Genomic DNA, 144179 nt, shown 5'->3' on the forward strand with positions numbered 1-144179 from the left:
TCCTGCTCTTTTTCTCACAAGGGAGCAATTAAAGCAAGAGGAAGCAATACATATTGCTATCTGTGAACTGTTTGCTCAGTAGAACAGTATTAAATGAGGGCTCTCTTAATCTTTAGTCCTTCCCAGGTGGCTCTCTTCATACTAAAAAGGATAACTACTTTCTCAGTAGGCAGCAGTGGTTATATAGAAGGAAGTTCCACTTTATAGCTGAATGGTATTTGAGGGTGGCTTGTAATGTATGACGAGGAAAATACACAAGACTGCTTGAACATCCAGAAAAAGGACTGGAAAAGACTTGTCTGTACAACTCAGCCCCTAGCTAGAGCATTTAATACTGAACATTATTTAATGGTGGATTTTACTTAGAGACAGAAGCAGGAGCTCTTTCTGTGCTGTTGAGATTTATTCCCAGTGATCCGTCCCAAATAGCAACCTATCAACTATGTTCTGAACAAACTTCAGTACTGCACAGTATACAGCCAGAGTATCAAAGGCCCCATAGAGACAGGCCAAAATAAAGCTGCTTTGGGTCACTTTGAAGGTATGCTGTTTAAATGATGCATCCTAAGAGTCTGGAAGCCACGCCAAAGCCATGCTCCAGTGCAGAGTCTTAGGACGTATGCATCATATCTCCAAAGTGACCCGAAGCAGCTTTATTTTGGCCTGTCTGTACGGGCCCAAAAGTACATTAAACAGTTAAGGATCCAGCATGGGGTGGTTGTTGAATGTTGAACTGGGATTCCAGGAAACCAGAATTCAGATCCTCTGTTCAGCCATGAAAACTGAATGAGTAAATTTGCCAAACCACACTGTCTCAGTCTTAAAGGGAGGCAATGACAAAAGGTCTCTGAATAAATATTGTCAAGAAAACTTTATGGTAGGGTTGCTATATGTCAGCATTGACCTGAAGACACAGAACAACATCCATGTCATATATACATTGTTGTACATCAAGTGGATTAGATGTTAATCCACATACCAGCATGGTGTAGCAGTCTGAGTTTTATACTAGGACACTGGAGAACAGTGTTCAAATCACTGTTCTGTTATGGAAACCACTGGATGGCCTTGGGGAAGTCACACTCCCTTAGCCACTGAGGGAGGAAAAGGCAACCCATCCCTAAAAAAATTCTGCCAATAAAACTTAAGGATTGGTTCAGCATAGGGTTGCCGTAAATCAAAAATGACTTGAAAGCACATAGCAATTACAAACATACTAGAGAAGCTCTCTTTCTCTCTCTCTCCCCTCCTCCCTTCCTCCCTCTCTCTCTCTCCCCTCCTCCCTCCCTCCTTCCCTCCCTCCTTGACATAGGCCAAATGGAATCATGTGTGCATGAATGGCTCAGCATTTCTCAGATGGGATCATGGTCTAACACTATTTGAAATGTAACCTTCGTTATAGTTGATATCAAGAAGAATACAATCCTTCATACAGCCAGATTATATGCATCAGACATCAGGCCTAGTGGATTCTATAAGGCTCACTAGGAAGGTTAAGTTTGGCAGGATACAGACCGCCCCTTTCCTCAATGGATCGGGGCCTCAGTGGCCACAGCGGCAGCACCAGAGGCCCCGATCTGCCACTTTTCCAGGCCTCAGGGAAGCAACAAAAAGCTGCTTCCCCATGGCCTAGAAAGCAGTGTCCTTGGGGCTTTCCCCGACAGTGGCGGGGAAAGAGAGAAAGGGGCCGCTCGGCTCCTTTCTCTTTTGTATTGTTGGCACAGCCATGTAAAGGCTGCACCAGTGATACAAGTGGCGGAAGGAGCTCCGTTTTGGAGCTCCTTCCAGCGCCGCTGAAAGGGCGCCACAAGTGCCCTGCAGCAGCGCATGTGCGTCACGCCCATGCCGCTCCGTTTGGAGGCGGTGCGGAAGTGATGTCGTAATGGCAGCGCCCATGTAGACAGGGCACCGCCATTACCATGCCACGGTTACATGCTAGGGATGAGGGGCATCTGTAAAGGATGCCCCGAGGCAACCCTAGCATGTATCCAGGCTGGCGCAAAGCGCTGGTCTGGAAACTGCCTATATATAGGATTTTATCCTTAATGCTCTGCACAAAAACTGAGGAGTATTTCTCTATAGTGCCACCAAATACATAGGTTGAGATCTTATTAGTAAACATGACAAATACAGTGATATCAACAGTGGCAGCCAGATTTTTTTTTTAAAAGCATGCAGTGGCAGCAGCAAGGAGAAAGACATAGTTTTCTCCATAAATATCTTAAGAGAAAGCTTCCAGCTCTTGAGTATTTCCTTGAGATTTGGGTTCATTGAAAATAAAAGTGCCCTGGAAATTCTTCCTTTTCCTTGAAAGAAAAACTTTTAACTTTTTGTACAATTTTCATTTGCATGGTCCAAACCCTTCTGTGTAAATCCAAATGAAAATGATACAGGTAAAAGTTGTATCGCAGAAATGGTCTCTTCCCATCATGTTTCATTTGATAAAAACATCTGAGATTGGGCTGGGGGATAGGATTTGATTTCACTTGTGACTTGCATGAATCATTCTGATGAGATCCAGTTATCTATGAATGCAATGATTTCTACAAAATTGTCACACATCACAATTAAACTATTCAATTTTTAGAGAATTTTTTTGAATTTTAGAGAATGTTTTGGATATTATAAGGTTTATGATGTTATGAATGTTTATGACATTAATGTGGATGTTTGTATTGGGTGTTTTAATTTGTTTTTAATAATTATTGAATAAAGATATTTTTAAAAGCCAAAACAGTTAAGCTACTAAATTTATCAGTAATTATGTTATGTTGTACTTTGTTTATTTTGGTGTATTCTTACTTATGCAAAATGTACTGCAAAATGTTTCCTTGAACTCAGGGCCAAACAACAGAGTTTGACTTACTAAATGTAGCAGCTAGTGCACAACAGCAATAAAAACTAGTCCATTAATTGCGGAAAGTGAGTTGTAACTAATTTTCTACATGTGCTATAAAACTGACTCTTTGTTCCTATTGTTCTATTTACCGCCTATTCACTAAGTGTATGTTGATTGCTGTTAATTTGTTTTCCTGATTATAACAAACATTCATCATTTTCATGTTACTAAAAATTATTCAAATACATTAAGCAAGACACTAAGACAAATACATAGATTTCTGTGTAATCTGACTCCTATTGTTGACTGTTTTACTTCCACTAATCTCATGAACAATATTGCCCTTCTAAGTGGACTTTTATCTATGTGATTTTTTGCAAGAAATCTAAGCCAGAAGAATAGAGTACGAAATGAAGAAAATGTCAAGTGGTTACTATTCATACTTACATACTCACTTCAGCAGTACCTACTATAATATTTGCCATTGTTCATTCTTTTTAATTAACAGAGATTTAAAGTCACATACAACGTTTGTAAAAGGACAGTTCTTACTTTGTGTTTTTTTAAATAACAATAACAAAAAGAAAACTGAAACTAACATGTCATAGGAGTAAAACAAAGGGAGAAAACCTGTACAATTATTTAGATGCTGTCTTAGATAACAGTTTCTCTGACTGACAGATGTGACAACCACAATCATAAATACATTTTATTATTAATTGTTATTAGTGTTTTTTTTCATTTACATCCTACCTTTCCCCCATTAATGGGAGTCAAGGCATCTCAGAACATGTTAAAAACTGTACAGATTATTTTGCCCTTAGATTAAATTTGATACTGCATTTGCATAGAATGAGATACAAGTCAATTAGGCTTGCAAACTGAGGAGAAAATTCCCATTAACAGTGGATCTACAGAACTAGCAACACAGGAAGTGTAGAAGGTTTGAAACATTTGGCAAGCCACTATTTCAGAGCAAAAAGGAAAAGGCTGTGGTTAATTTTTAGATTTTTGTTTTTACACTGTAAAATCATGCCTTTTTACTCTATTTAATGTGCTCATATATATTCTTAACTGATCTCTAAGTGGAGGGTGTGTCCCTTTCACCTTTTCAGCTCTGATACTTGTCCTGTTTCTCCCTTCTCCTCAAGTAAGGGCAAAATAATAAGAAAAGAAAGAAAGAAAACCAGTTTGTGTTTTGCTCACTCGAGTCATCCTGCTACATTTTAACTCTGAGTTCAGCCTGAACATCATAGAAGCATTATGATGTTTTGCACAAAAGAGTCAGTGTTTTACTAGGAACACCCAAAATAGCAAGCAGGAAGCAGTGACATACTGTGAGTTTTTGAACCCAAAAATGTAAGTGCCTTTTCCTGATAAAAAATTGTTGCTTGCAAATGCTTTTGGGAGGCCGTGAAGTCAAAAGAATTTCTCCTTCTTTCCCTCAGATGTTTGAGCCTTTCTTCTTTTTTGGGTATTATTCATTTTTCTAAAGCTAGGAGGTCCTGGTGCTAGTGAGGTAAGTTTTCATTACTTCTTAAAAGAAAGAAAGAAAGAAAGAAAGAAAGAAATCTGTACTAGTTTTAATTTTAAAAATCAGTTTTCAATAGGATGTCTTAACACACATAAGATTCTGAACACATTCCCTTGGAAGTGACATCTATTGATTTAGATGAAGATTGTATATTTCAAGAAACATGTTTTAGATCAAAGTGAAAATCTTCTGTTATTGCTGTTTAACTCTGTAGGGCTTTTGTTTCTTATTGCTCTTTAAATCTTAAGTACTGTTGAAATAAAAGGTGGGCTACAAGCCTACGCCCATTTCCTCCATCTCCCTGTCTCTCCAAGTAGTCAATTCTGTTGGACTGTCTCTGGTGGAAGTACACAAGCATGCTTTTGCTGTGGTTTTTAATACTAGTGATCTGCCAAGCCATTTCTTAACCATTTATTTCTTTGGTCCCACTGTCACCTTGGATCAAAGATGCTTCTTACATTTTTGGAAACTCTATGAACATCTGCAAAACCTCTTGGATCAGAGACTGTAATGGGATGGAAAATAGTATTGACAAGTAATTACCATACCACCTTCACATTTGTGTAAAGAATGAAGCCTGTCTTCAGTTCCGATGATGTCATAATTGCATGGTTATTGTTAATGGGTGTTTTACAGAATTAGCTCAAGATAAATAGGTTGAGGTGTGCAGTCATCTTCACATTTTCTTTGTATTTTTGTGTAAATGTCAAGGATCACCCTTACTCACCTTGGGCTGCAGTTCTAAGCAAATTGACTCAGAAATCACGTTGGCTGCAATTAGTTGGATTTATTTCTGAAATAATGCCACTATACTGATAGGCGAGTTATGTTCTTTTTCTCAAATGAATAGTATGTGTGTGTCAAAGATTTCTTAGGGTTGTTATTAACCTTACTGAAGGTACCATAATTTGAAAGAAAATATATGGACGTATCATCTTTATGGTTTGCTTCATTCAAAAGATTGTTGTTTAATTGTGTGGCTGTTGAAGAAAAGGGTACCCTGTTGCCTCTGAAACTTCAGCCTGTAATTCAGCACCTTAGAACTATAGTAGTCAATTGCAGAAATTCATGCTTATTTCGTTTTGGTTTATAATTTCATGCCAGATGATCAAATAGCCAAGATGTCAGGGAGGAAAAAAACACACCCTGAATTATTATATTCTTTTTATTAAATTGCAGAAGTGAAATGGACTTAAAAATAAGTGATTCAAGCAGCAGTGCAGTATACCATGAACATACTAAAATGGTTGAGAAATATACCATAATTAAAGCTTTGGGAATATTTCTGGCTCCATTTATATGCACAAGGATAATATTGTGTCAGGAAAAAGAATGAACTAAGTCAGTAGAAGAGTCCCAAGGTGTCTACATAATGGTTGAAGTGTATAAATTAATATAAATATGGCTTGAAATGAAATACTGAAATGAAAACTAGCTTTTGATCCTGTCTAGCACAGTGTTCAACACATAAATCAGATACTGTAATCCTATATACACATATCTGGGAATAAGTCTCATTGAATTCAGTGGGATTTACCTCTATGAAAAGAGGCACAGAATTCTTACAATTATTCTGAGTATTTCGAAGTAGATATGGGAACCTGAGCTTGAACCTTGAAGTTTTCATTAAGCCTATTATTCAAAACCATGCAAATTGGAATAAGAAATAGAAACAACATAAATGAAGCCTTTGACCTAAATCAGATTAATCATGGCTATAAAAATCCAACCTAAAATAGGACACTTTATCCAAAGACTACTTGCTGACCAACCAGGAAATGATGAGGATACTAGAGTTGGGTACTAAAGTACAACTTTTTTAAAGTATCTTTGGCACGTTACAGACTGCCCGTTTGGGGCGGCCTGTATCCGGCCCTTTTCCCGCCAGATCGGGGCCTCAGCTGCCATAGCGGCAGCCTCTGAGGCCCCAATCCTCTGCTTTCCAGGCTGCAGGGTAGCGGCAAAAGGCTGCTTCCTCATGGCCTGGAAAGGGGTGTCCTTGGGGCTTTATGCCCCAAGGACACCCGATGGCGGCGGGGACCAAGAGAAAGGGGCCACTCGGACCCTTTCTCATTTGTGTCGCTGGCGCAGCTGTGTAGAGGCTGTGCCAGTGACGCAAATCCTAAAAGGAGCTCCGAAATGGAGCTCCTTCCTGCGCCACCAAAAAAGCGCCTCAGGTGCTCTTGCACGGCACGAGTACGTCACTTCCGCGCCGCCTCGTTTGGAGGCGGCGTGGTGGTGACGTAGCAATGGTGGCGCCCTTGTGTATAGGGCATCGCCATTTTGTACAGACCCAGTCTGTACTAGGGTTAGGGATGTCAGGAAGTGATGCCCCTTCCTAACCCTAGTATGTCCTGGGGACGTACTATAGGCGCGTCTGTAACACGCCTTTAAATACTATTTAAATATTAGCTTTTATATTTATTATCTTGGGGGAGGGTAAAGTGGATTCCAAATGGGACAGGGGATCTCAACCTGACCTCCTCTTCAGACATCCCTGGGAAAAGCATGAAAGCTCTCAGTTCCAGCCACAATTTTGACTCAACATCCAGCAATGCTCAACAAAGGAGATCATCCTAGGGAACTCCCCCCCCCCCCATGTCTAATGGCAAGAGATTATTTCATCTGCAATATGCTTTAAGTGAGATGAAAATTTAATTCTGTTTCCCAAGCTGTCTAAAGTGGAATAAATGGTCAAGTTCCATCATACAAAATCACTTTGAAGAAGATAAGAACAGTTTCAGTTAATCAGCCATTGGGTTTTTCCCCCTATCATATTTATTTTCCTGTTTGAAAATCCTTGAATGTTTTATGATCAGGTGAATACCTCAACTAATTTTAAAAAGATGTCAGCAATCTATGTATTTAAACAGTTGGTAACAAATCTAATTCCTTCTGTTTAAGAACTTTTAAGTTGTGCCATGCTTTTGTTTGGCTAATAATTCTGGAAGAGAGAGTGAGAGCAAGAACTGAATTACTCATGCTTCTATTGTGCAAAATTACTAAAAGCTAATTCAGACATGTACAAAAGTAGCTTGAATTAGCATCACAAGGTTCATTCAACATTTGGGGCTGATACACACATGCATGTCACTTCATGACTTGATAGTCTTCTTTGGAATAAACATGAATCGGGGTATCAAGGTCTACAGCGAAGTTGCATGCATTCATGACCTAAACTTTATAGAACCTTGTGGCACCTGGTGGTTTCCATGCCAGTGGTTAACCCATTCCGGGTTATACTATAAAATAAAAGTTAAAAGAGCTACTACTCAGCACATGTCATGTTCTGTTTATATACGTCTGGTATCCATGGAACTGATGAGTCGGCCATTTTAAATACAGTAGAACCTCGCCTTATGCGGGGGAGCCATTCTTGATCCCCCCACGTAAAGTGAATTCTGCCTATGCTCAAGCCCCATTATAGTGAATGGGACTCATGCATACGGTGGTGTGGTGTGTGCGTGCGGCGACCATGTGCGCCATTGAGAGTATTGCAGCACTGCTTCTGCATAAACCAGAAGCCGCGTATGGCACGCCCGCGTATGGAGCAGGAACATTGTATAACACATAGATAAAACTTTCAAATTGCCTCACAAAAATCTGAGTTGAGTGATTTCCACTCGAGTCCATTCATACTACCTGACACATGCCTTCAAGTTCCTAAGTATGATGGGTAAAGAAATTAAGATGATGTGCATGGTCATTATATCTTGATGACAGTCAGTCAATTGATTTGTTGGCATAATCTATGTAAATTACTGCAAATTATTGCCCTTAGTGTTATGGTTCTCAAATGTCACTTCATGTGTTTACCACATCTGTAAGGATCACAGCAAGAGGAAGTGGAAGAGGACCCACTGTAATTTGCACAAAATTCATCTCCACACAAAACTAGTGTCTTATTTGGGTGCTTCTACGTTGTAGAAGTAAAGCAGTTTGACCCCAGTTTAACTGCCATGGCATCATCCTACAATATCTTAGGATTTATAGTTTTGTGAGGCACTAGCACTCTTTGGCAAGCTGCAAACCTGTGTCATCAAGGAGAGTTTAACCCTGTCCACCCCAGGCAGAATCCCTATTTACTGAACTGTATCTGGATGGTAAATAGGGGTATAGTTCTTTACCAATTTTCTTCTTGGAGAAAGCAATCTTACAATTTTTTTCTTTTCATCTCTTTTCCATAATTTAAGACATCAGTCCATACACTAATGTCATTACTATGCAGGATCAAGAGTTGGCAGTGAAGTAAAAGAAGAACTTAAGCTCCTCTTCACTTCAAAATTAGCCTTGTGTAAAGTGGGTGTATATGAGAAAGAAAGAAAAAATGGCTGGAATGGTGTGTATAAGAAAGAGAAAGAAAACTGCATGAAGGAGTGAAATAATGGAAAAAGAAGAGAGTGAGATCATGTCTTTGCCCATTTTGGCTTAGGCACCAACCTTCACAAACTCCAGCCCTATGCAATGCTTTCTGTCCCTGTCAACCACACTTCATCTGAGGGAATATGGTCCTTGACTTCTAGTAGGATATTACCTGTACATTACCCATTGTGAGTGGAATGCCACACTGTGTAAACAGTATCTGAATAGCTATTGTTTCTCTGATGGCTTCTTTCCATTTTCTCCGTTTAACAGGTCCCTGCAAGAGATGCTTTTTTTAAAATCAGATGTCTCTTAAGATGTGTCTGGTGCATATGTCCTTGGAAGTAATGTCTATATTCTTCAATAGGACTTTCTTCCTAATGTGCATGTTTGGACAGTAGCCTTGGTCATATGCAGCAAGGCATTCTAACTTTCTTACTTTTGTTCACCTTGAAAGAGTTTTACTTCAAGTTCTTTTCTGATTCCATTTTAATCTTCCCCCAAAGAGCAATATTTACATGCATCACATACATCTTCATATTAGTTCAAGAGCATTTTATTTGCTGCCATTAATATATTTGCCTGTACACACATAGAAAGCTGAGCAATCAGCACAGTTTATCTCTGCATGACATTTTGTAATGCTATTCGTGTATTTCATGGGTCACTTTCTTTATGAAAATCCTTAGGAATTCCAGCTATTTAATGAGTTGGCATTTGAATCCAATTCAGTTCATATGTTAAATAAGATGTAAACAGGGGGAAAACAATTTGTTATGGTTTTCCCTCTGTACTTACATTTGATTGCTTTTTTTTTCATTTTACAAGCTATATCATGGCATGTCATATAGAAACCAAAATGAATTTATTGCATTTCAGACTAGGGTTCAAATTAAACATAATGTAGGAACAAAAGAATATAAGAAGAGTTATGCTGGATGAAACCAAAAACCTATCCAGTCCAGCATTCTGTTATCACAGTGAAAAGTAGAGCATGGTTATGATAGTACTTATTCCATCTCCCAAGTATTGCTTCTCATTGTGGATGTCATGTGTAGATAGAATTTTAAAGAATCATTGCCAGCCACATGCTTCTATGGGAATCACTCTCATCCCTTTGTAAAGCTGTCCAAATTGTTGATCCATTATGTGAGACTGCTTCTTGTGGTAGTGACATTTATTTTTAGTTGATGTTGTATGAAGAAATAATTTATTTTATCTTCACTGAATCTCACACCCAAATGACTGGATCTGAATTTTAGTATTATGAGACAATAAGGAAAACATGTTCCTAGACAATAAGAAAAACATTGTTCACACCATGCATACAGTGACAGACTTCTTTAAAGTATGTTTTGGAGTAGGGCGTGTGCTCTTTTTTTCCCCAAGGCTAAACAGATTTCCATCTCATGCCCTTTCCTCTAGAGAATTTTTCCAATGTCATAATAAATGGGATTGAAATCATAATTTTTTTTGTTTCATCAACATTTCTTTATCGCAGCTTTTTGAAGCATAATGACCAAAGAACAGTACAGTGCATACTAAGTGTAATATGCACACCAAACATTTATATAAGGCAGTTTTACTTTTATTATCATATACTGGCAGTTTTAAAATTTTCCTTTTCAATTATGCCTAGCTGACACAATTTGGGTTTGCATTTTTACTGAGCTGTCCATCACAACTTTTTCTTGGGTCAGTAAAGGTCAACTTGGACCTCACAGTTGTATAGAAGGTGGCCTTTTGCCCTAGTGTGAATCAATATCTTGATATTTGTTAATCATCAATCCATAAGAAGATTCACTGCTTTTCATTTTCCAGGCAAAATGGTTTTACTAAGAGTTTGGGAAACCAATTTGGGAAGAATACAGAAAAACAAATTTTGAACAATTTTTGGCCAGCACACAAAAAATAATGTTTCAGAAACAAAATAGGCTTTTTGTGAAAAAACCAAATTACTCAATTTGCACAATTTCCTCATTTTTTTCCCTGGGAAACGACTTTTTGTAGAACAAAAAAACCCCCAGCAAACAAAAAAAACAGTGTCTTGTGCAAAAATAAAAACAAATAAAAAAGACCTCTTATTCCAGAATCATGCATATTTGTGCATATTTGTGCAAAACTGTGATGGTGAGGTTTCCATGACAAACTCAAATATTGAACAAAAATAATATGTTGTGAAAACAACATTTAGTGCAAAAGTGTGTTTTATGGGGCAGGGGAAGTTTTTCATTTTATTTCTTAAAGTTGTTGTTGTTGTTCTACCTTAAGCTCAAAGAGAGGATTTTCCTGGAGGTTGAAATGTTTTCCCACTAAAACGTTCAATACTGCCATTTCTGATATAAGATTTTATTATTTTTCCTGCTTGTCTTCTGTAATATGCAATAGAGCATGGCTGACAAATGACAATGTACATCAGCTTAGAGTAGAAGCAGGTCATGGCCTCCTGATGCTTTGGACAGCTTTATTAGTTCCTGGAAGAGTCAGCCCAATGTAAACATGGTGGGTTTATTTGTGGGCCAGAACATCTGTACCCATGTCTATTTCTCCAAGCAGGAGTTTATTGTTGTTGCCAAGTAAACATTTTTTAGATGTTGTGCAGCTTTCTTTAAGTAAAGACAGACCTACAACCTGAAGCCTATGAAAGAGAGCTGTCCAGGATGGGCTATATACTACCGAACCTGTTGCATGTACTGGCCCAGACTCAGGTTGATGCAGGAGTTATTGAAGGGTTTTAACTGAAACTCCAGCCACTGATGTCTTTCCTACTAGGAATATTCCTCAGAGCTGATTAACAGGTTTCTCTTTCAAACCTGTTTTTCTAGCCCTTGCTAACCTCTCCAACTACTAAGGCAACCAATTAGTTGGAGGATCTTCTTAATGAATGAGGGAATATTTAATTCAGCTTCTGTTCTTCATTCACTTCTATTGAATATAAAACTAGGGAGTTTAGCACACAGCTAATAAACCAAATTTACCTTTTCTGAGTTACATTTGAATTTGGGATACATCCAGATATTATTGCACTCATTTTGTTGCTGATGCCACTGGCCAGGTGAATCCCAGGCAACTTCAAATCTGAGCTCAGCCTGCCTCTTTTCGAAACTGGGAAGCTCCCTGCTTTGCAAATTGGCTAGCTGAGCTGAGATTCTAGCCAGAAGTTACCCAGGAATCACCTGGCTGGTGGTGTGGCTGGCAAAATGAGTGCAATAATATCCAGATGTATCCAGAATTAAAATGTAACTTGGAAGAGGTAAATCGGGTTTATTAGCTGTGCGCTGAACTCTTATCAATTCAACAACCTGGTATTAATAATCAATCGACAATTAATGGAGAGGTTATTGTCAAGTTCAAGTTTAAAGATGGTTCAAAAGAAGATGTAGTCTGAGCTCCTCTGGAGATGTAATATTCCAAGTTGTTCCCAAAGTATACTTCCTAATGGCACTCTGGTTCATAAAACTGGTTTTAAAAACTGCACAAAATCCTGATTGCTTAACCTCAGGTCCACATCTAATTTTATTAGCTGTATTTAGAGACTTAAAAAACCAAAATCTGAACCAAAAGCTAAGCCTGCACTTTTTGTTTATAAGTAAAAGCTAACTAAAAGCTTACTTGCTAATTAGCTTACTTGCTGTTCACCGCTATGATCTTTGGAATAGCGGTATATAAATAAAACAAATTAAAATTATTAAATTATTAAATTTGTTACTTTTATGTCTAGGGCCCAAGCTAGGGTTTATTCTGAAATCAAATTTTCTTTATCCACTCAGGTTTCTCTAACAGAGCAAGGCTGCACAAACCTCATCTTTCTGCATGATTTTCTCTTCTAGGGGTTAGTTCCTGAATAGTAATTTTCTAAAGTATTATCTTTGCTTGCTGTATCCTTGATGTGACTTCTGTTGGTGACCTGCTCATTTTAAAAAAAGACCTACACAACTGAAATAAATAAGTAGTACAAACATTCTTCTTGTAGAGGTGCTTAACCTGCATGTGTGATTCCCTCCTTTTTACCTGACAGTTTGTTCCTAGGACTAACACACAAAATTCCTAGGGTTCTTCCTAGAAGTGGCTGCCTGATCTGTTGCCATGAGATCCAGCATTGGGACAACTCCTATTCAACCCAGATCAGTAATGGGAGGATTTTGTTGTAAAATCCAGAGTTGATTCACAGACACATACTGTGGATCCACCAGCTGCTGGAGCTCTTCCTTATACTCAGTGAGCTTCCTGCTCTGTAATTTAACTCTGAATCTTCTGTGTGCACATATGAATGCATATGTACACCACTACCATTTGCCTTCCTTTTAGTGGAGAGCAATAACAGTGGTTACAATGAGTCCTGTTTTTTAAAAAAACATTTTTTTAAACAATGGATCACTTTAAGATTTCAAAAACCATTGTTTTCATTCATAAACTCAAGGCTGAATCACTATTGTTCCAAACTACCTTGGCATTCAGCTCAATTTAAGCTTATTCTGAATGCAACTATAATGTTTATTTAATTGGTTCCCACGGATATATCCCCCCCCCATTGTGCTTTCTTCTCTTTTGGAAAAAGTACCATGAAGCTATTCCCTTGCTATTTAAATCTGAGCCATAATTAAGACAAAAACATCAATAAAATAGCTTCCAAATTTTATCATAAACAAAAAAAATACACAAGTGATTAAAGCATGTGATGAATTTTAATGCAACACATTAGTACTTTAGGAGTAGTTCCTTTTGATTTCAGTGAGATGATTTTGGATTAGTTTTTGAGAAAATTGGCCTTACTTAGTGTGATGAAGTTTTATTGCTTGCTTTTAAATGGATATATTTTAAATAATTTTAATTCTGTACATGGTTTAATGCCATTTTAAACATTGCCTTTGTAGACTTCTCAAAATCTACATGTGCTTTTACTTGTGCCCATTTGTTTTATAAGTCACTTTGAGTTCCAGTTTTGGGGGAAAGATAGGAGATAAATAAAATAATATGGTGCATACATATTTGATAAGATCTACATGTTAACCAAATTATTTAAGTGGAATTTAATTCCAAGGAAACATGTTCAAATTCACAGGAGAAGTCTTTGCACAGAAATGTGAGGCACCTACACTGGTTAAGTCCTTGCAGACAAATTAAATCTTTCTGCTCACCAGTCTTTTCATGCTCATATGCAATATTTAACACAGAGGTGGACCACTTCTTGTTCTCCAAATATTCCTGGACTAGAACTCCCATCAGCCATAGTGCATAAAATCAAGGGTGATTGATATTGGGAGTTGCAATAGAAAACCTGGGGCCACAAGTTAGCCACCCTTGCTTTTACAGCTCTTCCTAGTCATGCCTAGTTAGAAGATTATTTATTTAAGAGATTCGTAATTTCAAAATACAACTTCACATCTTTCAAAATACAACAGCCAGTATATCTTGATTTCAGTAAGGCCTTTGACAAGGTTTCCCATTACATTCTTGCATACAAGCTTGTAAAATGTGGGCTAGACAAGGCAACTGTTACATGGATTTGTAACTGGTTGACCAGCCGAACCCAAAGGGTGCTCAACAATGGCTCCTTTTCATCCTGGAGAGAAGTGACAAGTGGGGTCCCACAGGGCTCTGTCCTGGGCCCAGTGTTATTCAACATCTTTATCAATGACCTGGATGACAGAATTGGGAGCATACTTATCAAATTTGCAGATGACACCAAATTAGGAGGAATAGCTAATACCCCAGAGGACAGGATCAAGATCCAAAATGACCTGAATAGACTAGAAAGCTGGGCCACAGCTAACAAAATGAAATTCAACACGGAGAAAAGTAAGGTATTGCACTTAGGGCGGAAAAATAAAATGCACAAATATAGGATGGGGGACACCTGGCTGAATGAAACTACGTGTGAAAGGGATCTAGGAGTCCAAGTAGACCACAAGTTGAACATGAGTCAACAGTGTGATGCGGCAGCTAAAAAGGCCAATGTAATTTTAGGCTGCATCAATAAAAGTATAGTGTCTAGGTAAAGAGAAGTAATAGTGCCACTGTATTCTGCTTTGGTCAGGCCCCACCTAGAATATTGCGTCCAGTTCTGGGCGCCACAATTCAGAAAGGACATTGAGAAACTGGAGCGTGTCCAAAGGAGAGCGACAAAAATGGTGAAGGGTCTGGAAATCATGTCCTATGAGGAACGACTTAGGGAGCTGGGGATGTTTAGCCTGGAGAAAAGAAGGTTAAGAGGTGATATGATAGCACTATTTAAATATTTGAAGGGATGTCATATTGAGGAGGGAACAAGCTTGTTTTCTTCTGCTCCAGAGAACAGGACCCGGAGCAATGGATGCAAGCTACAGGAAAAGAGATTCCACCTCAACATTAGGAGGAACTTCCTGACAGTAAGGGCTGTTCGACAGTGGAATGCACTCCCTCGGAGGGTGATAGAGTCTCCTTCTTTGGAGGTCTTTAAACAGAGGCTGGATGGCCATCTGTCAGGGATGCTTTGATTTGGTTTTCCTGCATGGCAGGGGTTTGGACTGGATGGCCCTAGTGGTCTCTTCCAACTCTATGATTCTATGATTCTATGAATTGCAGAGATAGAAGAGGTCCAACAGGGAAGCTGATTAGCGGTGATCCCTCTGATCTATGCAGCTTTGTACTCCCTGAATATCTCTTGCAAGAGCCTGAGAATTCTTATAGAGAGAAGCAGAGTTTTGAGTAGCAAAGAATGCTTAGACAGGGAAGGAGCACACAGAGCTGTGCTGAGAATAAAATCTCCACTGTTGTATTTCTTCTGCACAGTGCATGTACAGAAATGGACCTTGGCCATTTCTGTTACCAGCAGTGATATACTTTTTTTAAAGGATACAAAGGCAGGATACAGACTGCCCCTTTCCCCTACAGATAGGGGCCTGAGCGGCCACAGCGGCACCCCCAGAGGTCCCAATCTACCACATTTCAGAGCTCCTTCCAGCGTCACTGAAAGGGCACCACAAGTGCCCTGCAGCAGCACCAGGACGTAACGCTCGCATCACACCGTTTGGACGGAGTGCGGCCATCACGTCAAATGTAGACAGGGCACCGCCATTTTGATGTACGGAGTGCATCCTAGAGTTAGGGAGCGTGTGAATGGTGCGTGCTCCCTAACCCTAAAATTGCTCCCACCACACTACATTTTGGTGGTATGTATCCCGCCAAAGTGTGCAAATTACATTAAATTGTCCGTTAGCATTTTTAAAAGCCCTAGAATCAACAAGAACAAGATCATAGTGACTTCAAGTGAAACATTTTAATATGTAATATAAAAACAGAGCCAATGAGAACAATAAAAAGCAATTAATAAAATTAATGTTCATTTTAAAAGGTCTAATATAAATTATGATTAGGGCCCACTTAAAGAAGGGAGGAAACTAAATGTAAGAGATGGTAGGTCCAAAATATGGGTCCACCATAAGAAGATTCTTCTTCTTGTGCCTACCAATTCAATGATTTCTGTTGGTGGGCAAATTAATAGGGCTTCTATAAATGATTTTAATGCTTGGGTGGGTGTATATGGGCAGATAGTTGTCCGTGTTATTTGATCTCAAAACATGGGGGTCTTTAGAGCTCAGTAGCATCATCTTGAACTTGTCTTGGAAATGGGAAGACAACCATGGCTCATGTAGAATTGCTGTGTTAATGATTCAAATGCTGAGCTGTCATTAGCACCTATGGCATTGCATTTTATGCTAGGTGACATTGATGTAACATCTTGAAAAGAAGCCTCATGTATGAGTGGCTTAGTGGCTCTCATGTCAGTGGAGCAGTGGATCTTCCTAAGATTTCAGTTCTAACTAATTTTGGAAGAGGGTTCAGCACCTTGGGTGTATTGTTGTTGTTATTTGCTAGCAAGTCAGCTTCAACCTGTGATGACTCTATGCATGACAGACCTCTAAGAACCTCAATCATCAACAGTACTGCTCAGGTCTTATAAACTCAAGACTATGACTTCCTTAATTGCGTTAAATAATCTGCAACATGCTCTTCCTATTTTTCTAATGCTTTCCACTTTACCAGCCTTTCCAGTAAATCATGTCATCTCATCAGATGTCCAAAGTACAACTTTATTTTATTTACTGTATGTATATCCTACTTTTCTCCCTAAATGTAATCCAAGATGGCTTGATAACCTCACTTTAGTCATTTTGGCTTCTATGAAGAGTTCAGACTTGATTTGCTCTAAGAGCCATTAATTTGTGAGGGGAGGGTTGGGGGGAGAGTCCATGCTAACTATAGAGCTGTCTTCCTAGGACAGCTCCGTTAAAGTTCAAACAAAAACCTGAAATGGGTTCATCATTCTACTAATATGAACATGACCTATTGCTACTGCCCCACACTGCTGTACTTCTGCTGTTCTTCCACAGATAGTGGTGAGTCCAGGAAGGGGAAAAAAAAAAAAAACAAGCTATGAACCTGGGCTTTCTGAAATAGTGCAACCCAATCCAGAACCAAGTGAACTATTTTCGCAGGGCTATCAGCTTACTTGTCCACAATGCCTCTGTCCTGTCTGAATTGAACTTCACATATCTAACAAAAAATCTCTAAAATGAGTATACAGTTTTTTTTCTATTATAAAAATATTTCTGAGAAGTGATGCTAGGTGTATTTACTGCACTCCCTCACCTGGTGGGTATTCTTGGTCACCTGGATCTATTTCAAGTTGCCTTTTTTCAAACTAGTTGCCAAGTATGGATGTTAGTCCAAACAAAGAAAGTGAAATTATTTCCTATTATTTCATTTCTATACTTTATTTCCAGACATTGCATGATATAATCCAGAGACTGCATCCCATCATGCACATTTCAACATAAGAGAATAAAATGCATCAAAATAAATGGCACATTTCATGACACACTGATGTGATGCATCAAGTATTTTTCAAGCAAATTCCCCTCTCCGTCATTCTATTTCCTCATTTATTTTGCCTCCAAAAATTGTATTTGTGAACTGGAGCAGAAAGAACCAGCTTACCTATCCTCATTAGCATTGAAAATGGGGAGCACCAGCATTATCCTGGCTGTTATTGCCCTTTCCAACATTTCTCCCCCACAGTTTCAAAGTAAGCACATCTTCTGGACAGAGAGTTTGAGGGAAAGGGGTTGTTTAATTATAAACATAAAACAATAATGAGTGAAAAACACACTGAGCTCTTCAATCTGCCAGGAGAGGGGGGGAAAGTGCTATGAATTGTTTTCCAGTTCATCTGTTTTAACTTTTTGATTGCCTGTCAAATACTAACTGGCTTCCAAGCCAGCACAGAGCAGTCAAAACATTAACCCTTCTAAGAAATTGAGACCTATTTAGGATTTATTAATAAAATAATACATAGACAATGGGTCCAAGGACATTGGAACTATTTGAGCATAACTGTAGGGTCCAAAATAATGATGGTGAAAAAAAAGTAAAATATAATATAGTTGTGTTGGTTAGGCTGATATGTCCTGGCTAGAAGCTATGAGCTGTTACAGCTGGCTATGATGAACAGTCACCATATTTGTGCTGTTTTTGAAAATCAAGAGATTATTGGGGGGGGGGGGGCACTCAATGCATTTTTGTTAGTTTGCAAGATTTAAGATCTTACAAAGCACCCAGATAGCATCAGTTTTCCATTGTTGCATCACTATCCAGACCAAAGACTTCATATGATCCAAGTGGTGTGCTTATCAGTTTGGCAAACTGAACCAGCTTTAAACACTTGACAGCAGCCTGCTTTCCAGCATGGACAGAATCATTGCTTGTGCAGAGAGATGAAGGCTCCATGTGATGCCTAGAGGTGCATTGAGGGCTACACATACATACATACGTGCACACACACATTCACATTGGAACAAAACCTGTGGAAAGGAGAATGCCAAAGCCTCCTCATTCATCATCCTAATTGAGAATGCTATTCTGGCTATCCCATGTGGTATCTTTTCCCTGCAGATCACATGCAATGCCCAGGCTCTCTCAGAAATTGTAGGAGCAACTAGAAGAACTTTGACCCCAATCTCTAACTTTCTCTCTCTTTTGATTTACACCTCTGCTTGCTATTCTATGGACCCCTGTTCACTATGCTCTGCAGAGGGGAGAGCTTGTATCATGCTGCAAGCAATGTTTCAATCCAACTTCATGTTCTTTCAGCCTACTAGTTTCTTGAGCATGAAAGCTGTCTGAAGTCTCACAAAGCCATTGTGACACTTTGAAATCATGGTGTTGGTATGGGACAAGAAGGAAGCCTATTAAAGGCCTTCCGTTTATGGCTTCAGCCACAGTCAGCTGGGACAGCAGTGTAGCCTCCTCCCATAGATGCAATATTTCTCCTGGCACATATTGATTGCTCTAAAGTTTTTTTTTTTTTAAGTCAGCATTGGCATATTTTGTCTGGTGCAGGGAGAACCCCCATTCTGGGGGAGTATTTTGATACATCCCACAATAGTTTGGGACATTTAATATGTGTTTCTATGGTGTAGTCTGCATGCATATGCCACCTTTTCTCATAACTTTGCAAAGAAGAAAGTAGAAAACTAAAATGACAGTGGAGATGAAGTCAAGGACCAGATGGTGTAGCTGTACCCACCCAAAAGAACAGCAAAAGGGAAAGAAATAGCAAGCCATGGCAGCTTGGGTATGAGCTCTAATATATTATGTTAGCTGTCAATGAAGTACCAGCCTATGGTCCAGGTACATTTAGACTGCTTCATATTATACAGGTTTTCTCCCCACTTTCACAACAGGATCTATGTTGTATATTTTATGCCAATAAGGCTGCAACTCAAGGTGTTTTGCTTGTTTGTTTTTGTTTTTAGCCAGCACTGTACCTCATCTCTCTCAGTGCAAATTCTGGGTACTAGACTTAGCTCAAGGGGGGGGGGGGGAGGAGGGGTTCTTCCACATAAGAACATAAACTTTAATGCTAACACATTAATGCTGAGAATTAATTTTATGCTAATCGCTAGTGACATTTGTTACACATTACCTTGATTTTATTTTTTAAATTTTTCTTTACAAAAAAAGTGATTGAAAGGCATACTAATACCAAAGATTGCTGCTGCACCTCTAGAGTTACCAGTTTAAACAACACAAAATAAAAATTGTCATTTGACTATTAAAATAAGAACAAATTAACTTTTGGAGAACTTTTTCTAAGCCCCAGATCTAACACAGGCATAAACTATTTCCTACCCCATTTTAAGATCTGTTAACACCTGTCCTGGACTACCACCAGCACAAGTCCAAACAAACACTGATAAGGATTGTTTAACAAAAAAGGAGCTAAAAAGCAGGCTACAGACCTTTCAGTTAGTCCACAAGAAGCACCACTAGGCTTCTGAGCCTCAGGAGTAATCCCTCCAGCATTAGGACCTGGCTGAGCCTCCTCCTCTGGGGCTGGGAGGTCGCAGCTGGGATCTGGCAGAGCAGGATTAGCACCTGGTGTAGCCTCAATTTCCCCTTGCACTAGAGGAGCTACATCCTCCTCCTCATCCTCTGAGTCCGGCTCTTGGCTGGCCATGGCAACACCTTTCTTACTATCTTGAATGTGGATTGATAGTTATTTACATAGAGATAATGCTAACAATTAACAGTGGTATCCTTCTGGACCACCTCTCTGGGATGGGGCTTGGATGCACTGTTATACAGTGGTCCTGGTCTTTTCTGGATGGGTGAACTCAGAAGGTAGTGTTGGGGGACTCCTGTTCAACTCCTTGGCTAATGGCCTGTGGAGTCCCACAGGGTTCTGTTTTGTTCCCCATGTCATTTAACATCTACATGAAACTATTGGAAGAGGTCATCCAGAGCTTTGGGATGCAGTGTCACTAGTATGCTGATGACACCCAATTCCATCTCTCCTTTCCACCCAATTCCAAGGAAGCTTTCTCTGTACTGAACCAATGTCTGCTGTCCGTGATGAACTGGATGAAGGCAAACAAATTGAAACTTAATTCAGACAAAACAAAGGTGCTTCTGGTCAGTTGTAAGGCAGATCAGACCTGCGCTGGGTGGGGTTGCACTCCCTGTGAAATTTCAGGTTTGTAACTTGGGTGTTCTCCTCAACTCAGTCCTGAGCCTGAATGTCCAGGTTCCAGTAGTGGCCTGTAAGACTGTAATGAACTCCACTTGAGGATGCCTGTGTAAACTGTTTGGAAACTTCAACAAGTTCAAACCACCTCAGTTAGATTGCTGATCAGAGCCAATTATAGGAAGCATATAACCCCCATGTTGAAACAGGTTCACTGGCTACCAGTTCATTTCTGGGCACAATTCAAAGTGCTGGTCATGACCTATGAAACCCAACATGGTTTAGGTCCAGACTATTTGGGAGCCCACATCTTCTAATATGAACCTGCTAGACACTAAGATCTTCAGGAAAATGCTTTCTTTCAGTCTCACCACCATCTCAGGCTCGCTTGGTGCTGACATGGGAGAGAGCCTTCTCAGTGGCTGATCTCAACCTCTGGAAATACCTTCTGCAGGAGGCTAGACTGGCTCCCTCCCTGCTTGCCTTTTGTCTACAAGCAAAAACATTTTTATTTAGGCAGGCTTTTTAATACAATAATCATGACAGGATGGTTTTATATCAGCTGTGTGCTTTAGTTGTGTTTTAACTTTTTGTGTTTTTATGTTAATTTTATACTGTTTTAATTAGATTATTTAACTGTTTTTAAAATCTAACTGTAAAGTTTTTCAAATGTTCTTATCCTGTGAGCTGCCTTGGGTCCTTTTCTGGGAGAAAGGCAGCAAAAAAATAATAAATAAATAAATAAATGTCCTAAATTGTGCACTTCAGGACAAGTTGGAATGAGTACATTTCAAGGCAGGAAGCAGCCATTCAAAATAGTAAGAAAAATAAATAATCTGAATAAGTAACTAAATCTGAATATATATATACACACAAACACACACCATATTCAGCATTCTGATTAAATCATGAATAATGATAAGGAACTACCAAGGTACAAATGAATTCTGGCATTGTTCCAGTAGTTAATAACCACATTACCATTCAGAAGCATTGAGAGTTAGGACAACTCTAGTTTTCTGGACTCAAAATGCATTGACTTGGAATGAAGGAAACAATTAGTGATGTTGACAAAATTCATAATTACCAAGTTTGATATACAAATATGTTCTGCTCAAAGTATTATTACCGTTTGAACTTCATTTCCCCCTACAATTTTCTTTTCCATTTTGGAGTGTCAAAATGTGCTCCTGCACACCTACAATTTGTGTTCAGCAGACCAGGAAGTCAATGCCAGCTGCTATGTAATGGCATGTGCAGAACTGTTTCAATATTAACAGAGTATTCTTGATTTAAAATCTTGTTGATTTGCTATAAACTACACAATTAGATCACCTGACTGTACAGGCACAAGCTTTTGTTTGGAAAGTGTGCAGAAATGAAACTATTGAGCCATTTTTGTTGTTGATTTTGTTGTTGCTTTCAGTAATTAAACATTTGAATAGGAGTTTGAAGTATGATGCAACAACTAAAAAATCCTACATGATTTTAGGCTGTATCGATAGTATAGTGTCTACATCAAGGGAAGTAATAGTGATACTCATTTTTGGTCAGACCTCACCTGGAATACTGTGTCCAGTTCTAGGCATCACAGTTCAAGAAGCATGTTTGCAAGCTGGAGTGAGTCCAAAGGAGGGCAACCAATGGTGAAAGTACTGGAAACCAAGCTGTATCACCAGAGGCTTAGGGATCTGGGGATGTTTAATCTTGAAAAGAGGTTAACAGGTGATATGATAGTCATGCTTAAATATTGGAAAGACTGTCAAAGTAAGGATGCAATAAGCTTGTTTTCTGCTGCTTCAGAGACTAGAATACAGAACAGTGGATTCAAACGACAGGAAAAGAGATCCCACCTAAACGTTAGGAAGAACTTCTTGACAGTAAGAATTGTTTGGCAGTGGAACACAGTGCCTCAGAGTGTGGTGGAGTCTGCTTTTGGATGTTTTTAAACCGATCTGGATGGTAATCTGTCAGAAGTGCTTTGATTGTGTATTCCTCCATAGCAGGGGGTTGGACTGTATGGTCCTTGTGATCTCTTTCAACTCTATCATTTTATGGCTTGTTTTCAGTGTTGTGGCTACACTTGCCAAAAAGCAAAACGTGACAACCCAGGAAACTGACAATTAATTAAGGGAGGAAAAAAACTAGTTTATGATCACAAAGGGAACCTTAACAAAGTACATTCTGACTGAGAAGAGGATTGTTGTGGAGTTCTGAAAGGGAGATACGTAGGATTCCTGCTTACCTAGATTCTAAGTCTGTGTCCCTGTGACGATGAAAGGTAGAAGGGAACCACTCTGGTATTCTGGTTCATCATGCAGTAGTGGAAAGGCCTGGCACACCTTGATCCCAGTCTCTCTTCTTCCTAGCTATCTGGTTAATCAGAATGTTGTTTGGTCTAGCCAGGAGTTTGGCCTCAGTGTGTGGATGTGGACTTTCATATCTTCTTTCTGATATGACAGGGGAAACATAATTCCTTCGACTGGTGTGCCATCTCCCACCAGTCAGTAGAAGGGGAGAAGAAGTTCATTTCAATTTGTTTGTGGCTGCCTCACTCACCGGACCGGCTGTGTTTCTGCTGGGAGACAGGTTCCACTTTTATTTGTTTTGTGGGCCTGGCCAGGCCCCAGCATGCCTTGCAGGGTGGGTGGGCCCACAATTGGCTGGCCGGGGAGGAAGGGGAGAGACATCCATCTCCTGTTGAGAACTATATTTCCCAGCATGCTCCTGGAGGTGGAAGTCCCTGTCTATTGGCTTCCCCGATCACCCGGGCAGCCCATTGGTTGCTCAGGCTGGGGAGGCAGGGCTCCTTTCCTCTCCCGGCCTCCCATTGGTTGTTGGGCCAATTTAAGGCCACGTCGCGTCTTGGATGGGCACCAATATCACTTGGCTCTCCCACCCTCCCTCCCTTGGATCTAGGGTGTGTCTTGTCACAACTTTTATGGGCGGTAGCATAGGTCATGGATCTGGTGGTTGTGGTTTCCAGGGATGCGTAGCACTGGATCGAGAGTCCTTTGGGACCCAGGAGCGCCGAGGGCATGGGGTGTGGCTATTGTGGGGGCGCATCATGGCAGCACCTCCCGGTGACTAGAGGCTTAACTTAAAACATGCAATTGGCTAGTAGCATGTCTGTGAGAGAGCATTTTTCATAGCCCCTATGTCATCCTGAAGTCTGGCTGTGACCAGGCATTTCGGTTCATCCAACCACGGGGGGGGGGGGGGGATTGATTGATGTTCCAAATTCAGACCATGCTTTGGGCAAACCCTAACTTTGTTACTGTTTGTTTAATAAAGTTGTGGCCTTTCCTCCATTTCTGGGTTCTGGTCTTCTTTTGCAACCTCCCTCCACAGCAATCTATCCAGTTTGCCCATAATTTAAACAATTCACATCCAGTGTGGCCAGCATATATCCACATCTCACCTCTCAGCATCTAATGCATACCTGCATGCAATCTGTCACCTGCAGACCATACATCTCTGAGTTGGTGAGTTTGTGTTCATTCAACAACACCAGCAGCACACTAAGGCGGGATACAAACCGCCGCTTTGCGGCGCTTCCCCGCCGCCACCGTTTGCTTCGCGCGGGAGCTGCAGCAGCCAAACCGCGCGGCTCCCGCGCGGAGCAAAAAAGAAGCTTCAAAATGGAGCTTCTTTTGCAGTCGCGTTTGCGATGTAGCGAGGCGCCAGGGGCGCACTCACTACGTCACAAAGGACGCGACACGTCTGTACGCTATGCGTCCAGTACGTAAAGATGGCGGCGCCCATGTGGAAGGGGCGCCGCCATCTTGTACGTATAGGATACGTACTAGGGTTAGGGGGGTGCGGAAGCACCGCCCCTTCCTAACCCTAGTACGTATCCTATACGTACTATATGGCGGTTTGTATCCCGCCTAAGAATGTCTCAATACCAGATTTGGATTGGTTAGAAATGGGGAAAAAAGAGATAGATATGAAAATAGAGAATTTTTTAAAAAGAATTTAGTAGGAAAGAAATTAAAGAAATTGAAAACCCATTTATGAAAAATATATTAGAAATATAGAATAAATATATAAAAGGGTTAATGAATGAAAACTCAATGATAACACCAATAATAATGGAAAAATCTTTCACCAAAAAATTAAAAGATTTATTAGATAAAGAATTAAAGGAAAGGAAAATAGATAAAATAGAAAATTGGATTGAATTAAAAATAGGAAAAGAAAATATAAAAGAAAAATTTAGGGGAATAAATATGTCCTGGTTACATTTTATGCAAAGAGAACAATGGTTTAAAAATTGGAAGAAAAAAAATATAGAAAAAGGAAAATATACACAATTTGAACAAATAATCCAGAAAGGAATAGAAATGGAGGAAAATGAAAATATGAAAGGTACAACTAGTAAAATTTATAAAATATTAATGGAGTATAAGAGGAAAAAATTAAATGAAATCATTTTAAAAGAAATATGGGAAGATGAATTAGGATGTAAAATTTGTGATAATGAATAGAATAAGATTTGGGAATAAAGACATTTGAAAAATTTATTGGTGCAAATTAAGGAAAATTATTACAAATTGATTTCGAAATGGTATTTGACACCAATGAGATTACATAATATAAACAAAGATAATTCAAAATATTGTTGGAGAGGCTGTCAGGAAGTAGGATCATATATACATATGTGGTGGCAATGTGAATATGTACAAAAATTTTGAGGAATAGTAATATTAGAGATAGAAAATATTATGAATATAAAGATAGATAGAAAACCAAACATAGTATTGTTATCAATATACAATGAAGTAGAATGGAAAGAAGAAGAAAAAACTTGTAAGAAATTTGTTTACTGCTGCGCGATTAATCATAGCAAGAAATTGGAAAACAAAAATAAATGTGAAATTGGAGGATTGGTATAAAGAAGTTTGGAAGTTAGCAATTAATGACAAATTAACATGTAAATTGAAAGTACAAAAAGGATTATGGAAAAGAAATGATTTTGATGAAATATGGAAAAAATGTATTGAAATGTACTAAGAAAAGAAGATGGGAAATTACCTCCACAGGAGGAGTTAAAATTTTGGATGGAGTATAAATAAGGGAATGGCTCTAGGGGTGGAGTACACTGAGGGGATATTTAGGGGTTTTTTTTTAAAGAAAAATGAATAAGATGCAAAAGTACATGTATGTATGGAAAGAATATGTTTTGTTTTGTAAAATTTCAAAAATACTAAATAAAAAAAGAGAATGTCTCCATTTACAAATATGCATGAATAATGTGTTCATTTGAAAAGCATTCAGTCACATTTTAGTTAATAGGAGGAAGAAAAGAACACCAAAGTTTATTTTGAAAAATCAGATGAAGAGTGTGCACATTTTTAAAAAAATGTGGTACATCTCACAAGCCGATATAGACATGTGTAAGAACTAGCTTTGAGATGAAAAATTTAGAACCTTGGTAAGCTCAGGTTTTACATATTTACAAAACTCATTGTTGTTGTTTCCTCACAATTCATTTATGGCTGATGACAACTGTGGAGAGCTGACAGAAATGGCCCAGCCTATTAACAACCACTAGGAAGAGAGCTGGAGGCAGCCAATCAAATTGAAGGCTGGAGCTGGTGAATGGTCTGTTGATGACATTAGGAAGTAAGATAGGGTTTTAGTAAGCTCAGAGAGGGACAGTTGGTGTGAGGGTTCCAGTGTGAGATAGGGACCATTATGACCATTATAGTAAAAGTCCAGAAGTGAGGGACATAAGAGCTTATCGCACAGGCCCTGGGACAGGCCTGTCGTGTTACAAAATGGGGCATGATGGGAACTGGAGGCGGCATAGAACGCATCTAACTGCACAGTAGAATGACATCGACACCACCAGAAGTTCCCATCACAATTTGGTTGCGTCCCAGAGGGGGCAATTTTCAGGAACGCTTCTAATCCATTCCTGAAAATCGTCCCCCTGCGGAACACATCTGGAACTTGATGAGAATTTCTGGCGGCTGTGGCAGCGTTCCCCTGTGCGGTAAACAGCATTCTATGCCACCTCCCATTCCCATTACGCCACATTTGTAATGCAACAGACCCATTGCAGGGCCTGTGTAATAAGCTTATTAGTCAGAGTCTGGTAGGGGTAGAGTTCAGAAGCACACATAACTTCAAGAGAGGGAGTTGCTGTGGGGTCATATCCTGAGGTATACTTAGCCTTGGTGGCTGGTGTAGGTTTAGGAAAAGAACCTAAGGACATTTTGAGGGTCCTGGATATAAGTATGTCAATTGTTGGAGAGAGTGTGGGAAAGTTAAATAAACCTGTAACTTAATGAAACTAAGAAAATAATACCTTAAAGTAACAAACATATGCAGCATCTCAATAAACAAAATGCTGTTTAAACCTTCTTGTAAATAAAGTTTTATTCCTGTTTCAAATAGAGGCTAGTTTGGAACTTGAGGAATTTACCACACTACTGATATTTATAAATGGGGAAACAATTTTATATCCATCAGTTCGTGTTCACAAATAAAATAAAGTGACTGTCCCAAATGCTGGCAGTGGTGGGATAATAAACCCCACTGTGCTGTCACTTGAATAAAAGAGTGGGGTGAGTGGGACTCATCATGACAGTGACCATAAGGCAAACCTACTAGAGGTGGTTTGCCTCTGCCTTCCTTTGAGGCTGAGAAACTGTAACTTGCCAAGTTCACCCATGATTGAACATGGAAATCCAAAGATTTTAGGATTGCCCTGTTCCTTAAGGGTTCAGTGTATTGGGAGGACAAACTGTCTGGCAAAAACTACATTCCCTTTTTGGCATACAGAATAGCTGTATTCCAACTGTATTTTGAAACATCTACAAAACCAGAAATGTGACTTCTGAAAGTCCAGATTGCATGCTTATTGAAAGACTCTCTCTGCTTTCTGTTCTTGAAGTAACCAGTTATTATAGTGCCTCTTATCCTCTATCAATGATCAGACCATCTAAGCTTAGGGAAAGACAATTAGTATAATAAGACTTTATGACTAACAACATTATTTCATTATCAAGAACCATTAAGGGCAACAAAAGCAAAGCTGGCATGCACCAGATTGTTCACATTGTACAAATCCGTCCATAATGACTCTTTAGAAGTCCTTACATGTATTTGTTCTATTGAGCTAATGGATTGAGATATTTACATAAAACGTATTTGCTGTAGTTATTTAATAACTGCAAAATGAACATGTTTGCTGTAATATCCAATTTTCAGGCAAAGATTCCAAATATCCATACACCTACGATGTTTGCATCCAGATGTATTTTGGATGAAATAAGATTTTGTTTTCTTGTAATGTAATCTACGTGGAAGAGCAAGTAAATATTCATGAATCAGCATTTTTTAAAAAGCGATTCTTAGTCAGCAGTATAATTGAATACATTATGTTTTTCTTTTTTTCTTTTTTTCAGCATTGAATGTTTGCTGTCAAAAGAAGAATCAAGCAGGAAGGATTTGGCCCTGAGCACTTTCCAGGTATATAGATACAGTTTTAATGACTGTGCAAAGCGTCTTTGGGAACTTTAGAGACACATGCATCAGTCATAGTACTGAATGAACAAGGAAATAGATGTAAAAGGTTAAGGTTTATAAATCTGGCACAAATGTAGCACGTTTATTCTTTCACTGCAACATTTCTAACACCAATAATACCTGGCTTTTTTCTACCTATAAGTGGAATTTTAGAGACTCTGATGGAGACACAATCACACCCACACACACAAACACAAATTATTGTTACTAGGCAATAAGATTCATTTTCTTACATGGACTTCCTTTAAAGGAACTCAATATTAAAACCCACGGTAAAGTGCCTAGCATCACAAATACTCTTCTCATCTATAAATTCATTTAATTTATTTATGTTTATTTTACTGGAAACATTTAAAGAAAATAAAAGAATATTTTTTCAGAAGCAGTTTAAGATATACAATTTGACTGCATAATCAAGAGGCAGATAATAAAACAAAGATTAGAAAAATAATATTAGGAGTAAAGCAGAGAGTAAAAGGTAATGAAAATCCTTGCTGCCACCTGCAATACACCTGCAGTACTGCAACAACCAGTCTGTGATAAATACTCAACTCAGCTGATATTGCCAGGAGTAACAAGTTGTGATAGCCAAGTCTCACTATTGTGAGACTTTAGAGTGGGACCATGCATGAAGTCTTTCCTATCTATGAAAATTTATTCAGAAATTTTGTAAGACTTCCATGACCGTATATAGGGTTGGCCAAACAAGCCAGCTAGTATTATGATGTGCTAGTGTGACAAATCCCTCCCCATGTTTGCTTGCTTGCTTATTTATTTATTTCAATTTATATCCTGCCTTTTCTCCAAGATGTGATTGTGGACTTACCCCAGGTGTGGGCTGTTTTTAACCTTTTCCAGTGTTTTCACTCCTTCCATTCTTCTCGCAAAAGGACAACATTTAATAACACTGAATGCAACACAATCCATTGGTCATACTCAAATGACCAGAGTAAATAGATATTACCCAGAATGACAGAGGAGGGACTAATGGGAATTGAACTACAGCTATTAAAATAGGGCATAACTGTAGAGATTTATGGGAGATAAATCCTTACAGAACTGCTGTTTAGTCCTGTCTTAATATACTAAAGTGCTCAGCATTCCTGTGAAGACTTCAACTGAAATGATGGATTCCATTTGTAGTCAGACTTCTCTTTAGTTCTCATGACATCTTTTATCTTATTGGGCTTCTGGCTATAAAGCAGAGGAGTAGAATTGATTCTTTGTAGAATTAGCCTCTTTTTATTGCTACAAAGAAGTGCTTTCCTTCCTCTGAAGTGGATGAATCCTTCAAATATGGAACTAGGCCATCAAACTATTATTATTAAAAATAAATGGCTTTTGATGATATTGAGAAGTGAGTCTGCAAATATTTATTAGTTCCTTCCTTCTTCATTCATTCATTGATTTATTCTCCTGCTTCCCACACCTAAAAAAAAACTGCCCTCAAAGTGGTTCACAATAACAAAATACAAAATTACAGCTTAAAAACACAGAAATACAGATGCATCATACAGTTGGCCCTTCTTATACACAGATTTCTTATACACGGATTCAAGAATCCACAGTTTGAAAATGTTTTTAAAAAAGTATCAATTTCAAATATCAAACCTTGATTTTCTATTTTTTATAAGGGACACCATTTTGCTATTTCATTATATTTAATGCATCCATGGATTTTGTAATCCACAGATGATCTTGGAACCAAACCCCAGCGTATAACAAGGGTCCTCTGTATTAAAAAAATACCTTAGCAAACAAGTCATTAAAAAAAACATGTATGAATAAAAATGTGTGCTGGCAGTAGGGCAACTGGAATTGGAGCTAGCCTAACCTTAAACTGCAGGCAGTTCTGAAAATCCATCCTGTCTACCTCCACTGTTAGATTAACAAGGAGAAAGGGTTCTCCCAAAGGATTTCGAAACCCTGGAAAACTGGCATGGAAGTATGAATGGGCAAACTCTAATGATAAATTTTAAATTCAGAAACCAGAGTTGGGTTTCATTTTGGTTTCTTTATTTCAAGAAGCAAAAATTAATATTCCAGAGAAATCCTGGGTATGACTCATCTGTACTGTAAATCTGATTGAGGCCTATGGGAAATATTTCCCATTAAATTGATATAACTACCGTTTGCAATTTTGGTGCATCCTGGGGCCGTTTTAAGTCCTCTTCAAATTCCACCCTAGGCTGTCCCTTTGCTGTCATGCAATGAATCACCACAATATGCTGTTACCATATATACTGTACTCGTCTATAAGTCGACCTCGTGTATAAGTCGAGGTCAACTTTTGAGGCCAAAAGTGTGAATTTTTATTTGACCCGTGGATACATTGAAAGTTGGACTTAAGGGGGCAGCCCAGCTGGGGAGAGGCTGGGGGGGCAATTGCTCGCCCTTCCCAGCCTCTCCCCAAATGGGCTTTTCCCCGCTGAGGAAGCCCAGCTAGGGTGAGACTCCAGGGCGAGTGTTCACCCTTCCCAGCCTGTCCCCAACTGGGCTTACCCCTGCAGAGGAAGTCCAGCTAGGGACAGATTCCAGGGCGAGTGCTCGCCCTTCCCAGCCTCTCCCCAACTGGGCTTTCCTTCACAGAGGAAGCCCAGCTAGAGAGAGAGACGCCAGGGCAAGTGCTCGCCCTTCCTAGCCTGTCCCCAACTGGGCTTTCCCCTGCAGAGGAAGCCCAGCTAGGGAGAGACTCCAGGGCGAGTGCTCGCCCTTCCAAGCATCTCCCCAACTGGGCTTTCCCCAATGGAGGCAGCTTGGTTGGGGAGAGGCTGTGAGGCAATCAGTCACCTCTCCCAGCATCTTCCCCAGCTGGGCTGTCCCTTGCAGAGGAAACCTGGCTCAGGAGAGGCTTGGTCGAAGGACCAATTGCCCTATGGATAAGTTTAGCCAAGATTTTGGAAGTCATTTTGGGGCAAAAATTTTCTGACTTATAGTCGAGTATATATGGTATACATGAAAATGAAATGAAGAAAGGTCCATTTCCACTTTGCTGAGAACTTCATTTAGATGCTTAAAAGATTCTTTGAGACATATTTTACAGTAGAAACATGCATCCTGGGTAGGGATATAACCAAAGCTCACTGTTGTTTAGTAAACATATAGGATTTTGGGTTTTGTTAATGCTTGGTTATTTGTTTTGTGTGCCTTCAACTCATTTCCCACTGAATAAGACACTAAAGCAAACCTGTCATAGGGCTTTCTGGGGCTGAGAGTGTGTGACTTGCCCAAGGTCACCCAGTGGGTTTCCATGACCAACCAGGGAATTCAATCCAGATATCCAGAGTCCAAGTCCTACATTCAGACGATTACTCCACAAGCTCTGAAATTTGGCATATGTTCAGCTGGGGTTTGAGAATGTGCAGACACTTGTTATACAGCAGAGGTAATGGAAGGGCACTTCATCGAGACATTATGTGTTCAGGACATACAATTCTTTCACATACAATTTGAAAATTCATCTAAGAATCCTTTTGCACAACATATTTATAATACTCTGATTTCACTTTAACTGCCATAACTGCTTCCTATGGAATTCTGAGCTTTGTAGTATAGGAGGTACTTGAGATCTCTGGCTGTGATTTCTAAATACCTTTCTTTGGTGCAGGACAGACCATCCAAAAAGGACAGTCTCCCGGCACCCAGCTTTGGTCTGCGGGGTAGCTGCAGCCTCCAGACTGTGGGACTTCCCCGTGGACCAAAAAGAATCTGCAAAAAGTGGGTTCTTCTTGTGGTGCCATTATGATGCTGCAGTGAGCCAATGGTGCACTTGTGACATCACAATGACACCATGACGTGCAGACACTAGGCGTCCGTCACGTAATGATGGCGGCGCCCATCGGTACAGGACATCGCCATGTTGACGCTCTCATCACATGCGAGGGGCGAGAGGCATCTTGAAGCGCCATCCCTCGCACGTGACAAGGGCGCCCTATTGCGGCCCGTCTGGACCAGGCCTTTGTGCCTAAACTTACTTTCTTTGCCTAAACTACAAATCCCAGAATTCTCTAGGTTGTTTCCATGGCAGATAAAGTAGAATCATAGCAATATAGCTCTGTAGTGTGAAAGGGCCCTAATTCCCCTCTGGGTAACACATTGTAGAAACAAACATGGCTTATCAGTGCCTGAAAAAATTTCATGAGCCTACAAGTCCCAGCTTCCTGTACCCAGCATTAGTGTTGGCCATGTGACTTAGGACTTTATCACAAGGGGGTAAAGCGGGGGTTTTAAACGGACATTAGCCTGTGGAAATCATGTGATTGAGGTGAAGATTTTCACATGCATCATGATTAAAGAGGACTTATCCCAGCAAAAATTGGTAATAACCAGTAATTAATCATTCACAGGGAAATCCCGTGAATGAAATAAGTCCTCTTTAATTGCAATATTGTGTGAAAATCTTCATTGAGATCATGCAAATTTCACGGGCTAAGGTCCATTTCAACTCCCACTTTTCTCTGATTTCCCCCATGTGATATAGTCCTTAGAGAATTTTAATAGTTTTATTCTAATATAGCAACTTTTCCAAATCTTGTGTGTATAATAATCTTTATTAATTTTTCAATACATAACACTTAGTAAATACAAAGATTTAATCCATATATTTATATCCCATTCTTCATTTTCTTTACTTCCTGTCTTCAAACTGTTTCTTTGAGTTGCTTCATATTCTTCTTTAATTTGTTTCTTGCAAATAATTCTATATACAACCCCAAAATCTACAAAAAATCAAACAAACTTAAAACTATAACATATTTCCTTCTTATACAGTTGTATATCCACATGTATTCTCCAATTTCTGTCTAAAGTTTACTCATAACCTTGTTCTTTTCCATATATATATATATTTCTATTTCTGGTCCACACCATTCCCTCTTCTTATTTCATATATCATTGGTAAACCAGCTTTTATCTATACACCATCTTTTTTCCAAATCTTGACTGAAATAGCTTTAATGGAAATGATAACTTTTCATTTATCAATCTAATAATGAGATCGCTGTAAGCTTTCTTTTGTGTCCTTAAAAAAATAAAAACAAACCATAGTGATAGGCATGGCACAAAGAAAGGAAACCCGTTTAATGACAGAAATCTCTGTTATATTCTACTATACATTTTTCTAGCTCACTACATACAGTATACTTAATCTGTGATACAGCCACACTAGCTCTCCCTTCACATTGACTGCAAAAATGAAAAAGAAAAAAAAAACTATCAAAGAGATAATTAATCAACTCTACAGAGGAAGTAATTGCTATGTGTGGTGGATTTCATCATATAATATATCAACAATGATACTATATTTACTGCTTGGTGCACAATTCCAAATTCCCTAATTGATCTATATCTTCTTCTGAGTATGTTGCAAAGAAAACCAGTTAAACAAATGTATTAATGCCATGCTTTGATGTATGTGTGTGGCACCCCTTGGGTATTATTTAGATAAAGATGATGATGTTGAAAGAATAAATATAAGCTTCCTAAATCATCTGCAGGTGCTGATAGATAACAATGTATTGTTTTTTCCTGCTGATAAAGGGAGTAGGCTTCTAAAAAAAACAAACAAACCTTAAACCTGTAGTTTGTGCTGTTCTAAAAACTACTCCAAGTCCTTGTATGAAGGTCTTTCTTTTTCCATAAAGAAAAATATACTATACTTTGTTGTTGTTAAACTGCCCATGAGTCAACCCAGACTCATGGTGAACCTGTGGATGAGATATCTCCAAGCCTGCTTATCTTGCACTGCTCTGCTTAGGTCTTGCTGATTCAGCCCCTTGACCTCCTTGCTTGAGTCAATTCATCTGGTCTTCCTCTTTTTCTACTACCCTTTACCTTTCCTATCTTATTGTCTTTTCTAATGACTCGTGTCTTCTCATGATGTGGCCAAAGCCTCAGTGTGATCACCTTGGCTTCCAGGGAACCTTTGGATCTGAGATGTTTCAGAATATAGAAGTGTCTTTCTGAATTACTTCTTGATTATGTCCTTGGTTTCTGCCCATAGTTCCAGTTCTTGGTTGATTATGTTGAATAGCACAGAGTTATTTTTTACATTGTCAGTAAATTCTGTTGGAATATTGTTCAGGTCATATTTTGTTATAATGACAGTTTTTGGTTTTTTTCTTCAGCTTTATTCTAATTTTTGATACATGTAGTTCATGATCTGTGCCACAATCAGAACTTGTTCTAGTTTTGGACTAGGAATGAGAATGTTATATACAGTCAGCCCGCCACATTTGTAGGGGTTAGGGGGAAAGATCCCTGTGAATGTGGAAAAACTGTGAATCCTCCCAAGCAGCAGCCATTTCCAGGGTCGGAGCGGCACAGGAAACAGTGTGCTCCCTTCCTCTGGCTCCTCCCACCCTGGAAAGCATATCCGGGGTGGGAGGGGTCAGGGATTTAACATTTGTGCATAATCAAACCTGCAAATGTCAAACCCGCAAATGTGGAGGACTCATTGTATACATTTTATAAAACAATAAAATAAATGGTGGGAAAATATTTATTGAATTTAGGGAAGCCCTAGTAAGTAGAATTCTGTATTGACAAGAATCTTTACTATCCAATACTTTTGTGCTAGTATTATTGTAAAGATCATATTTGGGTCATAAACAACATTTTCTGCACAAAAGTAATATTTAGGAACAGAAATTTATGCAAAGAAAGATTACTTTTTATGTACACCAAAAAGCCATGTGTTTTTGTTCAGAATATTTTCCCTAGAAGGGCCAGAGAAGATGGGCTTGATCATGGGGTTTCTGAAAGTGAGTTGAAATCTAACTGTCTGCATGACCCACTCCTAAAATAGTCTGAACACCCACAGGATGTCTGCACCAAGCAGTGTCAAGCCATTCTGTGTGGTAATTTTCTTTGTTGCCTCCCCACCATTCATGTGCATCATTGCATAAACACACTGCCTATGATTTCCAGTTACTTCCCTCTTCGCACCCAGATGTCATTCCATTGGACACCCATCCATATATGATCAGCCACACAGTCACATATGTGACGCATCACCTGTGCAGTGCATCAATGTATTGGTGTGCTCAGTGATACATTGTCAAAGCAACATCATGGAGGCTCCCCATACATACCCCTTTTATCCCTTTCACCCCATGCTCCCTGTTGTACAGTCTGGTTTGTGTATGTTGTAATTACAGTTGCCCTTCCATTTTTGCAGACTTTAAGTTCACATCCTTCGCCCATTCATGGGTGGCAAACAGGGGGGGGGGGGGACAAAATGGGGCGGATGCCATCCAATGGGACTTGAATATAAGTAAATTTCTGTTGGGGGGGTCTGGAGCGGATCTCCCATGAAAACGGAGGGGCAACTGTACATTCAATGCATTATTGATGACCTGCTCTACTTGATGTACTTTCATATACTTTCTACACAAAAAGAGATTCCACCTCAACATTAGGACGAAGTTCCTGACAGTAAGGGCTGTTTGACAGTGGAATACACTCCCTCAGAGAGTGGTGGAATCTCTTTCCTTGGAAGTCAGAGGCTGGATGGCCATCTGTTGTGTATGCTTTCATTAAGAGTTCCTGCATGGCAGGGGGTTGAACTGGATGGCCCTTGTGGTCTCTTCCAACTCTATGGTCCGTTACAGACCACCGCTTTGCGGTGGTCTGCCGGCGCTGCTGTTTGCTCCGCAAGGGAGCCTCAGCAGCCAAACCGCGTGGCTCCCGAGTGGAGCAAAAAAGAAGCTCCAAAATGGAGCTTCTTCTCGCGTTGCAGTTATGACGCCGTGAGGTGCCAATGGCGCCCTCGTGACATCATAAGTGCCGTGCGATGTGCGGACGCACAGCGTCCGCTACGTCAAGGAGTAGGGGCGTCTAGAAGAGACACCCCTTTTTTAAACTGGGACGTCCTAAATGGCGGTATGTAACCCGCCTATGATTCTATGATTCTATGATATTTTTGCTTTGCTACATTCCTGCTCTGGTGCTAGTCTATTTTTATGCTGTTGCAAAACGCACATTTTCCACCTTAAGTCAGGGTATGAGAGCTTGTTCGTTTGCTTGTCTGTTTGTTTTACTTCAATTCTGAGCCCCAGAGTACAGTGCTTGATTTTGTTTTCCACCCATTTTCACCTTGTGCATTGTCTAAACAGCTAGGCTTCAAAGTGGTTTGAAGAAAGTTTATTTGGTGAGTGCACACAACCCCCAACATTATTTTTTACCACAGGAAATATCATTTTCTGCCCATATTGCTCTTTTCTGCATTTTAAATACTGTTTTCTGGGGTGGGGGGAAAGATTTTCAAATTTTATATACAATAAACCATGTGCAGTTTTCAATTTTTGTCTTGCATTGGAAAGAAAAATTGCTTTTAAAAAGATATGTGGCTGTCTAGGTTCAAATCTCCACCCATTCTGAAGTTGAGTGGTGACCATAGAGCAATCATTATCTTTCAGGCTAACCTACAATAAACAGTTGTTCATGACAAGAAAATAAGTTGGGGAATCATGTATGCTTCCTTGGGAGGAAAAGTGAGATAATAATAAAAATGTCCTAAATAACTGAAAAAGATAAACTAAAAGATAGTGTTGTTGACACACATGTTTGATGTGCTTGAGGCAGGCTCATTGCTGCTGACTTCACTATAAGGGTGAAGTTTTTCATCTAGCTTGTTGTCCATGCAAACTCTTCAGCAACAGAAGTGGAAACGACTGAAAACCAAGGCCTGAAACAGATGGGCCAAAAGGGGCAGTTTCTGGTTTCTTCAGGGACATGGTGTGCAGATGATGCACTCCCCTGAAATGGCTAGAAACCACTCTGAAGCCACCTGAGGTGGTCAAAGCCACCATTAAAAGGTATGGCAAAAAACCATTCCTGCCAGTGGCCCATTTGGGACAATGGTGGCAGCCCATTCAAGAGTGGACTATCCAGTTACTATGGTCCTGGGCTGATTGGGGCTTAATTGCAGCTGGAACAGGCAGAGGCTGCTCCTAGCCACCTGTCTGCTTCACCCTCAAATTCACATTGTTCTTTCACTACAGCATTGCTTCACTTCATTTTGCCTGTTCTATAACATTCAGAACTATTCATTTCATAAGAACCCCCTCCATCTTTCGTCCCCATGTATCCAAATGTATCTGTATTCCACCATGTATCCAAATGTATCTGTATCCCACTTTTCAAATTTTCCCTGAACAGCTTCATTACTTCCTATGATCTTTCTCACTTGATTTGTTTCTGAAACCTCTACACCTTTTTGTCACACATGAAATGATGGCTTACAATGTAAAAACCAAATCAATTTTCAAGGGAACCTGGTTAAATGTTGTGTTAAAGAGATAAGTCATATCTGAACTCGTAGTTCAGTGACAGAACATGCCCTTTGCAACTGAGACACCCCACTCCAAATTTAAACCTACATTTTTCCACTCAAAAAGATAGCAATTCTGATATATAGCTTTGAAAGTTTTTCTCCATGTTTGCTCCATGCTTGCAGCTTCATCTGCTCTATGTTCTACTCTAATTCTAATTTACCAGTATAATTTTTGAAATGAATTCCAGCAGTGAAGCATGCACAGTTCAGTGCAATTCCACTTCTCTCAGCTCATTTTCACCCCTCCATTCTCCACTATGTGCATTCAAAAAAGTACACATATAGATGGATGAGTATACAATTTAGTTCATTTTTTAAAATTAGAATTGACAAAGAATTGCAAAATCTTGAAGTGCTGATATTTATGACTCCGCTGAAACTTGTTATGTTTGATTAAAGAAACTGGTCAAAATAATATTTATGCAACAAATTGTACTATTGGATTTAAACCAAGACTTCAGCCAAACCCCCACTAGAATGGTATAGTGGATGCAGCACAAAATGGTGAAAAAAACTCACTCAGCCATGGAAGCTTAAGAGTGGGAGTTTCAGGACAGATGAAAGGCAGCACTTTTTCATACAAGAAATTGTGAAATTGTGTGATTCAGTACCACAAGATGTAATGCATCCACTCAACCGAATGACTTTAAAGGAGATTTAGAGATATTTCAGATTCCCCATATTCCAATAAAGGTTTGGGTTTTGTGTTTCACGATTTCCTGACTTGCCATGGTTGTTTCTGTTTCCACATCCAGTGTGTCTTCAATGTATGGAGCTTTTGGCCCTAGTTTGTTGCTACCTTTTCAACTACTCTTTTCTCCTATTTAAGATATGCATAAGGGTTGTGTGGCTGTGGTTTCCACCCTTCTCCTATTGTCCTCACTATAAACTCAACACCTATTCTCATGCCCTTCCATCAGTATCACATTCCCTGTGTCACATCCCTCTCATCTATCTATTTATAAAAAATGTTATAGTATACTATAACAGTGAAAGAAAATGGGAAAAGAATATTTCAAACAGAAATGTAAAGAGGGAACTAAGGGCAGTAGAAAACTTCCCTGGCACATCCAGTGCTGTTAAATTTGGGATTTGGGAATTGTTTCCCTTCATCCCATGAATCTCGTGAATCCCTTGAATTCCCTGAGTATCAAATGGGGGCAAGGAGATGACGTATAAATAAAATGACTGACAGATGAATTCAACATCACCCCAATACTCCTCCTCCAGTATCCATGCTCCCTATCTTGTAAGCACACACACACACACACACACACACACACAGACACACACACTGTTTTTATAAAAAAATTATAATTATAGTCACAATGCTAAAGTGCTATGTCACTATAACTCCAAAAATAAGAGGGGAAAAAGAAGCATTTAATTTATTGAGCAGAAGTATAATGAGGAAATGAAAACCAGTAGAAAATCTCCATTCCAAGCATCATTAATAGGAATAAAAGGACAGATCAGGAGGAACCAAGAACATGGCTATAAATGTGTGCTATTTACCCCAACCTATATAAGAAACAGGGCAGGAAAAAAAAAAGCCTCCACATTCTGTAGTGGAATATGTTGCTAATACTGGGAATTCAAAAGAATAATAGTGGAATAGGAAAAATATTGTATGGATATCATTAGAAAATAACTATAGTTATAACTCCTGCCAAATGTTGAATCTTTTGAACAATCTGGAGGAGACATTATACAAATTTACTGAAGCTATCAGTGGATGGGGCTATCCATGGCTGCTAGTTGTACCTGCCATATTTTATATCCTGTATCAGAGGCAGTTGCTGGGAAACATATATTTGAGGGTGCTGTTATATTGCAGACTCACTCACATGGCTTTTCCATAGACAACAAGATCATGAGCTAGGTTGGCCTTTGGTCTGCTCAAAGACAGCTCTCAATATGTTCTTACAATATTGGGGTAGTCATTCCCTCTCATCCTAAGAGAGATATGATACCAGATTATTGCAAGGATAGAATTGGAAGTAGGAGAAAAAAATGCATAGGTACACTTTGATTTCTTACTTGGAAAAGGGATGTACAAATATAGGATATAAATAGCATAACATGACATAACATAGGGAGTACGCTTTGGGACTCCATTCAGAGTAAACATGCTATGGCTTGCTCCCCCTGTTAAATTGATGTTGCTCTGTTTTAGCAGATTTTTTAAATTAAAAAACAACTCACATATTATTCATGCTGAACAGATGAAAGAAGGAACCAAAGTCTACAAGAGCTTGTACATGCTCAGCACTGTGCAAAATTGGGAAATACCATTTATTTCATTCTTTTTTAAAAGAACATTTTCTAATGCATCCATTGAAAATAACATTAATGTTGAACTTTAAAGTCCAATGATAAATTTTGACTGGGGAAAAAGAATTCTGACATATTCATAAGAGCTTGTTGTTGGGATGTGAAAGAACAATGTCTAGGCTTCAGTTGACAACACTGGGCTAAATCTGTCATTGGTCTGATTCAATACTGCTGCTCCTCATATTTATCACTGATCCAACTGACTCAGATACTAGTTATACTCTTTATATGTTTGACCACTGATGGCTGTCTACTGAGAGCCTGCCTCATGGCCTGTTTATATTAGGGAGGTAATGTCATTTTCTGTATACTTATTAAGGTGATAGACGTATCTATAGCATGTGTCATAAGAGTGTACTAATAAGCTTCCCTTTGCAGTGTTCTTTTCCCAAGCACAGCAACAGCACACTTGGACTTAGTTGTGCAGAAGAATTGTTGTCAAAAATCTGTGATCAAAATTTCAGCTCATTTACATCAGAACATGTTTTGACATTTGGGCCAGGACTGAGGTTTGACACTCGTCTGCTAAGTTGAGGAGATAATGGAATTATTTGTGAAGTGGCTGAAAATGATACATTGAGTGCCAGTTGTTACTCAAATCTGATCACGTTTCCTTCAGAGACAATGTAGAATTGAGTTCATATCTTAATGAATTCTTCACCAATTCAACCTGTATAGGGGCTGTCCCTTATATAAAATGGTAAAATCAAATAAATGCTTTCTGGATTTTTTTTTAAGTGCAAGCTGTGGCTGCAGAATCTGTGGATACAGAAGGGCATCTGTAATCATTTATTTATTCATTTGTTTATTTATTTATTCATTCATTATTCAACATTGGCATCTGTTATTATGTCTTGCCTCACTTAGGCCCCCAAGGTGATGTACAATGGATAAGAACACAATATTAAATATATAACAAAACCCAGTTTTGTTATATATTTAATATATACTCCAATCTATACTCAAAGATCTTCTTTAAGTATAGTTTTAAAACCAGACCATTAAAAACAGTTTTAAAAAACAGCAATAGCATCCTCCATTTTAAGAATCAAAGGTCATTCAAAATAGCACAGTCTCCACTGGTCACCAGAATCCCAGAAGGGATGGAGACAGTCTGATCTCCCTTGGGAAGATCAGATGCTGCTACAGAGAATGTCATGTCACATGTATCCTCCAGCCTAGCCTAACAGGATTTTTGCTGAGGATCTTAGTTTTTAGACAAACTCATCTGGGAGAAGATAGTCTTTCAAAAAGCTTGCCCCTCAGGCCTTTATAAGTCAAGACCAGAACTTTTAATTGAGCTCAGAAGCAAAATAGAAGCCAGTGATGTTCTTGTAAGACCAGGGTTATAGGATAGAATAAGTTGAGGCATTATCTCATTCAGAGAAGAAAGAGACACTCCTACAATATACCAGCTTGGTATAGTCACTGTACATAAGGGGTGGCAGGCTGTTAGTGGTACATACAAATGGAAGTTAACCTTATGCCAGCATATGCCTATTTCTGTTGATTTGGAGGTTTGGTATTCCCCTTCTCTCTCATGGTGAGCATTTTTTCCATGACTACTCCATACCTTGCCAGAGAGATTGCCAAATCTCTTTTGCTATGTTTCCATAGCCAGATTAAAACATCAGTTGCTGAGACCTCCAGGGAACCCCAGCAGATTTTAGCAGATGGTGTAATTTCTTCACTGCAATCCCCCACAACAGCCCTACTCCAGACACAAATAGCCATGAGTGGTGAGCTTTAGTCATTCTACAGTAGGCATAGAGGGTGGCAAATGGCTCAGCACATAATAGTTCCATATGTAGAACTCCTGTGCTACTCTGATCCATGTGGGATTGTAGTGTCTGAAAGTTGTATCTTCCCATTCTCATAAAAGTAACTTTTCCTAAGCTGTAATTCTGAGCTACATGTTTGAATTTGTGTTCAATATCATTCCACTTATAGTAATCAGCAAAGATTGTTTGTTTGCCCCTTAGGCACCCAGCACAAAATGAAGTTTGGTTAAATTTAAATATGAGAATGGAATTATTGCTAGACTGCATGATAGGAATTACTAAGCTTAATTTGTAAGATAAATGAACTGAAAGATAATTTTCCCTTCTATACCAAATGTATCTGTGAGAGGTTTATGTCAAATGCTTGACTTTATGCCTTTTTCATTGCTAATGATAATAAGAAAATCTGGCTTTTTTGTATTCCTTCTCTTTGAAGAACAGAAAGAATTTCTAATAGTGAAAATTGAGCCTTCAGTTTGACATAAAATCAATATTTGTGTTGCTTTGTAAGAGTTACTTTTTGTCTTCCCACAGATGCATATTGATTGAAAAGGAAATTTCAGCATGTATTGTGGAAAATGGCTCTCTTTTGCTCTGACAATGGCTCAGTTTGGACCATGTCTTCCTTGTACACCCAGCTGTGATGGTGAGGAGTTGGAACACATTTTTCTGAGACCTCAGAGTGTGAAACATAGTGGCATTCGGAGAATTCTCTTTGTTCATGAGGAAGTAACACAGCCTTTGATATCAGACCAGGTACAGTAACTTTTCTTTGGAAGGTCTATCAATGAACTGAGATGTTGATTAGTATCTGTCTGCTTCACTAAGCTTTTCCTCAATCTGACCTGACAAAAAAAGAAATAATCTCCCTGGACTCTTGCATCTCTTATGAGGACCTGAATAGGAATACATCAGCACTTTGGAAATAAATAATTACAAATAGTGAGTGACTAATTTATTTTTCTGTAATTAGGCCATAACAAAATTAGATTATTGTTCTGCATAATGTTAGTCTTTTTGTGGTATAACAGTACCGTCAGCCTCCCCACATTCTCAGTAGGCACAGCTCACTTACAAAAATGCAAACATGTATATGTTAATAAATATAAATAAAATTGTTAATCCTATTTTTTAACCTGAGATAACACTTCCCTAGAACCTCTAAGTACTCCAGTGTGACTCTATGGTCAAGTTCTGGTGAAGGTTGACCATAAAATGACACTGGAGGACCTAAAGTTTCCTAGAAAGAACATATTAATCAAATCCATGAATCCCCAAATCCCCAAAAGGGAAACCAGTGAATTTTTATGGGGAGGGATAGTAAATGTTTAATTAGTTTTGCAGCTGGATGTTAATATAATTACATATTCACATTCTATTCACACCTACAAGGTGTTGGTTATTACCTATAAAGCCCTACATGGCTTGGGCCCGAGTTACTTGAGGGACTGCATCTCCCTATATGATCCGCCCTGCACACTCAGAACATCCGGCAAGAATCTATTGGAAACACCATCTTCCAAATATGTCTCCTCATCTCAAAAGGCCTTCACAATAATGGCCCCAAGGGTGTGGAACAGCCTTCCTGACGAGCTCCGCCTTATGATCCCCTTGGAAACATTTAAAAAGAGACTTAAAACCGTGCTCTTTCACCAAGCTTCCCCCCCCCCCCCCCATGAGCGATAACTGATATGCCCTATCTGACAACGATACTCTGCCCTTGCCCCTGGATGTCTGATGGTTTGATAAATTATTGATGTTACATTTTACTGTTTAGTGGTTTATAAGATTGTTGTATGTATTTTGATTTTAGTAGCTTGTAACCCCGCTTCGTTCCATTGGGAGAGGTGGGGAAACACAAATACATTATTATTATATCACAGGCTACTGCTTTTTAATGTTTGACTATTTCAACAAGTAAATGAAAAGTCAATACTTAGATACTTTCAAGTCAGGAAAAAGCACAGAATCATTTAAAAAGTAATTGCAGTGATAACTGGTTACTTTCCCCCTAGAATTATAACTAAACTAAGTAGAGTAACTTCCAAACTTACTCTGGAATATATACTGATATAAAGCATAGACACCGTATTTGTCCTTATTTCTTTAAGGACAGTTAGTTCTTGTTTAACAGAATTTGGGGCAAATATGATCCAGGTTCCATTTCAGCCACAAGCTCTGTCAGTTGGGTGCTGTTACAGAGAAAACCCTTAATGTGTACCTACCATCCATGCTTCATGAACCTTGTCTGCATGGGCTAACAGTATCCTTTCCTAATTCTGGCAGTGTCACACTGCCTGAACTGCAGTTATGATGCAAACAATCTGCATCAGAACTGAGGTATAATACTCGTAAACCATATTTTTAAAATTTAACTCTTACTCCAGATCATCTGAGAAGATCCAGAGCCCTCCATTCTCACATCAGGTATCTGTCTGCATGGGCATCCCACTGAGCCATCCAGCATATCTGCTGCCACTGCAAGTCACACACACTGAGTTTGGAACAGACTGCCCAGTTATGTGACCATTACTGGGTGCCAAGTTCTGACCTCAGAAGCAAGTGACCCATGGCAGTAGTAAATGTGCTGGGTGGCTCAGCAGGACACTTGTGCAGACACCTGCCCTGACACAAAAAGGGAGGGCCAGTTAATGGGGGGAGGTTGGAATACCTCCAGGACAAGGATACTCTGGATTACACTGGACTATCCTGGCCTGTGCAGATGCACAACAGGGAATCTGCTGAGGAAAATAGATTTTGGACATGTTCCTATGTGAATATCTGACTCTATACAAGCTAGACCTGGGAGACATTACAGATTCTGGTAGGCCTTTCTTTACATACGTGGCAAAACATACTTTTCTGCATTTTCCTGGATTCCTGAAGGTTCTTCCAAAAGCTATTATCAAATCCAATATTAATATGGAGCGTTCATTGACAGGGCTATAATTGGCATTTGTTCATATCTGTTCCTTTATTAGCATTGCTCTACAGAGAAAAAAAAAGACCACATCTTCTGGTTAGTAATAATACCAAAACCAGTTTATTGACAAAGGTTGTTGAAGTTTCCCTTCTGTCTTCTGAGGCAAAAGAAAGGGTTCATGTATCCATATTTGGTGCTTTCTGGCTGCTGCTGCTTCTTTGGCATTGCATCAGAGTAGCCAAACTGAGGAGCAATACAAGAGTTTACCAGCATGTTTTAGTTGGATATTCTATTACATTAAGTAACCACTGATTTACCCCTCATTAATTTTTAATGAAACAAATTAATGCTAAATCCTTTTACCAGTAAGAAAGCTCTGGGAACTTGCATGGTTCATTACATTAATGTGGCTTTGAAACAATAAGCAATTATTTTTTCCCCAACCTGCTTAAAATATACACTGCCCACTAATTTTCTTAATGATTCTTTTCTCTTTTCTTTGTTGCTCTTATTTACTTCCTTTATTTTTTTCAAAAACAAAGCCAAAGCCATTTTTAATCTCTCGATCTTGGAAATCCTTTTCTGTAAGGCAACATTCATGCTGAATGGATGGCAAAAAGTTTAACCACTAATTAACTAGCACTAAAATTTAATTGGGCCCAAAGGGTGAAGTGCTCAAAATACATTAATTACTTTTCACAGGCGTTCAAAGCAGCTATTGTGGAAATATGATGTCTCATTTCAAAAGGAGCATATAGAGAAGCACGTTATATTTTTTTGCATCGACAAACTTGGTACTCATTTGTTTTATTAAAAGTAAAAAAGGTCAAAAAGCATATTGAACTTTGAAACTTATTGAAAGATTTGCTTTTTAAAAAGGGGGCAGAGAGGTATGGGAAAGCAGATATACTGTAGTATTTTTAACTTGCAAAAGGTAAAAAAAATGTGGGCATCCTATTATCCTAAGGATATAGTTAATATAGATCCTATATTCAAAGTGTGGGGGAAGAGCTGTGGTCCACCAACAGAAAAGAGCCCTGCAGTTACAGGAAAGCAGATTTTTACTGAATATTAAAAGGAAGTCCTTGACACATAGGGCTGGAACAGACTTGCCAGTAAAGCCAGTTTCTGTGCAGTTTGGGGGCATGCCACATGACCCCTAGATGTCAGGAAGCTGCCCTGGCCAACCACACCTGGGTGGCTTCAAGGCACTCTGGGTGTGCAGTGTTTACACTGCACACTGCTGGACCAGCCTGAAGACTACCAGTGAATAACAAGTGCTGTAAGTTCATGTATTGTATTGATAGTGGTTTTACTGTTTTATTGAGTGTATTTTATATGAAACTGTAGTTTTTTATCTTGTAATGTGGTTTCTATTGTTGTAATCCCGCTTTGATCTACAGGGAGAGGCGGGAAATGTAAATAAAAAATATTAATATTATTATATTTCTGTGGAAGGAACTGGTAAATCCACCTCTGAGTATTCCTAGTCTAAGAAAAACCTATGAAATTCTTGGGGTCATCATAGGTTGACAGGTGCCTTGAAGATACAGGTAACACACACATACATTTTTGAGAGGTCCACCTTGCATGAGTAACAAAAACAACTTATTAATAATTAGAAAGTAAAATCAAGAAAACAATTACAATGTATTGTAGAAATTATTTTTATACTCTTCACTTCCTATATACCCTTGCCTGTTGGCTAATTCTATAGTTAATTGTTGTAAAATAACAACAGAAGGGGGGAGGGGGAGAAAACCTATAAATTTATAATTAAAACCTTTTTTTTACTTTTATGAACCATGCCATTGTTTTATTCAGGATAGGACTGTGGGGTGTATTTTGGAGACATCCTCATTATACACTTGTAGTGAGAGCCAGGAATTATGCTTAGACACTGAGCAATCCATGGAAGGTCAAATTATCTTCTCTTGTTCTTTCCTTGCAATTGGTGTTCAAGGATGTTGTGCCTTGGAAGATGGAGTTTCCATAGAGCCATCATGATTACTAGTTTTCATAGTTTTATAAAAGGGATGGGGATCTTGTAACTCTCCAGATATAGGCCTAAATCTTATTGTTAGTCACAATAGAATAAACTCTTTAAATCTATGAGATTTACATATGTATTAAGTCCTCATTCAGGAATTGATTTAATGGGTCTATTCTAGTTGAGACTAAGCAACAGAATTCCAGCTATTGTTGAAAATAGTTATGTGATCATTATTCATCATAGTTAAGTAAACATAATTTTTTGTTTTTTTCTCCTTTTCAAATTTCCATTTATAAGCCAATAAATTTCCCACCTGCTTGACCGGGTGTGTGAATTTTCAGATGGTTCATTTGCAAATGAACTAACAGGGTGTGAACTTCCATTAGAAATTAAATGTTCTGAGCATTTAAACAACAAGGGTACAATTGAGTATGTGAATTGGGTGACAAGTTTTGGACTACAGCTGCCATAATTCCTCATCCAGATATGGGAGCTGTAGACCAAAAAAAAGGCAATGTTTCCAAACTGACAGATATGGATCAATACAACTGCATGAATATTTGAAGTCTCTTCAGGGAGCTGGCACTGAGGACTAGTATCACACTATTTTGTGTTTTGTGTGTGTGTGTGTGCATGCGCGCTCACGCACATGTCTCCTGAGCTACACAGAACACTTGTTCAACATTTTGGTTGTATGGCAAGATGTAAGGAGCTGAACTGCAAAACTGATGCAAGCTTGTCTCCACTGTATCCTCGTCATAAACTGTAGTAATGTACCTTTTCCCTCCCCTGTATGTCATCTTGTATTTTAGAGTTGGCAAATTTGAATTCAGTCATTTGCAAGAACACCACCATCATTGACAATATGTATGTAACAGTCTGTCTTTATTTGTTATGATCTAAGATGGCCCCTAAAGGCACCAAGTGTCTAAGCTAAACCCATGCTGAAGACAGACTCAATTGCACCTCTGTTGTTCAACTGCTCATCTTATGTAAAGTACTGAAGCAATAAAGCAATAAAATATCCAGAACATTGACTTTCCAATGCCCTGTTAGTCCATTTGTGATTGGAATGGGTCAGTGTAACTGAGAGGACCATGAGTCTTGGGATGATCTGGCAGGATGGGAGGAAGACAACAGGGGAAGAGAAGACTTGACGACCAGGGAAGAAGAAGAGAGAGTGGGGAAGGAAGAGGCAAAAAGGATGGAGGAACTTCAGATGGAGAAAGGTGGACAGGAGGACCCTGAAGAGTTGGAAAGGAGAGAGGTGGTGGGGGGGGGAGACAATAAGTGGTGATGGGCAGGTGGATATGAGAAGGAGATGCAGAAGAAGGGTCATGGAGAGGGAGAGTAGAGTAGAATGGAGTCCCAAGAGGGAAGGTTGGCTGGCAGTCCTTCAAAGAGGACAAGGGAGACCCACAGTGGGACCTCATTCCCAGGAATATTCAGAGGTGGTTTTGTCAGTTTCTTCTTCTGTATTTGTAGGCAGTCTCCCAGCCAAGTACCTTCAGGGCTGAGCCAGCTTAGCTTCCAAGATCAGATGGGATTTGGCGTCTATAGGTTATTAAGGAAAATAAACTCATTTGAGACGTGGTGCTAGAGAAGAGTACTGAGGATTCCATGCACAGCCAAAATGATAAACAAATGGGTCCTAGAGCAGATCAAGCCAGAAATATCCCTGAAAGCCATGATGACAAGACTTAGACTGTCAAACTTTGGACACACCATGAGAAGCATGAATCATTGGAAAAGACAATATTGGCCTCGTACAGACCACCCAAAAAGGGTGGTCTGCTGGTGCTCTGTTTTGTTCCTCGAGCAAGCCGCAGCAGACAAACTTGGTGGCTTCCTTGCAGAGGAAAAAGAACCCGCAAAAATCAGGTTCTTTTTGCGGTGCCTTAATGATGCTGCAGTGCACCAATGGCGCAATCGTGATGTCATTATGGTGCTGCGGCATGTGGATGCTAGGCGTCCATCACGTCAAAAGGGCGCCGCCATTTTGACATACAGAAGACTTACTAGGGTTGCGGGGCGTCTATAAGCGATGCCCCAAGGCAATCCTAGCATGTTATCAAGATGTGCCACGAGGCCTGTCTGTACCAGGCCAATGTTAAGAAAGGTGGAGTGAAGTAGAAAGAGAGGAAGGTCGCATGCTAGATGGATGGACTTAAATTAAAGATACCTCAAATATGAGTTTATAGGAGCTGGGCAGAGCAGTAGAGGACAGAAGGGCCTGGAGATGTTTCATCCATAGGGTCACCATGGGTCGAGATTGATGCAAAAGCAGTTAACAACAACATCTTATTACTGGTTGTTGCAGTTCCCATTTTTGGAATTGTGAACAATTCAGAAGAGAATGACAAGTATTTCTAAACTAGATCCTGATAGCCACCAGATATAAATGATGGTCATGCCAGTCTTCTGGCAAGAATTATGGATTATTTCTCGAATTCTTTGACCCTTAATTTCTACTACGAATAGAAAATGCTGTCAAATATTTCTGGAGACAAGGAAGGCATCCTTCCTTTGCAACTGAAACAACACATTACAGTGTTTTACATTTTTATTCATGATATTTTTGTTTATTTTTATTTGTAATATAAATCAGTGTCTAAAATAAATTGATGATCATTCAAAACAGCCAGTTTGACAAGGAATACTGTAATGCTGATTTGTTTTAATTCTACCTGGAAATCATCTTGTTATTCATTATTCTTCCAGATGGAATCTGACTTAAACAAGCAAGATAGTTCTCTGAATGACAATGGGCCACAGTTTTTGGATGGGCCTTATGAAGCCACTGTTCCTGAAATGTGCGCCAAAGGTATTGCATGCTATAGTTTTTGCTTTTCTACTATTGCTGCCTCTGTGCTTATGAAATAAGTCATCACTATTAGAGTGTGCCTTTTAAAATGAGTGTCCCTCAGTAGCCAGCAAGGCAATACCTCTGCTTTCACTGCTTTCCACATTCTTCCTTCCTGGAACATCTGCTTCTCTAAACTGCCCAGTACCACAGGGACAGAGGATGCTGTTGTATATTGGGTCATTAATTAATTAATTAATATCTCACCTTTATCCCAGCAGGGGATTCAAGTAAGCATAAAGCACATTTTTTAAAACTTTTAATACAAAAATTAAAACACAACTAAACTAAAGCCTGTTACAGACTGCCAAAATAAAGCTGCTTCGGGTCTCTTTGGAGGTAAGCTGTTTAAATGATGCATGCACCCTAAGAATCCGGAAGCTGCACCAAAGCTGCACTCCAGTGCTTAGGAATGGAGTGTGGCTTTGGTGTGACCTCTGGACTCGTAGGACCCACGCATCATTTAAACAGCATACTGCCAAAGAGACCCAAAGCAGCTTTATTTTGGCAGTCTGTAACAGGCCCAAATTTCTTTTTAAAAACACTTTATAACCAAGCTAAAAACAACCTTACAAAGACACTTAAAACAGAATAAAATAAAAACACTACATTTCCACTAAAAGCTCCAGCTGCCACAATTTATTAAAACCTCATTGCTTCCTTCAATTTTTTTAAAAAAGTATTTACTTGGACATGCAAAGACAGCAGGGATGGAGTCTTCCACAACATGGGAGAAGACATTAAGAAGGTTTTCTTCCATGTCCTTACAAATGTGTCTGTATGGTAGGACTGAGAAAAAGCCTTCCCCTGAAGGTCTTAGAGCATTGGCAGGCTCATATGGGAAGATACTGTGTTTCAGTCTGGACCCAAGCCATATACAGCTTTAAAAAACATAGCCCATACTTTGAATTCTCTCCAGAAATTGATTGGCAGCCAGTGGAGTTATTTCACCAAGAGGGTTAGATGCTCTCTATAGCCTGCCCCAGCCAAAATCCTAGCTGCAGCATTTTGGATCTACTTCAGTTTTTGTTGCTTTCGTCTTGAGTGGGTAGACTGTGGCCCCTGGACTTTTCTGGACTCTGAAGTGTTCACCAGTCCTTCCAAAAGTCCCCAACCACAACTTAAAAAAAAATCAGCATGAATCTGGGGAGCCCCCCCCCCCTTGAAAAACCTATAGAAAATCTCCCAAAACACACAGAAGCAGCATCATTATTTCAGAAACGTCTACTACCCCCCAATTATCTCAATTTTATTATTTTGTCCAACAGAATGTGATATAATGTCACTGGTTATCATGTTAAGAGTGACTACAGTGGGAAATGGAAGTAGTTGGCTTTGCTGTTGGAGGATTGTGGCTTGTGGAAGGACCTGCATGAGAATTTTTTTATCCCTTCTATGGTGTTCACCTCTGCTCTAGCAAATAATCTCTATCCTGATGTATAGTGGATCTTTATGATCTTCAGTAGATATACTGTCACATATTCTTTGTGGAGTGCATGCCAAGAATCCCATTTAGAATCCTGCATGCCACCACATCAGGGTGCTTTAGCAGTAGTGGTTGGCAGGGAATTGTACTAGATGGTCCTTGAGTCCATCTAATTCTATGACCGCTTTCCACACCCATGTTTGGTTTCTGCTAGCCTTTTGGTCACTCTAACAAAATTTCAGAAGCCCCATAGTTCAAAATACACAAATCATAATTCAAGTTTCATAGTTAAAGATACACATACCAAAAATGGCTTCTCTCCTAATATCTATATGCATCTGGGTATTTTCCTATTTGCACAGAACATCTTTAGGTTCTACTGTAGAATATTTAACCACAAGTGAGTTTCAAGCATCAATAAATGTATTATCATGAATATATATTAGTTTAAGATTTACTGTACTTTCTTAGTGCCCCCTCTCAAATAGAATTTAAATTTTATTCAGATATCCAGTGCAGGTGCTACATAACTCAAAGTGTAACAATAAATAGCATCTTTTTCAAATACAAGGCTATAGATTTCCCTCTAGAATTCAGTAACTTGCATGAAGCACAATCCATATAGCGTAAATGTCTGCAAATCTAATACATCTCTAGAAATGTGTAAGATTGGGATGCAGTAGTTATACAAGCTTATATTCAAGCCTGTTGAAATATAATTTAAAACTTTCTTCACATGATCTTCCAGTAGCTTCCATAGTATTTGTCGATATTTTTAATGCTTTTCATTTTCTAGCGAAACCCAAAAGATCTTTATTTAGAAAATATTTATTCCAATTTATAAAGGCTTCCATATTATATTCATGGCTGTCCCACACCCCCATATTTTGTCATCAAAATTATCCTGGAATATAATTTATTCTGAGATATAGGGATTAGCCCAAGTTCATCCTACAAACTAATACTTCTCAGTTGAAGTAGTTTTTAAACATGCTAGCTTAGAGCTAAATCTACTGTCCCATTCTTGGGAGGAATGTGGAATGTCAATGAAAGAATGAATGAGTGAGTGAATTATATTACACCTTCCTAGAGTTGATTCACCAACATCAAATACCAATCATTTCTATGGCTCCACTCTAACTCAAACTAACATATTTAGCTCATAAATTTTGCATTGGTTCTTTATATATACAAGCTTAGATTTGCTGACCTACTTGTAAATAATGAGTCCAGACCAGTTGAAAATGGGCCACTCTATTTAACTTTTAACTATTTATGTAATTTCCAAGAGATCTGCAACATTGGGGGAACAACCTAGTGCAGGAACAGCTGTGGCAGGTAGTCTATTCCCAAGACCACCTCCTCAGCCTCTCCTGTGCAAAACATCTGAGCTCTGTGGATAACCCATAGTTGGTTTGCTCTCCGGCCAGCTCACATCAGGAACAACAACCTGAGATTCTTCACTCAACTCACAGGACTTTAGTGAGGGTGTATATCTCAGGTCAGCCCCAAGGAAGGTCTCTTTCCCTATCCGTTTAGCCACACAGCCTACATGGATAGTTTCAGAGGCCTAACTTTCACTGCAAAGGAGTGATATAGATGTTCACCTAAAATCTATATATATCTCCCCTCAGAAACCACCATACATATGGGGCAAATGTCTGCTTAGCCCCTGTCCCCCACCAGGCCAGGTAACAGGAGACTTAGATGTTAAGGAATTAATTATCTATATCATAGCAAGATTATCACACCGAAAATGGACTGATGAATTCGCTAATTCGCCCAAATTCATACAGCAACAAGTATGGGGAAAACTCTAAAAACTCCATGCACGGACATGGAGATTCCGTGGGCGGAAGTAACCAACATCTCCGCCCTGTCATGGACGGACCATTTCCTGGTGGAGGCTAAACTCAAGGCATCTACCCAGCTCCCCCCCGGGGGTGGCGGACCTATTAGAATGGTCCACCCTCGAAGGCTGATGGAACCCAAAAGGTTCCAAGAAGCCCTACAGGGGTATATGGTTGGAACTGACGGCGATTCTGTTGATGCCTTGACAAACACCTGGGATACTGATCTCTCCAGGGCTATACACAGTATCGCTCCCAAGCGTCCTCTCAGGCCTGCTTCCAAAAAACAGCCCTGGTACACGGAAGATCTCCGGACAAGGAAGTGGGTTCTGCGATGACTAGAGCGCAAATAGCAAAGACACCAGGACTTAGCCGACAAGGCACTCCTAGACTCTCTTTTGGAGGACTATGGAGTGGCGATAAGCGCAGCAAAGAATTCGTTCTTTTCTGTGCGTATTGCGTCTGCGAAGTCGCGTCCAGCAGAGCTGTTCAGGGTAGTGAGGGAGCTTACTCAGCTACCCTCCTCCCTGAACTCTATTCTGGAACCATCCAAAGCCTGCTATGACGAATTTAACAACTTCTTCGTGGATAAAACCTCTCGGATAAGGGCTGATCTCGACACCAGTATTTTTACAGAATCCAGAATAGAGGACTCCAGAGCTTCTGTGGACTCTATTATACTGGATCAGTTTGATTCTGTGAGTACTGAGGAAGTGGACAAGATCCTTAGAAGTGTTAGGAAGACAACCTGCTCTCTCAACCCCTGTCCCTCTTGGCTAGCACCTCAGGGGGGCGCGGCTGTAACCACTATGTTACGCCGCAAAATTAATTCATCCTTTAGGGAAGGGTGTTTTCCATCCAGCTTAAAATTGGCCATTGTAAAACCGCTGATAAAAAAGCCCTCCCTAGACCCCCTGATTCATAACAATTATCAGCCTATCTCACTGCTGCCTTTTCTGGGGAAGGTGACTGAGAGGGCGATTGCCATTCAGCTTCAATCGGTCTTGGATGATACTGATTTTCTAGACCCATTTCAAACTGGCTTCTGGGCGGGCTATGGAGTTGAGACTGCCATGGTCGCCTTGGTCGATGATCTCCGTCTGGGCATGGACAGGGGTAGCGTGTCCCTGTTAGTGCTCTTAGACATCTCAGCGGCTTTCGATACCATTGACCATGGTATCCTTCTGGAACGCCTGAGGGAGTTGGGAATTGAGGGCACTGCGCTCCAGTGGTTCCGTTCCTACCTCTCGGGTCGATTCCAGATGGTGCAGCTGGGGGACGTGTGCTCTGATAAGAGGGCCCTTACATCTGGTGTCCCTCAAGGAGCCATACTGTCCCCAATGCTATTTAACATTTACATGAAACCGCTGAGAGAGATCATCCGGAGACACGGGGCATGGTGTTATCAGTATGCTGATGACACCCAAATATGTTTCTCTGTGTCTCCGACTGCTGCAGTGACCAGGAATGGCATCTCTCCTCTAGACGCCTGCCTGGAGTCAGTAATGGGCTGGATGAGGGAAAACAGACTCAGACTGAATCCAGAGAAAACGGAAGTACTTGTGATAGGATCCCCGGGTCCAGGTTTGGAAATTTGTCCACCTGTCCTAAATGGGGTCATGCTTCCCCTGAAGGACTCTGTTTGCAGTCTGGGGGTGCTCCTGGACTCGTCGCTCCACCTTACATCTCAGGTGGATGTGACAGTCAGGAGTACCTGTTATCAGCTTTGGTTGATACGCCAGCTGCGACCCTACCTGCGCCTGGGGGACCTTGAAACAGTGGTACATGCTCTGGTAACCTCTCGATTGGATTTCTGTAACGCGCTCTACATGGGGCAACCCTTGTACCAAACCTGGAAGCTTCAATTAGTGCAGAACAAGTCAGCCAGACTGGTCACTGGATGCTCCAGGTCCAGCCATATAACACCTGTTCTGCAAGATCTACATTGGCTGCCTATTCGCTTCTGGGCGCAATACAAGGTGTTGGTTATAACCTATAAAGCCCTAAATGGCTTGGGCCCAGGGTACTTGGGCCTCTCCCCTTATAATCCGCCCCGCACACTCAGGTCAGCCGGGAAGCAACTTCTGAGGGTTCCTCTTTCGAAACACTCTGCGACTGCACAGAGGGTGTTTTCAACCTCAGCCCCGCAGTTATGGAACTCGCTTCCCAAAGAGCTCTGCTCTACCCCCTCCCTCGACCAATTTAGGAAGAGACTCAAAACCTTTCTCTTCGAACAAGCTTTCCCCCAGATGTTGTAACGCTTCTTCCCCCCCTCCTTTTTGCACCTGCACTTTGGCTAGTTTTTGTATGGTTTTAATTCTGTGTTTTTAATTCTGTTTTTAAAGTGTGTTCTTACACTGTTTATATTTATCGTTGTTGTTGTCATGATGCTTTAACCCGCCTTGATCTCAAGGAAAGGCGGGCTATAAATAAACTATTTATTTATTATTATTATTATTATTATAAGGTAAGTAGTAATCCCAGCAGATACCCAGTCTTGAGGCCAAAGGTGGGTAAATCATCTAGATAGTGAACAACACCCTGAGATTTTGCCCTTCAAAATAAGCTCCAAACCCAAAGACTCCAGCAGCATCAGATGACACCTGAAAAGCATTATGAAACTTTCTCTCCGCTCTCCAAAAGGAGACACTGGTGGGGTACAGACCACACAAAAAGGGCGGTCTGCTGGTGCCTTGTTTTGCCGTGCGAGGAAGCCGCAGAGGACAAACCACGTGGCTTCCTTGCATGGCAAAAAGAACCCACAAAAATGACTTTTTTCTGTGGCACCCTTGTGATGCCGCAGTATGCCAATGGCGCACTTGCGAGTCACAAGGGGGCGTGACGTGCAGACGCTAAGTGTCCATTGCGTCAAAATGGAGGCATTCGTGTGTACAGGGCACCACCATTTTGACACCCTCATCACATGCTAGGGGCTAGACACATATGGGCAGTGTGCCCTCACCCAACCCCTAGCACATGACGAGGATGCACTATAGGCCCGTCTAGATCGGGCCACTGTTAAAATGCTGGAGAAAGCTCAGCCAAACATAAATGTCATCTCTGATAACTCTGATAATCCTGAGCCTGTGATGGGGCTAAAGCAGTCCCTTAATAGCATCACAAAAGCAGTACAAAAAGCCCCTGCCTGGTGCTATAAATTTATAAGCAAAATTTAAATGGCCAAGCGGCCCCTTTCTCCTCCTCCCCACCGTCGCTGGGCGTCCTTGGGGCCAGGCCACGGGGAAGGGGCCTTTTGCCGCTTCCCCGCGGCCTGCAAAGCGGTGGACACGGGCCTCGGAGGCTGCCGGTCTGGCAACTGAAGCCCCGATACAGCGGAGTAAGGGGCGGGTGCAGGCCGCCCCAAACGGGCAGTCTGTAACCCACCTATGAGAAGGATTTTTGCATCTTTAATTTTTTTTTTCCTGACATTTTCTGCAGCAGGAAATATAGAGCAGACACAATGGCTTGGCTAAACTAGGGCAACAATTTGTTGTATACTATCAGAATGATCAACAGAAGGGAACTGATGTCTGGCGGCAACCTACCTAAGCTTAAGGTTCAAAGCCTGTCAGATGGAAATGCTCCCATTTGGAGGATGATTTTCAAAGAAGCCTGGGGTGCATGTATTTGCTCTGGCCATTTTCTGAAAATGAGTCTCCAGGAGCACCCCAGCATGTCGTTAATCTCTGCCAACTTCACATTCCTGCCAAATCATGACCAATTAAGCTATTTACAAACACAATAGCACCCAATACAACTTAATCAAACCACTGATTAGCCAGTGCAGAGTAGACAAAAAGCAAACAAATATGCAAAGCACAAATGAGTTAAAGATTCCTAGGCAGTCTCCTAGCACAATCAGATAATCTTGCACAAAACTGGTGGTGGGGGCAGGAGGGGAACTGCTGCAGAGATAGGGGCCTGAACAAGAAGAAGACCAGGCTTAAATAGTCTTGGTTCCTCTTCAATATGCAGTATGTCAACACACAGAACCAATTTGTATCTCCCTCCTTTCTTGCCCTCTCTGCAAACAGCATTTCCCAACTAGGGTGCAGCACTTGGCAGGGAACATAATTTTGTTAATAAATTCTCAAATAAAATAAAACAAAATAAATCAACAAATAGTCAGTAAACATGACACAGAAATAGTCTTCCTATATTTCCTCAGGTGAGTGCAAGCATATGCAAAGAGCACATCAATGAAGAGATTGTATATCCAATATAATATTTTTCTGTATTTCATTGGAATTAAACAATTTATTAAGAGAAACAACTTTAAAGAGCAGGTACCATCTTTAGGATTATCTACGTTAATAAAGATTCTCTGCCTCACCCAACTTGTAACCCCATCCAGATATATTTAAGAATGCTTGCTGCTATTTCAATCATGTAAATGATTATATATGAGATATAGGATGCAACATGAAACATAGTAGAAAGAGATTTTTTTTGATGCCTTGAAAACAGTCATCTTCTCTATCAACATATTTACAGATAATATGATAGACCATAGACTAAAAGTCCACAGGGTGCTGCTGACTAATTTATCAGTGAATTTATCAGTGAAACATCCAATAGCATAACGTCTGGGGATAAGATGTGATAATGTGATTCTATGACAGAATATTATGGAAAGTGGCTGTAGGTCTTGTTTCCCTCAAGAGAAAAGTTGATTTATATTTTATTTAGAAGTTAAGTAAGAAATGAGTTAGACATTACATTATTTTTAAAAAGAACTTACTGAAGATTTTCTTCATGGTATAATCTTTCTGAAGGCCCTCAGGGATGGTGTTCAGATTTAGATCTAGGACATGGCCAGCTCCCAAGTATAGATGAAATTGTTTCTGTGGATGGATTGTAATATCTGTTCTGCAGCAGCAAATGCTCATTACAAACCTCAAGGATACAAAAACCCATCAGAATCTCATTGTGTGTCTTGGACGCATTGCTTGTTCTGAGTTTCTCTCTTTTAAACTGCACCACAGGCATTAAATTAGTGATTGATACAGTACTCTTGCGTTGGTTTTTATATGGAGTCCCTTATTGTTCTTGTTGTTGTTATTATTATTATTATTAATAACCTTTATTTATGAAGCGCTGTAAATTTACACAGCGCTGTACATGCAATCTTTTTAGTTAGACGGATCCCTGCCCTCGGGCTTATGTGTCTTTAAGTTGTTTCTGACTTATGGGGACCCCAAGACAAACCTATTGTGCGATAACATGGCAAGATTTGTTCAGTATCGGTTTGCCTTTGCCTTCCACTGAGGCTGAGAGAATGTGACTTGCTCAAGGTAACTCAGTGAGCTTCCATGGCCAATAAGAGATTTGAACCATAATCTCCAGAGTTGTTGTCTAACATTCAAACGACTACCCCCACACTGACTCATTAAATCTATATTATAGTCAGTGGAAAATTAAGAGAGCAGCTCACAGTGTACGTAACGGGATAACCAACAAGAGTGAAGAAACTGAGTAGATATTGGGGGGGGGGGGGGGAATGAGAGACAAATCAGCTTTTTTTAGAGGAAATAAATAGGTGGATTCTAACAATCCTGAAATCTACTAAATTGTAACATTGTTAGAATTCACCAATTTATTTTCCATAAACACTGGCATATGTTGTATGAGTAGTTATATCTCCTTCAGCAGTGGGATTGGGGGACAAAAACATCTGAAATATGCAATAAACGTGCCTTTTTTATTTGTTTATTTCATTTTTTAAATAGAAAGCCAGAATCCAGAATCAGGCAGCAGAATCAGGAAAGGGCAATCTTCCTTCCCCCATTGTAGCCTCTTGAACCCACCCCCAACATGCTCTGAAGGATAACAACTACCTTTGGAAATAGTGTTCAGATGTGATGAGCTCTAGAAGATGGGAGGCAAAGAAAGTTTGAACACACTGGCACTGCACTACTAACATGATGCTGGATTTATGGCAAGGTTTGCCAGGAAGTAAAGGTGGATAGATTTTACCAGGAATTTTAGATATTTGAACACTACCTGTAGTTTCTCACAGATTTTGGGGGAATTCCTCTTTTATCATTATTTTTTATTATTCTATTGCCAAACTCATATTTAAAATCTGACTGTGGGAATGAGTTCTCAGACTCTGTGTAGACAAGTTAGCCTGAATCCTGTTGTTACTTCCAGCTAGAGCAGACCAACTGACTCAAAGGGATTTGCTTGTATGTTGACTCACCATTTAACAGTTCTAAGACTGCTCTACTCAGGACTAATCAAGAGTCTTCAGGCTAATTGTTTACCATTATTGATTAAACAAGTAATTGGGTTATTTATGTTTAGAAAACATCAAGCAACATACAATAAGTTAACCAAATGAGCTAAATAAACAATTAAGACAAAAAGAACAATTAATAAAATAAAGAACTGCACAACTCATTAATAGAGCATCTAAGTAAAAATGCTTGCCATCTTCTAATATTCTTAGCTGCAACTAAGGGGCCATTCCCACTTGCATTTAAATTGCTTTGCAAGTTGCATTGACACCAAGTCTCTGAATCTATTCAGGCTGATGCATAGTTCCCATTATGGAAGCGTATTATTTCATTATTCCATGATTTTGTGTCTTTTTAACACAATTGTCATTCCAACTCAATTTGTGCTGCTGTCAATCAAATTGAGTCATTGGTAGGGAGGAGAAGGTCTCTGCGGTGCTCATGGGTGCCTCCGAGGGGCAATGCTGCTCCTTTCCTCCTCCTTGGCAGGCAGCAGGAGGAGGTCCAGTGGCGACAGGGGTCCTGATCTTCCTCCACTTTCACTGAACAAGAAGAAGAGCAAGGTATATACAGAGAAGGGGGAGCCTTATACCCTTGGCAGTGAGGACATTAGGTCACCCTGGTTATGGGGCTGGACCTAAGTTCAAAAGTTTGGGGCTCCATCCTCTCCACACTCTTGTCAGTGTTCCCCCCACTCTTACAACCATCGTTTAAACAGAAAGACTGGTGACTAGAGATCATCCTCTTTTCCCAGGGTTTGCACCTTCTGTCCAGGAGGAATTATAAAGGATCCTCCATTTGGAGCAGAACTAAGAAGCATGAATTGATATTTATATATGAGTGCTTTTAGTGCTCGAGCCCTTGCACTCACATTTAAGGCTGACATGAAGTCACTGGGAGCCCAATGGCAAGGACACCAAGGAAGGGAGGGAGGGATGGGGGGAGAGAGAAAGAGAAGAGTGGGTTTCTTTTACCAGGCAAACCTTCAAATCAAATGGAGGACCTGCCAGCAAAAATGGGGGACATCACACACATACAAGCTAAGAACACTCATATAAAGATATGCTTCCTAGTTATAATCAGAATGGAGGATGTTTTGGTATTCCTCCTGGACAGAAGGTTGGAATGAATGGGTCTTGGAAAAAGAGAATGGCCCTTAGGCAACTCTATTGTGGAGTTTTCTTGGCCAGTTTCTTGAGACTCAGAGAGTAGGACTTGCCCAAGGTCACCCAGTGGGTTCCCATGGCTCAGTGGGGATTCAAACCCTGGTCTCCAGAGCTCAAGGCACTACACCAGAATGGCTATCTACTCAGATGTAAATCCTCCTCTTGCAATGGCACATATTATAAAGGAACCCAGAGCACAGAGAGGGAGTTTCCCTAGGTAAGCAGGGATTTGAACCCTGGGTCCTTTGCTGGCTCTCTACTCAGATGTAAATCCCCGTATTGCAATGGTGCGCGCACACACACACACAGACAGACAGACAGACAGACAGACAGAGAAACCTAGAGCTCACAGAGGGGGTTTCCCTAGGTAAGCAGGGATTTGAACCCTGGGTCCTTTGCTGGCTCTCTACTCAGATGTAAATCCCTGTATTGCAATGGCACACACAGAGAGAGAGAGAGAGAGAGAGAGAGAGAGAGAGAGAGAGACAGACAGACAGACAGACAGACAGACAGAGAAACCTAGAGCTCACAGAGGGGGTTTCCCTAGGTAAGCGGGGATTTGAACCCTGGGTCCTTTGCTGGCTCTCTACTCAGATGTAAATCCCCGTATTGCAATGGCACACACACACACCCAGAGAGAGAGAGAAACCTAGAGCTCACAGAGGGGGTTTCCCTAGGTAAGTAGGGATTTGAACCCTGGGTCCTTTGCTGGCTCTCTACTCAGATGTAAATCTCCGTATTGCAATGGCACACACACACACACAGAGAGAGAGAGAGAGAGAGAGAGAGAACCTAGAGCTCACAGAGGGGGTTTCCCTAGGTAAGTGGGGATTTGAACCCTGGGTCCTTTGCTGGCCAGACCTTCTTGGGGTTTGATAAGCCTGGGTCGAGGGTGGTGGTGACCTCCAAGTGACTCAAGAGCCCAAGGCCAGGGTGGATGGATGGCCTCACTGCAAAGGACATGGCACCTCCAAATGAAGGACCCAGCAAAAATGGGGGACATCACACACACATAAACACACACACACACAGATCTAAAAGCTAAAAACACAGCATACTTCCTAGTCATGCTCAGAATCGAGGACTCGTTGGAATTCCTCCTGGACAGAAGATTGGAATGTAGGATGGGTCCTGGGAAAGAAGAGGGGGGAAATGACGCATTTCCCAAAAACTAGGGATGAGATGGATTATACCCTCTGCTAGCCCTCTGCCATTAGTTTCTCCCCTACAGTGCGATGTGATTCAGATCCGTTGTTCCCACTTGCTGAATATGCTTGCTAATCAATTCTTTCCCAAAGAAATGCTTTTTAATCCATCTTCAAAAAACGTGATTTTTCTGCACTTGCCTTACATCACAGCAGTTCAAACCAAATGGTTCAATCTGAGCACAGTCGGTTCTGAAACTGTTTCAAGTGTGAACAAGGCACTTATAATTCGATCAGCAAATCGCTTTAAATCATAGTGGGAACGGGTCCTAAGTCCAATTAAATATAGGCGGGATATACACCGCCATATAGTACGTATTGTATACGTACTAGGGTTAGGAAGGGGCGGTGCTTCCGCACCCCCCTAACCCTAGTACGTATACAATATGTACAAGATGGCGGCGCCCCTTCCACATGGGCGCCGCCATCTTTACGTACTGGACGCATAGCGTCCAGACATGTCGCAGCGCCTATGACGTCGTGAATGTGCCAGCGGCGCTTCGCGACGTCATCAGTGCACCACAAGAAGAAGCTCCGAAACGGAGCTTCTTTTTTGCTCTGCACGGGAGCCACGCGGTTTGGCTGCTGCAGCTCCCGCGCGGAGCAAATGGCGCCGGCGGCGAAGCACCGCAAAGTGGCAGTTTGTATCCCGCCATAGTTTGTTCTCCTTTATTGTCAGTTCTATAGACATTCATCACCAACTGATTAGCCCACTACTGAGTAAATTCCCAGGTAAAACTGACTCCTTCTATTTACGCCTAACTCTAACTCAGAGCTCGGTCCCTATCTAACTCACACATACTCCTCTCTTCCTATTTATACTTGGTTCTGGGAGTAGCCTCCACCTTTTCTTGGCTAAGTTTCCATTGGCTGTTGCCAGGCTCATTCTGACTGGATATTGCCAGCATTCCAATCTGTCTTTTCTCCATTAGCATCATGCTTCATGAGGAAGGGGCTACTCAGGGTCATTGTGGTGAGGCTTTTATCTCCTGCACCTTCAGTTTTGGCTCTACATATATTCAGTCAGCTACCTGAATTTGGTCTATGTCTGTCTAAAAAGACTGGTTTATTTTGATTTACCTGTCTGTTGCTCTCCTCCTCTGCCTGCTTGTCTGTTTCTCCACCATTAGCACCTTGACTCCCAATATCCATTTAGCTGCCTCAGTGCAGCAGTTCAACTCTGATAGTAAATAGTCTTAGCAGGTTTTTTTTCCCCAGTGCAATATTTTGACTCTGAAGCTTCTGGATGCTTTTAGGGAATCCATTCAGGTTCTTTTAAAACTGTCCTTGAAAGATACCACAGTGACAATTTCTTAGCTGTTTTTCCCCCTGCTGTGTTGTACACTACCCCCAGAGTCCATTTAGTGCCTCTCAAGTACCATACAGTGAAATACCTCAACTCTGACCATTATGCTTGATCTTTGTTGTAACATACAATGCAGCAGTATTAATCAATCAAACATTTTACTAATATCCTGCCTTTCCTCCAATACTGCTATTCAAGATGGCTTACAGTATGAAAAGAGATACAACTACATAGAGTTAAAAGCATACAAAAAAAATTAAAGTTCAAATTTCTGTAGAATTAAAAACTATATAAAATATTAGTTTAAAGGCATATATTAAAAACAACAAGACACTAGAATAGAAGACCTATTATATAAAACGATCAGTTGGCTACTAGAATAGAAAAGTCATCTCTTGATGTTGAAAGGAGAAAAGAAAAGGAGTTACCAGATCTCAGGTTCTGGCTCTGAATCACCAGTTTTCAGGAGGAAGACAAGGATTCATATTTTTTGTTTTGGAGGGCTCAGCACCAGGTAAAAGTAGGGATGGAAAGAATATTTTTAAAACTGATTTTACAAAAACCCCAAACAAACCAAAACACCTTGTTTTTCTAGTGTTGAGAAATCCTATGAGAAGAATTGTGGACTGAAGAGAATCTTGGCAGTTCAGGACTTATTCTGCACAAAATTTGCATGTGGTTGTTTTGAGTAGGAAACAGCATGGCAATATGGCAAATCATATTTCAATGCAGAAATGTTTACTCCTGTGAAGAAAACATTTTCTTTTCAGAAAAAAAGAAGCTGTAATTGGGGATTTGTTCTATGTAAAATATGCATAAGGTTGATTTGCATGGAAAACTAGCTTTTTCTGCACAGGACTTAATCTCTCTGCATTGAAATATGATTTTCCATACAGAAAATGTTTTCTGTGTAAAACTATTATTATTATTATTATTATTATTATTATTATTATTATTATTACAGTTTAAAAGCACAGTAAAATTAAAAACTTACAAAAGTGGCAATTAAACTTTTGCACAGAAAATGTCTTGAATTGTGAATTGCTTTTGAAACTGTGTGATTTTTGAAGAAAATCGCTCAGATTACTAGTTGCCAACTTTGAGATGAAACTCTTTGCTTGCCGAGTTGAGGCCACAGCAACTGCACATCACACCCCTAACCTGGCCTTTTCCCAGTGCAAAAAGGAATGGCAGAACACTGTTCTTTTTTGCACTGGGGAAAGAGTGCCTTTGCCACTATGGTGGCATATGACTCCAGCTCTTTTGACCAGCTCTTTGGTGATACAGGCATATGTCTCTAGGAACTAAATCCAAAATACAAGCATTACAAAATGAATATATCTTGCTTCATTAAACAGAAGGGAATGGAGTGGATATACATCTCCAGATTCTAGTAACTTTGATCTGGTAAAATTTACCAACCAGGAAAGACATATGAGTCTTTTGTCTCTTGCAAAAAGAAAAGATAATTGAATGTTTACCCAGCAAGTGAATATTCTCCTGACAGCAAATTATTTCCATACAGAGGTGTGGAATTTGTCAGTTTCATTTTCCCCTGCCTTGAGGTATTCTTATATTGTGATAAGAAAATGTGTTCGTTTTTTTTTCTCCTACACTAACTTGTTTTAATCGTCAAATTCATTTTTACCTTAGTTATAAAAATAATGTCTAACATTTGGTAAACTGATCAAAACCTCACAAAATTCTCTATCATCTGCAGCCATCCAAATCAATAAATTCAGCTACTTCCAAACCCTCACTGGCATGCATTTGTTTTAAATGAATAGCATCTCCAGAAAAAGTAGTGACAATCTCAATTCAGCATTAACTTGGTTGCTTACATAGGGGTTCAAATCCAGACTTTTAATAATGAAATAATCAGATTGGAAGAATTAACTGTCAAATGCATTTTCTTCTAAATTCATTTTAAAAAAAAAATCAAAGTATTCTCATCCCAAATATAAGAGATCTCTTCCATCTCTATATCCATAACAATGATGTCCCTCATCCAATCCTTTTTCAGGTACTTCAGTGATTCAGGTTACAGCTACAGATCCAGACCCAATGGGTACCCGCCTGTTCTACAGCATCCCTCCAGAACAGCCCTATTTCTCTGTGGAGCCAACAACAGGTATTGTTTAGTATCTACATAATTACCTTGATAACCACACAGGTAAGAAAAAACTGAAAAATAAATAACCAATATATTTGCCATAGCACACCATCAAATCAATGTTCAAGAGTGTTTGCAAGGTAGATCATTGGTGACATTTTGTTCAAGACAGGAATTTACATTAAAAGTCACATAACAAAGGTAATCAATTGGCAGAACTGGAACCATCATATCATCCTTTCCAAGGACAGCATATTGCTTTAGGTATCTCCTTTGCCCATTTTCCATTACTATTTTAAACTCACTAAATATTCAATAAGTTACAAAGGGTAGAAAGTAAACCCAATGCACAAGCTCATTATATGCTGATAAACTCAAAAGTACTTAGTCCTCTTGGATCCCATTTTGGGAGAAAGATGGGATATAAATACAGTAACTAAATAAACACTCAGGGTTTCCAGGAAGGATCTGAGAATGAGAACTCAGAAAGAGTGGCTGTACCTACCATTTTTATTTTTGTGCATTTCTCAGGAGGGTGAGGAAAAAGTATGCAAACAGTCATATTTTGGGGGATGTAGGAACATACATTGGTCCAAACAATCCTTGATTTTACTTTTTTTAAATGGGGTCTCAGTAGTTGTCTTGAGAGGCTTCAAGCAATTAAATGGGACTGAACATTCCTCACCCTGAGATAGTAGAAGAGTACTCTGAGGGCTTTACAAGCAAGGCTTTACACTTATAAATGACTTTCTCAACTCACTGGGAGAACAGTGTTCAAATCACAGACAGCAAAAGAGCATGATGGTCACTATCCATTTGCTGCTCGGCTTCCCCTTCTTTTTCACACAAGTCTTGCTGTGGTTCAGTATAAACAAAAATATAGCAATGAACATAGCAACAACAATAAAAATTCTATATTAATATATATAATATATAGACTAATCTATGCTGCCACTGAGAAAGAATCTGGGAGTTGTAGTGGATAACTCAAGGCACACAACAACAGCAACAGGTGAAGAAGGAGGTGAAAATGGTAACTAATGTGATCATATGATCAAGGTATTGTATAAATTCTTCTGCAAGGAAAGATCAGAATGTTTGGGGCCATTTGGCATAGGAAAAAATAAGAGATGCCATAATAGTAATGTATTATGCATAGGTAGTAGCACATCTTTCATGATATGATAACTGAAGAGAGAAGGGCCAGGGAAATAGAATGGTAAGAGTTTTAGGGAAGAGAAAAGTTTGTGTGTGTGTGCATCTATACCTCACACACAGGCTGCATCCACACTGCAGAAATAATCTAGTTTGCCACCACTTTAATTGGCCTGGCTCAAAGCTATGGAATTCAGGGATTTGTAGTTTATTGTAACACCAGAGTTCTCTGATAGAAAACGCTATGTGTCTCACAAAACTACAATTACCAGAATTCCATAGTACTGAGTCATAGCATTTAAATTGGTGTCAACCGTGATCATTTTTGCAGTACGAATGCAGCCTTAGTTGAACTAAGGAATTTACTACCAGAAGTTGTACTGATAACCACATGTTGGATGGCTTTAGATGAGATTGGAAAAATGAATTAAGCATAAAGCTTCTAGTTATGTTGGTATCTCCCAGTGTCAAATGTCTGTACTGCTGTGCTCATTTTCTGCTCTAAATTATCTATAGACATTTGATTTGCCTCTATTGGAATGGAATGGTGGGGTAGAAAGGGCTTTGGTCTAATTCAACAGGGCTCTTCTCATGTTTTTATATGTTTTATAGGAATCATAAGAACACTATACCCTGTGGACAGAGAAACCCAAGATCAGTATTTTGTTGTTGTCCAAGCAAGAGTTGGTCAAACAAGTAGGCGTTCTGCAACAACAACTGTAACCATCAACATTTCTGATGTTAATGACAATCCTCCCCGATTTCAACACAGTGAGTAGAATGTCTCCTGGCTTTCAGATACAATCCAGCTTCTTACTGTTGTGACCTATCATAGGAGCTGGACAGACTGCCCCTAAGAGGTGGCTCTGTGCCACCCCAGGAAGAGCTGGGTTGGTAATGCAGCAACCTCATGCCACAACCCCAACACAGCAAATCTGTGGCACAAAAAGAAGCCACAAAAAGCAGCTTCTTTTTGCACCGTTGAAAGGGCTCCATAGCCACTGTGGCCCTTTGGTGGAGCGTGTCTACATGCTGCACCAAACACAAAGTGTGATGCTGCCCACCGTGTGGTGGGGTGCACGGCATGATACTGGCATGACACCAGCATGGGAGTGTGGTGTGTGGTCGCCAAGCCCTCACTCTGCCCACACACTGTCTGTTGAGAGCCATAGTTGTTAATATAGGAACAGGACCACTTTTGCATTATCTGGATGAAAGGAGGCAATAGTACTGTTTTGTGATGGGCCATACAATCTAATGCTGCTTCCAGTGCCCCCCTTTTCCTTGATACTTACCCTCAGTATCTCAGTGATCAATATATGCACCATTATGTCATGTCAAGACTGGTTTGATTCTCTCTCTCTCTCTCTCTCTCTCTCTCTCTCTCTCTCTCTCTCTCTCTCTCTCTGCCAGATCAATTTTTTTTGGATGACATTTTTCTCACTTTGGGTGCTAGCAGCCAAATTTTTATTTATTTCTGTTCATATACATATTAGCTTAAAATTAGGTTTTACTGAAGAAAACAAAATTTGCCTAGGATTTGATTAACTGAGAAATATAAACTGATGGGAAACTACACAACTTCCTGCAACCTAGTAAGCTTTAGCTGAAAAAGAATTTGGCTGCTTAACAACAGAGAAACTATAAATTATGGATGTGGTTTTCAAGTTCTGCTCCAGAGGGTTCCCATAAAGCTTATCCAGCTTTCTTCAGCAAAAACAGGAGTAATGAATCCAAAATTTCCTTGAAAGATGGATAGTCCAAGTTCATCTATCCTCTCCAGCAGTGCACATCTGTAGGATATGCTGAGTGCTTGATCATTACTGTGAAATAAAAGCATGAGGAAATGACCATCTAAAGATAGATGTAACCTCTGCATCATTACTAGGCAAACTGTTGCTCTCCAGATGTTGATTTTCCTCACCCATTTTTTATGCTGGTGAGGAATGAGGGAAGGCCACACCTTTCTCACTCCTAGTCTAAATAAAAGCTTTGGTGGAAATGCTTGGAGGATTTGAAAATGTGTTGTCAGTGATGCACACGGATATGTTTTTCCTCTTCATCTGGATCCAGGGAAGCTGTTGGTGCTCTGAATTTCTGTCTGAAGTAGGCAATGACAGTAAATTAAAGCTAAAAAATATCAAGGTTAATTAGAAATGACAAAATTGTTCCAGGTCAAAAAGAGTCAGTGTGCATCTGAGAAAGTAGGCTCAAGTATACAAAAGCTCTTGCTACTAACTTCTGTATTTCAGATAGTCTGAAAAGTGCTGTAAGATCCCTTTGTATACTGTTCATGTTTTTGAAGCCAGGAATCATGTTTATTCAAAACTGCTTTAAGTGGAGCATCAATCCTCTTGAAAAATCAAATTCCTAACCTGAGACTATTCCCAGTTTTCATCTGGATATCCAAAGAGTAGCTGTTTCTAGGTATTACTTTGCCAAGATAAGCTTCATTTCTGAAAAGGTTTGACCTGACTATGTTGACAGGTCTTAAAATACATCCACAATCAATTACTGCAACATGATCTACATAGACCTATCTTTTAAGAGTCTCAGAAAACATCATTTTATAATTTGGTAGAGGGCATAGCAGTGGCTATCTGCAAAATAAATAGTTGCTGTTTGCCTGGTCATTTCTAGGAATAATTCATAGTGTTGGTAATGTTGACAGGCCTAAAATGGCTTAGGCAATTTTAACAAAAGGATCACCTGATCATATCTAAGAGCCAGTAAGAAAGGTTTGAACATGCCACATCTTGGTCCAAGACGTGACAGCTCAGGACATGAAAAGAGGCTTTCTTGGTGCTTACACTCAATTTTTGCAATCTCTTGCCTGAGAAATTTGGTTTTGTTATATCTCTCCCTGCCTTCTGCTGCATTGTTAAAGTATCTTTATTCTGGGTAACATCTGAGCAGAAGTGAGATTATTTTCTCTTTCTTTTGATATGCAATTATATTTTTTTTAAAGTTGAAAATAAAGAGAACTAAAACAAAAAACATCACATGAAAATACAAGATAAGTAATTAAGAGGAAAGAGAACTCCCTGATTACAGTCTTTAGTATATCTTGGGTAAGCTTGTAGAACAATTAGAATAAAGCAGTCTCTGAATAGAAGCTCTCTAAAAACAGAGGCCATGGATGTGTTTGGGTGAAGATTTTTATATGATGAATCCTTATTTGTTGCTTTTATCCAATTCATTTGTTTAAATTCCAAATGCTTTTTATTATTTTCAGCTTACAAGAAGTTTTTTTTTTTATTCTGTTGGTTCAGTTTGTTGTTGTTTTTTCTCAGACACTCTGAGCTAGACAGATGCATGGACTGGGCAGAATATCAATTTCTTAATAAAATGCATAGAGGAAAAGAAATCAAACATTACCAGTGAGAAGAAGAGGCACTAAGAAATATTGTCACAAATCTATCCCAAGCCTGGCACTGGTAGTGGACAAAATATGATGTTAGCTTAGGGGGAAAAAAACAAGCAACAAAGTGGTGTGATAAGACTTAAGAAAAAGGCCAGAACTGAAAAGGGATAGTATAGTGTGTTGTTGTTGTTGTTGTTGTTGTGTCTTCAATTCATTTCTGACTTATGGTGACCCTAAGATGAACCTATCCTAGTGTTTTATTGGCAAGATCCAATAAATATATCACCACATAAATTTGGGCAGTTGATACAGGAAGAGAAAACCTTATGAAAAATAAGGGACTATATACTCCACAGGTTCTTTTAATTTTAATAAAGAGCCATGTTAGGCCTGTGAAGCTTTCCAAGAAAAAATGAGCTCATAAAATGAAGTGAGAAATTTTTTAAAACTGTATTTATTCAGTAAGTTTCATAACATGCACAAAGACACATGTATTTTGCAAGCTGACTAATCATAATAAGAAATTAAATCTAGGAGTATTTCTTAGTTCATATGTATTCTAAACTGAATTTGCTATAATTGCCTTTGGTTTATACTTTAGGACTTCATTGGCAGGTTGTACTGACATTTGGCTATTTGTTTTAGAGCGCTATGACATGCATGTCTCTGAGACAGCGCCTATCGGCATCATACTAGGCAAAATTATGGCAGATGACAATGACATAGGGGACAATGCAGCCATGGACTATATGATAGAAGGAGAACCTCCTCACATTGTTTACATCATTACTAACAATAAGACTCAAGAAGGAACTGTCATATTAAACAAGGTGAGATGTCAGGTACTACCTAACAAAGCAGCATCACGGAAATAATTAAAACAGGAAAGACCAAACATGTTTGTGATAGCACTGTTTTTTCTTCTTATCTATATAATGTAAAAGATAGCTTTGAACATTTCATCTGCTGGGATTTTATCATACTCTAGTATGACCAAGATTGTGAGAGAAGATTATTCATGGTTTTGGGGATCACTGCAGGTAGGAAGTATGCCACTATTCCACCCACAATGTCCCCAAATACAGCCCCTTTCTTCCTTGCATGGAAGTGAACATTTGCAATCTAAGTGTATTGTGTACTTCAGAATGGTTCTATGATAAAACTTGCTCTCCACCCCTTAACAAGCCCCTATAGCAAGGTAAAAATGAGGGCGGGGCTTTCACGCTGCAGAACTATAGCACAATGGCTGCATCTGCAGTGTGACAGCATGTTAACTGTCATGGCTCAATGCTATGGAATTCTGGGATTTGTAGTTTTGTGAGATATTTAACCTTCCTTGAGAGAGCTCTGGTGTCAAAACAAACTACAGATCCCAGAATTCCATAGCATCTAACCATGGTAGTTAAAGTGTTGTAAATTTGCATTATTTCTGCAATGCAGACAAAACCTATGATTCCTCTCTAACTGCCACAGCAATGTCCTAGAGAATCCTGGAATTTGTAATTTAAGGATGATATATAGAATGCTTAGCCAAAGTGTTCTAATGGCTTTCCAGACTCCCATGATTTCACAGGATATTACCATGGCAGTTAAAGCTGAACCATAGTGCTATACTGTGTAGTATGAATGGACCTAAAGACATTCTGTATCAATTCTCCCCAACAATGATCTTTACAGTATGCAAGCTCCTCCTGCATACCACCACACAGAAGGTTTTACTAGCAATTGCTGCTCTTCTTGTGTCAGCAGCAAGATTCCTGGATATCTCCTTTCATGAGCATTACAGCTGTAATTGCTTGCACAAACCCTGGCCTTGATAAGATCTTGGAACCCAAGATGGCACCAGTGGCTGCTCCACTTGCACCTAGAATCTTGTTTGTCTCCATCTATTTCTGTTCCCAAGGATAGGGACCAACTGGAATGTCATCCATAAGATATTAAATGCTGCCATCAGGTGGAATATGTGCCCCTTCACCTCCTATATGTGGAATGCAATACACCTGACCTGGAATAAACATTGAATACAATTGTCTGCATAAAGTGATATTAAAATCAACAGAAATACAATTATGTCCAATGTGTTGCTATTGCATTGTGAAATCAGAAAACCAAGTCAGTGAACTTAACAATAAAAGTAAAGTGATATGAGGCAAAGATGAATCATTAATATGTTTTTGTAGAAAGTGGGGGGAGGGAACCTCACTGAAGTTTATTAGTTTCAAAACATTCCCAAAAAAGTGTACCATTCTTTCTTGACTTTAATCTTACACTCATCATTGATCTATTATTAATTTCCTGAATAAAAATATTCCACTTTCTCTTTTTATTTTTTTATTTTTATTTTTTTTGTGCAGACAGTGGATTATGAGAACCAAAGTGTATATGATATTAGAGTGAAAGGTATCAACAGACACATAGATAAACGTTTCCTGACAGGAGAAGCTAGATTTGAAGACACCACTGTTCTTAGGATCAGAGTGCAGGATGTTGATGAACCACCAATTTTCATGTCAAAGGAATTTTTCATGGAGATTTCTGAAGATGACATGAACAATTCATTTGTGGGAGCTGTGAGTGCCAGAGATCCAGATAAAGCCAACAGTCCTATCAGGTATATCTAAAACCTCAGAAGATATGTTTCAAGGTGAAATATATACATAAGTTCTTGTATATTATTGTAGAGTACATTTAAAGTTCAGAATGCTTACATGCACTCTGTTAGATGTACAAAGCTTCCCCATTCATTTCAGTAGAAGCTATTATTTCCATGCTTATTCTAGAGGGTAGGTTTATCAGACTTCAGTATTTATTAAATGTAACAGGAAAACTTGCAAGTGGATTACTCTCAATATCTGAATTCTGTGTGGGCAGGGACATGGAAGAATGAAATATACATGGAAAATTAGGGTGCTGGTGACTTCTTTGATCATCTTAAAGTGAATCAGGTTACTCCAGTCACTTATCCTAGTTGATTTTCCTGACAAAATGGATCTCCTTGTTTCCTTGCAATAAGGATATGCTTCAGACAGAAAAGAAGCAAAGCCACTGAAATGAAGAGTATACTTAGCTTCAAAGTATGTTTCGTTACAAGTCATTAAAGTATGTTGGTGGTCTTTTCTATTGATTTATCTTTTAGACTATCCCATTCCAAGAATACATGATAGGTTACACACATTTAATTAAAATTAAATCCGGAGATAAAATGTCTTTTAAAACTAAAATTCTTGCTTGGATTATGAAGTTATGCAGGGAAGCTATGAAAACCTTTTCAAGTGGTGCATAATAGAGAAGACACTTATCACTCTCATGTGAATCTGATTTCTAACAATGGCAGAGAGAGAGAAGTGGGGAGGAAGAAAGAAGAATCAATAGTTAGCCCTATCTACAGTAGACCCATTTAAGGTCCCAGCCAGAAGAACTGGCTAGCAATGAACAGAGGAAGGAAACACAGTAGAAGTGAGCATAGAAATGGCACCATTTAGCTCAAGTAAGCATGCAAAGGGACACACTACCATATTCAGGCCCTCTGAGTAAGCTTATGTAAGCTCTTTGCATATTTTTTGTGTAAATGTATGGCAGCAGCTAACTATAAGATTCCTTGATAACTGCTTGGCCTTACTGGTATCTCTACATTCCTTAGAGAATTAGGCAGTGGGACATCTCCCTATAATCCTTGCTGGACAATTCTGCATGTTGGAGAACCTCAATTCTCCAACATGCAGAATAGAGTGGCATCACCACTTCCCTCTAAATTGCTTGCTGGAAGAGAGACACCATATATAAGCTTGGAAGAAAGACTCTGATCTTCTCTCATCTTTATCCCAGGGGGAAAATGCAGTGGAAGGATAGCTACTGAGGGCCCAAAATTAAGGCATTTGCCACCCATCTAAGGATTCTGTCCTTTTCTAATGAAATTTTCCCCGAGGCTTCAAATAATTTCTAGAATTTCAGAGAGTAAGACATTGATAATCATAAATATCTAGAACTCTTGCATTTTCTATGTTCCCATGCTCTTGGTAACTTTATCATCTCATCTGCTTTGGATGCCTGAGCTATATTTCTAACTGTTCTACTGAAATTGTATGTTATTGAAATACTATATATTTGGGAAATTAAGGAAATTTCATTGAGGGGAGAAAATTCTTATCTGTCAGGGGAATGTACTTCCTTTTCTCTCCCTGTACAATGTTCCTGCCAACCTAAAGAATAAGGGTGACTATTGGGGTAGATCCTCTCTTTAGAATATTTAACAGACACTCATCTGCAAGGAAGAGAGCACTGAGTAAGTGAAGTGACTGTGTATATTCTTTTTTAACTCAGTGGCCTTATCCTCAGCTTCAATGCAGCCCTTATTGGTTGCTTCCCTTTGGAAGTAGGAAAGCTAGGATGACTCCTCCTTGTAGTCTTTCCATTGTCAAATGAAACCTTTTCTGTTTCAACAGGCTTTGGTAAACTGAACTGCAAGGGATTTTAACAGTATGCTTTTCTATTGATTTTTATGTACTTCCTTTTTAATTGGGTTGTTTTAAAAGGTTTTAATTTTATAAACAGTTCCATTATACTTAATAATAACTTTTTATATGTTTTTGCATTTTTCCCTTCTGTATTTGTATAGGTTATGTACATTTGATTTTGTTTTTGTAAGCCACTTTGAGCCCCATATTTAGGGAAAATAGGAGGTGTGAATGTATAAATAAGTACAATAACAACATGATCATCTTCAAATCTGTATGGGTGTGATAGTCATGATGCAGGCCCTAATTCACACCACCATTGAATCAATGGATTTTATATCAGTGTTGTTTATAATGTTCTCATTCATTCAGGGGGTCTACTCTTGTAGGAAATAACTTTTGTATTCATGCCTAAGAAGTAAACCTTCCATTGTTATTCTTTTTTCTTCTTTTCTTGTTATGGCACTATGAATTTTCTTCTTTTTCCTTTGTATTTTATGGAACTTGTGGGCATATGATAAAATAGGTACTCTTTTCTCTCTCCCTTCTTGTGTTGTTTCTTTGACATTGTATCAAGCCAGCCATGATGAAATAAATTCACTGTTCCATTCCATCTTAGTTGCCAGTGTGAGTCATTTCACAAGTGGCACTTCGCTATTTCTTTTGAATGAAGTCATTCACCTGCTGTGAGACTGTCTGTGAAAAAGGAATGAATAATGCATTTTAGATTTGGTTCACATTAATATAGGTCTGAGGCATATTTAGTTTCATAAAAAGAAGTGCTTTGATCTTGGCAGCAGTGAATTTTAAATGTTTATCAGTGTACATTTTTCATGATTTCTGAGTTGCTGGAATAGACATCCATATTCATGTCTGCAGAGTTCTCTTTTCATGACTGACTGTGGCTTATATGTCCTTGTTTCAGATAGAACGTTTTCATTCAGTCTCTAAGAAAGTCTCAATTTTTTTCTTCACTTTGGTGTGCAGGTATTCTATTGTCCACAGCAAGTATTTAAAGAGATTGTTCAGCATCGATGCACACAATGGAACAATCAGTATTACTAAACCTCTGGACCGAGAGATAGCAGCTTGGCACAACATAACCGTTACAGCCACAGAATCAAGTGAGTAAGATGTTCAGGAAACCTATGCCTGAGAAACTGCATTTCTCAATATCTATTCATTGCAATTATCTCCAGAATATCCCTTCTTTATAAACTGAGAATCTATGCTGCTGTGTTGTTGTTGCTTGATATATTAGATAGCAATATTGACATAAATTTGGTAGAAGCTAATTAATACTTGAACACCTAAGTCTTGTACTCGTTCCCAAAAGGTTACTTATTTAAAAAGAGGAAGAAGAAGAGGAAAGCAAGATTGTACTATAACAGAAACTATAATGGTTTTAAGCCACACTGAAGCATATAAAATTACTCTCCTGGTACAAGATCTTATGTTGAATTAGACACTGGTTAATTTTACAGCAGATTTCTTGACTGGTACAAAATTAGCTAGGATTTAATTTAACACCCGTCAGAAACTTGTGTCTCAAATTAATTGTGAAAACAAGGCCTAAATCGGGTACCTTTCCATACAGTAGTAATTAAACCCCCATATATAGATTTCACCTGTCAGTTCGTCTCAAAACCAAATGTAAATTGCCTCATTTGTGCTCTCACCTTGCGTTAGGATGTGATTCCTAAAAGGGATGGGGGTCAGATGTGAATCTGGAACAGTGTACACCAAAATCTTGATTCCTCACAATAACCAGAGTAAATGAAAATAAAAAGATAACTTGGGGTAGTCTGTTCAAAACACTGCTATGTGGCCTTCTTTTTGTGATAATGTGTTCTGGATAATGAACACAAAAATTAAATTATATCAGGAGAAAAATATAGCATTATTTGTAAGGAAACCCAATGGATTGTGAACAGTAAAACTGTTTTAGAGTATTATTTTATTCTCCTACGTCTTGAAAAAAGAGTAAGCCACCTCCAAATGTTTTAGATAATTCTGTGATAGCCAGCCTGGCAAATGATTAGAAATTATGAGGTTGTTCTTAAATATCTGGAGAACATCAAGATGTATATGTCTGTCTTAAGCTGTTCCCAAGTAGAAGCAAGAAATACTTGATTCTATTTTTTGTTAGTCTGAACGTATTATATGCATGCTGTGTAAACAAGAAATCAAATATCAAGAGATTAATCCTTGTTTTGTTTCTGGAAAAAAAAAACCCAAACAATATTTTAAAGTTTATTTGAATGGGATTCAAGTTGGGTTTTACGAAACGGTAATTTTTTCCATCTTTTTTTTTCCTTCAGAGCTCCCCTCACCCCAAAGTAATCAATTAATTTCTGCAATTATATGCCTCTTTTCTCAAAGAAGGCCATTTTAGTAATATATTTACCTTATCAGCAAGTAAAATGTAATGGATCAAAAAAGAGTATAACAAAAGAGCTGAAAATATTTTTGTCAAAAAGAACAAACCTGAAAGAGTGGGTGTGCATTCTTTGTTGAAAGAGGAAAGGATATTAGGGCATTGCACTATAAAATTTTAGAGTTTCAATATCACACTCACATTCATACCATATGGACATGGAAAATTTATGTTTATCCAAAAGTTAAAGGCAAATTTCTGGCATTACTTCTATAATTGTTTCTTACAACCAGTTTTCATTTGCACAGTGGGCCATATTGATACATTGTTTTCATGGACAGTGTGCCAGTCAGTTCCTTCTTTCTGTGCCTCTTTTCCTCTCACTTTCTTTTCCTATCATCATTATTGTCATCATCAGAATCACTAGGCCTGTTTAGGCTTTCACAACTGGGGTTAGATTTACCAGATAATAAGGGCAAATACACTACCCTGTTCCCACCAAATCATCACCACATGAAATCTCACATGAAAGCTCAGGTCATATGGAAAGCCTCCATAAATGTTGTTTAGTTCCATTGCTTTTTACATAAGGAGACCGATGTCAAAAAGGATAGGGCTACCGCATGACTCTTCTTCTATGCTTGTTTAACCCTTATGGTGAATGTCTCTATAGTGTATGCTTTCTTCTTTTCCACCCTATGCTTCCCTCAGCACCAACAGCATAAGTCAACACAGCATGTGATAAAGAGCAAACAAAACACCATGGTGTACCTATCAGCAATTAATGAGCCAGAACACTCTTCTTTTGAGATTAAAAAAAAAAATAGTGTTTGCATTAGAAGCATAAAGAAAATTTGTTTTAGGAGTAGCTAACACATTAGCATAGATTTGTTACTTCCAAATTCCAGAAAATCTCATGAATATAAAAACAGCGGTGGAAAAAAAATTAAGAATATAATAGGAGACCATTCCATAATCCTATCAGTATTTTCCAAGCAATAAGCCTTAAATCTACTCAAGGCTTACTTCTGTGTAGTCATGCATAATGGCTAAAAGTAGGAACAAGACATGGCTTGATATTGCAGTGAGCTGAAAGGTAAGATGTATCTTGATGATTAAGATAATTTAAATATACAATTAATTTATTGCCACTTGTTGCAGCTGATGACTTCCATGTGAGTGAGGCAGTGAATCTATGTAGCTGTTAGTCAAAACTTTCAGCAGCTATCTAAAATCCTGAACCCTTCAGGAGTTTGAATAGTTCTGTCAAAGTTCAGAGGAAAAGCCAGTTCAATGCCCTATCGACATGGAGGCCACTAGCCACTATTGACAGCAATATCCTGGTTTGTCTGTTTTTATTATTTGTTCAAATGGAATGACTTTAATATAGTTTTTAGGAATGATTTCCAGGAAATTTAACTATTTGTCTTCTTTTTCTTCCCTTCTTTTCTTCTAATAATTCTTTTTCAGGTTATTTCATATATCAGCTTTTGAGTACTCCATGTTTAATAGCGTAAAATTAAATATTGTTTCACTTAAAACATTTTGTATCAGATCATATATAAGCATGAGGGATACCCATATATAAGGGTCTGTGAACATTTAATTTACAGTTTTTAGTCAACGATAGTAATCATAAAAGGGCAAAAGTGCATAAGTGAGGTACTTTTAGAAACAAAGCTGTTCTTAATCTCAGATCCCTAGATGTTGTTAGGCCAGAGCTCAAAGAATCCATGCTCAATGGCCCTGGTGACAGGGCCTTTGGGAAAGGAAGGTCTGATGACATTTGGAGACTCAAGGGTGAGAACCAATTTTTTTATTAAAGAATACTATAGTGGGCAAGTTACAAGAAGTCCAGAAATATTCTGAAATTACTGGAATTGAATACTTTCTAAGAGCGCATATGGTAATTTCCAATAATTTATAGAGAATATGCTGTGATGTTTTATTATTATTGCTATTATTATTATTATTATTATTATTATTATTATTATTATTATCCAATCCAGTCATATGTATGGTACTTAATACTGAAGTCAAAGGCACACCATGCCTCTCAGAAGATGTTGTTACAATAAGAAACTTCTGTAGCTAAGTAAATAATTTTAATGCCAGAGTTTATGTACAAAAGTACAGTGCTGGAATGTATGAGTTGTTGATTTGCCCTTTATATATTTTTATTTCCTTTGCTTCAGTAAACCCAGAACAAATAGCAGAGGTGAATGTTTATATCCAAGTTCTTGACATCAATGAATATGCACCAGAAATTTCAGAATATTATGAGATGTATGTTTGTGAAAATGCAAGATCTGGACAGGTAAGGCTATACATATACAGTAGTCCTATTCCACTTCCTGTTTGTCCAGTAACATTTGTCAGTGCTGATTTTTTCTTGACTTTAGGAAATCTTGCAAGAATATCTTGGATGGCTTGATGAAAGAAAGGACTGTAACTAGCCATTTAATCCTGGTTAGCAGTCCTATTTAAGAGAAGCTGGTGTTTCATTCCTAGAATTGGAAACAGAACTTTTATATCAAGCTGGCATGCAAGATCTGGGTGGTGTGTGGGGGGGGGGGGGGAGGGAAGCTTTAAAAAAAACACAAATAGCAGTTGATCTGTGTTGTCCTCCTACTTCTGCAGTGTTATCAGCCTCATTCTTTGCCCTTGAAGTATCAAACTCCTGTAATGCTTGTTTGTGGTGTGAATAAACTTTGTAGTCACTTTGTCACTCCATCTTTGGGTCTATCTCCTCTTGCATAGTTCTCTCTAGTTCAGGCATAATAATAACATCAATTATTGTTAGATCTGCAGGATTCAAAGATATAGTTGACATTCACCAGCTGTGAAGCTGAAATAAAATGTCATCTTTTTTCATTGGATACAGTTGACAAGAAGTTTCTACATTCACTATTATGTCCAGCCACTATATATACACTTTAGCTACTCACATGATAGCAAAGGAAAGCTGAATGTAATCAAAAGTTTGATTTTATGTGTAATAAGATTAATAAAATTCATTTAAAAAAACATAATGGAGAAGACTTAACTCAGGAAAAAAAAGTGTTCTTCTAGCCACAGGTTGCCCCCTACTTATTATTCACTCACACCAACCTACATCCAGCATCCTTTGGCTCTCCACCTACATACAGATGTAGATATTGTACAACTGGGTTGCATAAAAAAGCAGAGACATTGCAATTAAATACTGCATTCCTGTACATTTGGTGCATTTCAGGCCAATATTTACAAATAACTAACTACTTGTGTTCAATTCCTTCTCTCACCTGTAACTGAGGCCCGGTACAGAATGGTGCTTTGTGCCAGCCTGGGGCCAATTTTAAGGCTCCCTAGGGCTGAGCATCCATACATACCCAGCCCTACTTTTGGTGCCTGTGCGCCATCTTGCTGCATCCCCATCCACATGGGGTGTGCAACGATGATGCATGGGCATCCGAGCGCCCAAAAGGTTCTTGCCGGAAAAGTCCTCATCATGGTGCATGAGGACCATTATGAAGCCCTTAAAAAGAAGCTGCCTAGAGCGGCTCCTTTTTAGGGAGCACATTGGTGCCACACTATGTGGCTGGCACAGCACCGACGAGGGGCAAAAATGGGCAGTATGGAGCCGCCTGTCTGTATCCCTCCTGAGCTACATTATGTATGTAATTTAATGAGAGATAGTTTCATGCCCTCTTGAGATGCTGTTATAGTTATAATGACATAATCTCACTAAATAGTGAAGGAGGGATATTGGATATTCAAATGGTGGCTTGCATTGTTCACTTATGCTTTGTTCTGTTCACTGAAACAATTCAGAAGAGTATGTTTTGCAATTTAGACTAGAGGTTGGTAGTATTTAGCTACTTTTGAGAAACTGAAGAGGAATATTCACACACACACACACACACACACACACACACACAACTATAATCATCTTTAGATTTGGAACTGAAACTGTAACTAATTATTTTAAATTAACTTTTCAAGATCTGCTTATAACCAGTGGTTGAAGGCTAATATGCAATGAGCAAAGAAAATACTGAGATCCAAGTCCACAATTAGTACTGAAAAAATATTTATATTTGTCCAGACAATCCAAAATAATGCTACAGCCTGCCCTTGCTTTACACATTCCGGACTCCCCCGTGTAAAGCAAATACTGTGCATGCTCAAGCCCCATTTAACTGAATGGGGCTCATGCATACGGTGGCACAGCGGTGCGGTGGCGTGGGCGCACCATGGGCATGTGCCCCATTAGTCACAATGGGCCGCATCACCCCTTGTGCCCCGTGTGCTCCCACATGGCTTTCAGCATATGCTTAAAAACATGTACAGTGCACCCGCGAATGACATGGGTGCACTGTATTCATATATCTCAGTCACCACACAAGACAAACAGGTGCGGCTCGGGAGTTCATGGAGACCATGACAAACATGGGCCTATCCCAACTGGTCATTGGGCCCACACATTGTGTAGGTCATACACTCGATGCGGTCTTTAGTACGGAACAGGAATATCCGTGGGCGGAGGTGGTAAGTACCTCCGCATTGTCATGGACGGATCATTTCCTGGTCAAGACGGCACTAAGAGCCAATATCTGCCCCACCGGGGGTGGTGGACCCATTCGAATGGTCCGCCCTCGAAGGCTAATGGAACCAATAGGATTCCAGAGAGCCTTAGAGGGTTTAATGGTTGGGAATGCCGGTGACCCTGTCGATGCTCTGGTTGATACCTGGAACACCGATCTTACCAGGGCTATCAACACGATCGCTCCCAAGCGTCCTTGCCAATCCGCTTCAAATCGTAGGCCATGGTATACACCAGAGCTTAGGAGAATGAAGCGGTTCGGACAACGACTAGAGCGTAGGTGGTGGAAGACTCGACTCCTATCTGACAGAACTCGCCATAGGAACTTTCTTTGTTCCTATCGGGAGGCAATTCGTGCAGCAAAGAGAGCTTTCTCCTCTGCACGTATTGCGTCTGCAGAGTCCCGTCCAGCAGAGCTGTTTAAGGTGGTGAGGGAAATGACGCAGGTACCTCCTGCGCCAAATCCCTTGCTTAACCCGACGATGGCCTGCTGTGACGCGTTTAACAACTTCTTCGCAGATAAAATCTCTCAGATAAGAGCCGACTTAGACGCCACTGTTGGAACAGAATCTATAGGTGAGGTGTCCAGTGACTCCGTCGATGAAGTTATTCTGGATCAGCTCCAATCAGTGAGTACCGAGGACGTGGACAAGCTGCTTGGCAAGGTGAGGAAAACAACCTGCCCTCTCGACCCTTGCCCATCATGGCTGGCCGTCCAGGGGGGGGATGCATTGAGGAGATTCCTCACGGATATCATCAATGCATCCTTTAGGGAAGGGCATGTTCCATCTTGTCTGAAGGAAGCGGCTGTTAAGCCGCTTCTGAAAAAACCTTCCCTGGACCCCCTGGATATGAACAACTACAGGCCTGTTTCTTTGCTGCCATTTTTGGGCAAGGTAATCGAGAGGGCGGTTGCTCTTCAGCTCCAAGCTGTCCTGGATGAAACCGATTATCTAGACCCATTTCAAACCGGCTTCAGGACAGGCTTTGGGGTTGAGACTGCCATGGTTGCCTTGACTGACGATCTGCGTCTGAGCATCGACAGGGGTAGTGTGACCCAGTTGGTGCTCTTAGACCTCTCAGCGGCTTTCGATACGATAGATCACAGCATCCTCCTGGACCGCTTGGGGGGATTAGGTATCGGAGGCACTGCATTGCAGTGGTTCCGGTCCTACCTCTCAGGCAGGTCCCAGAGGGTGCTGTTTGGGGACAGTAGCTCCAGAAAGAGGGAGCTCCTTTGTGGAGTCCCTCAGGGAGCTATTTTGTCCCCAATGTTGTTTAACATCTATATGAAGCCGCTGGGTGAGATCATACGGAGTTATGGTGCTGGGTGCTATCAGTACGCTGATGACACCTAAATCTATTTCTCCATGTCTCGTTCGTCGGCCTCGAATTCTAATGGCATCTCTTCTCTCAATGAATGTCTTCGGGCGGTAATGGGCTGGATGAGGAAAAACAGATTGAAGCTGAATCCGAACAAGACGGAGGTGCTCACGGTAGCGGCCCCGAAACCAAGAATTGGGTTGCAACCACCAGTCCTGGACGGGGTCACACTCTCCTCTAGTGACTGCGTTCGCAGTCTGGGGGTGCTCCTTGACTCGTCACTCCTGATGATAGATCAGGTTAATGCGACGGTCAGGAGCACCTGTTATCAGCTTCGGCTGATACGCCAGCTGCGCCCTTTTCTGGAAGTAAGGGATCTCGAGACAGTTGTGCACGCGCTGGTAACCTCACGCCTTGACTTCTGTAATGTGCTCTACATGGGGCTACCCTTGTGCCTGGTTCGGAAACTACAGCTGGTTCAAAACATGGCAGCCAGACTTGTGTCAGGAACATCCAGAAGGGACCATATCACTCCGGTTTTGAGGTCCCTCCACTGGCTGCCTATTGGTTTTCGGGCCCAGTACAAGGTGTTGGTTATTACCTTTAAAGCCCTAAATGGCTTGGGTCCAAGCTATCTCAGAGACCGCCTCTTCCCATACAATCCTCCCCGCGCTCTCCGGCCCTCTGGGAGGAACTTGTTGCAGCCTCAAAAATCGAGGCTTGCGGCGACCTCCCGGAGGGCTTTCTCTGTTGTCGCCCCTAGGCTCTGGAACGGCCTGCCGGATGAGATCCGTCAATTAACATCTTTGGACAGCTTCAAAAAGGCTGTCAAGACGGATCTCTTCAGGCAGGCCTTCCCAGACTGAAATATCCCGGCCTCAGGATCTTAGGATTTCCCCCTCCTCAGTAATGTCTCCAAAGCCCCCTTTTCTTTAGAACTGAAGTTGCAGTGGTTTATTGGTTGGTATTATTTTGTTTAATTTATTGTTATTTTAATTAGTTATTGTGGTTTTAAATTAGATATGTTGTTTAATTACTTTTTAAGGGGGGAGGGAAATAAATTGTTTTTATGCTGTATGTTATTTTAATGCTGTAAACCGCCCGGATTGGTTCGCCACAGGGCGGTATATAAATAAAAATTTATTATTATTATATTATTATAGCTGGGGCATAAAATTAAGTTTAAGGCTGTCCATGGGTCCCCCCCTTTTTTGGTAGGTGGAAATTGTGGGTGTTCTGTTTCTCACTCACTGGACCTGGTGTCTCGATTTTTCCACTTGCAGCTGATAACATAAATTCTTACTTGGGTCCTTTCATCCCATGCCTCAGTAAATCACATGGCTGATATGATCAGCTTCAAAGCTCAAATGGTAACATTCCTCTTTTTTTAAAAAAAGCCAGCATATCAAGAGAACTGAATAAGAAAGATGGGTTAAACTCTAGTACATATTTGTCAGAGAGCAGGTCTGCACATCTGCCCAAGCTGCTAGCTTCTACCAGAAATAGATGAAACAAGTATGGTTTTCCACATCATCTCTTTATCTGAGGGATTTAGGATTCTTTGTTATTTTGAAAGTTACCATGTATCTGTATAATCCATCTTCTGGTCATCTGAACACATGTACAACAGTATGGTCCAAATAGGCAAGCTAACATTAATATTGCCTGTATGATACTCAAGCCATTGAAATCAAGGTCATTTAAGATGACAGACACTCATGCAGCAGCTCTGTAATCGTCTATGCCTTTTAAAAAAAAGATAATAAATATATTCAGTTATCTTCTTCTCTTGGAGTGGCTCATTATATAACATGAACATCTCAGTCACTTTAGACAATTCTTGTAGATATGTACTTACAGAAGCATATTCTTATGTTGACTTGATTTGTAAGGGAGCCAACATCTTACACAATACAGTTTACAAACTTTTTAAACTTAAAACAGTATCAGTATCACAATACTCTCACTTTTATTGCATTGCATTGAACAGTAATACTGTAGATTAAACAGAAACTCCATCTTATATAAATTAAAGTTTCTATATAGAGAGGGTGCTCTCTGTCTGTTACCAACATTATCAGGTACAGTTTTCCAGATAAAAGACAACCATAAGAAGCAGTGAAGTAATTGAAAGCAATCATGAAATTGCTTGACTCTAGCTGGTCTGAGGTCAGCCTTTATACAGTTTTAGGCCCCTCTTTATCTGATCATCAACCTATCCACTTCCTTTTATCTGACTTTCTGCCAGTTTATCTTGTGATTTCATGTCTCCACCAATGAGATATGGATTTTACTGGTCTCTCCTATTCTGGCCATTAAATCCCATCTGCCATCACTCATGACACTGCATGACTCAGGTAATCGCAAAGCTAAATTGCTACTGGCAAACTGTCATTACCCTCCTCCTATAGGTTACAGGGTTTTCTTATTGTTGATATGTATAATTAGGTCAGGCACCATGCCCAAACAGAAATGTTGCCTATTTTCTAAAAGGCATAATCTTTTTAAACCCTATAACTGTGCTATTCATCACTTAGTGTATAATTACTTTCACTTCCATGCTTTCTATTAACGCACTTCAGGGCCTGGATTTAGCAAAACACACATGAAAATTAGCATCTAACTTAGAACTACTCTCTGAAACCATACAAAATGTGTATACACATTTCATATATGAAACATATTTTTTCAAAAGAACATTTATCCAATTGAACGTCAGGTCATGCAAACATTATTTTACAAGAGCTGATGTACAAAGAGGCTGCCAGCAATGTGAAAGTTAAAAAAGAGAATGATCCAGGCTCTTCTTAGAACTTTATATCAAGATCAAGCATAGCCATTTTTCCTGCTCCTGTAAAGATACATCCTGGTGACCCTGCGCTATTCTCTACAGACTATTCACCAGTGTTTCCAAGATGAAGTAAATCATTCTGGAATATGGGGCACTTCTCATGAGAAATCTTGTGATCTTTTCACTGTTACCTTAAGGTGTTGATAACAGAAAATATGCAAAATACAACAAAATACAAAATCTACAAAATACTGCTATCTTTCCTGGGCTAACTAAAAAGCATAAAATGTATAATTCAAGCTTTCAAAACTTCATTGTCTTTTTCATCAGACAAAAATGTTAAAATTTAGACAGGAGAAGAAAAATTACAATGTTAGTCATAGGCCTACATTTTGTCTCCAGTGTTACATCTGTTGTCAGTTAAGATGGTCTAGAGAGATACCAATGCAGGGAGAAACTACTCCCCTTCTTCACCATGGAGAAGTAACTTGAAAGTTACTTTGCTGATGCTAAACAGTTTTGAATTTTTTTTTACTGTGTTTTACTGCCCTTTAACCCTGATACACATGTGAATTTTGTTGTAATTTGCTGCATGCCCATCATGGCTACCCCTGAAATAGGAAAGGCATTCTTAAGTACTGTATTTGCTCTTCTTTTTAAGAGTTTAAACTTTCAGTAGAATGCATGATGTATCTTGCATTCTAGATTAGTGGTGTCAAATACCACTTCATTGTTATTGGCCATCAAGTCACCTTTGACATATGTCAGTCATATGAATGACAGGCCTCCAAGACCCCTGAACTTCAACAGGCCTACTGGAGTCCTGGAAATTCAAAGCCATGGCTTCCTTGCTAGAATGAGTCAGTTACAACATATTACCACTTTTCCTACTATCTTCTACTTTGCAAGCATTATAATCTTTCATAGTGAATAAAATCATTTCATGGTATGTTCAATGTATAACAACCTCAGTTCATTCACCTTTGCTTCTAATGAGTGTTTTGGCTTGATTTGCTCTCCGACCTATTAATTTGTCTTTTTGATAGTCCTTGAGATCTGCAGAATGCTTCTCCAGCAGCACCTTTCTAAAGAGTTGATTTTGTAAGCCACCCTTTGTAGGGGGTCTAAATTTCACTGACTGTGAGAATAAGAACCAAGTCATGGGTGTACACACAGAAGGAAAAATTGAGAAAGTGTGTGATGTTGTGACATGTATGCACACAAAATTTGTTCACGACCCACAGTGGAATTTATACAATTCCTTCAAAAATTCCTGCAGACTTCCTTTCAGATGCCTTTTGCAAAAAAAGAAAAATATTTTACCACCCATTTACTGTTTCAGTTTCTTTCTTTCTTTCTTTCTTTCTTTCTTTCTTTCTTTCGCTCTTGCCTTTATCAGTTGCTTCACAAACCACCAGGGCCCCTAGGTTAATGTAAAATGAACAAAAATATTTAAATCAATAAACAACTCCTTAAGAGTTTAAAAATTACAGACAGTTAAACCAGTGAAAGTAGCCATCCAGATTTTAAAGTCATTATGAAGCAATAGTCGGCTGTTTGCTATAAATGTTAAAGGGATGGAGTCAACCTGACTTTCCTTTAGCGATTGATTGTGTGTGTGTGTGTGTGTGTGTGTGTGTGTGTGTGTGTGTGTGTGTCTTCTAGTTTCTGGCCCAAAGCAGATGGTCTGAAAAGGATGAATTGGGGCTGCTCCAGAGCTGGTCATCCCGGGACCACAGAAACCACATGCTGTGGCCCCAAATCCGCCCTGATGCTGGCCCAAATAGGAGCAGAATAGATCCGCCCCAGCCCCAATGATGTGTGCTGTGAAAACACCATGCCCACAGAGCATCTTGAACATGCCCCTGTGTAATCGCCCAGGGCCTTTGCACGTCTTGGGGGCATGTGGTGTGTGAACACCATTTTCCCAAGCCAGCTGGAAGGCAACTTTATTGGGCTGTCTATTTCAGCCCTCTGTCAGCTTATGGAAGAATACTCAGAGATAGTTTTGCCAGTTTCTAAATCTGAAATATAGCCTATAGCATCTAATGTTTGTTGGTGGTCTCCCATCTAAGTATTAACTAGGGCTGACCCTGATTACCTTCCAAGATTAGATGGGGTCTAATGCCTTTATGGTAATTAGCCTCTCCTTTATTTATTACTGACTAAAAAAATATGGTAAAGGCATTAGACCCCATCTAATCTTGGAAGGTAATCAGGGTCAGCCCTAGTTAATACTTAGATGGGAGACCACCAACAAACATTAGATGCTATAGGCTATATTTCAGATTTAGAAACTGGCAAAACTCTTGTTAACAACTAAGATCCATTGCATATGTCCTCCTCCTGCTTAATTTTTGAAGGCAAGAAATGATATGGAATATTTTTTTATATTGTTGTGTACTTACACATAGGGCTTGGCTAACAATGCATATTCATTCCATTGTATAAATTCATTGGAAAATTTATAAACCAGGGCTGAGATTCCATATACCTCTCTGTGTAGTTACATTAATGGTAAAAATAAACAGATACATTTAGAGCTTTGCAGAAAAAAAAACAAAACGGAAGACATATAATTGGTAGGAAAACTGTTTTCATGATCATTGTTTTATCAGACAAACATGTGAAATATGCCATAGCTACATCTGCCAAAATATCCCCCTCCCCCCTTTGGAAATATATTTTTCTGTTATATAGAGAGATTTGGGACTACAATGCAAGGATTATCATATAGGCTGGTCATGAAAACTAAATGCAAAAGGAAATTGATTTTTCCTTCTAAATCCATCCATCATGTTTACTGGACACTAATACATTTTCAAATATCATTCTTAAGATATCACACTCCAAATTTTACCAACCCGTACAACAGCAACAAAGTAACTTCCTCTTACATAAACCAAGTTCAGTGTACGTGTTTAGATGAGTGTGGGGATAACCAATGTTGGACCAGTTTGGAACTGTGAGAAGATATCATAAGCATAATCACAAAATGGCTGCCATAGGGATGGTTGTCTGTTCACAACATAACTGCCCAGTATAAGCAATAAGTCAGAAAACAAACTAGAAAATGTTAATGCAAAATAAAAATTACCCAAGGAACTTGAATATGGGTTAGCAGATGGGACCCCAGACCAGAGCCCATCACCTACATACATCAACCTTTTTCACACTCTTGGGATCCACAAGGCTCCTAGACACATTTTGAGGAAGCAGGATGAAGTAGACATTTGTTTCCAAACAGAAAAGCAGCTGCATCAACTTTTTAAAAATATAGAAATCAGGAGAGGCAGTTGACTTGGCTGCATCAATAAAATGCCACATTTTCATGAATTCACATCTTTTGTCTTCCACTCCCATAATTAGGTGGGTGATATGTCAAAGAAATGGAGAGTAAAGTCCATTTTTAAGTAAAAATATGCTGAAATTGAAAATTCATTATTTTTGCAATCTAATTTATTTAAGGATCGCTGCGGTATAGGATAATGCATTTTGTCCTTTTTTTGCGAGGAGGCTCAAGCACTTGAGAAGAAAATAAATAGTGTCAGTGCTCCCTTCATATTTGCAGGGTATCCATACTGGACCCCCCCCCCCCACACACACACATAATGTAAAAACATGGGACCTCAAGTCCCGTTGTTTTCTATGGTGGTTTGCTCCTATGCATTGTGCTGCATACATGCCGCAGGTGCATGCATCATTAAAGTGCCAGGGCTTGCCATCTGTGTGACCTTGAGTTCACATATGGTTAGCCTGCATATAGTGCACTGGATCTGATTTGTTTAAAAACTGTATGGTTGATTTTGCATGAGAAAAAATTATTTCTTTTCACTTTCACTTAATGATGAAAAATATCATGATAATTTACTGTTATATTTTATGAAAGGTTTTTAAAGGATGAGAAAAATAATCAATAATCTTGAAAGACCTAGAATAGGCTCAGATTTTTAGATATGAATTGCTGCTTTTACAACAAGCCTGGACTAAGGTTTTATCATCGTCATCATCATCATCTTATAAGTAGTAGTAGTAGTAGTAATAGTATCATACCACCTTTCTCCCAAAATTGGTCTCAAGGCAGCTTAAAATCTAAAAAAAAGTTAAGAAAATTAAAAAAGTGAACAGTTAAATGGAATAAAATTATTAATAATATTAAAATAATTCAAAACTACACTTAAAATAACATTAAAAGATAAAAATAATTTAAAATAATTAAATCTTTATTTCTTTAAAAAAATTATATTTTAAAAGCCTTCTACAATAAAAAAAAGTTTTTTGTCTGCTGAAGGAGAAAAATCAGGAAGGGGCCATTCTAGCTTCCCTTGAAAGGGAATTCCAGCACTTGGGGCAATCACTGAGAAGGCCCTGTCTCTGTTTTCCCACCAACCATACATGTGTTGGTGATGGGACTGAGAGAAGGGCCTCTCCTAAAGATCTTGGAGATAGTCCCATAGACAATAAAGCTATTTCACTAAGGGATTTTTGTGCACCCTATAATCAGTCAGGGGGCAATGTGGTGTAGTGATTTGACTGTTGGAGACCCAAGTTCAAATTCTGATCGAGCCTAAAAATCCATTGGATGTTCTTGGGCAAGTCACACTCTCTTAATCTCAGATGATGACAATGTCAAATTCTTTCTGAAGAAACGAACCATAACCTAGTATCACCATGAGTCTGAAATGAATTGGAGGCACACAACAACAAGAGCAGCAGCAACAAGAAGAACAAATAAACGGTCAGCAGCCTGGCTGCAACAGACCATAAAGGTTCAGTATAAAGCAAAATAGCAGCTATGCCAGTTAATTTATTCAAAGTGTGGTATTTCATCAGACTCAGTTCGGATTTATTCAGCTGGCAGGCATTGCTTTACATTTCTTTTTTCTCATGCTTGTGTTGGTATCCAGGGCAGCTATCATGTGTTTTCCTGCAGGAAATTGTGAAATGAATAGCATGGTGAACGATAATGAGAAGTGAATCACCCCCTAACTGTTCCCTTGCTTAATGTCACACCTGAAATAGTTCTAAGGCAAACAGATGGCCAAAACAGAAAGAGAGACGTGTGTTTGTGAATAAATCTCATTGTTTTCAGTGGAGCTTACTTCCTAAGAAGCATACCAGAACATCAGCAGGACATCTGACATTATAAAAAGGGAGCAAATTTATCTTAGCTACTGGAAATGAATGAATTTGACATAGTCAGAATTATGACAACCTTGTGCTGCCGTGAACGAGGTTGAAGGGTTTTGGCGTTAAATTTCCAAAACATTTTTTGCTGTTTATTATATGTAAGATGAAGTAGAGGCACACTGCACAAAATAGAAATATTTATTGGAATTAGAAGACATCATATTTCTCCTCCTCTAAACTGATGCCTACAAATCCCATAATCTCCAGCCAGCATAGAATGGGTGGAGGCTATGTGAATTGCAACTACAGTCCCTTGGTGGATGTCAGGTTAGGAGAGGGTGCCATACATCTATTTAAATTTTGTAGAACAAACAGAAAGTTTTCATTTTTAGTTTTTGTCCTTGATTGTTTGTGATCCCTGTTTGTTTAGGATTGAACATGCAATACAAATAGGAATCATTACTCATGCAAAATGTGCTTCATTTAGCCCTGTAACCAAATAATCAAATTTGCTTGTTTACATAATATTATGACACTGACACATCTAATACATCTTCACTATATGATCTTGATTGGATTTGATTAGTTGGATTCACATAAAACAAGCATGGTGGACATCAAAATGATTGCAAAGTGGTGGTTGTGGACTTTATGACTACGTATTGTGGAGGGAGATGTAAACAATTGAAAGTTGTTTCCTCTAATCACTGCTTTTAAGGTGAAAAAGACTTGGAGGGCACTGCCTCAACACAGCATATTGTTGCATTTACTCTTAGTTTACATAGCACAAGTATCAAATTTTAACTGAAGACATGTTCTTGAATTTACTTGTATCTGTCAGAAATAATTCTACCCTTTCTCATGCATAGATATTCCGGCACAAATACCTGTAATTTGAGCATCATTCATGAATTATCTTTGATGTGGCAATTTACTTGACCATTTACTTATTAGGTCATAAAGTGGATGAATGTGTAGATTGCACTTTGAGTCAGAGATAGCATGCAACACTTGTTTACCAGGCACCTAGCATAAAAATAAAATAGCCGGTAATTACAGTAAACAAGAAGGCTTGATATTTGCTTCCTATGAAAGAGCTGCGTGAAGTGCGTTCAAGATTAGCAGCATAAACATAATTCAAGCCACATGGGATTTATTTTGTTTTTGTTTTGTTTTTTAAGAAAAAGGAAAGAAAAAATACTATTCTTGATAAATTAAAATAATGTTTATAATCTGTGTGTGGTGAATCATGAAAACAAACAAGGAAACATACATATTAATAGGTGAAAAGAGCTTAGAAAATATCAAATAGGGCTGATTGTTTTTATGTGAAGTGACTGAGGATAGCAACTTTGATTTATCTGAATTTTGACTCTCTCTCTCTCTCTCTCTCTCTCTCTCTCTCTCTCTTCACCAGGGCATTCAAAGTTTAAATTCATGTTTTTAGCTCTAATCTCTGATAGTAGTAGGGGAAACTATTAATTTGAATAGGAACCTGTGCAGTGCTACGGTGACCTCCAAAGGAGAAGAGACCACTATTTATGATGTGCCATAATATCAAGTGACGAGGTGTGAAGCTAGAGTATTTTAAAGGTCCATCTGCCCCTGTTGCTTCCTCTTTTGGACAACGTGTCATTCACCCTTTCTGCCTCCAATACTGTATGAGGTTTGCTGGTAGGAATTGTTGCCTTTTTTACCTGGATTTTTTTTTCTTTTTGCTTTCCCCATATGTCAGGGACTGGGACAACTGGCTTCAGGTGGTGTCTTTAAATAGATGGACACTTGGCAGATAGTGTAAGGGGGAGAAATAAGAGTCATATAGTGAACACCTTGGCACCCTTTTGGTGAAGAAGAGGGCTCCTGTGACCCAAGGGTCCTGTGACCAGTAGCTGAACAGACTTCATTTGCTTAATGCACTGCAGGCTGTTAAGGTAGATTGAGGAGGCATTTACCATTGTATAGTAGTATCATATAGCAATGTGAGAGAATTGGTTCCTATAATATAATGACAATAAGTTTCTCTGTGATAAATACTGAATAAGAGCCATGAAAATGACAATTATATATGTTTATGTAATACTGATAAGATGTGGGATATGACAATATTTAATTGGTTCAATTGTATAGGAAGAGATCCAGTTCACACTAATAGAACCGACGAGTGGATTAGAATGCGGTTAATTTTAAGTTGTTACAGTTGTATTTCATGTGGTACTTCTCCGAACATAAAATGCATACAAAATTGTGTGCATTAGCACAAATTGTATTCAGGGAAACAAAACAAAAAAAATACTAGGGAAGTATGCTTGCAAAACTATTTGCATTATGGAAAACTGTGTACAAAAATTCCCTGTGGCCACATATTCAGCATTAGGGAGAAAGCCAATTGTGTTGCTGTGCATTCTGCCTGCATTTCCATCCCGTACTTTCTTCAATTCAAGTTTGGAGACTTTTTCTTTCTGGATGGCTGGAAATTTGCACATATTTTCCATGCACATTTTTTGTACAAATGCATATGAATTTTTATGAACATGAAAATGCATGTGACTTTGTTTTGCCCTGAAGGGTTAAGAAAACAAGAACACTCTCCATCTTCCATGTTGCAGAGCTGATATGGAACAAACTTTTGATTTAAGAAATGTGAATCACAGAAAGCAAACCAGGCAGATTTTTTTCTATCCTCAGCAAGAAGACAACTCATAAGAGCAGGGTTTGTTGTTGCTGTTTTCGTGAAAGTCAATAACTGACAAATTGTCAGAACTGACCCTAGGAGAGACAGAAGGAGAAAGAGAATGAATTTCTGTTGCCATAGTGCAGAGCTGCTTTCCCCAGTTTGGAACTTGTTTCTTATGGCAAATACTGTTTTTCTGTTTTCTTTAGTAGTGAGAAAAGTGAAGGTGAGAGAGGGAGAGGAAAGACCTGAATTTACCAGAGCAGCTGTGTGTTGAAGGGAAAGGGAAAGGGAAAGGGAAAGAAATGATTGGAGCAGCTTGCATGATGGGTTGAATAGGGAACAGGTATTCGCCTCCTAAAAACATGTGTACAAACTGCATAATTATTTTGCTTATTATTTTCTATATTAGTCCTCGTGCCTCCCTCTCTGCCCCCAGCTAGAGAAAAGTGCTGCAAAAAACTACCAGTGAAAAGGAAATGTGGAATATACCACTATACCACTGTACCATCCAGAACACATCTGATTCCATATGATTTAAAGCAAGGCTGGGCCTCCTTAGTTTCAGGATAAGAAGCTACCAGAGAAGTCAGGGATATTCCAACAAGGGACCTTACTGCATAGGGTTAAAACCCCAGCTTACTTTTCCTGAATTCAGTGCTAATTCAGGAGGCAGACAGGTGCTATCATACAGAAATTGCCACCAAATTGCAGGCAGGGTCCACCCTGGATGCAGCCTGGGTCTTGTAAGCCACTTCAGCCAGTTTTAGAAGTCAGAAGCTTGGCCTTTGCCATCATATATGATAGTGGGCTGAAACAGACGGCCCAAATACGGTGTGGCAATGGGGATACAAGGGTTAGGGACCGTACACCAATCGCACAGTCCCTAACCCTAGTACATGTGGGGGGGGCACCATCATTACGCAGTGCCATCCACATGGCGTGCGTAATGATGATGTCATGCACATACCATGTCCAAATAGCACAGCATGCACGTGATGTCTCCGCGCCACCCCAAGCCACTTACGGTGGCCTGGCAGAGGCATGGAAAGGAGCAACCAAACAGCCGTGCCAATGATGCAGAGGAGAAACAGGCTGCAGCGACCACTGTTTCTTCTCTTTAGTGATTGGGTGACATTGGCACCTAAGGCCCAAGGACATCCCTTTTCCAAGCTAAAGAGAAGCAGCATTTTGCCACTTCTCTTTGGCCTGGAAAAACACCAAATTGGGGCTGCAGGGCTGCCGGTGAGATTGCCCAGGCCCCAATCCAGCATGATGGGGTGGTCTGACCCGTACCAGTACTAGGCTAAATGAATCGATGGTCTAGTTCAATTTAAGCTTTTCATAGGGTGCATCTACACTGTAGAAATAAGGCAGTTTAACATCACTTTAATTGCTGGAGCTCCACCCTAGGGAACCCTGGGATTTGTACTTTTACAAGATCTTTAGCCTTCTGTTCCAAAGAGTCCTGGTTTTTTCATAAAACTATAATTCCCAGGATTCTGTAGGATGGAACCTTGTCAGTTAAAGTGGTGTCAAACTGCAACAAGATTCAGCATTTAAAGAGTTAAATGTGTCTTAAGCGTGTTACAGACTGCCTGAAAGTGGAGGTCTGCTGGCGCCGCCATTAGCAGTGCCGAGGAGCCCCAGCAGCCAAACCGCGAGGCTCCCCGGCGCCACAAAAAAGAAACGCCAAAATGGTGCTTCTTGTTGCAACATGCTAATGACACCGCAAGGCGCCAATGGCACACTCGCTGCATCATTAGTGCCACACGACATGCGGACGCTAAGCATCCGCTACATCAAGATGGCGGCACCCGTGTAGAACGGGCACTGCCATTTTGTACGTCTCCAGGACGTACTAGGGTTAGGGGCGTGTGTAAAGCACACCCTTTCCTAACCCTATTACATCCCCAGGACGTACTTTACGCCCGTGCAGATCGAGCCTTAGAGAGCAGCAATGGTAGAATTAATGAGTATTTTAAGTACCTAAAATCTCATCATGTCTTATCTGCCAATCCTAACCTCTCAGACATATTCTTACGATCATTCCAGCTGTTCTCTCTGCCTTCTTTTTGCTCTTTCTCTGCTCCAAATGTAAAACTCTACCCCCTCCTCATTGATTACAGAGGTGCCCTTTTCTGACCTCAGCAGAAGTGGTGGCATGCCAGACAAGTTTTACACTGAGCTCTTGCCCATGAGGAAGCAGTGGCAACTCCAAAAACAGGACACCACCACTCTATGCAAACTCCCTCCTTGTTGAACATATGGGGGTGCACTGCTCTGATCTCAGCAGAAGCAATAGTGCATGAGGCAAGCCATCACAGAGAACTCCTGCTTGCAAAGGAGCATTGCCAGCAGCACCAAGTGGGATTTGGCCAATGGAGCTGATGTGATGTTGGCCCAGTTGGCTGTATTCACAATGACATGGTGTCACACTGAATTTGGCCTGATGTGTGTGGTTGTCATCAAGGTCAATCTGCAGCCAGTTCAGGGAATAATGCTTCAGACTGGGCCCAGATTAAGCAGCCAGTGTAGACACACCAAGAAAGCTTTTCTATCTCTAATGGAATTCCTACAGTAAAAGTTTAGTTTATTTTCTATAGCCATTGGTGTCAATGCTCCTTAATCCTTGTAGCTAGCCACTGCACACATGCATTGTCTATCATTTTTTTCTCTCAAACAATTAATGTAGGTGCAAACTAGATATAATGGGGAATCCATGACAGAGAGAGCAACATAGGTCTTGGCTATCACTCTGGGAGCGTGGTGCATAACTCTTGCTCCATATTCATTACCATTATTGACTTTTTGTGTATTGGGATGCATGTAGCTGCTATTAGCCATGAAAAGGGCAGATACAGGTATAATACATTAGTTGTCTCCTCTCTCTTCCTGGTTAAACAGAACTTTGAGAAAGGTGATTTAAGTCAAGGAAATAGTGGAGGAAAGCCAAACCAGCCTCCTGACCATTGCTTTTCACCAAAATACAGAGAGGCGGAGATATCAGGAAATGTGATCAACAGTTTTCTCTTTATATTTGACTCTTAGATACTAACTAGCCTAGAATGTGCGTGTGTGTGTGTGTGCTGGATAATTATTATTCTCTGAATATTATTTCATCTTTAAGGTTTTTATTGAGTTTTGCCAGAAATGATCCAGTATTACATTTTAAAAGGTGAGGGAATTGATCTGTATAAATATTCCATACACTTTTTTTTCTGGATAGAACACTAGAAGTTACAGTTACAGAAGTTACAGAAGCCTTGCAGGACTATTTGCAAAAAGGAGAGAATCACAAAACTGCTGTGTTAGTACCCTGTTAAATAGACAGTTATATTTAATGCTATCTATGTTATTGCTTTTTCATCTGTATAATATTGTGAAGGAGAGATAACACAATAAAGAGTAAAATAACTTCTCCATCATGATGGTTTGATTCAAGAAAGCTGGATCTGTATTCCTCAGCTTGATTGGCAGAAAGTGTTGCTGGCTAAGACACATAAAAAATAACAGAGAAAGCCAAGAATATGAGCTAACAGTAAAAAGCAGCTCCAATTTTTTTCATGATTACTCATTGGTGTAAAAAAATACCTTAATATCAATTTTTATTCTGTGTTTATATCTATTATATCTAGATTTCTATGAGTATGTTAACAGAGTGGCTATTTGAATTGGGATTTCTTGGAGGGGTGGACTAAAAATAGAATAGAAGATATACATATATGTATACATACTTACGGGAATATTTTTCTTATTACACATTCAGGGGAAAAAAAGAAATGTCAAAAAATTACTAAGCCAAGGACTTTAAAACACAAAGGTCAAACAGCAGAATTTTTAAAGCATCTTTGACCAGTACTTGTCATATGATATTGTGTCAGTCCTGCTGCTGCCATCAATGAGCTCTCAGTCACTTTCTAAAACAGATGACCACTCTCTCAGAGAGGAGAGATTAGTAGTGATGGGAGATTTCAACTATCTTGATATTTATTGGAAGTCAAACTCAACCAAAACATTAAGGTCCAGCAAATTCCTCACTTGCCTGGAAGACAATTTCATTGTCCAAAAGGTGGAAGAGGCAACAAGGGGATCAGCCATTTTAGATCTGATCCTAACCAACAGGGATTACCTGATTAATGGGGTGCAAGTGCTTAGATCCTTAGGTGGGAGTGACCATGTTCTCTGGAGTTTGTTATACAGTGCAAAGGAGAAGCCAGGTGTAGTCAGATACACATTTTAGACTTTAGGAAAGTTGATTTCAATAAACTCAGGAAAATACTGGGAGTAATCCCATGGTGAGGAATAGTAAAAGAGAAAGGAGTTCAAGATGGATGGGAGTTTCTCAAAAGGGAGAAACTGAAAGCACGATTTCAAATAGTTCCAATGAGGAAGAAAAATGGGAGGTTTCTCAAGAAACCAGGATGCATGACCAAGGCGGTTTACAGACCGCCCTTTATGGGCGGCCTGTTCCCGCTGGATCGGGGCCTCAGCTGCCACAGCGGCAGCCTCTGAGACCCCGATCCACCACTTTCCATGCCGTGGGGAAGCGGCAAAAGGCCGCTTCCCCGCGGCCTGGAAAGGGGTGTCCTTGGGGCTTCATGTCCCAAGGAGACCCAACAGTGGTGGGGACAAAGAGAAAGGGGCCACTCATGTGTGTCACTGGCGCAGCCGTGTAAAGGCTGCGCCAGCGACACAAGCCTGGAACGAGCTCCATTTTGGAGCTCCTGCTGGTGGCCTTTTTCCCTCCGGAGGGACGCTGCATCCACCAGACCGCATGGCGGGTTCTTTTTCTGCCACCGGGTGGACGTAATGATACGTAAGCGACGTGCAGTGATGCGTGGATGCTACGCGTCTCTTACGTCAAAATAGTGGCGCTCATATGGACGGGACACCACCATTACTATACTATACCGCCACACCATACTAGGGTTAGGGATTGTGTGGTTGGTGTGCAGTCCCAAACCCTAAAATCGGCACCAGCACAGCACATTTGGCTCATCTGTTCCGGACCTTAGAGAGCATTGATGGCTGAGGTTTATGACAATTTTTGTTATGATTCCTTCAAATCTGTTAACATTTGTTGATGTCATGTCTATGTTCATTTGAAAGAGATAGGAAAAGCTTGTCATATGAATCCCTGATCTGACTTCAAAGTTAGCCTTAAAGTGACTGTAGCATTTTTGTTCTTTCCCATAGGTATGTGAAATTTAGATAATCGGTTAGCATTTTCAGTGTGGATATTAAAGGGTTTTGATGATAGCAATGCTATAAAATTTGGCCTGATGTTTAAATGTTTCCTCAAAGCTGTGATACTTTTTTGCACCATGGTAGTATCTGTGGTGCATATGTGCTGCAATAAGATTGAGGAGGAGGGGTCATAATCAAACCAACCTTTAAAAAGCAAGTGCAAAAATTTGCAGGGAGTGGAAAAAAGATCAAGGGATAAGAAAAGTGTCTCTGTCTAATAAAACGACTAATTAGTACTGACACAAACCCACACATTCCCTCAGATAATGAGTAGAAAATGTAAGAAAGGATGATAATGGGCTAGGAAAGGATGGGGGATAGGGAGGAATTGATGATTTGGAAGGATGGAGGGGGGAAAAAGCTGTACAACTCATTTGAACAGATCCAAAATTCTTCCAGAATTCTGATTCTTGTTCCACATATCCCAGAGCCCCAGAACAGAACCTGAAGGACAGAAAGCAGAATGATTTGAAAAGGCTGGCAAATTAACTAATATTACATCAATTAAAATTGGTGTTTTTAAATAAATACATGGATACCTTCTGCAATTTGCTCTGAAGAGATTACCATATCTCTACCTTCCATACACTAGTGTAAAACAACATCAGTTGAATACACACACACACACACACACACACACACACACTAGAATGAGTGTGTTGCCAAATTCGGGTCAAAGAGAAACTGAAAGATTTGGGTTTCCAAATCTCTCTTTATAGAATCACACAGGATGTTTTTACACAGAGACCTATGTGCTTCTATCCCAAAAATGGTTAAAGTGTTGGCATCCCTGAAAAGCAAGCACATTCATTAATGCTTATCACACACAGAGTACAGCAATGAGTTAAAAGCACATTACTTAGGTAAGAAAGTGGGTAGAAAGCATATTTGGGTTTCAAATAGATAAGGACAAATCCCGTTGATAGCTTGGAAATAACTTTTTTGTGCATGTGCCAAACTGTCATTTCCACAAGTGCATACACACACATGCTTCAGAGAGGGAAGGGAAAGCAGGGAGGAAAATGCTTTGCCCCAGAAGCTGCTTCAAAGGAAAGAAGGCTGAGAGGCTGAGGTTTCCCTTTTCAAACTTCCATAAAACCACACACAAACACAAACACCAGAGAGAAAGAGGACATGGCTGATCCATAAACCTACCTGATTTCAACAAGGACTGAATTTCCCAGATGCCCTCTTTTTCCAGGACATATCCTCCATGTCTCCCTCCTGTACAGGAGGAATTCCAAAACGTCCTCTCTCTGCCTTCTCCCACCAGCTGTTCCCTTAATTAGAGGCTGCAGTAGGAGGAAACCAGACATACGAGGGAAAGAGGTGCATGTGCTGTATGTGTATCCCTTTAAGAACAAGGCTGCCTCCCGCTCCTCGGTACAGCAAAGGAACCATGGGAAATCTGGGAACAGGGAGAATTCGACACATGGTTTTCAGACTGCTGCAATTACGTGAAGAAAGTGTATGAATGAACTGGAAATGAAAACATGGTATTTGTGCGAAAATGCTTATTCCCTGATTCACCTCACTTTCTGTTTGGTTTCTAACGGCTTTGTGCACAGCGTCATCTGAAAAGCAATTGGAAAATTGTCCCTAATGCCCTGGATGACCCTGCATTGTGACCAGTTTAACCTTTCAATTTTCCTCATGTAAAAATGTCCAAAATCAAGGAATTGGAAGACCCATCTAGGCCAACCCCTAATCTGCAGGCATACACAATTAAAGTGCTCTTGAAAAGAAGGCCACACATCTTCTTTTTAAATACCTCAAATAAAGGAGAATCCACCACCTTCAGAGGCAGTCCATTCCACTGTTAAACAGCTCTAACAATCAAGAAATTATTCCTAATATTTAGGTGGAATTTCTTTTCTCATAATTTGAATCCATTGGTTCTTGTTCTGATCTCTCAAGCAGCAGAAAATGGGACCACCCAACATACCAGGCCAGTCCGGTTGCTGTGGAGGGGGGCCGGGCACAATTTTTTGGTGCCACCATGATGGCAGGCCCCTCATGTGATGGCTCGGGCCTCCACCATCCACATGATGGTGCGAGCTGGCCAATGGTGCTTCCGGTACCACAGGGGCCACAACTCCCAGGTGCCCTGGGAGCAGAAGTGGCCCAGGATAGGTGGCTGTAGGGTCAGTAGCCCCAGGATTGGCCAGGGTGGATGGTCCCACCGATTGGCTGGCCGGACTATTCAGATCCGTGCCGGCTGGCACTCGGTGCCATTTTTCTTGCCTGTTCCCTCCCTCCCTCATTCAGGGTTGGTGTTGTGCTATCACAACTTTCCAAGGGCGGCAGCATAGGTCTTGGATCTGATGGGCTTGGTTTCCTGTGCTGCAGAGCACTGTATTGGGGGTGCTAAGAGTCTAGCAATGTCGCCATTGTGGGGTGGTATCGATTTAGTGTTACCCGGTGACAAGGGGCAAAGATATGCATATGTGCATAACCGGCTCCCAACTTGGATGGTGCACTTTAAGCTGGTTCTCCTCTGTCATCCTGAACCTTGGCCATGACCAGGCAATTTGGTTCATCAACCAATATGGATTTGTGGATGGTAGATCCAGACCTTATGCTTTTCAGCCCAACCCTCTATGCTTACTTGCTGTAGTCAATAAAGTTGTGCCCCTTTTCTGCCAATTGGGTATTTGTTGTGTTTTTCACCTTCCTCCTCCCTTCCACAGCAAACATCTTTCACTTGACACCTTTCAAGTAATTAAATTTGGCTATCACCTTTTGACATTCTCTTTTTCAGTTGTAATAACGAGCTCCCTAACACGTTTCTCATAGGGCTTTTTTTAAAAAGACCTTTTACTATCTTGGTCTCTCTCCTTGGGACCAGTAGCTGCAAATGCTCTTTTTTGACAGGTTCTACATTGCAGTGGTAAGGGAGCAATGTGGATTGCACGTCACTTGTCTGGCCATTGTGGGAGCTGGCAATGTAGTCAACAGGGTCACCCTACAAATCCGGAAACCCTGGGGGTAAGCTGGCTTTCCCCCTCTGTTTCCTCCCAGACTTAGAATAAGGATAAATTTACCACCACAGCAATATACTATTGTTTGTGATGGAGGAAGGTAACCGTGTGAGATTGTATTGATGCTGGTCTACTTAACCTTTCAGTGACTGTATTTTGACAGCTTGGAGTTGTATCTGATGTGGCATTAAGCTGGTGTCTGCAGCTACCCTTTAAAAAGGAATCTGACAATGTGCAATAGAAAACTTGAGTTAGAAGGACAGCTGCTGCAATCCTATTAGACTAGTTCCATAACTCAGTGGTGTCATAGGCCTAATATTCACCACAGTTATTTATGTAAGGTAGAAGCAAAATGTGGAAGCTCATCCTCAAATCCAAAGCAGCAGAAGATAGAATAAGACCATCAGAACTGATTTTTTAAAAGAGCATCACTTAATAAGCTCCATTAGCCTACAGCATCACCAAACTGAACTGCTGTAATACCACAATCACCAAGTCATTTCTGTGACCATCTGTAGGGTCCTTTGACCCTATATTTGCCAAGAATGGCTGTTTAAACTCCAGATAATTAGCCATTAAAGTGTATTTTTATAAGGCTTAACCTTCTAATGAAAGAAATGAATTGATGTTGCATTGAAATGGCAAGATAATGTTGAACTGAAATAGCAAGATAAAGAATGTTGTCACTGATAACATATGATTTGCTGAATAGCACCAACTGATAATGGTAACAAATATTTACTCCTTGTGAGCAGAACAACTGCTCATTATAAAACTAGCAACATGGCTTATTCATTCGAGATGATGGGATCTATGGTTTTTGAATACAAAAGATGCTAATTTGGACTTCCCTGTCTTATAAATGGCAATCTGATTCGGTATGTTTGGAAATGAGGGCTATTTTCTTTCTTTGAAAACAAAAGCAAGTGTTCCCATTATCAATCTGTTACAATCTCAAAGAATCAACAATTCAGCACATGAACTTGTCACAATCTTGCGGTCACGGCAACTATAATACATCACTTGAGTGATGCCTATGATGTTTGTGGGCTGGAAGGAAATAGGTTTTTGTATTGAAGGATGTGTTCAAATATAGAATGATATACTTTTCACCTTGGAAAACAAAGGAAGGGCAGAATACTTTCTACTTTTTTGTGTGGAGGGGGCTTATGGAAACTTTATTTAACCTCTGCATTTCAATTTTAGAAGCCATTTGCATTAGCCTAAGACTTTAGTGCTCATCTTCTTCCAATCAATACAAAATCAAGTGGCATAATTGTAGGACATTAGAAAATCAACAAACCCAACAGGAATGTGTTAAGTGATGTGTGTTTGTAGCTGCAGCTAATACATTTCCTGCCCTTCAAAAACCCAGAGGAAAATTGTAACTTTGTTAATTGAATAGAATGCCATTCATGCAATTGCTGTGCATTGTGTTAAAAAGGAACCAATAGCATTTGATGCTATTTTTGACTGTTTACTCCTAGCTTATTCAAACCATCAGTGCAGTAGATAAAGATGATCCCATGGAAGGCCATCATTTTTTCTTCTATCTGACTGAGGAGGCTACGAACATCTCTGGTTTTGCAGTCAAGGATAATCAAAGTAGGTGTCATATGCATAGCTTCTGAAATATTATTTCAAGGATAAGTACCCACTTTGTCTCTTTAACTGGTAGAGTCCCACTAGTTGTATTTGTGAAAATACAAATTAAACTGCACATACAATAGCCAATGTGGCTTAATAGGCAGGAAAACTTCTGGATTTAGAATATCTATTTCAAATTTCAACTGAGTTGAAAAAGCACCCTCAAATTTTCTTTATACTGTATTTCCATGGAGGTGTCCATGACCCTTTTACACCACACAATTACTGCTCTGTAACACTGCTTTTGCTGCCTTGGTAACATTTTGGCATTTTCTGAAACATTGCAACTTTTTGCCTGAATTCTAAACTTTCCCTAAATACATATCCCAGGATTCCAGAGGCATTTATTGTATAGTGTGAAAAGTTCCCAGAAGACACAATGAAAACTTTTAATGCTGACTTTTAAAGCCCTCAGGTAGGGGTGCCCAACTATGACCTTCCAGATGGTTTTGGCATGGCCTACAACTCCTCTAAGTGATAGTTAGCATAGATGAGAATTGGAGTCCAAAATCATCTGGGGGGCTACAGTTGCCCACCCCTACCTTAACAGCCTGGAATCTGTAGTCTAACAAATTGACTTATCCATTCACTAAGGTCTGCTTCAGGGGTTCAGCTCACATTCTCACCTGTAGGATCAGTAATTTGGTGAACACCAAGGATCAAGGAAATCTAGTCTGTGTTTCATCAGTGTGTTCTTGTGTAATTGCCAGGTGTGTTGGCTCCACCCACTGCTAACTTGGGCTCCATTTCTGATATGCAGCTCTTTTTGGTAAGGGAAGAGTAAGATACTCTTTATTCCTGAGAATATTAGCCATGCAAGCTAAATCGAACCTCAGACTTTAGAAGCAATAAACAACTGAATAGAATGCTCAGTGTTGAAGACCACAAAACAGTGATTGCCTCTTGAAGTCATGTGTGTTTGTTGGCATTGAGACTCACATGGTGGCTCCTGCTGAAAACATGAATCTGGACTTGACAGAAATTGTAGCAGGGTGTAACTTCTTATACTTTTAAACCATCACTGACATTTCAATATTTGTTATTGAGATCTGCTATGATAGCACTCTGAAACTGTAATAAAAATACTTAGAGCAAAATTGTAAAAACTCATTTTATCTCTTAATAACTGCTTTCTAAATATGTCACGTAGTAGTAATAGTAACTTCGTTATCTGTTAAACTGCCAAGTGGGTGTTACTAGAAGAGGAAAGGAAAAAGTTTATAATCTCATAAAATCTTTTAATCTTATAAAAGCTTGCATTATTTTTATTTTTAGTTAATTCGACAAAGGAATAGTTCACATTTAACCTTGTTTCTTGTTCTCCATTGCATTGTTTCCATCAATATACTGATGACATCATAAGAATGACTTCCCAGTGCTGCTGCAGTGTTATGCAGCATTTGTATTGATCTCAAAGGCTGAGAAAGAATCGTATAGGGGGACACCAATCGAAAGTAATCTGAGGGGAAAACCTAAGTTCAAGAGCTGATGAAATTGCAGGAAAGAAGACCACTTAAAGTCAGCCTTCTGAGACCCAGAAGAAGAGATATTTCAAATTCAGCTAAAGTATACATTGCTCATATTGATTTTGCTAATTATATGAATGTTCTGGCTAGGTGCATAAATCAATACAGTAACTTTTGGAAAGTTGACTGTATTCTGCATAAGGTGTTAACTTCATTCCAATTTAGATAGCCTCGTCCCATAACACATGGATGCGGATATCTCTCATCCTAGCCTCAGACCTATACTTTTTAAATATGGAGAGATATCTGGGCAGTGCACAGACTTCCAAAAATATTTTAAAAGGTAGAGAGAGTGGAAATGGACACAGGTCCCAATTCTGGGTTTAAAAAAGAAATGGTATTTTGGTTTTATATTACACTGCTCTGAGGAATCCACTTCTCAGAACTGCCAAATTCCCATGCTCTTCTGCGGGCTTACAAGAAAGTAAAATTACTTCTTTTTTTCTGAGAGCAACAAAAACAATGTGACAAAACTGTATGCTAGCCAGAGTGAATTTTGACCTCCTCTGACCACCATGGTGATATATACAGCATGATGGTTGTTGTATAACATGATCGCTATTATACAACATGATAAATGTTGTATAAAAATTTTAAATTAATTTTTCTCTTCATATGCCTTTTATTTGAATATATTTTAATATAATATTTCTCATTATTAATAAGATATGTCCCCAATTACTATGAATTGTCTGATTATTTTATTATAATTGAGGTGACGTATTAGTGATGCACATATATTTTTTTGTTTTTAGATAACACAGCCAGAATTGTTACCACTAGAAATGGGTTCCATCATCGAGATCAGCTTCTTTTCCCCTTGTCAGTTCTAGTTGCTGACAATGGTACCCCATCCCTTACCAGCACCAACACTCTAACAGTTACTGTGTGTGACTGTGATGAAGAAGTTAATTTCCAGTCATGCAGATACGGAGCTATTCTCTTTTCAATGGGTATCAGTGTACAAGCTTTAGTTGCTGTTGTGGCTTGCATACTGATAATATTAGGTAAGCAATTTGTGTCTTTTTCCTTTTATGAAAATATATAGCACTGTCATTTTGTTGTTTGGAAAAGCTTTTGTGGATGGATTGACTGCAACGAAATGGACTGGATCTAGATATCTCTGTCAGAAGATGGACAGAAGAAGTCAGCTTCCATCAGCCTTCTTTCACTGTGCATATTTAGATCCAACCCATTTTACAGTCAGCCCTCCTTATCCATGGATTTTTTATCTCCATATTCAAGCATCCACAGCTTGAAAATATTCCCCAAAAGTATACATTTCAAAAAGCAAACCTTGATTTTCCATTTTTTATACGAAGAACACCAGTTTACTATGCCATTGTATTGAATGGGACTAGAGCATCCACAGATTTTATTATCCATGGAGGGTCCTGGAACCAAATCCCAGAGGATAACAAGGGCCCACTGTATCATATGTCAGGCTGGTAGGTATGTTAGCAAGGACAGAGGGTATATACAGAGGATACGGAAGCCTTAAATTGAGATGTTTAACAAAAACGTCAGTGTGTATATTTCATTAATTTTTTTCCAAACACAATGCCCTGTTCACATGCCTCATTCACTTACTACTGCTTTAGAAGGAACTGGTTTATTGAAATGGCATATTATACAGTTTGATACTATTTAATACCCCTTTAGCTGCCTTTAACTCAGTACACATTTTGATAAACACCATGGATCCATACCGTAGGATCCTGGGAACTGTGCCTTGGCACAGTACTGTGAATTCTTTGCCAAAGGTCTCTAGTGTTTAAGTTAAGGGATAGAAGTCTCTAACAGAAAATACTAAATACCTCACCAAATGTCAGATCCTAGGATTCTGTAAGCTAATGTTACAACAGTTAATAGAATCAATCGTATCAAACTTATATAATTGTATAGTATGAATAATCCCACCCACCCAGAGAAATCTGTTTACACAGCACACTTGTAAATAGGTAAATACTTAAATGTGTCTTTCCATTTGAGCAATACATAAATAATCTATACAATTTGTGAGACTCAGTTTGTAATGCATCAGTTACAGGAACTAGTTTTGTGGAGTTCTGTAATACTTATTTCAGCCCCTCCTCCCCCCCCCCCATTTCTTTCTTCACCAGTCTTTGTTCTGGCGATCGTGGCCTTGAGACAGCAGACAAAGCCATCTCTGTTTCCTGAGAAAGGAGAACCATTCAGAGAGAACATTGTTAAGTATGATGATGAAGGGGGTGGAGAGCAGGATACTGAGGCTTATAATATTTCAGCACTGAGGACCCAGCCTATCTTGAGAGAACACAAGCCTCGAAGAAATATCACAACACAGATCCAGAGCCTTTACAGGCAGTCTCTACAGGTCGGCCCTGAAAGTGCTGTATTTCGGGAATTCATTGCTCAGAAGCTAGAAGAAGCCAACTCTGATCCTGATGTTCCCCCTTATGATTCCCTTCAGACTTATGCTTTTGAAGGAACTGGATCAGTAGCTGGTTCTCTGAGTACACTAGGATCAAGTTCACCTGATTCAGTTGAAAATGAGGGCTACCTATTTGAATTGGATACCCAATTCCAGGGACTAGGAAGTATTCATGGTTCTGCAAAAAAAGTGAGGTTTTAGGATCTAATAATGGTCACAAAATAGAAAAGTTATAAGACTTGTTGCTGGGGTAACTATTATAACAGAGTGTTATATGAAAGTGAAAAAGCTGAACACAATGAAGTCAATACGTTTTTAAATTAAAGTGCAAATCATATGAAATCTTAATATTTAAATGAAATCAATGGCCTTCATTTGCCAGAAATATAATGGTTATTTGTATAACTTATGCATATCATGCTGGAATAAAAGTTTATGTACATCCATAAGAAGAGAAGGTATGGTGATGAAGAAGCAGTGAGTCTGTGCAATTGTATTCAATGTAGCATCTTTTTTGCCTTATCACGTACGAGGATACTTTCTGTTGTAAAAACATGTCCCTACTAAGATGCTTTTCTTTCTGATTACTGGAACTAGATTGTTGGTACCAATAGATTATTGATGAAAAAAAGATAATGTATAATACAACCACAGAAAACCAAAACTGTGTGTAAATATTCTCCACAGTTTAAGCTTTGCAAATATTTAAATATCTGTAATATTCAAAACTGTAAACTAAATTGTTTGTATTATATTTTGTACCATAAATATGGCATTCAGTGTATTTTATGGTTGAGGCTAGAAAGCTGAAAAAAATCTGGATGGAAACATGGAGAGAGAGAAAAAAAATACTGTTTTTGACCAGAAAATTCTAGATACTTTCAGACAAATCCCAAGCTCAAGTATAACAATTTCTCTCTCTCACACAGTTGTTCAGATTTTTTTTCATCTGAATTTGGTCAAGTTCAGATATGCTAATCATTTGAGATTTGACCATTTGGGAATCTAAATATATACTAGAACTGAAACAAGGGAATTTATCTTCAAAAATAAAATTGTAATTATCGTCCAGTAGCAAGGTTTAAACTACCATATTTCTGCTGGCACAAAGGGAGCTTCTCCCCCTGCATTTGTTCTCTATCCCTCACCATATTGAATTATTTTCTATAAGCTTTCCCAGCTCTTCAGAAAAGATTTGAAGGAGGAGACCTACATGTGGAAGGTGATGAAGTTCAGTTCCCTCTTGGTTCTGCTGATACCTCTGAATCCTGGCCAACATAATTTGTCAGTATTCAAACATGAAGTTCTGAAATAGTCAAGAGTTATATATAATTAAGTGTGACTTTTTATTAAACTATTTAGAAACTTTAAACTCCTAATTAGTTTCCTCACTAGCTGAATCTGAAAGAGAGTGAAAAATAGAACAGGTTAAAGTGTGAATCAATATTCAGCTTAAATATGATAATCAAGCATGTTCCATAAAACCAAATACCATTCAGTTTTGGGCATTTCCACCTTTTATTAAGAGCTTAAAATATGACTGATTTCCCAGCACAGATTTTTTTTTTATTATGGAATATAAAATTAGGTGCAGCACTCAATTTTATTGTCACAGTATTAGAGATCTTTAAAATGCTAAGATGGTGGACATAAAACTTTATGTATAGCATTAGATAATATGATAGTAAAACACTTTAATATTAATCCAGCTCTCAGAAAATGATCCTATTCCATTTCATCTCCCAGGAATCAAACCCAGCTTCTAAATGAAATTCCTTTACTGGATTATTATTGTTGTTTGTACAATCTACAATCGGTGCAAAATTGACTCTGAAATATAATTTTCTGTCACTTTATCTCTATGGTTGATCAGCACAAAATATTGGGATCTAAAAGCTGTCAAATTCATCCCTGTGGCATTTGCTGAACAGAGAGCACTTCTTATTTATTTACCCTGTTTCTATTAGGTGTTTATTTTGTAACCTCAGCATCATGTAATCAACTAAAACATTTCAACAGCACTAAAAATTGCCATTGTGATAGGGAAAACCAGCCAGTTAATTACTTTAAAATAAAACAGTTGAGAAATCACAAGAGTAGTGAGAAGACAAAGGAAAAGCAAAATTGCAGTATCAGAGTCTGTACTATTGCTTGTTAGAAGAAGAAGAAAAAAAGCATGGGGGGAGGTAAATGAAAAGGCTCCAAAAGAACATTTTACCTGCCATTTTAAATATGTTTTATTGGAACTGGAAAGGGACTATATTGGAAATCTAATTCAATTGCTTGCCTTGAAATAAAATAATGTTCATCTAAAGCATCTCTGACAGTTTGTACTCAGCTTTTTCTTGAAAAACTGCACAGATAGGAATCCACAGTACTTCTTCAATACCTTTGTCTAGCACTGAGTTTCTTACATCCAGCTGTGTAACTTTTCTGGGGCAGCTCCACTGAGACATTTTAAATCACTTGTGTGGGATGTAGTTTGTGGGAGAAGTGGTCAGAATAAAATAGGATGAGATAGGTGTTGTTGTTCCTTCAAGTTATTTCTGACTGATAGCAACCCTAAGGTGCACCTGTCACTGGATTATTCAGGACTGAGAGGGTGTAATTCTCCAAAGGACACCCAGTGGATTTCCATTGTGAAGCAGAGAATCAAGCCCTAATCTCTAGAGTTGTAGACTAATGCTCAAACCACTACACAATGCTGGCTATCAGAGATAGCTACCCAACTCTAAAAGAGCTTCTACAGAAAACAAGGGGGAAAACTATGACACGGTACAGACTGCGCGGCTTCCCTCCGGTGTAAAAAGAACATGGCATTCCCGTGTTCTTTTTATGGTGCCAGAGTGATGTCACGAGGCACCATGAAGACGCTGCACGGCACTTACATCGCAATGGTGGTGCCCGTGTACACAGGACACTGCCATTACTATGCTGCCAGTCTGTGCTAGGATTAGGGACCGTGTGGTTGGAGCACTGTTCCTAACCCTAAAATCGGCGCCAGCATGGCACATTTGGCTCGTCTGTTCTGGGCTCAAATTACACTTTTCTATGACAAATAATAACTCTTAAATTGTGCAATCCAAATAAGGACACTGGAATAGTGTTAACATCCTCTCTCCATAGCTTACACTCAACCAAATTCCCAGATACATAAATACCACCTACCATAGGGCCAAAACAGACAAGCAAAAAATGTCAGCTTCAGGGGTGTGTGAGGACATGGCATATGCATGGTGCATGCCCCCATGCTGCCCCCAAGTTGGCATCATGCAATGGGCAGCATCACGACATTTACATGTGCCACACCGAAAAAATGCCAAAAAGCAGCCGCCGCCGCCGCTACCACTGCAGAAAGGGCACCTTTTTTCCACCCCCAAAAGGAGTTGCATTTCGCTGCTTCTTTTTGGGCCAGAAAAACACTGGATCAGGACCATGGCATGTGGTTGCTGCAGCCCCAATCCAGTGCTCAAAGGGGCAGCATAAAGCTGTCCCTTTATGACCATCTTTTTCATTCCATAGAAACTGCTCATCCAAATCCACCAACCCAAATCTGCCAAACCACCATTCATGCAGAGTGCTAGATTCACACCCTTTTGGGCTAACCTACCTCACTGGGTTGTTATGAAGAAGTGGAAAAAAATAGATATAATAATAATAATAATAATTTTTATTTACATTTCCCACCTCTCTCTGCAGATCGAGGTGGGATTACAACAACAAAAACAACAATTACAAGATTAAAACTACAATGTCATATAAAATACACTCAATAAAACAATATAACCATTAACAATACAATGTATTGACTAAATTGTCATTTAAAATACATATCATTACAAGCAGAGGTGGAGTATTTCTAACTCTCTTATAACAGATTGGGTGGATAGGCCTGCTGGAAGAGATCCGTCTTAAATGCCTTCTTAAAGGCATCTAAGGTGGTAATCAGATGGATCTCTTCTGGCAAGTCGTTCCACAGCTTGGGGTTACGGCAGTAAACATTCTGTGAGAAGTTGTTATTAACCTGGTCTTACCATATTTCAATAGTTGCTTTCCGGATGTTCTGACAGTGCTGGGTGGATTGTGTAGGGAGAGGCGTCTTCAAGTAACTTGGGCCCAAGCCATGTAGGGCTTTAAAGGTAATGACCAACACTTTGTACTGCTCCCAGAAGGTAATTGGCAGCCAATGAAGAGATTTTAGTACTGATGTTATATGGTCAGACCTAGGTGTTTCGGTGACCAATCTGGTTGCCACATTTTGAACCAATTGAAGCTTCGGAACTTGGTACAGAGGTAGCCCCATGTAGAGCGCATTACAGAAATCTGAACGAGAGATTATAGCACTTGATTGACTAGTGTACATCTAGATAAGTCATGAAAAAAACAAGTTATGAGACCTAAACACATATGTACACTTTTTTTCTCTTACAGGAATCTGATGAATGGATTTGTTGCCTTGGTATCTGAAAATACAGACTGTTGGGGAACATCAAAGGAATGGTACACAAATCCCATCCAACATGGTACTTTGAATTGTCAGTTACTGCTTCCTGTAGTTCCTATTTCACATACAAGCATGAAAGTAAAAAAGAAAAAAAATGTACAATATAGTTTAAGAAATTCTTCAATACCCTTCATGCATAGTCACAGATCTGTCGCAGGTCTCCATAAAGTTGTAGAGTAAAACTTTGAAATTATTCCTCACCATCCAAATTCCACTATGAGGTAATTGGCAAACACAAGGAGACCCACAAATATCTTGTGATTACATTTAATAAGTATAATATAATAATATAATAATATCACTCATTTTGTAAAGCAGGCAGTATTTGAATGCGTGCCATCTATTGATTGCAGGGAAGAGGAAAAATACTGGCCTCAAATGCAAAAATTAAACCAAGATTATTTCCTTGAAAATATACACAGTTATTTCACTTTGCCCAGGATGCTCTATTATACACTGACCACACACTCAGCAACATATCTGAGAAATAATATCTGTTTGCTTTAAGACATATGGATGTAGGCACCCCAGATAACTGGTGATCCTTCATAATAATAGAATCTTAATTATATATAGTATCCATGAATTTACATTTCTGTAACAATAGGGACCTCCCTTTTAGAGTAGTCATGAATAAATCACTCTCTTTCCAATTTATGTCATTGGATAACTGTTCATTCTGGAAGTTCTCTCCTGCTTCTGAATTAATCAAAATTTTAAAGTATTTTTATAAATAAAATACAATAAAACTGCAAATAAAGTTGCATTTAAAATAAATATTTTAAAGATACAGTATCTGAAATGGCTTTTAATCATAGAGCCTAAAAAGACAATGAAAAGCAGTAAGAAATAATTCCTCTGAATAAGAAAAAGAAATAAGGGAAGAGTTTAGTTCCAGGTATAGCATAAGTAAATATTCATTTACTGCATTCATGCAGGAATGAAAAATACCCTCATGAAGGATGAGGGTTTTGTGCATATTGATTTATTTTGATTTTTTTAATTATATTTTTGTACTTCAGTGCTTGGTGGTGAAAAAATTACATGCAAAAGAACTTTCAAATGTTTGTATGTGTGTGGAACTAGCCATACATTGTTTTCTGTAACATTTTTAAAAAGACAACTCCTAGTTTTAGTCTCAATTTGGAGTTAGGCCCAATACTTTTAAAGTTTGGACTAAAAGCTAGAGTGGATTCATCTTCCCTGTCAGGGAAGCCAGCAGTTGCCCCTGTTCGTTTATGTATTTTTGCCTGTCATGGGACCCAAGGAGGCTTAGAACAAGTGATACTTGTAATTCCTATTTTATGCGTGCACCGAGCTGAAAGCAATTATTTCTAACACTTAATAAATCCAGGCCTACTCCAGACAGAGCTCAGGGGGAAAGCTCATTTTTGTATTTATAAAGAGTTCCTGGAGAATCTGACATTGCCTTGGTCACACTACATAATTATAGCACTATTATTCCATGTCCTATGCAATCCTGGGATGTATAGTTTAGTGAGTTACTTGAGTGCTCTGGCTGAGAATTCTAAGTATCTGTTCCTATATTGTAAACCCCAGGATTTCTTAGGATTTAATCATGGCTGTCAAAGTGGAATCATAATGCTATAACTGTACAGTGCACCCGCGCCATATGTGGGTGCACTATACACGGCTTCCAGCATAAGCGAAAGCCATGCAGCGAGAAAAACAATGGTGCACGCACCCATGACGCATGTGATGTTGTGCCACTGCATGCATGTGCCCCATTGTTTCCAATGGGATGCAAGCATACGTGGAATTCCCCTTACGTGGGGATCTGGAATAGATCACCTGCATAAGGGGAGGGCCCACTGTATTTTGAATGGGCCACAGAGGACTGGGTGTGAAATCTGGGCTCTGTTTGATGTTCTCTGGCCTCTCCCTGGCAAAGTCCCCGAAAAGTCTGTGTGTGTCCTGGGGGAATAATCTTTGGATATAGTCCAAGTTGTCTGTTTCAAACATCATGACACTCACTCCTTCTCTATATCTCTTTTCTTTTACTTTTCTCCCTCTCTACATTCTCCTTGATACGTATACTCTGTCAAATTTACTTTAAAAAAGAAAAAAGCATGCATTTGTATGTCTCCTGGAACAAACAAGGAAATTGTCTTTTTGTGATCAGAAAGTCATTTATTTTTAGGCTGGCGATGAGTTCCATGAAAAAAAAAAAGGATGCAAATGTATGCATGCGTTTGAAAACACACACACACAAATACTGCATTTATAAAATGAATGTAGGTATCTTTAGTCAATGATGGTGTGGATTAATTAGTGCATTCATTTGAAACACACACACAGATATACATAGACCTAGAACTGTCACTTGGGAAAGGAAGAAGGATTAAGTCTGAAGGAAGGGACTTGACATTTCTGTCTCTTCCTATTGTGGAATTGCTGCTCCCACATTTAAACAGTATTCACAATCCATCCCCCGATTATGCTTTGAATGCCCTATGTCTTTCCCATGTTCATCCCATGGGATAGCTAAACTCGTATTCTCAACTGAGCCCCAGTTTTAAAGTGTAAGAATAATAACTACAGGACTGACTTCAATACATTCCATAAAAGGTTTGGTCTTCAAATGAACCTATATGGACAAATTCTAGCTTTTTCAGTTAGGTTCACATTTATCCCCTTACACTGAGCATTGGCTTACATCTTCTGCCAAAAATACATAAGCACTTGATTCTTGATAAATATGAAATAGTTTTTGATAAATATGGAGCAGATCTTCAATAGGCTGGTAGCAGATGCTCCCCATTTTTCCTAGATTGGTGTCAGACAGTCAATCAAGTTATGTTCCATATTTATGAAGCAAGTGCTTTAAGATATCAATATATCAGCTAGTGCAGCACCACACTGAACAAGGGAGAAACCTGAACTTTTGAAAACATTTGAAAGTATATAAAATTTACTGTCTAACTAGTGCTGATAATGAGAATCTAGCACTGAACACTAGGAAAAGCAAAACAAAACCAATGAAACCTTCAAGGTAAGACAGACAGCAGCAAGGTATTCTATATTCTTGAGTATTCTATCTCCCTAGTTTGTCAAGAGAATTGGAAAGTAGTTGGAAGATCATAAATAAATAAGATGATAAACTTCAATATATCAATTGCAAGAAAATGTTCCCTGGGGCAAAACAGGATTCATGTTGTTTATAACATTCACTGTAATGATCTGGAAGAGGAGATAAACAACTTTTTAATAGCATTTACCAATGATAAAAACAGGATATGTTCAGCAAGTTCAAATAAGATAGGGAAAAAAACAAAATAAGATAGCCTAGATATATTGGCAGGTATGTGTGTATGGAAAATAAAGATTCCTTTGGAAACATGTACTTTGTCATGGTATCCAATATATGTGAAAAATAAAATGGAAAAAAAAAGCTGAGAATAATGGGTCCTCTAGAACTACTGGTTCAAGATCCATGATTTCAAGCGACCAGAGATTGTCGTGCCTATATCATTAAGTGGCAGCTACATGAATGTGGGTATGCCAAAGTGTATGTGTTCATGTCACTGCCATTTAATAACAAGGAGCACAATCAGCTGCATTTTTTCGTATTAGCGCAGGGAGTGGTTGGAACAAAAACCTCCATGGATCCAAAGGGCCCACTGTACACATTACAAAAGAGAAATCATTTTTTCTTCTTAAATTTGGACTGAACTTGCATGTTTTACCTCTACATCACTGAAATGTTCCTGATGCAAAAACATGGAGACCTCTTGAGGAATCCGTTGTTTTTTGCCTACAAAGAGGCCTGTGACCTCACTGGAATAGAGACACATCGGACTGCAAAAGAAAGGTCCCCGTTGAGACACAAATGGACTTTAAATTTGCTGGACTTTGAAAATCTCCTTATTGCCTCATGGCCAGGAGGAGGAGGAGCCTGCCTGCAAAGGATATCCTCCCCATAACAACATTTTTACTAAAGACTGAAGCTACATGCAGGCATATGACTAACATCTCCAATCCCCCCCCCCTCCTGTTTGGTTTGTAACATCTTGCCTGATGAAAAAGCCTATGGTGCTTCGAAAGCTTGCAACAAGTATACTGTGCATTTCAGTTGGCCAATAAAGATATCATTGATGGAAAAGAAAAATCAGTTTGGGGAAAAAAGTTCATGGGATCACAAATTTTGGTGGATTTACTTGGGCCCTGGACACATGGGCCCTTTGCTGCATCACGATGACATGCTAGGGTTGTCTTGGGGCAGCATGTGCACATGCCCCGCAACCCTAGCACATGACAAGGATGTCACAGCTGTGCAGCACCATCTACATGGCGCGCACAACTATGACGTCGCAGCAACACAGTGTCCAAACAGTGCTGCGCAGCTGCGAGTCCATCATGCTGTCTCAGGTGGTTTGCAGAGGTGCAACTGTGCCGCAAAAAGGAGCTGCTTCCGGGTGCTCCTTTTTTGCTGCACGGCAATGTCGCACAATTTGGTTGCTGCGGCGCTGCTGTGGAGCAAAGAGAGGCACCTCCCTGGCACCTCTTTTTGGCGCTCTGTACTGCGCCCTAGTTACAAAGTCTGTTCTAACTTTATGGTTCTCCTATGTGTACTGCAAGTGTGCAGTGACAAAAACAAACAAAAACTAGGCCCAAACAGAGGTGCCAACATTCAACACTGTCTGAAGTGCTAAAACTCAACAGGAGCTCACACACAGCAGAGTGCAGAAGCACAATCCAGTATTCAGTATTGCAATATTTGTCAACAAGGCACCAATCAACTTGAAATGAGGCATAAACACAGTTTGCTTCTTCCAAAGTTCTTAGAGGCGTTTATCTTCCTGTTGCAATATGTACAATATATACAACAAAAACTGTAACTTCTATTCGCGCTCTCCGAACTAACACATCAACTCTTCTATCCAATCCACTGTCCTCAACCCACAGCTGCTCTGGGTTTCAGAGTCCTTATATACAATACTAATCACAAGGGGTTGACACCTGGTGTTCCTCATCATTTACAGCCATATAATTAGTTTATAATATCTTAAAGGGACATTTACCCAACACTGCCCTGTCCTCCAGATTATACACCAGAGGTACCATCACAGGAAGAACTGGTTAGTTAACAACAACCCATGTTGATGTACTGCTATCATTATTTGTATTTACTACATGGATTGTTCAGAATGCAAGGGGTGGGAGTTGAAGTACACTGAGACTAAGCACATTGATTTGAACATATTAGACTTGTAAAATTATAATGAAAGCTTCTATCATTACTTTGTCTGACCTTCCATAGCTAACCTGGAATATGTGGAATTATTACGAATAATGAATGCCACCAGTATGGATGGAGAATAAATTCATTTGATTCAAAACTGTTAGCAGAAATAGCCATTCTGCATTGTACACGGATTTGTAAAAGACAAAGTGCACCTTTTCTCAGAAATTTGAACATTTGTAAGATTTGGAATGCATTTTGGAAAATTAATATAGACATAAAAACAGAAAATCTTATTTTAAAAAAGTGAATGGCTTAAAATGCATTAAATGGGGGGGGGGGGGGGAGGTCTTCTAGAAGTTATAGTCTTCACCTCCCAGAATCCTAAACCAGATTAACCATTGATCAAGGTTTCTGAGCTGGAGTCCAAAACATGTAGAGAACCAAAGGCTGAAAAACCACTGATTTGGGTGTTTAAAGTTGTTTGCCCCCACCTAGTTATTTTTGCCTTTATATTCATAAGTAAATCTAATATTGTTGTTGTTAGCTGCCTTTGAGCTGACCTCAACTCATAGCGATCCTGTAGATGAGACATCTCAAATTCTCTCCATCTGCAGCCACACCATTCAGCTCCTGAAGGTTCTGGCCTACATAATTGAGTCTAACCATCTGGCATGGATTCTTCTTCTGCTTTCTACCTCTCATACCATTTTTTTTCCTAATGAGTCATGCCTTCTCATGATGTGGCCAAAGTACAACTGCCTCAATTTAGTCATTGTGGCTTCCAGGGAGAGTTCAAGTTTGATTGGTGCTAAGACCCATTTGTTTGTCTTTTTGGCCATCCATGGTATCTTCAGTACTCTTCTCCCACACCACATTGCAAATGAATTGATTTTCTCTCTGTCCACTTTCTTTACTGTTCAGCTCTCACAGCCATACATGGTGATTGGATGACCTAACTTTGGTGTTCAATGTTATATCTTTGTACATTAGGGCTTTGTCTAATATTACATTATACCATAAGTCTCCAGTGAATTCACTTATCAAAGGACATCAAACCAAACTCCATATTGCACAGAAACTCTTAATGCTTAGAAAAGTAAGATCACCAAAAGCATATCATACAGCCTAATTCTTCATTCAAATATCATTCAAATATCATCTTGTAGCATTATTGTGCATTTCCCCTATATGGGTTTACATTATGTTGATTAGAAATCCAGCTCTTTTAGAGTATTTTTATATTGAAAAGAAAAGTAACAGAAAACTATGACATTAAACAGGGAAGTGTGCCAGAAAAGACAGTTTTCATATTTATATGTTAATGTCACTGAAGATACACTGTTTTTATGGGAAACCTCTGAACTGGAAATTGAAAGAAATTGAAGTAAAATGGTTGCTAAGACATTAAACATTGACAAAGAATGAATTTTACTTTTCCACAAAGCAAATGGTGAAAGAACTTTAAAGATGAAAATGGAAAAATTGTCTTGGTTTTTTTTTATCATGTTTCAGCACCATCAGGGATAAAAAGGTATTGTCAAAAGAACTGATGTTGTGTGGTTTAATTAACTTGTACAGTACAATAGGGAGACTACTATATTATTTAGCTAGTGTGGTTAATGTGTTGGATATAGGCATTCAGTTACCTAAGTATATATATAAAACAGTAAGGGATAGACTAGCAGAGGAAAAAATGAAAATGTTTACGTAATTGGTTGAATAGTTCTTAATCATTCAGAGTCATACAAGATGCAATTGCCTTATGGCAAGCAACCAGAATAATAGTGACCAGTTAAAGATGTGTATCTGATTGATGGCATGTTGAAAGATCAGTAGAAGCTAATGTGAAGTTCACACTCCTTCACCTTAATGCTTTTCCTTAAGATGGCAGCCCTGAGTTTTCTTATCCCACTGCTGCCACCACTTTGTGACATCCACCCTTATAAATTACTGGACTTTGGTCACTTTACTTTTCTTGTGACTTCCCACTCATGTGTGGAATTGTTTCCCTATTAGACTACAATTCTTACAGATGTGCAAGGCCCAAAACACACTGCAGAAATAATCCAGTTTCAGACCGCTTTAACTACTTTGGCTCAGTGATAGGGAATCCTGGGAATTGTAGTTTCTCTGACAGAAAAAATTAAATGTCTCACAGAACTACAGTTACCAGATTCCCTAGCACTAAGCCAGGGCAGTAAAAGCAGTCTCAAACTGGATTATTTCTGCAGTGTGTTTTGGACCTAACTGTGCTTTACAATACTTTGACTATTAGTACTGTAGAAATTCAATCAAGCTGCAGACAAGCTTTTGATAAAATAATAACAGAACTTTATTTGGAAGATGTTTAAAACATTTTTTTTTTACTTAGTTGCAGATGACTCAGGAGTTTGACAGACTGCCCCGAAGGGGTCATGGGATGCTGCCCCTTTGCTAGCTGGATTGGGGCCATGGCAACCTCATGCCATGGCCTCTATCTGGTCTTTCGAGGGCACAAAAAGGAGCCACAAAAAAGTGGCAATTATATGCCATGCCCCAATCTAGCCTTTCTCCAGTGCAAAAAAAAAAAAAAAACCCAAAAAAACAAACCACACACACACACAGAAAGCCACTCCTTTTCATACCTCAACCTGGAAGTAGCCACTGAGAAGGCTCTCTTTTGTCCTTACAAAACATGCCAGCAATGGTATTGTAACCAATAGTCAGCTTTCTGCTGAAAATTTTTAAATTTGGACAGGCTCATACAGGGAGATACTGTTTTTCGGATAGCCTGGTCCCAAACTGTATCGGGTTCTAAAGACCATAACTAGCACTTTCATTATCTGGACCTGCATATAGCTCTAATATAGGGGTGGGCAACTTCACAGGGCCAGTGGCTACTTTTCAGGTTGAGCATGTCCATGATGGTCTGACATCTGAATGGACATGACCTCAGCAGAATGGATGAAGTTTAGCAGATTTTATAAATTAAAACAACCCCATAAATTAAAACAGACTACTACATTATGTTATTTATACCTATTTTATTATTATATATAAAGTTCAATGTTAACAAGTTGTCCCATTCATTGTTAACAAATAACAATTATCCACTGTAGTTGATTAATTAGTATATGGAGAGGCTATTTTATTATCAATAAACTTTCATACAATTGTTATCCTCTCTCTTCCCCCCTCTGAAATACACATACTTACTCACTCTCACACACATACACATAAATGACAACTTAAACATATTTATGGTTACTAGCCCATTGACTATCCTATTGATTCAAGTCAATGGTCAATATAATACTTTTGCCCATTGAGTATTGTACATTTAACAGTTTGCCACAAAGGTTTGGTGCCACAAAGGCTGATGTCATGGGGAGAGCGATTGGGAATCACTGGAAAATAACACAGTCCATGAAATAACATACTTTGTCATGATCAACTGCATCAGCTGTCCAGCCCACCTTGCTTCTGTTTAAAATGCCTGGATAAATATATTAGTCTCCTGTACTGGATAGATGAGTAGCAATCTGCATTTCCACATTATTATATTTTTGAGATAAAAATTATTGCCTTTCCTGTGCATCTAAGTACATCCAAAATAAGGCTGGATAGACTACATCTAAATCTGTAAGCATTTTTGGGTGCTGTGGTCAACACAACTCAAGATAGGGTCCGACAGAAAGAGATGAAATAAGTTAATCAGCCATGTCATTAAAAATGGAATACCTCTATCTTCATTCTAGTGCAGTATTCTCCAAAATATTAGATTAGTGTAAAGCAACTGCACTGAGATATATATATATATATATATATATATATATATATATATATATATGCTGTGTCTGCAGTAATTTTTAGTTGCTGACAAGAATAGTTTTGCCATCTATTTAAGCAGTGCTTCACTAAGGACATTAGGAATGAGTGCTTAGTAAGAATTACCTCACAAGTAGCTTTCACTAAGTACATGATTATATAGATCCTTTCATGCTCCTGTATTAGGTTAAATTCTGATTACTGTGTTCCTTTCCTTTCTTTTCAGCTTAAAGTGGTTTTTATGGGTCCAGGCCTTAGCATGTAAAGCACAGAACTGCTACAGTGGAGCCTTCTTTACAGATCACAGAGCTTACTTGAGGAAATCCTGATTTCCAGTCACAGTTTCATATGGTGATTAACTTTTCAGTGGCAGTCAGATAGGGTATTTCATAAAGCACTTTAATAAACTTATGTCTGTTAGAGAAACACTTCTGCTGAAAAGGTTGGGATTTATGGATTTTCTCTCATAATGCATTCATCTTTATCTGAATTCCAAAGACTTTGCTACTTTGCCATCTTAAAAATACAGAAAAAAATTATATTGTCTGCATTTTAGGCACTTGGTTATCACAACTATCCTAACTTGCCATTATTCTGCTAGTCCTAATGCATTATTCTGCATTAGTCTGCTACTATTGCAGCTCTAGTCCTAGTGCTGTGCACACCTAGATATTGACCATCTTTTAAGAATGGAGCCCCTGGTTTGTTGTATTCATGAACTGTCAGTCTCCTTTTTCATTAGATTTATTTCAACAGACTTTTTAAAAATACATTACAATTTCTTAACATTATAGGACAGGTAACTATAAGCATTCTGAGGTCAAGGCTGCAATGCTAAAGCCATTTCTTTGGGAGTAAGCCCAGTTGCTCTAACCAAGATGCACTTCTGAGTAGACATATATTAGGACTGTACTATAAATAATTAGGTGGATCTACTTTTAAGGGCATAAAATATGATTGGTTGGAAAATATTTTCCATCCCTCACTCCAACATTCTGAAAATACTACATAAAAGACTGGCTAAACCTACTGAGTGGTTTGATGCAACAGAATGTGAGTGTGGACTTTCAAGTACCAGAAGGATTATTAAGGGAACGACTATGTTTTCCTCACAAATTTAACTTGCTCTAACAATTTGTAGGTTGAGAAGAGTGATGGGCAACTTTTAGGCTGATCAGTCCTCTGGAGAACCCTGAAGGACTGCACCCCTGTTTTATCTTCCTACCCTTCCTTTTTGAGGATCAAAATATTTTTGGCCAAAGTCATACCCTGAAGCATCTAGAAGTTGTTATTGGTCATTGTACTACATTGGAAGGCCTTTCTGAGCACACTCTCACTTTTCCAGGCCTTTTCCTTTTTCTATCCCTTCCCTCTTAACAAGGCCTGTGGAAAGCTGAGAGGCACAGAAAGGTCTCCAAATGCATAAAAACAGCCAACAGTGCCAACCCAATTCTTTGTGGGCATTTTCAGCCATCTTTTTTAAACTTACCATTTTGTGAGAGGTGAAGGGGTATTAAGCCTTTAGGCCACATGCTGCCCATGGTCAAATTTTCTCCATCCCTGTTTTAGATGCAGTGGACCGATGTTCAAAGTATACCATTTTTTGCACCTTTCCTGCATTGCCCAGCCCAGCCTATCATCTGTCTTCCTATAAAATGTAAACGTTGTATTTTTTTAAGGTTAATATTGGTGTTGATCCTAATAATTGTATACCACTTTGAAATCTTCATATCTAAGCTGTCTGGAAATATTGATGGATAACAATAATGACAACACAAACCACCATGGCTTGGATGATTGCACTATTCCCCAAATTCAGATTATCCCAAGACAATGCTTCAACACTGGAACTGGAGGGAATGTGCAGTTAGGGGCTTTTCCTCATTTGGTTTCTATCTCTCACCAAACATTTACATCGGTAGAATGGAAGTAAGCAGCTAGGTAATATGAGTAAAAGATCTCTAAAGTTACACTAGTTGAGTACCATGGAAACCAGTGAGATGACAGGAGACAAAACCCAAATATAGGATTAACTGGGTTGTAACAATGCGTGACTATTCATTTTCTAATTTTATGAGGCCATTCACTCATGCTGTTGTGCCAATATTGTTTTTCAGAGGCACTAATGCATCTATTTTTGTTAATTAACTGCAAGTTTACATAACCTTGAATGCTGTTTCCATTGTCAGCCACTATCTATTCTTCATTTGCCTCAATGGCAGCCTGTGACTTTGAAATAACCTCCACTTGCCTGCTGTAGCTAAATTTCTCTTATAATATTCCCCACTACAACAGCTTGTTTGAATGAATGTTATCAGCAGGATAATTAACATATGCAAGTCTGTTCATAAGCTAAACATCTTATCTGTTTACTAGCTTGTGGACACCGCTAACATTTCCCAAGGGGGAAAATATATGTAAACCTGATTGCTCCGCACAGCATGCTCAATATTAGTAATACTTTTCTGTTATAAAGAAAACAACTAAAACCTGAAGTAGATCTAAAAGGCACCCAAATGCCTTCTAAAAAAAGTAAAATCCATGTACTTCATGGGTATAAAATGCAAATTTTGCAATTTTGCAAAAAAAAGGCAGCACCTAACAGACCAATGGGCTACATTCTCAATACTGTTCTATGCACCCTGAAAGATAATGATCTAATATGTATTATTAGATAAATGACAGGTGGGAATGAAGAATGAAGAAGAATGAAAGAGGTGGCCAAGCTGAGCACTGCAGTGCTGTGTGAAAAGCATTTTATAGCACTTCTCTGTTCCTCTTTCCATATAACACTAGGTGTACTAACAGAAGAGTAGAGGCAGGACACCAAGAAACACATGTATACTCAGGGAAACACTGACTTGACATAATGCCTTCACTCTGTCCGCACTAGGTTCAGAATGCTAAAGGGCAATAACAGATAATAGATAATGGTGCCTTCACTCTAGCTTCAGAATGCTACAGGGCACTAATAGATAATGGCATGGAAGTTTTTAACCTAATCATTTTCACCATTTGTCCCATTAGTAACTTGGAAAAATAATTTTATTTAGTTAGTTAGTAATTTTTTTCCATTTCATTAGTCATTATTAATTATTGATTGTTCTTTTTCTATTCACCATCTATGCACCTTCTTTTATTACTCTTTTTTTTAAAAAAAAAATCTTTGTACCTACTGTGTATTTATTGCGGCTGTTGCCTGTTGTGGCAGTCTCAACACCATTGATTCCTGGTGGCTGCCATTTTATTTTTCTAAATAATTTCCTCAACTCATTCTGTAATGCACTGTAATACCCCAATATTTGAGGCATTCTGGTGAAATAACATAGCCACTACCAAAATCTGCTCCATTTTGGAGCTGGCAGAAAGAGGTAGACCCTTTCAATGACCAATTCATTTGCACAGAAACCCATGAGAGTGATAAAATTGGACAAGTGGAGAGCATTTGAGTAAAAATAATGGAGAAATAAATAAAAACAACACTGTAGTAGGATTTTACTACAGGCCACCAAAACAAAGTGAGATGGTGGATGCTGCTTTTCTGAAACAAATCTCAGAAATCCCCAGGCTGTCCAACAAATTCCTGATGTGTCTTTCAGGTAATTTCCTCTTTCAAAAGGCAGAGGAAGGAACAAGGAGATCAGCATTCTAACCAATAGGGAGGAACTGGTCACTGAAATCAAAACAATTGATGCTTTTGCTGGAGGGACCATGTAATGCTATAATTCATGACATTGGGACAAGTGAAAGAAGAGCATAGTCAAACACCAACCTTGGATTTCAGGAAGGCTGGTTTCATCAACTTCATGAAATGCAGATCAAAATCCCATGGCTAGACAAGCTGAAGGAAAAAGGCACTCAGCATGGGAGGGATTTCATAAAGAAGGAACTGCTAAAAGCAAAATCACAAACAATTCCATGGAAATAGGAAAAATGGGAGGCATCTTTTTAAAAGCCAATGTGGCTGCACTGTGAACTTGAGGAGGAAGTAAGAAGGGGGAAAAGGGCCCTGGTGGTGCAGTGGTCAAATGCCAGTACTGCAGCCACTCACTCCCACTGTCCTTATACTGCTGAGATCCCCTGAGCCTCACAAAAAATCCTGCCACTAAGTCTAACTATAACCTGCAGGTTATTTTCTCAATTTAACTCCCTCACGTGGCGTATCTATTAGGTTATAAACCCCTACTTTTGGACATAATCCCAGTCCTTCTCTGGAACCCTCAAATAAAAATATCCCACAGTGAACTCAGCAAAACCCTATCTAGCATTCTAACTACCACTAATGGAAATTTCATCTCCCCTCAGCCAGCATTTTATTGGCTGATGACAGCTGGCTCGTGATTGGCTGTTGCTAGCCTAGCCTAATCTGCCTCTTCTCTAACATGGCTAGCAAGTCATAGTAGGAGAAGTTTGGGGGGCATGCCAGAGGCCTTTTTATGCCCTGCCACCCCCTGTCCTTTCCAAATCAGTTTTTGTGTCTGGTCTCTTTATTTCCTGGATTAGGCAGCAAAAAAGCATATATAAAGAGTGGAAAGAAAGATAGATCACCAAGGAAGAATACAGATATGAAGTCCAAACTTGCAGGAATAGTATAACGGAAGCTAAGGCTCAAAATGAGCAGAGACTGGCTGGACAAGAAAGGAGCAACTAAAAGAGGTTTTTCAAATACGTTCAAAGCAAGAGAATGATGAAGGAAACATTGAGAAAGCTGTACAGCAAGGACTGTAAAATGCTAACAAGTTAAACAAAAAGGTAGAACTGCTCAATGCCTATTTTACATCAGCTTTTACCCATAAAGAGAAGTGGTTGTGGATGTTTTCTACAATATCTTATAGTCCACTTCTAATTTTCTAATTTTATATGATAGTAGGAACGTGACTGGAATCTTAACTTAACTAAGTAACCTCTTTGTCCCCTGCCCCTTAAACCTATTAGACACATAATTTACCTACACTCCAATCACTCTCAGAATGGACTTTCTTCTCCTCATGCAGCTGATGCCCAGAAAAGTAGGGTGAGAGGAGTAATTACTGTGGTAATAGTGTCACAATTTTGACTAAGTAACAATTATGTATACAAAAGTTACCTGGATTTATTCATTCATACTTTGTATTCATACTAGCTACTCAGTCATGATTTGGATACTATTATCACAAGAGTAATTTCCCACCCCAAACCCAACTTTTCATGGCTTCAGGAGAAGAAGTTCCATTCTCCTGGTGATGGGCACATGAGTGAGTGGCATTTCCATCAGGTTTGGGGTGTCAGGCTAGGAGAAGTTATTTGCTTAAGTATATGTAACTTAGGTCCAAAACACACTGCAGAAATACAGTGTGCCCGCGAGCCACTTGACTTCTAATGGGGTTCCAGCACATGCAGATTTCCCCTTAAGCAGAGGGAACTGTAACGGAGGGGAGGGCCCACTGTATTCCAGTTTGAGACCTCTTTAGCGGCCCTAGGTCAATGCTAGGGAATTCTAGGAACTACAGTTTTGTGAGACATTTGGCCTTCTCTGTCAGAGAGCTCTGGTACCACAATAAACTACAATACCCAGGATTCCCTAGCACCGAACTAGGGCAATTAAAGCAATCTCGAATTGGTTTGTTTCTGCAGTTGTTTTGGACCAAGGATAAGTAGGTGATACAGGATTCTGGCCCTAATTTCTTGAGAATTGTGTACAGACTTACATAGTAAAAAAGGAAGTCAAATAGTGGCAGCAATGGGATGTCAGATCAAGCAAGGTGGCATAAATGTTATGATTTGCATTTTTCTATGCTGCTTCACCATGAAGTCTACAAACCTGCATAAGTTCAATTAGAGGCTGTACAGACGGGCCAAAAGGGCTGACATCAGGAAGGAGTAAGGACATGGTGACTGCATGCTGCACGCCCTGTCTCTGCCCCAAAGTGGCATCTCGCCACCCATCCAACCAGATGGCATGCAGCATCACAATGTTTCTGCAGTGCAGCATTTAGACATGCTGCACCAAAGAAACATGGAAGACCCACAGTGGCAGCAAGGGTGGCTTTTTTCTACCCCAAATAGGAGCAGCATTTTGCTGCTTCTCTTGGGGCTGGAAAAATGCTGGATTAAGGCTGTGGTGTGTGGTTGCTGTGGCCCCAATCCAGCAAGCAAAGGGGAGGTGATAAGCTGCCCCTTACCCACCGTCTGTTTTGTCCCTTAGTAACCTTTTAATTACAACATATAGGGAAGCAAGTAAGGGAAGTCAGAATGAGAAACAAAGGCAAAGAGATCAAAAGGTTAAACAAATAAATAAAATATGAAATTATAATATTTTAAAATCCTAAAAATTGACTTTGACTTTCAGGAAATAGTTTTAACTTAAGATTTTGCACCAGAATGTACACTATATAATTTATTTTGCATCAGAATTTATACTACAGAATTCATATTATATTACATCAGAATTTATATTACAGAATTTATACTGTATACTATACAGACTTCTTTGCAAATTGCCTCTTCTGTTTGTTTCTTGATATATATGTGCCTATAGCTGGGATTCACCTCATACAGGGTTTACTGTAACTTTGTATACAAGATCTTGTATTATTCATGCAGTGGAGGCAGATGGATCGGCTCAGCTCTAGCCCTTAGCTGATAACCTGACAAGCTTCCCCAAAGGATTTGACCAATGCAGAGCACATGCACAGCAGGTGTTTATTAGTTTCATTTCTGAGCAGCAACTTTCTTCCTTGCTGAACTGAAAGTTGTTTCTTAGACTCAGGGGATTTTAACAGCTTGCAATCAACAGTGCACCGAACAAACTTCTTCCAATGGCTGGTAAAGCAAGGGAAAGGTGGGTGGGTTGGTGGGTTTCATGCTTTCCATTATGTAATGTCATTGCAGTGGAAGGGAGCCACCGCTCAAATGACCACAACACAGAGAAATTGGAAGGAAAGGCCACAACTTTATTCATAACACAACTGTAACATAGGGTTGGCCTCAGAGCATGAGGTCTGGATCTGTCATCCATCAGCCCCTGATTGATCGATGAAACCCATTTGCTTGGTCATGGCCAAGCTTCAGGATAACAAAGGGACTGAGCAGTTAAGCGCCCATCAGAAACTCAAGTAACCGGTTGCTCTTTTGTTTGCATCTCTGCCCCTTGTCACCCAGGGATGCCGAATCGATACTGCCCCTTCAATGGCAACAGCACATCACTCTCAGGACCCCCATGTCCCCACTGGACTCCCAAATCAGTGCTACGCAGCTCTGGAAACCACACCCACCAGATCCAAGACCTATGCTACAGCCTTTGAAGTTGTGACAGTAAACCCTGTTCCCAACAGAGGAAGGGTGGGTGGAAGAGCCGAGCTGCAAATGGCACTGTGCATGGGTGCCATGTGGCCATAAATAAGCCTACTTGCCAATGAGAGGCTGGGATAGGGTGGGTGTCCTGCTTCCCAGCCTCTCAGCCAATCCAGGGCAGTGCCTAACAATGACACCGCCCCATCAGGAAGCACGTCCACCTCCCAGCACCCTTTGGAACTAGTAGTCCCGGCACTGGGAGGAAGTACCTCCCCCTGCCCTGCCTGCTGGCCAATCCTGGCCCAGGCACCCTTGCACGCAGCCTGCTGAGACCTGCAGCTCCCCCAACACAGCAAGCATACCAGCCCGGTAAATCGGTCGGCCTCCTTTACAAAGAATCTGAGAATTCAGGAAGTCTTAGTTCAGCAATGTAGAGCAGTGTTTCCCAAATTTTGGTTCTCCAAATATTTTGGATTTCAGCTTCCAGAATTCCTGACTGTTGGCCATACCATCTGGGCTTTAGACAGTTGACGTCCCAAAAACTGGATTACCAAAGTTTAGGAACCATGCTGTCAAATGTGGTGACTGCTTGGTAGCTAGATCTAGTGGATTGTGACTTGTATAGCCATGGGGTGGTGAATCGTCTGTGGTTTTTAATGTGAACTCTAAAGAGAGCTATCTAAGGGGTCGAATGCTGGCCATGAAAACAGAACCAGCCCTTTAAATGGCTGTTTTAAAGATCACATTAAAACCTGGAGTTGTGTGATTGCTCTACTGGCATAGAAGCTACTATATGCCACTGCATTACATGGTCTGGGCTTCTAATGCCATGGATTTTCAGGGGCATCCTTCCCATGCATTAAGTCAAGTTCAGGCAGGACCACAAATGGAAATTAAAGAAGGAATTGAAGCCTAAATGATCCACCAACTCATTTAAAAATGGCCCTATTATGACCTTTGAGTAAGTCAAGCTTTTCTTCAAACAGTAAAATCTCTTGAGCCCAAGTGGATACAATACAGTGGTATACTTGCATGTTGCTGAGCATGCTGTTTCCATATTCATTCACAACTGTGACTACTGGTAAGAAGAATGAGTCATCTGTTGAAGGCAGGAATATCTTGATTGTTAACTATATTAATGCCCTGTTTTTTCTCACCTTGAATGTGGTACTGTAGAAATAATGCAGTTTGACACCACTTAAAGTCCTGTAGCTCCAGCCTATGGAATCATTGGATTTATAGTTTTACAAGGCCTTTAGTCTTCCCTACAAATGAGTGCTGGCACTTCACAAAACTACAAATCCTGTGATTCTGTAGGGTGGTGTCAAATTGCAAAGTCATGGGCCTGGTTGGACATTCAACTATATCTAATCTCAAATTTATGAAGATGTGTGTGGAATTTTGGAATGTTCTTCAAATTGCCCCCTCATACCATATCAAATAAAGTTCTTTTCAGTTGCAATTTGCAATACAGCAAGCAGTACATTCTGGGAGACGTGTTGTTAAAGAAGAAAGAAGACAGTTTCACTAGACATAGCTGCATGTTAGTACTTTTCTTGTTTCGAGACCTTTGTTTTCATGTCTGCAAATTTAGAACAGGTGGTGCTTTCAAAACAATTTTAATTGCTTTCCTAAGAATGTATTTCTGTCCAGTTTAGCAGCTGTCTATTTTAATTCTTCTCTGCAGCTTAAATATCAAACACAGTTAACCATAGTGTTAAAAGACTGATGATTTTTGGGACCTTTGGAGAAACCTTGGGCATTTGGTCTCCCTGCCTATAACTTGAGGTCCAGATAGGGACTTCTGCTTCTACAAGATGAAAACAAATTTGTCTTGTTCATCAGCAGTAGACCTTTTTTTAGAAGAACATATATACTAATAGAAAAGTGAGATGCTAAATTATGACAACTATGTATCCAAACCAAAGCTAATGGAAAACATGAAGTTGCTAACAGCATGGTTAAAGAATCCATTTTTTTTTCCAAGACTAGGGGATGGAAAGATTAAGAAAGAAAAAACTAAGGAATGAACACAAAAATTGACAGAGTTTGAAAGCAATGTGTCCCAGGCCTGTTACAGACGGGTGTAAAGTACAACCCCAGGACGTACAAAATGGCGGCGCTCTATACACATGGGTGCCGCCATGGGAACGTCACCACTGTGCTGCCTCCAAACGGGGTGGTGTGGAAGTGACGTTGCAGTGTGAGGGCGCCTGGGGCGCTCTTTCCACAGCGCCAGAAGGAGCTCCATTTTGGAGCTCCTTCCAGGATTTGCGTCCCTGGCGCAGCTTCTACATGGCTGCGCCAGCGACGCAAATTACAAAGGGGCCAAGTGGCCCCTTTCTCAGTGGCCCCGCCGCTGTCGGGTGTCCTTGGGGCATGAAGCCCCAAGGACACCCCTTTCAGGCCGTGAGGAAGCAGCCTTTTGCCGCTTCCCTGTGGCCTGGAAAGCGGCGGATCGGGGCCTCCGAGGCTGCTGCTGTGGCAGCTGACGCCCTGATCCGGTGGGGAAAGGGCCAGATACAGGCGGCCCCTTTGGGTGGTCTGTAATGTGCCCCAGATAGTTATGTTTTGTAAATCCAGTTACTGGCATCAGCTAGATTTGATCCATTGAATCAATGAAGCATAATATGTATTGACAGACCAAGTCCTCATTGATCCAATGGATCTACTGTATGCACTGGGGCTACTCAATTGGACTAACAATTGGATTTAGGCCTTGAACTGTGCATGTTTCCATGTGCACTTTTCAAATGTGGACTTTTGTGCACATTTTGTTTTTGATTTCTTGTGTGATATGTCCACAGCTGTTGGTCAGTATGCAGATTTCTGAACACATATTATGATTGTGTTGTCCTTTGAGGTAAATTGGGCAAAGTCTGCAAAAAAAATGTCCACCAGAGGGGATTCTTCACATACAAAGGCATGCATTGAATATAATGGGTCGCCTCCTACCTCTGTTACACTTTTTATAGTGCTATTATTCCACTTTTATTGCTACAACTGCTTCCTGTGGAATCCTTGGATTTGCAGTTTAGGGAAGGGCATTTAGAATTTTCAGCCAGATAGCTCTTAGGCTTCACTAAACTACAAAACCCAGAATGCTACTGGAGGCAGCCATAGCAGTAAAAGTGGAATAATAGTGCTGTAACAGTGTAGAACAGTATTGCCCTCCTTTTCTGATGTTTCAGGTCACTTGAATCTGAAGTGGTGTTGGGAGCTGTTGCACAGAAAATGAATCAATAAATGCTTGCCATTAGCCTTAAATTTATTGGTAAAATGGGACCATGACTTTGGTGACCCTAAATGTATACATTGGTTTACAGTCCCAGAAAGTTCATAAAGGTGAAGATTTGGTTCCCTTCAGCAATGGAATTCTCAGTAGTTATAAGAGAAGTGAGGCTTTATTGAGATAGTGTCAATATTTCCACAAGAGCTAAATGACAGAAAACCATGTAAATATACACAGACTTATATTTAAGGTCATGTCCAGCTATAAAGCAAATAGCTATTGAGTGCTCAAAACATTCCCATCACTATTTAGTAAGTGTTTCATGGTAATATGTAGGAATGAAAAGTGCATTTCACAAGACTGTCCTCTGAAAATGGCAAAGTAATAACTGTCTTCAAGCACTGATAAAGTGGATATTTTATTCTGTTTGCTTGCCAAGTGACCTCAAAATGATGAAAAATAATCATCCAAGTTTTCATCCTGATCTTTAATAATACTGGACTGGGCTTTCTTTTCTCTTCCTCCCATTACATAACCTCATGCCAAACTTTTACAGAGCTCTAGCTTACTACCAGTCCAGGGAAAGAAAAGAGTGAGAAAATACAGGGTTTATGTACACGTAAAGATGGTTGCAAATACTTCTAGAAAACCATTATTTTCAAAATACTGTAAATATCATAATTCATCATAGATCTTATTAATCTTTCATGTCTTTCTGTTTATTATACCTCCTTCTGAGTTTGCTTTATAAACATTATTAGTTAAACTCCCAAATAATTGGTCATTTTTTTTGGGGGGGGGGTCATTCCTTATTTATGTCTAATATCATATCTTTGTATGTAGAGAAATCATGTAGCACCTTTGAGACTAAGGCCCCAGACAGATGGTGTGCCGGCTCCGATTCTAGGGTTTGGGAGCGTGCACCAACCACACACTCCTGAACCCTAGCACATAACAGTGGCACCATGATGGCAGCCTCCTGTCCACATGGGGGCCACCATCAGGATGTAAGTGACACACAGCATATAGACATCACTGCATGTCGCGTATGTCACTGATGCTCCACATTGCACAAATGGCGCACTCATGAAGTCCGCCACATGGACTTAAAAGAACCCGGGTTTTCTGTGTTCTTTTTGGTGCAAAGGGATGCCATGCAGTTTCACTGCTGCAGCGTCCCTCAGAAACAAAAACGTGATGTTCCAGCCCCCCTTTTTGGGGTGGTCTGTCCAGCCCCTAACTAAAAGAAAGAAGTTGGCAGCATGAGCTTTCGTAGACTAAAGTCTACTTCCTCAAATGCATTTTTAGTCTAGTATATGAAAGCTCATGCTGCCAACTTTGTTCTTTCAGTTAGTCTCAAATGTGCTACAAGATCTCTCTACATAAATGTTTCAGCAATTTACTCTGCCATTCACTACTCTTGACATAAATTTCAGTGGATTGTACTTCTGAATAGAGATAGATAGGATTTCACAATTAGTTGCTTTTCCACCCTTGGTAAGTAGCAGTAATGACGGGTAGGTCGGTGGTATAATGTACAAAACAAAACAGCAGAGATGTATTTTATAGGAGATTTCACATAGATCCATGCATTCAATGATGGCAAATACAATGACAGAATTCAAAGATATAGCCATGTTAGTTTGTACCATCAGTATGTAGAGAGATCTTGTAGCACCTTTGTGACTAACTGAAAGAAAGAAGTTGGCTCTATTACTCAAAGATATATAGTCTTAAATCCCATTGTTAGTCTGAATTAGCATGAATCACTGGGAACATGGTAGGACAAATTTATATAAGTTTCACTAACTAGATGAAAGTAGTTTTATATTTTTATCTATTCCTGTATCCACTCTGATTAAGAGTATACTGTACATTGAATTTAGGCTCTGATGGAACATTTCTTCAGTTTCTCTGTGCTACATATTAATTGCCACTTAAGTGTGCATATTTGTGTTCTGTATGTCTCTTTGTATGGCATTTTGTAGAAATTTCTTTTTCTCTTATATGAAATATAGGAATGGTCGCATGCTGTATTGTATTGTAAGAATAATCATATGGAAGATGTTTTGCAAGAATAAATAGATGTTTTTCAATTAATTGGAATATTAGCCAGACTAAAGGATTGTGTGTGTGTGTGTGTGTGTGTGTGTGTGTCGCGCGCGCGCGCGCGCCTTCAAGTTGCCTGTCTATTATTATTATTATTATTATTATTATTATTATTATTATTATTATAGTTTATTTTTATAGTGCTCCAAATGTACACAGTGCTGTACATACAAATGTTCAAATCAATAAAAATGAAACCTGCCAATGGCATACAATCTACAAAATATGTATAAAACAATAGGTAATAATATAAAATAGAACTGGTTAAAATAAGCAGGCAACAATTAAAAACATCAACATCAACTATCCAATCAGAAATCACAGATAATCACACAGTGCCTGGGAATGCTTCCCTAAACAAGATAGTCTTCAATTCAGATTTAAAAGTGGTCAAAGAAGTGATGACCCCTGTTCGTGGTCATGTGAAATGATACCAGACCAACATCATCTAGAAATATTGGCTAAGGTTTTTCTCTCTGTCTCTTGACCTACCTACCACACCACCTGGCCATAAATGGCAATATTCCTTAGGGGAAACTATTGAGAAGCTATGAAGTTTAATTCAGCAGCTATAGTCAACCTGGGGAAATTTAGTTCAAAATAAACTAAACAGACAATTTTAGATAAAAGTAAACCAGGAATTTCATTGAGAAAGATGCTTATGACAGTGAGCAGATGCTTGGCTGGCATGCATATATTCATACATTACCCATTGTTCCAAATGAGTTCTGTGGGAAATTACTTTGGAGAGCTAGCTGGAGAAGTCTATAAAGGCTGTTTCCTATGCCATGCACTTTTTGGAGGGGGAAAAAATGGAAGAGAAAAATAATAGCCAAATGATATTGCAAAACAGCAGAGGAAGGGACTGGACTGATTCATGGAAAAGAAAGGAGTGATTATTTCAGAAGCCAGGAAAGGAAAAGAAGCAGGTGGTGGTGTGTTAAAAACCTGTTATAAACTTTCCCTGTGGTATTAGAGAAGAAGAGTTAAAAAGGAAAAAAGCGCGAATGAGAGGGTAGAATAATAAAAAAGAGGCAAAAAATTAATCTCTTTTAATAAAGGTACTTGGATGTGCATACATTGGTTTTGCATATATTTAATATTCTAAATGTGATGTTTGATCATTTCAAATTTGGTTGTAATTTGTCATCCTTTTTTCCTCCCTCTTACTTTTTGTATGTAGCCCACTGCAGCTAGCTGATGTATTCCACTGGTTTCATTGTTTTTTTTTCTTACTGCAGATACAATCCTAGAAATTAAATATAGATGTATAATGCAGCTCTTGTATCATTCATATCATACAGACTGAAATTGGCCTGAAATAGACGGGTCAAATAAATCAGTTTCCAGCCATGTTTGGGGTCTAGCTTTTAGATGATATACGCCCTGAGTATAGCTAGAAACTTCTCTGAGACCACACCTTTTACAAAGAACTGGCCCAGAACAGAGTGGACAAAAACTGCTCCTTTTGCTGGCCCAGTTCAACACTGTGGCAGCAGCCCAGATCAGGGACAGATGTGGGCATTCACTGCAGACTCAGCATGAACAGTGTCAGCATGGCCCCACTATGATTTTTTCAGCCCATCTATTCAAGGCCATTGTACTATTAGAGCTTTTCATGACTGCTGTATTTTTACTGGGATGGGGAGGGGGGCTCCATCATCTACCTTTTATTACTTCTAGGCTGTATCTGCACTGCAGAAATAATCCAATTTGATACCATTTTAACTGCCATGACTCAACGCTATAAATTCTGTGGACTGTAGTTTATTGTGCCACCAGAGCTCTGTATCTGAAGAAAGAGAAAAACAGCTCTGCTTATCATACCAAAATTTGATCTAAGCAGTATTTCAACAGAATTTATTGTCAATATAAGGAATAGGTTGGAACTACTAAGCACAATAGACCGGGAACCAGAAGAACTATGGTCAGAAGCAAATGACATAACAAAAGAAAAATGCAGACAGACAATTACAGTAGTCAAAAAGAAAAAGAAACCATGAATGTCAGATAAAATGCTACAAGCAGTAAAAGAAAGAAGGGAAGCAAAACAAAAGGGACACAGGAACAAACTCAGAACCATGAATGCTAAAGTTCAATGAATGGTGTGAATAGATAAAGACAAATACTACAATGATCAATGCAGAGAGATAGAAGACAAAAACAAAAAAGTGAAGAATGAGAGACCTATTCCAAAAGATACAGGAAATCAAAGGGAAATTCAAACCAAGGACTGGAACACTCTATGACAATAAAAATAACATAATTCAAAATCAGGGAGAAATAAAAAGATGCTGGATGCAGTACACAGAAGAGCTATATAAAAGTGATAACAAAATAAAGGACATACAGATCGAAGATGAACCCCAGATTCTAAAAACAAAGGTGGAAGCTGCAATTAGAAGAAAGGGGGGGGGGGAATCATCAGGAACAGATTATATTCCAATCAAATTGCTTCAGTCAAGACTAACAGAACCAGTGCTAACTAACATATGTCAACCGCTATGGAAAACAAAATGATGGCCAAGAGATTGGAAACTATCAATATACATCCCCATCCACAAAAAAGGAGATACAAAAGAATGGAGCAACTATAGGACCATAGCTCTAATTTCTCATGTTATTTTGTGCTGGCCATGTGCCGTAATAAATTATGGAATAATCTCTCATGCAAGCAAAATCATGCTCAAAATTTTGCAACATAGACTCTAACCATACATGGAGAGAGAAATTTCAGAGGTGCAAGCAGGATTCAAGAAAGGAAGAGACGCTAGGGACCACATTGCAAATATACGGTGGCTAACGGAGTACACCAAGGAATTCTAAAAGAATATCAGCCTGTGCTTTATAGACTATAGCAAGGCCTTTGACTACCTAGATCATGAAAGACTATGGAATGCCTTTAGACATGGGGTGCCAACACATCTGATAGTCCTAATGAGGAATCTGTACTCAGAACAAGAGGCTACTGTCAGGACAGAACACGGGGAAACAGAATGTTTCCCAATTGACAAAGGGGTCAGACAAGGCTGTGTCCTCTCACCTTAGCTGTTCAACAAATTATACAAAAAGCAGGATTGGACACAGAAGAAGGAGTGAAAATAGGAGGAAGGAATATTAACAATCTAAGGCAGGTTACAGACCACCCGTTTGGGGTGGCCTGCACCCGCCCCTTTCCCCGCTGTATCGGGGCCTCAGCTGCCAGACCGGCAGCCTCCGAGGCCCCGATCTGCCGCTTTCCAGGCCACGGGGAAGCGGAAAAAGGCTGCTTCCCTTCGGCCTGGATAGGGGCGTCCTTGGGGCTTCAAGCCCCAAGGACACCCGGCGACGGCAGGGAGGAGGAGAAAGAGGCCGCTCGGCCCCTTTCTCCTCTGTGTTGCTGGGCACAGCCATGTAAAGGCTGCGCCCAGCGACGTAAAACCCCAGAAGGAGCTCCGTTTCAGAGTTCCTTCTTGCACTGCGGAAAGGGCGCTCTAGGCGCCCTCGCACGGCGCAAAGACGTCACATCCGCACTGCCTCATTTGGAGGCGGCGCGGTCGTGACATCATAATGGTGGCAGCCGTGTGGAATGGCCGCCACAATTTTGTGCATGCTCCGCACGTGCTAGGGTTGGGAACGTCCAGAACGGCCTGTCTGTAACGGGCCTAAGATACACAGACAACACCATACTACTAGCCAAAAACATCACAGACTTGGAACAACTACTAAGGAAGGCCAGGGAGGAAACTGCAAAGGCAGGCTTATTGCTGAACATAAAGAAAATAATGACCACAGAAAATTTACAAAGATTCAACCTAGACAATGAGGAAATAGAAATAGTGAAAGAATTTTCATACCTGGGATCAAATATTGATCAGAGTAGAGACTACAGTCAAGAAATCATAAGAAGACTGTGAGGCTCTTCATACTGGCCGTTAAGCCCAGCCTGGGGGTGGAGTCAGAGCATTGCATCCACATGATGCATGTCCTGGCTCCGTCCCCAGAGCACCGTGACAGTGTTCCTTCGCACTGCATCCACATAACACAGCGCTGAAGGAGCACTGTATAGCCTCAACAACACGGCTATCGTATCTTTTCCAGGATGCAAAAAGGAGCTGCTTGATGCTGCCTCGATCTGGCAAAAATGGACATGCCTGCAGGCCACCCATTAAGGGTGCTCTGAAGGGCCCCTAAGAATGGGGAGGGCAGCTATGAGAGAACTAGAAAATATCCTAAAAAGTAAAGACATACAACTGAGCAGAAATATTAGAATCATACAAGCCATTGTATTTCCTATTACACTGAGAGCTAGACAGTTAAGGAAGCAGAAGGGAAGAGAATTAATTCATTTGAGATGTGGTCCTGGAGAAGAGTGCTGAGGTTACCATGGACAGCCAAGATATCAAACAAATGGGCCCTATAGCAGATCAAACCAGAAATCTCTCTGGAAGCCAAGATAATTAGACTGAGGTTGTCGTATTTTGGCTGCATTGTGAGGAGGCACAGCTCAGTGGAAAAAACAATAATGCTGGGAAACATGGAGGGAAGCAGAAAGAGAGGAAGGCCACATGCTAGATGTATGGACTCTATTAAGGAGGTCATGGTGTGAATTTGCAGGACCTGAGCAGAACAGTGGAGCATAAGGAGTCTTGGGAATGTCTCATCCTACAGGGTCACCATGGGTCGAGATTGACTCGAGGGTGGATAACATCAACATCAACAATAACAACACTAAGCAAGTAATTTAGGGGCTAAACAGACAGGCATTTAATGCCAGCCTCAGGGCAGAGTGGGGGTATAGTGTTCACATGCCAGATGCCCCAACACTGCCCTGATGCTGTCCACCTGACCTCATGGCAGGTGCTGAAAGCGGGTGTCTTTGGCACAGTATTTAGATGCACTGCACCAAAGAAATTCCTAAAAGCTGCCACCACAGCAGCAAGGGCAGCTTTTCACCACTTTAGTTAGGAGTGGTATTTTGCTGGACCTTTTTGGGCTGGCAAAGTGCCACAGCCCTGATCTGGTGTTCAAAGGAGGGGTGTGATGCTGCTCTATCAGGGTGGTCTGTTTTGCCCCTCAGTGATCTGATCATCCTGCATGTAGCTGACAATGTTTACTTTTGACATTAAAAGTGGAAAAATGGTAGCCTTATTAAAGGAGTGCAGTAGTACATGAAATGTACATTTTTAAATAAATTAATAATGTGAAATTATATTCCCCAATTATTATAGTACACACAATATCCATTAACAAAGCTGAGCAATCACTCCCTATATCTAAAATATGAAGAGGAACTAGCTCCAGAATATATATGCAAACAAAAATTACAAAAAAACAAAACAAAACAAAAACACAAAACAAATTGTGAATGTTATTCACTCAAAATGATTCTTGGTCATGATGATGTAGGAGTGTTTCCTCTTCAGATGCCTTACAGATATAAAAATACTTAGAAATGAATGCTGCCATTTTGAAGAAATTTGTTCATGACATGCTTAGCATCAAATCTTAGTGTTCATTTGATTTCATTTTTATTTATTTATAAATTGGTTAACATATTTATTTTTAAAAGAATTACCAATAATATAACTGCATTGATATTAAGTATAATGTGTAGTTTGGCTTTAATTGGAAAGTTGTCTCCATCACTGGATGGAGAGAGCATATGAAAGACACAGATGAAATGAAATGAAATGGATATCTGATCAAAATCCAGATGGATTTCTGGAAACTATCACACGGGGGGAAATCAGGGGATTAAAATGGCATTTTCCTGGGAAAGTTGCATGATCATGGTAAAGATTTTCACACACATCACAATATCAGAGGACTTATCCAGAGGAGAACTAGGAATGCTCCAGTAACAAACCATTCACAGGGAAATCCCGTGAATGATTTGTTGCTGGAGCATTCTTGTTTCTTCCCGGGATAAGATTCCGGGAAGATGTCCTCTGAAAATCTTTGCTGCAATTGCATGACTTCCCCAGGAAAATGCCTTTTTAATCCCCTGATTTTCCCTGTGTGATAGTCTCCTTAGTGTTCTATTTCTTAAAAGGAACCTTCTCATCACACTGAGTTCTTGACGTCAAATGTCACACCTTGCACTTACTAAGATCAGCAATGTGGAACTGACCTGTGAACTGTTAATTGCTACTGCAATATCTTTTCTCAACCTTAGTAACTAGCTTTCTGCAGTTTGCTGATAATGAACCAGATCTCCTTTATGCCCATCAGTACACTACCATAGTAGTTCTATTGTTAAATGACCTTAAACAGTTCTTTTCTGAAAATCCTTTCAACCTCCTACTATGAAGAGAATGATATACTCTTCTAATTCTTTGGCTTGGCTTGCCTGATGAACAGTGCCTTGTCTGCTTGTAGAACTCTTACAAGACATGTTTTAATGGCTTTGTATTCTGATCAGTAGGGAAAAAAGATCTTCAGTCAATACTAATCTGATCTAAAACTTTTGTCAGGATAGTTAACCCTCAGGGTTGCTGCAATGAAAACAAAACCTTGTTGCCATCTCAGTGTTGTATTGTTCCTAGTTACTAGGTGCTGTTTTTTCTTTCTTTTGAAAACATTACTTTGGAAGCTGAGAATCCCTTGCTGATTTACAGCTACCTAGAGAAATACAATCAGATTTAAATTCTACCCTTTGCTCACATCTCCCTTAGAACACACACATCAGTAAGTTCCTTATAGCTTGTCAGAAGCCAACAGGTGCATCTCAGAATATTGGAAGACTTGAAGTAGATCAGGAGAAGTGAAAATGTAATTCTTGGCTCCATGTGGCCCCATATCCCACTTTTGAGAGCCCCAAAGATCCTGCCAGCACCTTGAAGTCCCTCAAGCATTTTAAATTTGTTCAACGTGTTTTAGGGGGGGGGGGGAGAGTGATGAAGAGATTTAAGATCTAACTGTGTCTTTGTGATCAGATTGACTTCCATGGGGGAGGCATTGGTTTTCTCCTTGTTTTACCACAGCAGCCTCCACTTTTGCCCTGGAACTGCTTCTCAGCCTGGATATCACAGGTTAAAAAAAGTTTCTTCATTTCAATCCACATTCAGTCCACAGATATTGAACCCACAGATACTGAAGACACTCTGTATTTGTATAAAACCATTTGAAGTTTCTTCTTAGCACTTTGGAGCACTAAAATAAAGGTTTAAAAAGAATATGTGCATCTGTGCTCTTTAACCTATTAAAATTTTGCCAACACCAGTTGGCATCCCTTTTTTTCCATTTGCTAGACAGGGACAAATATTGCCACTAATTTTAGATGCTGACAAACCAGCAAAATGGAGAAGCATTCACCCCCTCTGGCCACTTTTCGAAACTGTCAATTATAAAATTTAAACCAGAAAATCTTCTGTATGCCAATTTGACATTTTGTCAGGAGAGTAGTATGGGATACAATAATAACAGTAAAGCAAATGTGATTGAGAATGCCAGCCAACAATGGGCATTTTATAAGAATGTGAATCTGCCTTCACTGAGAACATTTCATTTCAAATATATGTACAGGACTATATCAGTGAAAACTAAGCATATGTGACAGAACTTTATGACTGTTTTAATTACTTAGCTAAATGACAATGTCTAACCTTCCATACTGAACAGCTTCAGTACACTGTAAATTGTTCTTTCTCCATTCAACAACAAAAAAATGTATCAAAGAAGAAACAAAACGTGGGTACATTTGAAAACTGGATTTCCAGTATACAAGACCATCATTAACTGTAATGATGTGGTAATTAATGAAGTGTGTCCATATTGTCTTCAGCTGCATCTGCACTGTAGAACTAATACAATATGATACTATTAAGTGCTGTAGCTCCATCCTATGGAATGTGTAGCTTTACTACGTCTTTAGCCTTCTCTGCCAAAGAGTAGTGGTGCCTCACAAAACTACGAATCCCAGGATTCTGTAGAATATAGCCATGGTAGTTAATGTTAAACTGCATTATTTCTACGATGTAAATACACCTTTTAATGCAATGATCCCTATCTTGCTTAAATGCTTTTTATGTCCTATGTGTCCATTGCAAGAATGCAGGAGTTCAATTCTTTGCTAATTTTGTTCTGAATCAAAGCAAAAGTAATTCTGGCAATTTCCTTCCTGTAAAAAGAAATTCCTTAAAACTGTGCTGTTTTTGTCTTTGGGGCCTTTTCTGAACAAAATCTACACATACGTGTTTTTCTGCAAACAAAACAGTATTTTCTGTGTAGATTGGGTTTTTTCCCCCCATAAAATTATATTTTCTGCATAAAAATACCATATATGAATTTTGTCCAGAATAAATCTCCATATATATCATTTTCTGTGCAAATTACATCAGAGGCACTGACTACAAATTATGCAGGAAAGCTGTTCCCAGTGCAGAAAATGTTTTCTGTTAAAAAAAATATTAGGTGTGACTTTCACACAGAATTTATTTCAAACTGCAAAGTTTCTCTTCAGTCCAGGGTTTCCCAACACTTAAGAAATATTTTTGACCATTTTTGAATATTTATGAATATTCTTTCCATACCTATTAGAACATAAATCTTTTATTCTTGAAGAAAAAAAATAGTCCACAGTTAGTTCACTTCCTATATGTCTAATCATTCCTAAATATCTAATTAATTTGTAGTGGTCTTCATTTGCATTTCTTCTATAGAGGTCCCCCACAGCTGTTCTGCTATTCTCTCTGTAAAAACTGCACCCAAATGACCTCAGCACATCCAATGGGCTTCAGTATCTTTATAAGGGATGTGGTGGATTAGTGGTTAAGATGTCAGTTCTGACGATTGGAAGATCAGAAGTTTGGCAGTTCGAGGCTCAAGTACTGCATGATGGGATGAGCTCCTGTCACTAGTCTCAGCTTCTGCCAACTTATCAGTTTGAAAGCATGCAAATGCAAGTAGATAAATAGGTACCACGTCGGTGGGAATGTAACAGCATCTGATGTAGTCATGCTGGCCATATGACCACCAGAGCAGTCCTCAGACAATGCTGGCTCTTCAGCTTAGTAACGGAGACGACCACTGCCCCCTACAGTCAGTTATGACTAGATATTCATGTCAAGGGACTATCTTTATCTTTACCTATATTCTTACAACATGTACAACTAAGCTTGTACTCAAGAAATTTTTGCCCCATTTTCTTTTTCCATGTATGCCACTGTTATTCATAATAGTGTACATCATCAATATTCTCAATATATCAACGAATGACTTTTCTTCTTTATTTCCTAGCCATCCTCTCCTTGCTCACTCTCTCTTTCTCAATTGGAAGCACCACCTCTTTGATTTTGAAGTCTCTTTTGACTCTGTTTATCCCTTCCCATATTCTTCTCAACACCAGATCATGTTACTTCTCCCTTTTGAACATGTCAAAACAATACTGTCCTTCTTATATGTCCCCCTGGCAAACATCCTGACACACACCTTGTTCATGCATGCCATGAAAACAAAAGTGCTCTGTTTACTCTCCCATTTTTTCAACATCCTCTCTGTCCTGAAGTCTTCTGCCCAAATTCACCTGTCTTTCATCACCGTGGGCATGTCAACATGACCAAAATTAATGGGCTTCCCATCACCCTCATGGTGCCTAATGTTCCAGATGTAGATCCAAAGCCCTGATTTGAGTTTGGATGTAAGGCCAGTTCCACACCAAATCTGGTCCGTCCCTCCCTTAAAACAGATTAAAAAGAATGATGCTGGGTGGCTTTCAACAAATGCATCTCACTGTGTTTCTGAGTACTGCCATGGTTGGCACAAGTCATTTTCTCTGAGATCACAATGAGATAACTAGCCATGTGAACAATGCTGGGAGTCTCATTTTCAACCTTGCTTCAGTGACAACAGCAACCAGTGCCCCAGCGATATACATGTGTAGGCAGCTACTTGGCATAACTCCATAATGCAAAGGTAATGGGAGGGGGGGTTGAGGCACCTTTGGGGGCCAGTATACTTCAGGAGCAGCTGGGAGTATTCTGGCCAGTGTCAACCTACCCACTGATCATGTGTTGACTCTGTTAAATCTCCACATGGGCTTTCTAACTGTTTGCAGATTAGGTTGTCCCATGGACTCCTATTTCATCAAAGTACTCCATGTTTTCATCCTGGCTGTTACTTATTCATGAAACCATCTCTTAGAAGGTCTCCATGGTCTCATACTTCTTTGAAATCCTTTCACCACTCCCCTTTCTGTTAAGCCTTTGAAACAACCCTTTCAACCATACAGATGAAATTATATTTTCCCCTGTTTGTCCCTTTCTTTTATATCCTTTCCCTCCTGTTTCCCCTTTCGCACATATTTGCATACAGTGTTCCATACTACATGCTTTTCTTAGGAAAAGCTCAAAAACTGAAAATGTTGAACATATCTCTGTGCACATGTTTTGATCTGTTGCTCTGAATTACAGAACATTTTTAAAACCAAAGCTATCCATTGACCTTCAGCAGAGAGAAAAGGTATTTGCAAATTGAATCATAATTTTCCCATGAAGTCTTGCTAAAGGAAAGAATAAACAGAAATTCTAGATTACTCCCTAAATTAAGAGGTTACTGTCCATATGGAAATCTGTGTCCAGTGTCATTCTCCACAGGTATACAGGTTAAATAGATGCTTCACTAGTGCAACAGTTTATCAGCTGTGTTGGTGAAGGACTGAAAGCACTGTGTAAAGTGGAAAGGGTTCACATAACCCACTCACTCTTTTACCATTTCAGTTCACTTGTTTCAGTCCTGGCCCTTTAGAATACAGAGCGAGAATGAGTCTCCTAATCACAAATTGTGGCCTTAAATTTATAATATAATTTTTCCATTGACTCGCCTTCACATTTAAAGTCATGAACCACTGATTTGGCATAACACTAATTTATATTTAGGCAGTTTATTAAACTTAAGTATCAGTATAATATCAAAGCCATTGTATTTTTAAGGCTAAGAGCAGATCACAGTGTTTAATTTGTACCTTAACTATTTTGTTTTAACCAAGAGTCAGACTTATTTAATTTCCCTGTAGATTTTTTTGTGAAATGAAAATCCATAATTCCCCCATTTTCCCCTCTGCACATGGATGAACTGTACTGTAAACAAGAATTTATAATAATATTATTGACAAATAATGCCATTTTTCAAAAGTAGGCAAACATAGAAAAAGTTAGAATGGCCTCTCTCATTGCAATATGGGGTTATAGTCCAATTTTATTCCTGTCACAGTTCAGAAAATTTCAGTTTTCTTAATAAGAACATGTAACATATGTCTGTCCTATTGGTAATGCTATGTGGCTTTCCAGGGTGTCCTAGATCTGTCACTTTCAGCTAAAATACTATGAATTTCTCTTTGTTAATCTGAATTAATGAGCTGCTGATGTCCAGCTAAACTGGAAAAATAATAACCTTGGATTGGTAAGGATAATTGGTGAACCAATGCTGTGTAATGGATATCACACTTCTAAGAAATACATATGTTCTCCCTATAAATGCAGGGAACTTTAACAGGTTATGAGAAAAGAGAAAGGCTTGTTCATGCCATCAAGCTACTTATTATTTAATAAGACATGGAGAATGTTATATTTAAGAATCTGCATTAGTTTC

The 144179-nt window shown here is 39.5% G+C and overlaps 1 protein-coding gene across 1 annotated transcript; it reads left to right on the top strand.

Moving 5' to 3' along the window:
• Nucleotides 1–28181: 28181 nt before the first annotated feature.
• Nucleotides 28182–106691, top strand: LOC149317171 (cadherin-19-like). Its single transcript, XM_089518836.1, has 12 exons — nucleotides 28182–28224; nucleotides 42265–42486; nucleotides 49368–49470; nucleotides 64725–64832; nucleotides 66582–66740; nucleotides 69979–70163; nucleotides 71688–71944; nucleotides 74775–74911; nucleotides 78360–78481; nucleotides 102383–102500; nucleotides 104824–105075; nucleotides 106192–106691. Exons 2-12 carry the CDS (start codon nucleotides 42295–42297, stop codon nucleotides 106680–106682), a joined length of 2124 nt encoding a protein of 707 aa, XP_089374962.1. The 5' UTR covers nucleotides 28182–28224; nucleotides 42265–42294; the 3' UTR covers nucleotides 106683–106691.
• Nucleotides 106692–144179: the final 37488 nt, after the last annotated feature.

The sequence above is a fragment of the Sceloporus occidentalis genome, unplaced genomic scaffold, assembly GCF_023333645.1.
Source record: "Sceloporus occidentalis isolate IW3139 unplaced genomic scaffold, rSceOcc1.0.p SCAF_3, whole genome shotgun sequence".
Classification (NCBI taxonomy): domain Eukaryota; kingdom Metazoa; phylum Chordata; class Lepidosauria; order Squamata; family Phrynosomatidae; genus Sceloporus; species Sceloporus occidentalis.

Excerpts from the sequence above, each read along its gene's own strand:
- LOC149317171 (XM_089518836.1), top strand. The coding sequence starts at position 42,295 with ATGTATTGTGGAAAATGGCTCTCTTTTGCTCTGACAATGGCTCAGTTT. Across the intron at positions 64,833-66,581 it reads CTCTGTGGAGCCAACAACAG|GAATCATAAGAACACTATAC; the intron begins GTATTGTTTAGT and ends TATGTTTTATAG. Across the intron at positions 105,076-106,191 it reads TTGCATACTGATAATATTAG|TCTTTGTTCTGGCGATCGTG; the intron begins GTAAGCAATTTG and ends TTTCTTCACCAG.